General features: G+C 39.8%; 1 protein-coding gene across 2 annotated transcripts; it reads right to left on the bottom strand.

The window, feature by feature from the left end:
- Positions 1-15,240: 15,240 nt before the first annotated feature.
- col11a1a (collagen, type XI, alpha 1a) lies at positions 15,241-90,941 on the bottom strand. Of its 2 annotated transcripts, none has more exons than XM_080050176.1 (67): positions 90,665-90,941; positions 85,828-85,992; positions 85,229-85,442; positions 82,535-82,697; positions 75,371-75,496; positions 70,710-70,802; positions 69,412-69,510; positions 67,209-67,487; positions 66,356-66,421; positions 66,106-66,147; positions 65,927-65,989; positions 64,398-64,472; positions 64,166-64,249; positions 61,947-62,003; positions 60,556-60,609; positions 60,384-60,437; positions 59,264-59,317; positions 58,619-58,672; positions 57,534-57,587; positions 57,140-57,184; positions 56,806-56,859; positions 56,666-56,710; positions 55,767-55,820; positions 54,879-54,923; positions 54,228-54,281; positions 53,109-53,153; positions 52,312-52,365; positions 52,182-52,226; positions 50,534-50,587; positions 50,300-50,407; positions 50,121-50,174; positions 48,844-48,897; positions 47,986-48,030; positions 47,778-47,831; positions 47,509-47,553; positions 45,797-45,850; positions 45,099-45,152; positions 43,255-43,308; positions 42,858-42,965; positions 40,515-40,604; positions 39,350-39,403; positions 37,012-37,119; positions 36,742-36,849; positions 36,212-36,265; positions 35,914-35,967; positions 35,575-35,682; positions 32,755-32,808; positions 32,564-32,617; positions 32,363-32,416; positions 31,770-31,823; positions 29,541-29,648; positions 29,139-29,192; positions 28,960-29,013; positions 28,069-28,122; positions 25,401-25,454; positions 23,767-23,874; positions 23,334-23,387; positions 22,863-22,916; positions 22,000-22,107; positions 20,746-20,799; positions 20,612-20,647; positions 20,469-20,522; positions 20,073-20,319; positions 19,807-19,919; positions 19,301-19,369; positions 17,094-17,327; positions 15,241-16,537 (listed from the first exon to the last, which is right to left on the bottom strand). In XM_080050176.1, exons 1-67 carry the CDS (start codon positions 90,777-90,779, stop codon positions 16,391-16,393), a joined length of 5,430 nt encoding a protein of 1,809 aa, XP_079906302.1. In that variant the 5' UTR covers positions 90,780-90,941; the 3' UTR covers positions 15,241-16,390. The 2 variants fall into 2 exon arrangements, with proteins under 2 accessions (XP_079906302.1, XP_079906303.1); XM_080050177.1 differs by having other exon boundaries at positions 85,828-85,989.
- Positions 90,942-103,734: the final 12,793 nt, after the last annotated feature.

The following is a 103,734-nucleotide window of genomic DNA, read 5'->3' as shown; positions in this document are numbered from 1 at the left end:
TCAGCCACATTTGTTTGAAGAGGAAGCTTTGACACTGAAAGGAAATAGGCTTACATTCAATGCTTTGCATGTTAATAAGGCAACTGTGACCTGTAGCTTTTGGGTGAAAAGATAAAAGGAGTCAAATCCTATCCATAAAGTAAATTGAATTAAGGGGGGAACAACTATCCACGAGTGATGTAATGCCTGTTCACACTATCATGGAGTCTTAATGGAGCAGGTTCTAATAGAGCTAGTTCAGATGTTTCATTGGGAGTAATTGAAATTAAACACCATCGGGTTTATTTCTATATTCTCTCAGAAGATTGTGTTTGTGGACTGCTGGTTCTGCTGTTTGCCGTGTCTAATGCTGCTCTAACATATATCTATATATAATGCTCCTGCATTATTCACCACCCCATTAGAGGCCATTTAATGGGCATTGCTATTTGTTTAGCAAATTAAAAGTGTCCATCTCATCTCTGCTCTTTTTACAGCAGCGCAGACTCAGACTCATCCTCCCTGTTTCATTTTCATCGAGCTCTTTTCTGATGTCCTTGAAAGGCTATCTGTAGCGTGTGTTAGTCCATTAAGACTGTCTATGACATAACTTAGATATTTAAAACAGACATGCATGTACAAAGCCAGATCATTTGCACACACATGTTGGAATGTTTGACTTTGTGTGTTCGCCAGGTTATCAAAAGCCGGCTTGTAGCTTCAAAGGTTAATGCCTGACTAAGGGCTAAGCCTGTGTGTGAAATAATGTGGCATGTGCACGCTCATCTGCATTCATTTGCCCAGAGGTCATTTAATGAGCAGTCTGGGGAGTTGGAATGCGTCAAGAGGTGGTCAGTCAGAATCATGGTAAACAAGATCTGTCAGGACTAACCGCAGTGTTGTCTTTATATGGCTTGGGTCCAAACTGTGGAACTCCCAGCCATTTTAGCTGAAAATAAAGGACTTGTTATTTTTGTTATGTATCATCATTGTCAAATATAGCTGTTTGTTAACTGAAATTACAACAAAACGTCACAATGGTGAGTATTTGATGATAATATCAACTCAAACCACATGCAAACGATTTGAATGTTATACTGCAGCCTCATCGGCAGGAGTACCTATTGACACAGTACTGACCAATTAAAGTGGATATTATACTGAAATTGTCCAAAAAATTATAGTTAATTTGTTTACATGTTAAATAAGATGAAACCATTTCAATGCCCTGTTTTCAACCCGCTCTTCTCTCAACAGTGAAACATCTCGGGCGGCACACAAAACTACAAAACGTATGTGAGTGTGTCAAATGTAGAACAGACATAACAGGAAACTGAGAGAAATTGACAATATAGCAATATATAACATTCCATGTCAAATCCTCAGCAAAGCCAGAGAAGGAATGATTAATTCCAGGATACCACTAAAGCTCTCTAACAATCAATTCACCAACATTTATCCCAGCCTTATTACAAATCAACTCACCAACAGGAAAACACGGGATGAATTTCACTGAAAACTGTAGCAATACCACTACCTCAAGACACACTTTTCAGTGACAAAGCCATACTCGTTTGTAAACACCTTGACATGTTCTACTAATTGTAAAACAGATAGCTGAACAATAGATAGTCAATATTATTAATCGATGAGAACCAAAAGAGAAAATACACAACAAAATCCCCACCAATTTCTGACACCTATAGATAATACAAAATAAAGAAATATATCCGGTGGAGAGACTTGCACTTTATGCTAGCAGACATTGCATGATAATGACACTCTGATCTTAAGACAACAGCATCAAGCACTATAGCACTGGAATGCATCAAGACGAAAATGAACAATCATCCCTGCAAGAGGACTCAAAAAAGTCACCACCAACCCACACGTTACACACACACACACACACACACACACACACACACACACACACACACACACACACACACACACACACACACACACATACAGTCCCAAAAATAGAATAAAGCAAACACCAGACACTTTCAAACCATATGCATATACAGTATAAGCTGCAACCACATACAGCTGTGAACAATATAATCAATTGATGCTTTCTTTTATGGTAAAGATGTGTTTTACTATAGACAGCAGATAGACTTGAAGATACCAAATATAATTTTTTTTGTAAAAAAAAAGATTGATCATCACAATAATTCTTCTTCTTTACACATACACGCCACTTTCCGGGGCCCACCGTTGCCATTCATTGCTCTTAGAAAATGATCTGCATGATTTTCAGTTTGCAAACGACAGACCAATATCCAGTTTTGATTAAAAATGTTTCCCTTTTCCTCTTTTCTGTCACCTTAGCATTTTCTTTCAGAATTGTCTCCTTACCCTTTTGCTCAGCTCATCTATAAAACCTTGTGTGCTATTGCTGTACCATCCTTCCTCCGTCATCTCCTCTGCCGTGTTATTCCTTTTTCATTCTCTCCCTTGCTCTTTTCTGGCATTAGTTGCTCAGCGTGGAATTTGGTGGAACAGAAAAACAAAAAGGAGGGCAAGAAGTAGCACATGCAATGTTAGGGGGCTTTTGTCATTCTGCAGAGCTAGTGGGCCTGAAAAAGCATTAGGGTTTTAGAGTGGACCGCTGGTAAGGCTGTCGTTAACTGATTAAACGGTTTGGCTGTTTGAAATGTTCAAAATAACAAATTATATTTTCAATGGAGCAAACTAAGGATTCCCTGTGGAGTATGGAGTGGAGGAGCTTTATTGTATTGCGCACACATGGACCTATATCTTGACACTAGCACAGGATTGATGGACATTTCTTAGGACTGCTGACATCAGTAATGGGTATCGTCAGCCGGTGGCAGTAATCTGTTTTAAAATGTTGTAAGGCATCATCAAAAACAACGGAAAAAGAAGACGATTGCAAACTGGCGTCAAGTCATTCAAAAAGGGTTTTGCAAAATAATGTTTTATGAGGTAGGCAAGTTTGTAAGACCCACCACACAGTTGTTTTTCACATCTGGCTAATTAGACTGAAGGTGGGCGGAGATATGCTGAAATGATGGGATGTTCCCTATCTCAATATACTAATAACGTGTTGATTTCAAATCCTGAGCAGCACAATGGACTTGGTTTCAAGACACACACACACGCACGCACACCACATACTGTACATCATATGACTTGCTTTGGCTGTATCTACTGTAGCCTATATGGGAAGGTGCTGTACTGTCTCTGTCAACACTTAAAGGCTGTGAAAAGATAACCCACCAGGTCAACCACCTGCTGCTGTCAGATTATCACAGATCCAGCAACATACCTGCTACTTCGTATGCTCTTTGTTACAGCAAGTTTCCACAGCCTTTCCTTGCTAACAGGTTTGAGAGCGCTGAGAGGAAAATCCGGCAGACACATACTATAAGTCAGGCATAGTCTATACTTGCTCACACAGTTCCGAAAAGAGTTCAAATCACATAAATACCGGTAGTCAAAATTACATTTTAGATTGAACACAGTAGGTTTATTTCACGGTGTACTGTTTTACAAAAGCCCAGACGTAAAATAAATTTGCAAATAAAGGATGGTAGAATTTCATTGAGCTGCATCCGTTTCAGGGTCTTCGTATTGTGCATGCTGATAACAGTGAGCTATTCATTTCATTGTTCACATGCTTCCGCTATGGGGACATGCCAAACTGTCTACTTGTGAAAAAGCGTTTCAGTAGAATATGGTCCGTGTTTTGGTAAACAACATTAAACGTGAATTGGGTTGGTTTCCGGAAAAAAAATTATACGCCAGGAGACATTTCAAAAACCTTTTCTTCAAACTTTTGTGGGAACATGATGGCGCACTAGAAATTTCCTCCCCGATGTCTCAATGACAAAGACGGAGGATGACACTCTTGATGAAGGATTTTCACCACAACACATTCTATGTAAAAAGCTCATTCTTATTAGATTCTTGGATATAGAGTAGTCTCTTAACATGGTGTTTCTTCTTCATATGCAGCTCGAGAACATTGAACAACACATTGATCCCTATTTGCACAGCTAATTACAATGTACAGTGCAACAATGAACTCTTATATAATTGCCTCTGGAATGCTTTAAGGTTGAATGGTTTCTGCATTACGGACTCTTCCTTTGTTTGAACCAAATACAGATGTCTGTTTTACCCTCCAATGAAATATGCCTTTGCATATTAGTCACATTTGATGTGTAAGAAAGTAGCGGCCGAGTTGTGATCTGATTAGGGAGTTTAATTCATCGTGCCATTGCATCTGGCACTTAACATATTGTGCTAATTTAACCAAAGGGTTAGAGCAATTGACTGAAAACCAAACAAGCCTTTCTACTCTAAGCTACTGTAATGAATTCCTGTGAGCGTCTGGGGGTAAAGGCAGAATTCCCTCTTTGGATTTCCTTGAAATAAAAATCTGAACCGCAATGCACTCAACAAAAAAAATCCCACAAAAAGAGCCATGTATTATGTGTGAATATATACATTACATTGCACAAAGTATGCATGACAGTGCAATAATGTATTATTGAATTTACGATAACGATTAAATCATCATCAATGAGTTAATTACTCTAGTTTTGTCTTAACGATAATTATTTTGGTTAATACTTTACTTAAAGCCCCCCCCCCCTATATTTATCTTTAAGCATTATTTAAAATACATGTTTTATAACAGATACTAATGATGATTAATGTACTTGTTAACAACTAAAACTCCTCCAGTGAATGGATGCACATATAATAAATGACAATATGGCTAAGCACATATTCAATCATTTTAAATATGTTGTCAGTGGATAAATTATGAATATAATAAAAACCATTAAATGTCAATATATCTGCTCACATTTACATTATCGATTGCTATAAACAATTATGAATGTTTGTGTATTTCTTATAATTCTAATTTTATGGATAAAAAGAAGTAGAGGGACTTTAAGTAAAGTGGTATGATTATGTCTTACAATTCAAGTCCAGTGAACCTTTAACATTTCTCTGCGGGTTTGGTCACATTCAGAATATCCACACTTTCCACTGTCCGGGGGGGCTTAAATAAAGAAGTACAAAAGTTAGGGAGCTAGGCACTGTCTGTCTGTTTAGAGCAGTGAACAGCCCTGGGTTTGGTGAAGAAGGAACAAGTAAGAGACATTGCTAACAAAACACTAAAACTTGTAACACACTGTAGGAAATATTGATGTGGACTCGTGCCCGGGCCTGGGAATCTGCCTTCCAAACTTTTTTTATGCCAACCAGCCCAGAGTCATACACTCTGACTACTGATGATGACAAGGGTGAGTCACACTGCTGACTTACCCACTGATTGGCTCAACAGCACTGCTCAATGATTCATAATGGACAGAATGTTCGCAGCATTTCTAAGAGCGTTTTGTTCTTTCTTAGAGTTGTCTCTCTTTTGCTGGCATGTCCTCTTAGGTTACTCACGTATCGATTATTACCTCTGTCTGACATGATAACGTATGCTGTGTGCTGCCTGCGGATACATGTGGACAAGCAACCTTAGAACCTTCTCGCAACTCTGAAAAGACTTGAGAGAAAAGGTCTGCTGAACCATACTGCTTCTGCATTCAGAGGTCTAGCAAAAGGTTTCGAAATTCCAAACATTTCTACTACCGCAGCTACTTTTTGGCCTTCAATGACACTCACTAATGACTTTGAATAACTGACTGAGCAGTTCATGCATGGTCTAATATTGGCCCCATGTATTGTTCATAACATTTGGCATCCAGTTCTCACCTCCCGGGCCGTGCCAACCATCACCAAAAGCATTCTCAGGAACATCTGAATCCAGTAAAGGCAGTGAGGAGTATAAGCACGTCTCTCCCACAAAAAAAACTCGAATTCACTTATTTACTATCACCAGCCCTGCTCTCCTGGCCTCCCCCACCTACACGTTTAATCAAAAGCTAGATTGCAACAAGTTGGGGCCTATATTCTGTGGGGATTGTTGATGGTCCCTCTGGGAAAACAAGAGGAAAATGATAGGAGAAGTAGATAGAAAGAGGCCAAAGCAGCAAAGTGAATTACAACATTTCATCCCCAAATGTCTACTGGAATGTATTGATTACCACATGCTGATAAAATGTCAAAGCCGGGAGGTTGTTCAAGGCTTGCTCCGTTGCCTTTATCTTCATGTGGGGATAACGTTTGTCCCTGTTGGTAGATCTCCCTGTGCTGTACTCAAAGTTTGAATGGTGGTTTTCTCTCCAAAACCAAACATACAAATGATAGAAGTGTAAGGAATGGATTGAACAGCGTTTTTTGTTTGCTCTAACGCAAGCAATAGGATAGGCATAGGATAAAAATAAAGCAGTACCTCATATTAGCTCAAGGGCAGGGACATTTCAAGGCCTCCAACGGATTGCCAAGTCGTGACTAGCAAATCCACTGGGTAAAAATACTCCTCCCACTATGTGTATTTGGCAAAAAGTGCATACTTAAGACCTATGTTCTTGTTTTAGGAGGTAAGTGGAAGCGTTAAATTGAAGCCAAAGATACCACTTTTTAAACAGCGAATGGAGCCATATTACCTTCCCAAATAACTGCAGCTGACAAAAATCTCCAAGCTTCAGATGACATTTCATCTGACAAAAATGAAGGATCACTGGCAAGGAAGTTACCACTGTAACCTGCATACTTACCGTGTGTGTACGGAAAGCTTGACAGGCGAAGCAACAGTAACTAATGGGGTTAGGGATAAGAAAAGGTCTGATTGCATGTTAAATGCTGCAAAGGGAAAATTGGATTTTTTTCTTAGAAAGTTTTGTTTGTGTGGTCAGGGTCCGGTGTCCCATCTGGTCCCATTCATGATGTCCTCCCTTATACAGCTAACTATAAGAATCAGACTTCTCATCTTCCCCATGTTTTCCCCGATTTCTCTCGTCCTTAGCAGCCAATGAGTGTGAGTGTGTGTGTGTGTGTGTGTGTGTGTGTGTGTGTGTGTGTGTGTGTGTGTGTGTGTGTGCGACGTGCGTGCATGCGTGCCTGCGTTCATGCCCAGTGCCGCTACGTGCGTGTTTGTGATGAAGGTTATGGTCAGTTCATTCTATCGAAAGCCCTCTTCAAAGTATTGCTGTCAGATGCTCAACAATAGTCTATGTATCTCTATGCAGCTAAAGCTTTCAGTTCACCGCCTCCCTAGACTAAAATTGCCATTGCAATAGTTTTAAACATTTAAACTCAGAAATATTATCTGCCCTTGTCTGCAGATTTTACTTACTGAAATTAAATGTCGATATATACAGCCACAGGCAGAGGTAGGGGGGCTCTGCCTCGCTCTGCAACTGTCTTTAATCAACGTGCACTGACGAAATATTGCTGTTAAATGAAATTCACAATGTGTGAAGAAGCTTGATGTGTTCACTTTTGAACTTGGATATAAATAAATTGTGATGAAATTCTCCTTGAAGGCAGGAGCAGAAATGGCTCCATATTCCAGAACATTTATGTCCTCTAAACTCAAGGCCAAGTTTTCTTCTTTTTTTTTCTCCAACTTACACAGTAGCTCATGGTGGGCCCCAGCATGTGCCTTAAGTTCGTGCAGACTGTAAGCCATTAGTGCATAATGTACACTCTGACAGCGTGCTATACAGATCCCACTGTGCTGCTTTGGAGGACTTTTTCAACTCAAAGGGTTTCACCACTGATGTGTGACATCATCAATTTTCAGCTCAAATAAGGGTTCCATTGCCTGGTCAAATGGAAGAGCAAACCAATTGCCTCTAACTACGTCTGATGCCAGTACCCACTGTTTCGTGCAAACATATGGATTTAATATGGATTCCTAATGTGAGCCGGACAAATGGGAGCTAGTTTTGAAGCTGCAAAGTGAAGCTGCAATATAATAGTGCAGCTGTAAGTATGTTATTATTTCAGAATTTGATTCTTCAATCACCTCTTCTGCAGATCAACACAATTTTGATGAAGAAAAAAAAATAGTAATGGGAACCAGAAATGCTCATCATTTTCAATGGTGCTGAAAAATAAAGATGGTCTGGACATAATGCAGGGGACCCGAAAATGACGACAGCTCTCTGGCGGCATATAGTTGATTTGCAAATGAAAATGCCAATCTCTCAGGGGGAATAATTTCCCTTCCTGAGTGTGACAGGACTGCAAATGGCCATCATGTGAATATGGCTTCAGAGGAAATATGGGCTAAATATCAAATCCATCAGAGGTGTGACCTTGTATAGAAAATTCTGCCAACTTGTATAGAAGGGAACACATTTCTTCTCATAACCGTGAAAACACAGGAAATGTTGAATGGGATTCCTTCGATTTTCATGGCTTTCCTTTATTCTTGTCAGCCAACCGTTTAAATGGATAACAGTACAGTCTTACAGTATGCCGGAAAATGTCAATAACAAGTAGTAGGGTTTTAAATAGTGACATTGCAATGTATGAAGCAGGGTACATTACATGAGAACCTATAAAGTATGAGCATGGTAATGTCAAAATGTAACAATGATTTTGTTATTACTAAACCAACCAGAGTTGCACTGCAGTGCTCATACAGTATTTACTAATTCAATCCTGACTGTATCCGGTCCAACACTGTGAGACCAAGAAAGCAACAGAAAAAGAAATTCCTGGAATATATATACACACATACAGTGGTAATTGCCCATCCAACGAACCACAGCATTGTCAGAGAATTAATTATCCACACAATAAATTAAGCAGCCACTCACGCACGGACAAGGAACGGTCTTCTTCAAAGACCATAACAAACTTCCCTTCACATACTTCAGCTTGAATAATACACCCACTCTTGGCAGTGTTCCAGGTCAAACCAGAGAAGTATTATCAAATTACTATTAAGAGAATGACTTCAAGGCGTTGTCTTATTATGATAAGGCTAATGTCCATAGTCAGCTTGAACTCAAATTAAACATGTATAGTCCTAGAGAGCTATATCCCATCCTAATGTTGGCCCTTCATTCTCCTTCACTTCAGTTTTTTTCTGAGATCTCCTCTTATCCTTTCAAGTAAAGAAATGGCTTTTGAAAAGTCTTAACTGTCTAAATGTTTTAACAGGTGCTGCCAAGATCTGTCCTGCGTTGTCTTCCCCCATCCCATGTGATTCCTCTCTTTGTCCTTGGCTGGTAAACACAATCTTCACGCTTGTCTCTTACCTGCTATTTAAGAGCGCAACGCCGCTCACTATACCTCCCGGGAGACGCACTAGAATTTATTGGTAGGGGAGGTCAGAGAGCTTCACTGTCCTGTTCGGGATTCATTGCCACGCACTGCTACGATATACAGCTCATGCACATTCGCTCATCAGGACTTATTCAAATGAGCTGGGTCTTTGAAGCATTGCATGTGGCGAGCTTTGTTATGGGTCCCAGTGGAGCCTGCTGCTGTTGACAGTCTCTCAGGTTTTCCTAACGAGCGGAGCCTTGGCATTCGCCTTAGGGCTCATTCACAATCACTTGCTGTGCCTCTCTGATCACTCCATACGCTTCTTTATCTCCCCCACTGTTTAAAATAGGACCTTGAAGTCCACTTGAGGATTTGTTTAAAAAGCCAAACACAGGACAAGACCTTGTAGACTATAGGTGCAGGTACGGGGCTGCCATAGGAATATCATTTTGTCCACTGAATCATTGATAGCAGTCGGAGGCTTCTCCTATGAGGAGTGACTGATGCCTGGAGTCCACTCTGACTGCTACAATGGATTATAAAAACTCTCTTTCTCTCTCACGCCTGACAGTCACCATCAATCACATGAGTTCCTCTGCATGATATCAATATGACTACTTGATGATGTACTGCGGGAAGATATGATAACAGTGATTAACAACCCGTGAACCATAATTGTATGATAATAAGTATGCATGTTGCTTCTTAATAATAATAATAATAATAATAATAATAAATATGATGAAGAGTTTAATTTTTATGGCGCCTTTCAAGAGACCGAAGGTCGCTTTACTCATAGTGAGGCAGACAAAGAAATTATTCAAGAACAAAAAAATAATATAATTGCTGGGGATGACAGAATTAACTACAGGAGTTTGGCGCTCTGATCATGGACTTGCTCTTCCATGGACCTGAACTGAAGACCTTGACAACGCCTGAACAAGAAACCCTGTACATCCCCAGAGCAGATACGTGGCATTGACATACATGTAACTGTCAATTGCTATGAAAGTAAGTCGGCCATGTAAATACAGTAGAATCAGGCAAAAGAAAATAGCTTGGAGCATGGTACAGTACACCCATACAAAAATATCTCAAAAGACGGAGTTGTTGGTGTCAAGAAGTAAGATCATCCCTTTAGTCAGTGTACTGAGTAGATTTCCCAGGCTCCTTTGCTGAGAGGAGCTGAGAGCCAGGATCGTGCTTTAAAATGATTGTCACTCAATCCCTAGTTGTGCTGACCGAGCACTCTGCCTGCATGTATAATGCACTGATTTGGGATGGTGAGTCCTATAGGAGTAGTAACAATAAAGTGTACACGTGGCGATTTAGGAGAAAAATGGGAAGAGGTATCAGTCTTTGAAGAATAGACCGATGATTTGACATTTTGTACAGGTAGATACATATTGTACACTGCATTTATGAGGGGATTTTGTGATCTTTCGTTTTAATATGTTTGTGTTTTGGAAGAGGGGTGGTGGGTTGAGGTGTTTGGGGAAACATTGGGGGTTCATTTAAAAGTTGTAATGTCCTACTTTGTCGGAGAAAGAAAGTAAAAGTCATTGTTTTTCGAGGCATTTTCAGACTAGCTCTGGTCACCAGCATTACAATTTAACAATGGTCCTCCTGATTGCCACTTGAGAATGTAGTTTGCATTCAAGCTGCCAGCCCTCCACTCCTTTTAACCAGAGGAGCCACTGCTGCAGTTTGCTGATCAGGGCCCACTATTGACTCTGACAACTCCCACTCTTTTAAATGGATTCAATTTGATTTACTTAATTGCATATATTTGGTCAAAACGCCACAGAGAACATTATTCTTGTAATACTTGAAAAAACTGAATTATGATAATTGAGTAATATTACACATTTAATGAAATGTCTTATAGTCTGTAGTGGTGTGAATCAGTAAGCCGTCAACCCATCAACAAACAGCGTTCCAGACTGTGTGCACTTGCAGCTGACATTTAGGCTTTTTGTCAGCCTCTCTTTATCACTAATTTAGAAAAGGCCCAAATTACCTCTTGAAAAGGTGACATTAGGCAATTGAAGCTGTAATAACATCACAGAAAAATACAGTGTGAGTCATTCTGTTGTTCCTAGGTTGTTCTATAGGCTCTTCTCACCACTGCCAAGATAATACCCTAAAGTGTGTTACCTTAAAAAAGCAGAGAAAAATGTACTGCAGAGTTATTAACCTGTTCTATTACCAAAAGCCCCCAGACACGCGAGACAAAGAGCTCTGAAATGATTCTCTCTCTCTGTCTGTCTGACTCTACCAAACACCTAGCTGCACAAACGAGAGGTAAAAGGTCCACAACTGCAAACCTTATATCACGACTTAATATACAATGACTTACAACTAAAAATGTGTATGCTGGGATCCTAGGTATTCTACATAGAAAATAGTATATTCTTTGTTTTTTTTTCAAAAATATAATTTAACAACTAGAAGAAGGATTACCATGAAACAAAATCGGTTCCCAGTGTCTAATCCAAAGTGACTTCTGTGATCCCTTGACTTGACTGAGGTTCTGCTTGTTAGTGATAGGTCCGGACAAATATTAGTTGGACTGCATTCAATTCCTCCCAGAAGGAATTGTAAACACTTTACTAATTACTACTTACCCTTACTTTTTGCGCCATTGTCAAGTCAGAATTTAAATTGTCATTGCATTTTCATCGTGAGCTGCACCACTAGAGCTCTAAAAGCTGCTACCATTGTTTTAGACTTTAGGTCAAGTTTCTATGTATTCTATATGGAAATTACATTTGTTCCTTTTTTTCAATTGTATCATTGTATCAGGCATGTACTGCATTTTCCCCATGTACATGTGGGGAATTGTATACATCTACAGCTTAAAGGGGTAGTTCAGGATTTTAGACATAGGGCCTTATTCCCAAGTTAGCCTTGGTGTTCTTTATCATTGGAGACAGTTTTCAACACATTTAATTCAGTCCTTCTAGTTGCAGAGTGCGCTCGTGCTAAGCTAGCGCACGGCATCGGGGGAATACCTAGCCTGCTACTAAAACAGTCTTACCCACTCCACAGTACACCCGAGGCCAATCAATTATAACGCCAGACTATCGATGTAAATGTCTGTGTTGATAGAATAATTTTAGAAATAAAACCAACCTCGCATCGCATGAATTATCGCATTTTGAGGGACTACTTTCTTAGCAGCAGCGGACTTTTACTTTGCTGTGTAACCGAATCACTACAGCAGAAAGTAAACAGAGCAGCGTGGGACAGAAACTGAAACTGCACTGCCACCAGTCTACCGTCATTCTGTCCCGGTTCTCTGCTGCAGCTCCAGCGGGGGCTGTCTCTACAGACGCTCTTTCTCTTTCTGCCCTTTGAGCATCCCTCTCAATTCTTCATCAGTGTATTCCGGCTCGTACAGGTACGGGCAGCAGCAGGTAAACAAACTATTATAGAGCCTGTAACCTAGGTATTAGTCCGCCGCTGCCGCAGCCTACAAGGAATAAAGTCCCTCAAAATGCAATATGCGAGGTTGGTTTTATTTCTAAAATTATTCTATCAACACAGACATTTACATCGATAGTCTGGCGTTATAATTGATTGGCCTCGGGTGTACTGTGGAGTGGGTAAGACTGTTTTAGTTGCAGGCTAGATATCCCCCCGATGCCGTGCGCTAGCTTAGCACGAGCGCACTCTGCAACTAGAAGGACTGAATTAAATGTGTTGAAAACTGTCTCCACTGATAAAGAACACCAAGGCTAACTTGGGAATAAGGCCCTATGTCTAAAATCCTGAACTACCCCTTTAACCACAAAAGCATGTTGAAACTGGTTGGGATGTCACAATGGCAGACAAATTCCTGCAAAAATAGAAGTCCTCACACTGTGTGATTTTATGCTCTGTGAGGTGACCTTGAGTGCCTTGAAAGGCGCCTATAAATTAAATTTATTATTATTATTATTATTATTATTATTATTATTATTATTATTATTATTATTATTATTATTATTATTATTATTATTATTATTATTATTATTATTATTATTATTATTATTATTATTATTATTATTATTATTATTATTATTATTATTACTGTGTCTCATGGTGATGTATGGTTGGGTTTTTTGATTGCTCCTTGGTGAGTCCAAATGGAGGATTGCTGCACTCTTTTCTAACATGAGTATCTCAGCCACACTTAAAGCCCACTACGGTCCCCAGGGTGCTATGCAATCTCTACACATCCTCTGATCCAGAGGAATTGAGGTGTAATTTGGACGGACACAAATGGTTTTACTCTGATCTGTCAGGGCAGCCGGGAGTGATGGGGAAGACTAAATGGTCCATGCCAATGATGTTCAAATTATTTACATAATGTACACTCCACTTTTTATTATAATATTATTTAATAGTATCTCATATATTCAATCCAGATGGGAAAAACTAAAGCAAAGCCAGAGGGTTTATCTTGGGAAGTATTTATCACATGGCGTTTTCAACAGCAAGAGCCGAGGCTCTAACAAAGAGGATGTATTCTAAATCACCATTGTGTTTTCTCAATCAGTCATTGAGAATAGCCAAAGTGATACTTATTTATATGATAATGTAGGAGATTATTACTATGATCTTCCACAACAACTCAAGGAAGTTTGATTGCTTCATTGAAATGAACAGTGCTTCTTGAATATGTAAAAAGACCCATTGCGGAAAGCAAGTAATCTCCGGAGACAAACACAGTATTTGTTAGAGGACTCTATACAGCCAGCTGAAGGTAAGATGAGTTTTTGAGCTGAATCCTCGTCTGAAGCCATGGGGAGGATTACTGGATTGTTTTTCTGGCGTTTGCGGTTCCACATGAGTATTCTCTTTGCTCGCTTCTCTACAAAGACACCCCTACTCCAAAGAAAGAAAGATAAAAAGAAAAGCCAGAAAGTCCATTTCGCTTTCGCTGCTCAGCAAAGACATGTCACTTGTTATTATTCTTTTGCTCTCTCAGGGAAAAAAAAACAAAAGCGTGGGTCAGACCTTTTGAAGTGACATTGGCCATAGGCTTACATTTGTTTCAAGGAAGTTCAGAAGCAATGCTAATTACAATCAAAGAGCATACCTTTTACGGCTGTGGAGGTTGTTGCCACCAGATCATCACAATCCTACAGCTCTTTTTATTTAATTTAAATAAAATAACAATAGTCTGTTCCACTGATCTTCCTTCAATCTAATGTTAGTCATGGCCTTTGCTGTCACAAAATCTGGAAAGAAACGAGAAACCTGAACCAAAATAGTCCAGTACAAAACCTCCCGTAAAAAGACAAAACGTATTAAGTGCTAACCTAAGCTAACTGACTATAGGCTGAAACTAAATACCGCATGTGACAGTGGTAGATCATCTGTTTATAGTCACCAAGGTATGGATTGCATGCTAGAACACAAATGCAAGACAGTGCCAAGACATTCAATAAACATAATTCCAAAAGGTCTCACTCAGTCACACACTCACCCAGTTCATCATTGTTGAACCAATCAAAAGACATACAGGTATTTTGTGGAATATAAAAAATAATCACACATGGCTTTAAAGCTATATCACTGGAAATCCGATTTGGAGAAAAGTTTTTTTTTCATATAAAATAAATCCCATCTTTCATATCATGCATACGACTGCTTTACTAAAGTCTCTCCCCACTCAATTGGAGCTTTTACATCCGATCCTTTGTGCATAATGAGCCTTGATGTTTATAGCCTTGCTATATCTGAATGGGGAAAACCACTTACAGTATGTAGTGGAGTAAAGTGGCTGTATGTGTGTGATTGTATGCTTCTTGAATAGCCAAACTCTTACTACACTCAGACACAAAGTGAAATCTAGTTTAAGTCCGTTGCCAATCCTTCTCAGAAGCACAAAGCTGTAAATATAGGAACATTTAAATTCTTCCTTTGACAAACAGAATTCATGTTTCCATTCATGTACTCAGAATGAATGGAACGTATTGTAAGATGGCACTTTATTGGTTTCAAGAGAGATGGAATTGCACCAGCCCAGAGTTTAATTAAGATAACCTTGATTTAAAGATCTACTCCAAAGTCATCTTACACAAACTATTGAGACATTCACATCACCATTGTTTAAAATCCAGTTTTTAATATTTAAATGAACTATAAAAAGCACATTAAAACATTTTCTTATTTTAGTTACAAAAATGGGTCACCTAAAGGGCTTCTCATTGCATTCACAGAAGGATTTGAACAGTGGATGTCTAACAGTTAACGTATTTCTCTCTTTAAAAAATCCCCACCCAAAATATATAGACTTAATTGCTTAACCAAGGTATATACAGGGCATAACATCCTTGCATCTAACAGGTTATCAAGAAAGTTTGAGGTATACAACCAAAATAAAAGCCTGTCAGAAAAAAAAACAGAAAAAAACAACAAATAGAATTAAATAAAGGAAAAATGAATGCCATGATTGCTTCCTACTAGCACAGGATCACAACATTAGTGGGAGATGTCGCCGAATACGTGCTGGTGTGATATTTCTGGACTGTCAATATATACAAGGGGCATACAGTATAATTTAGCAATAGAGAATTGTTTGAATGCTCACTTTATTTGCTTCATGACAGGTACACAGTATGTGTTCAGCAAAGAAATACCAGAATTATAAATGTATTTAATTGAATGATGTCTTTAACTTACACTGTATATCTTTGAACCAACATTGCAATTAAAGAGCCAGAAGCAGAATCTGATACACATGCAAGTTTTGAAAGTGGATTCAGAAACAACAGTATTGTACAAAATAATAATTACAGTTTTTTTTATTATATAATTATCAAAATACACCTTCTTTCTTAGCACCTCTTTATACTTTTTGTGTTTTTTGAACAAGCACCATTGTAGTCGTTTTCATATACAGCACCTGGAGAATCCAGAGAGGAGGTCTGTGTCCCCTCTTGTCTCCTGACCCCCCCTCTTGGTTTCCTCCTATTCACCCTCCTCTGCCACGTGTTCAAATGTCCTTCACCTTTGCTCAGTAACGTGGTTAAGTCATGTGGTTCAAGCCCTACAAGGGCAACAAGTATTTTCCTGGGTTACACGTACATACATGGAAAGACATGTTTGCTACACCATCTCTTATTCAAAACTTGCATGTGGCATAGAAAAGGGTGGGGGGCTAGAAATGGGGTTTGGTGGTACCCAAAACGTCTCAACTTGACTCTCTTTGCTGGTCCCATCAAGTCCTTTTTTTTGTCTTTGTTGTTTTTATTTAGCCAAGGAAGCAGACGGGCCCAACTTCAAACCCAAACTTCTGGTTAGGGTCTCCAAAGTCAGTGAACATGACATCCATGATTGGAACCTGATCGATTTTGGGAGTATTAATCTCCATCACAGTCTTTCCATAGCCCTTCCTCGTCTGCAAAAAAAGAAATAAACACAGAGGAACCAGTTAAAGCAAATCCCAGAAAAATACACAAGTCAAGTTTCATAATGCTCAAAACCTTTTACCGTGTGTTCCATTTATTTAATTAAGACCTGAGCTACTCAAACAACATGTGCCTGAGGCTTTTCACCGCCATCAGCCGTCATCAGTTACAATCAGAGCTTTCCACTCTTCCACGTTTTATAACTAAAGTGATTTCATTTCATAAGTTACCTTCCATTCAGCTAGTGGAAAATGGATGAGAAACTGATGACAACCAATCAACGCTTGACAGTCCTTCAACGTTTTAAACACCACAGGATGTATAAGAAACAATGCTTGATATTTGCCAGATAAAGAAAATCTCTTAATGACTTTTTCCTTTATATCACTTGCTACTTTGGATTACTCATCCAATCATTTTAACTTGAAAGACTAATTTGAACGCCGCCAACACCAAAAAGTATTGTAATATGTAAGTGAATACTGACAGATGGACTCCTCCGCTCCCGGCTCATTCAGACAAACAGTATGTATGGACATTGCTTACCGCGCATTCGTCTGAGAGGGCCTTGATGTAAGGGTTATTATCAAAGGACATCTCTTCATCATTGGCGCCCAGGAAGCGCATTGCCTTGTCATAGCTGTCGCTGGTGACGTCATGCCACGCCACAGACTGGTGGCAGCTGTAGGTGAAGTTTTGCCTGGCTGAGGCTGTCAGTAGTCTGAGGAAGGTCATCTGCACCTCGTTTATTGAGTTCCCGTCCACGTCAACATAGGAAAGCTGTTGATAGGCAAACACAGAGAGAGAGAGAGGTCAAAGGTAATACGCAAACATCCACACACTTTCCCCTAACAGCTGGATTTATGTATTTGTTTAAAAAAAAAGATACAAGAATATAAGAAAGACATAATAAAATACATATGTAAATACATTATTATAAAGCAATATACACTCATAAGTTAGTTCTCCAAAAGACAGATCAATAGACAGCTTTATGTCTGCTTGAATATTTGGAAGAAGTATAGAAAAAAAATTAAAAGCAAGATAAAAATGTCTAAGGCTGCCTGCTAGAGTTTATGTGAGTAACTGAGTATTTGAAAAATCAATTCTGAAAAGTTTGGGGTGCCAGGGAGAATGTAAACAAGTAGTTAAGTCTGTGGTTTATTAATGCTGAAGGTGATCAAATGATTTAAAATTGTACTTTTATGAGACAAGGCAGCAGATCTGACACATTTACAATTTACAAAGATATGAAGGGAATGTACTGGCTCATTCAACACAGCAGAATTTAATAGAATTCATTTTAGAATGTAGCAAACTGGTTGATCTAAAAAATACCTGTTACATTTAGACAAAGGTTTTACTTTGATATACAGTAAGTAGTACAGTGCTGTCTCTTAATGATTGATTGATTGATTGATTGATTGATTGATTGATTGATTGATTGATTGATTGATTGATTGATTGATTGATTGATTGATTGATTGATTGATTGATTGATTGATTCTTTTAATCCATCTAATTCACCACCAGAGTTAGTGGTTAATGTCTGCATAGTAACACCAGTTGTTTCGTCGATATTATATTACTGAATAGACACAGTGCTAATCCAAATCAACTGCTGAAGAGTTCAGATACTGAAACTATCAGACACATCACCTAAAAGCCCTCTGTTCAGCAATATGCCTGCTCATATGAATTCAAGCTTCTGATCTTGTGACTTCTACTAAAGCATCAATTAGTCGTTCAGTACTTGTATATTATAACATGACTAACATTATCTTAGAACTGTATAACATCTGGTGTCTCATCATGAGGTCAACTTGCAGTATAGAAAACATGGTATACTGTATGTTAGGGTATTTCATACCTACATACGTTTTTTATTAAAGGCTGTGAAAGAAACAATATATTAAGAACAATGGAATCACCTTGTTGGCCAAAACAAAGCTTCTGATGTGCAGAAAACACAGAGATAAATTAATATTCCATTCATAATTGAATCTTTCTATGTGTGGTGATTACATACCACATGTACAGTACTTGTCTAGTGTATGGAAGTTTTATTAGCATATGTATGTTGGCCAACCAATTTAGCAATGTATTCACAGCCTCAGTTTAATAAATGTAAGAATTTTACCCTTTATAGCTCTTTCACAAAGCTTGAATCTAGAAAAAAAATGGTTCTGAAATGTCAACATGACAATGAGAACATTCATTTTTGATGAACATTTGCAGTGGAGGAGACCTCAGTACGTTACCAGGAGATGAACTGATGGAGAAGGACAAACTGACTCCAAGAAATAGTAGCGGATGTTTTTTTTAACGGGACAGTGTTTCAACTGTTCAAGGGCAGAGTGAGAACTACATGAATGCTGAAATTCAAAGGCGTTCTACTTGAATCCTCTGTAATGTTTTAGTGATGCCCTGTTCTTTAATTGGAACAGTTTAAGAAGTGTGATGTTCTGACTCTAGTTCAAATGGCTGTACATTTATTTAACTCAAAGTCAATTTTGTTCACAATTATCTCTAGCTCTGGCTTTGCTTAAAATATGGACACGCCAAAACCATCAGGTAGTTTGGGATCACTTTAAGGGGAGCAACTTTAAGCCGCTGCCTCACAATTTCATTGCTAGCACTGCTATTTGAATCTATTTGCGGCCGCTCGCCATTTTCATAAACACTGTACACAGCGAGATTGCAGGACAGAGGAGAGAGATGGAGAAATCCATTTAGTATAACTATAGACTTACTATTTTACCACGCTTAAATTCACTGAACCAGGACCCAGGGACTTCTTTGGGCCATGAAGATATTCTGACCTGTGGAACACAGCAGACGGAGCACATCAATAGCAGACATTTTCATGGGCATTATATGTTGTTATGAACCGTACAGTGATGTTGTCTGGGTCTAATGCACAGCCTCAAGGGAAGCCTCAAAATGTATCACCTATGTCATAACCAGCAGAAGACACACCTGTTTGGTACTTTAATATCTTTGAAATATAGTTTTCACAACCTTCATGGAGTCAAATCATTCTATAGTATTTGCCTTTTGGTGGTTTGTGTTGTTGCTGGAAAGGGAAAATTAAACCTATACAAGCTTAGCCCTGAAGCAAATCCCATTTTCTTTTGACAACTTCAGCCTAGTGCTGGGCTATTTGTGAATGTATTGAACATGTTGGCTCAATAGCTGATGGCAAATGATGATAAGAAACAGAGCATTCTGAATCTTGTCCAAATCCAAAGTGACTTACTCCATTAGACTTCTTATCTGGGTAGATGCAGGTTTCGCCTCCGACGGTGAAGTTACAGTAGACTTTGAGGGAATCCCCAGAGCAGCCTTGGTTTGGATCAATCCAGTATTCGCCTAAAGAGAACCAAGCACAGTCAACCACCCAGTTCTGTCCAAACACAACTATTTTCATTCACTCTGATGAGAGGAGTTTGTTTTGATATAAAACCTCTTTCAGCTTTTTCTTCATTATGAAGTCATACACTCCACACTTGATTGAGCGCTTACCATCGGGGAACTCTGGGTGGGAGAGCTGCAGGTCTTTGCATGTCCTGGCAGGATTGTTTTGCGTCCCCATGGGATACTTCATGCGTTCAATGTCCTGTTTGAGGTTGTTGAGCGAGCCGAAGATGTCCTCCATGCCCTCGCCGTAGTCCATGACTGTGCCAGCTGCATCCGACTGCATGTCACTGGAGCGCTTAGTCTTCTTGGGTGACCGGATGGGCAGGGGCTGGATCACTTCACCCGGTGGGCCCTGTAGGGTGTGGTGGGGGACAACAGTTTTGTAGATTTCATACAAGAAGACTGATTTTAGATTGTGTTAAATGGTAACAGGCAATGGCAATTTTAAGTATGTTTGAGTTTGTGGGAAAACAGGCAAACGTAGTGAACTTAAATACTCACAGGAGGACCAGGAGGACCAAGTAAACCAGTGTCTCCTTTAGCACCAGCAGGGCCCTGGGAGAAACATACATAGAGATATATTATCCAATATATTTCTAACACACACAGTAGTAACATGCCATAAGAACACTGGTTGTACTTACATATGAACCCTTGGATCCCTTGGGACCTTGAGGACCCTGTATAAGAAAGGACACAAGCATAGTTAGCATGGCCATTACATTTCAATTATCAGTTTAGAATGTTAATGAATGGTTGAATTGAGTGAAAGACTTACAGGCAGACCAGGGGGGCCTGGGGGACCAAGAGGACCAGAGGCTCCACCAATACCCTGTGATAAAATGGGATGAAAGCACAAGTCAGATATCAGTTTAAAGGACCACTGGTGTAATTGTACAGCTTCAATGATGAGTGAGTGAAAAGCCAGAACATAATGTCACCAGAGCAAGGACATTGAATGAATACTTAGTTTATGAGCTGAATAGATGCATATTGGTAGGAAGCTTTCACATGGAATTATGGAGATTTGTATTTACTGAGATAGAGACAAATCATTATTCTATCCAGAAAAAAAGACCAAACACTGCACTGGTGGGTTGTTGTTTCCTTGAACCCAGCAAATCACAATTGTATAGCTCAATTTTGTCAGAAAATAAAGCCAATAAACTATAAGGCGTATTTTCAGTCCCCTAAAAAGAAATAGTAAACTGAGGGAAAAACTTTTTTGAAGCCCTTGTGCTCTGACAAAAGGGGACATTACGATTGCATTAGGCCTAATCTCCAGATACTTAATCCTACCCATCACTTTCAGTTACCAAATCAGGGCAGGCTGAAGGCCACAGCAGGACAGAATAGCAGATTCACTCATTCTGCAATGTTTATTTAAAAATGGATGAAGGCTGGCACAAGTCCGTTATTGAGAGCAAGTTTCAACTTTCTTTCAGTTCTGTGGAGGGCTCAGCTGCTCGTCATTTATTTTCTAACTGTGATGCTGTGGTTCAGATGGAAACTCTTATCAGTGTTTTCCACAATGCAGAATATTATATTACCACTGTAGGCATCAGATACATAGATACTGACTACAATGGAAATGAGTGGTTCAAATTGTACAATTCAAAGTGTCCAGTGCTCATTCGAAAATGGTAAATAAAAAAAGAGGACAAACAGTTGGATATCTTCTAATATAGTGGAAAATGAGTAATTAAGGAAGTCCCGTCAACTCAGACCAAGGCTCTCTAACAACCATGATAGGCGGACCAAAAATAAAGTTCAATTAGTTTAAACGAGACATGTTAATAGCATTTTGTTAGCAATATAAATGAGTAATCCAATCTTTCAAAAGCTAGAACCAACAGAACAGGGGGCTCAGTTGCGCCTCATAGCTTTTTTCTCCAGGTGGTTTAATCAACAGCAAGTGACTGGAGCAAGACTAGTGGCCACAGAGGAAGGGCAAAGGGGATAACAGATAGCTAAAGGTGGAGGACAAACGGCCCAGAGGAGCAAAATGAGAATGGATTCATCAATTACTTACACCATCGCCCTTGCCACCAGGAGAACCTTGAGGACCGGAAAAACCTCGGTCTCCCTTCTCTCCTTGCTCTCCGGGAGGACCAATCAGACCAATCAGACCTGGGTGACCCTGCAGGGGGAGACAAATGGACAATTAAAGACAACAGCAATGTATTGTGGTGCACACAAACTTTAAAGCTACTGTGAAAGCTTTCCTCCATAAAACTGAATTACACAGGGGGGACTGTGAAGAGTCAAGTTTCATTAAAACACAAATCCATACGCATTATAATTGAAATGTCCCTCCTTAAAAAGACTAAAAGAAACAAGCCTGACACAAGCTTTGAGAACTGACAGCTTTTAAAAAAGCAACACAATGCCTCTAGTGAGTGCCTTTTAAACGGCTCTCTATGAAGCCATCATGTCAGTCTGTGGGAGGCAAATTAGATAGAGTAATGTGTGCTGTCTGAATATCTTTTGCAGTGTTATTTCACCAGCAAATTTGACCACAGCAGTGAAGAAAAGAGCAAGATGAGACAGATTAGAGTGATACATCACAGTCAGCTACACATTCAACCCTGTAAGAGTTCTTCTCTTGCAGCTGCTGTGGTAGAACCTCATTTTGTTTCTCCAGTGTTAACATAAAGCTACACTGATATTAACGCTGCTTCGTCATTCTAAAATATGTGTTGCTTTTGATCAGATGCAACGTTTAAGAAGCTTTGTTTAAGTGTTGAGCAGTCTTGACTATAGTCTGAACCAAGATCACCGTTTCTCGTTGTTTCTTTGAGCTGTATTTCAGGTTGATCTCTTATACTATTATTTGGAACCTGGGAAATGAAACCAGCGTGCAGTCAGATACATATAGAAAATGGCTCCACTCACCTTCTCACCCTTAGAGCCAGGGTCACCTTTCAGACCAGGAAGACCAGGAGGACCCTGAACAACAAAGGCACACGTTAAAAATCCATTTCACAGAGAAAAACTACAAAAAAAAGAAAAGTCAGAACAGTGTGAGGAACACTAGCAAAACTTAAATCTTAAAGCAGAACACAAGGCTATAAGGACAAAGAAACACAAAAATGGAACAACATATCATCAGTTACATAGAGAGGAAAAACAATGCAGAATGGATGAAAATTATCCAAAAGTTATATGTTTACTAGCAACTTCACCTGTCTGTGTATGTCCAGACTGTAGGTTTCAAATATATTTGACCTATCTCAACTTAGACTAGAAGCAACAGGAAACTTCTTGACTTACTCTGTCAAGTTTAAAACATATCGTCCAATGTCTTTACCTGTGGCTAGATGGATGAACAGTGAGAGAGCAAGTCATATATATTTGCATACTTACCATGGGACCAGGTGGACCATCTTGTCCTGGGGCGCCGGGCAGTCCTTGTTCACCCTGTGAAAAGCCATTCAATTTTAGTGGGCATTATAGCCGGCTGTATCTGCACTGGCACGCCATTGATTTCCTGTGTTTAACACCATGATTAATAGCCCAAACAGGGTGGGGAATCGGCTGGAATAAACAAGCGAAACTAAAGTATAGGGCAAATAGATGTATTGATTATTCCATGAAGTGTATCATCATGTATTTGCAGGACTTTTTTTATGTTTGGACAAAGTGTGTGTGTGTATGTGTGTGTGTGTGAGAGAGAGAGAGAGAGAGAGAGAGAGAGAGAGAGAGAGAGAGAGAGAGAGAGAGAGAGAGAGAGAGAGAGAGAGAGAGTGTGTGTGTGTGTGTGTGTTTAAGAAATATATTTTTTGTAGCTCAGACTTACAACAGGGCCAGGGATTCCACGCAGTCCCTCTGGACCAGCCTTTCCTGCAGGACCCTGGGGTCCCACCGGTCCTGTTTTACCTGCTGGACCCTCAGAACCGCCCTCACCCTATATGTGGACAGAAGAATATCACACAATTAAAGCTAATTGGACCTGGCTGAGAGTAGGCTTCACCTGATGTAGCATTTTTATATTTTTGGATTAAAGTTGCTGGTATTTTAATGTCAGAGAAGTATTCAAATGAGGCCAAACTGCTGCAGACTTTTTTCTTCTTCTTCCATTATGTTGATTTCATAATAAAACGATAATTAAAAAACATTCCTTCTTCCATGATGTCAGGAGAAGACATATGCACAGTGCCTTAAGGTGACTTTAACTGTAACACTCCACACTTAAATGCCAGTGTGGAATATCTGGTTATTTCTCAAAATCAAAATAATCAAAATAAATAATAAGTAATGTTTGGTAAAGAGAATAAAAACATTCCACATTCAGTTGTGCAACAGCTTCTAAAATCTGCAGCAGCAGCTTGATATGTTGATGGCAGGATTTATTTGCAGCCTCCCTGTATCTCAGATAATTTTTCCTGAGAATTCAGCTTGGGGCGGCTGTTCTAAATTATGCAGAGGGAGGCAGTATGCAGTGCGCAGATCGGGGGAATGGGGGAAACATGAGCCAAAATGTTCCTGTTCCTTCAAATGAAGTTCAGGATGGGAACAGCATTCATTTCATTTTACCTATAATAAAATAATGAGCGATGTCTCATTATCAAAGTGTGCAACAGCTGACCAACTGTTATCTGAAATACATCAATGTGCAATAAGACTAGACCAAGCTCATGGACTAAAAGTTTGAGACGGCAAGTTCTTCTTTTTTTACATATTAAAGGCTTATGCAAAGTGGTCAGAACTACTTTAGTTAAATTATTACAATTACTTATGTGGCCATTTTATTTTATTTTTTTCAGGATGCAGCTCTGTGATTTTTAAAGTGCACATTTTTTAAGTGAACCTTTCAAAGCAAAAAATGATCTGCAGTATATAGAGAGTGTATAATTCTAACTGCATAAACATAAGCGTGGTAAAGTCATTATACTGTATACTGGAAGGTTACGTTTTACACCCATACTCATGTAACCAGTGGATTTACTGAGAAGATAACTACAATTTTATAGTATTTATATTCAGCATACACCACCAGCTAATAGTAATTCATTCTGCCTATGCACAATGCATTTGAACCATATGTATACATTTAGATACCGATGAAACCAGGAGATTGTTGTTAAACAAGTGTCCTCTAATAAGGCTTCATTGCACCCTGATTCCTACGAAAAGAAAGAAAAAGAATCGCATACTAACTCTGAAAATAAGGGCTAGACATAAATAGCCTTTACTCTTTTGGTCTTAAAATGAAGTCACATCATAATGCAAGAAACAAGGGAATTTTAGGTTTAATTAAATCGACTGTGTCCATACATGTCCATGTAATCTACATTGGAAATCACTTTTAATAGTGTTTTTGTGCTTTTAATTCTAGAGGGGGATAATGTCGGTATGATGAGTGGGGAGAGGGTGTGCGAGCGACTTGCTGAGTAGGCTGAAATCTTTACAGAAGGATGAATTGATTGTTACCTTAGCGCCCTTCTCTCCTTGCCTGCCCTCTGAACCAAAAGCGCCCGGAGGTCCCTGAGGAGGATGACAGGACAGAGCTTTAACACACATTTTCTCATCAACACACAACGACTGTTCAACAAACTGAGCAAAAACAAGTCAATGTTGATTGATGATCTCTCACATTGTTTCACAGACTAACTAAGAACATTATTCAGAAAGAGGAACTCCATCTTGGATCTGTTTATATGTTGGTTAAGTTTTTGAAAAGGATGTACAATGCTGCTTCATTTATACTGGATAAATGTGTTGGTCTTTAACAAGGAATAACCATCACCACCAGAGTTTTTTTCTTCAGGTCATCTCCACACCCCTCCTGGCATTTCATTGGCTTGCCTAATAAATACTAGTGAATGCTGTCTCCCAACAGGGATGATAATCCAATGCCCTTGAATGTGCACTACTTCAGCGTTGTCAAGATCTATTTGAGAGACTTGGACATGTCTTTGTCTGCCCATGAAAGCAGCCATGTATGAATACGCAAAGAAGCACACACACATACAGCCTTCTTCAGTCATGCTAAGGTTGGGCAGTCCACCTTTTCTTGTTGGTCAGGATCTTTGAAGCCCACAACTATTTCTTTCATATCCACCTCAAGTCTTCCCTCTTCAAAAAGGCTCTCCATCCAAACTCGGCTCTCATCTGGTCGACTGAAGCCTGAGTGCTATTGACCGAGAGCCTATAATATGAGCTCGCCTCCTGTCTTAGTACTTTCATCTTCTCCTGATGTGTACCTTTTAATGGTGCAGAGGAGGCAGGCTCTTGTTTCAATTGAGTAGTGCTAGTAGTAGAATGCAGGCAATGTGCAGGTGTGTCCTTCAAGTCAAGGTTGCCAGAGCTCTTTTATGTTGGGTTTGCAGCAGCAGGTGTATGAGATACAGGTTATTACAGTTCTTAATTGAATAAAATGGCAACCCGGTATTGAGCAAGATAAAATCAAGCAAGTACAAAAAACTCAAATGTAAAATAACTAAAGCCAAATGAGGTTAATATCTTTACCGTGTTTCTTTTTTTTTGAGAAGCAAAGTTGAATACATTTCCAGCATTAAGGCGTTATCAAAATCTGATGCTAATACATTTGCTGCCATGATAAATTGACTTATTCAGAATCAGAGGCCGTGCTAGAGGGAGATTTAGGGATTACTCTAAATTGCCACGGGTGAAATGCTGAGGAAACACAAATAGGGACAAAATGTGTGAAACAACTCTTTCTGTGGAATTAAAAATTCAACGGAGCGAACTGTCCAGGAGTAGTCAGCCTCATATCAGGTCCCTTTTTCCTAAGTGATTATAGACCTGTGTGTGTGATAAAATTGCCGTTTTTCCTTTCCATAATCCCTTGGCCATTTTAGGTGCAGCATATGCTGCTGATACCTAGCTAAATACTCAGAATGTAAATTTGTGTGGGCACATTAGAAAAGCAATCAACCCTGGTTTGAAAATGCATGACATGTTTTATTTCCCTATTGGAATGAGGCCTGGATTCTTACTTTGAAATGCAGTCAGTCACTTATGATTGTGACTCATCTTCATGTGGACTTTGAGCTTCACATCATATTGGAAATATGTTAATGTTCCATCTTGGATATGTGCATTCAAAAAGCAGCTTACTGGCTCTGACATTTTCATTCATATCTCAACGTCATACTGAAAAGGATTTATTTATATTTCTCACTCTGTAGTGGATAGAGTGAGAAATATATCAAAGGAACAGCAGCTGTTAAGGTAAGATGTTTGCATTTTATAATACTTTTGATTTGTAACTGAGATGTTTTCTACCGATTCCTCTGGTAAAGGCTGACACAACTCAGTGATGGTAGTCATATCAAAAGAATAGATTACATAATTACAGCTTTTATTCAATGTTATCTATTTATTGTGGGCACTCCTAAAGCTAACCCTTCTGTTCTCATAACCTCTTAACAACTGAACCATGTCCATGTTATGCCTTTGTTCTCCTCGGGCTGTCAGTCAAGCGGGCATGGATCAATAATGTGTCAGACTTGCTATATCTCTCTCCCTTTCTTCTCACTGACACAAGGACTTAAATGGGTTTGGAACCCACAGCTCCTTTTTTTCAAGCTATTTTCTTGGAAAGCCTTTTCAATTTCTTTGCAAAGAAAATAAATTCATGATTTTCACATCATCTTTCCATTCCTTTCTCACTGGGCTTTGAGGCAGATATTTTGAGTCATACAGATTTAGGGGCCCAACGCCTTGACCCGCTAAATCTCCCACTTTGTTTTCCCCGCTCGGCTTTTAATGAAAATGAATCTCTGCTGCTTTGCTGCCAAGATTGAGTTGTTGAGACGGACTCCTTTCAGAGTGAGGTGGGATACCGTCTGTGGGCTGAGGAGCCACAGTACAAAGCCAACAGATACACACCCTTCATCTGTTTTAAAATAGGGATAAGAAGACATTTCACATGGGCGTGTTGACTCATGGTTTTAAGCTTTGGTCAGCCAGACATTTCATATCAAAACAACTCCTTCTCGCATTGATGAAATGCCAACAACAGAGAGCATCAGACTAGTCCACCTTGGATTAGTGCCGAGCTCTTGACGGTGATGTACAGTGCACACGGATAGAAAGATGATAGTCATTTTAGTTTAAATAGCCACAGACTTACTCTCTTCCCAGGTGGTCCGGGTGGGCCAGCTTCTCCCGATGGACCTGGAGGTCCCTGAAAACAAGCAGGGAAAGCGGAGGTTCAGGATACTACAACAAGATTAAGTTTTATCAAAAACAAGTGGTGCTGATATGAATTGCAATGAGCGTGGCATGCTTCACCAACTCTCTCGCTAGGTCTGCCAAAAGGACAATAACCCAGAGAGCACATTTACATTTAGGAAATATTATATTAAAAGCCAGGATATTCCAGAGGAGTTCAACCAAAACTCGGATGAGGCACTACACTGCCAGAAATGATACACACTCTGCTCCAACAGACACATACATCCAATTATCTCTGTGTTAATTGCAAGCAATCAAACCATTTTTTATCATTTGCATTGGTAAATATTTTTAGATTGGAAAACTGAAAGCATAGAGTCATACAGATGCTCTATACAATGAGAACACAGCCACAACTATTAAACAAATGTATTATGTCTTTAATATACCTTCTCATCACCACTTTCTGCTGAAGCATTTTATTTACAGGAAATCAAACACGTATCATTCTTAATAATTATTCTGCATTAATCTACAAACCAGATAATTCCAGTTCCCCTACATTCAAGAGTATGGAGTAAATATCATGATTTAAAATGCTGCGGTGTAAATAATTTACTAACCAGATATTATTTATATACATGTCATTTACTACAAAGTTGTGGTTGACTATTATAATTAAAAAAACAAGATATAGTCACAATATGTTATACACATTAGCTGATTGTTAAGATATTTTGTTTATATGATGTGCTTATCAAGTGTCCCTGAAGTGAACTGTATTAATACATGATGTATACTTAAGCATTCATTTTCTTAGACCAAAAACAACAAAATGACAACTCACCGCCTGACCAGTTTCACCATCTTCTCCCTTTTCTCCTGATTCCCCATCAGTACCCTGTGAAAGAGAGATGGGCTGGTTAGATTACGTGCGCTTACTACAATTACCATACTATTCTATTTATGATTAACAATAGACTGTTTGAGGTTTTATAAAGGGCTAATTTAGACATTCATACTTACAGCAACACCAGCCTCTCCAGGAGGGCCAGGGTCTCCAGGGAAACCAACAGGACCCTTTAATGAAGAAAAAACAAATGCATGAGTCAAGCAAAATATGCTGCTGAGATATGATTTATTAGATACATGGTTAGTAATCCAGACAGTGATTAAGTTGTGGTGTACCTGGTTACAACCATTGAAGGCAATTTGGAATTAATGATGATGTTGCAAATCCGTGAAAAAAGGTGATTCACTGAATTCCATTATCATGCAAGCATAAAATATAATCTCCATCAATAAAAAAGGCTTTTTAGCTCTTGAATATGTTAAAAAAGAAATAGCCTTCCTGGAGGCTATTGGGGGACCTTCTCTTTAAAGCAGTGCATTGTGGCCTGTTATGAGTGAGTGCTAGAGAACACTTACAGGGTTGCCCTTTGGACCGTCATCTCCAGGTGGTCCTTTGGCACCGGCGGGCCCAGCAGATCCAGGGGGACCGGACTCTCCTTTCTCTCCTCGCTCACCTTTAGGTCCCTGTAGTGGTGGGGGGGTGGAGCAAGGGCATTACATCAGTAACACAGGTGACAGCATTTTCAAGTGTACACCGGAATGAATTATGGCTAGCGTATGTACCATAGATAGTATGGTATGTACAGACATAATAGATATAAAGCTGATCTCAACGTGTGAAGCAGAAGACAACGACTGTGGATGGTCACCAGTGAATGTGAAATTTGACTGAAAAGTGTTCATGCTACTGTGCTTCTTTAGTCCTGATACAAAAGGACAATTTACTTTTATGTGTCATCTGAAAGGTGCAATGTTTAGCATTTCAAGCAAGGATACAATTAAGATTATATTTCCAAGAAGCATCATACTCCTAAATATGAATAAAAGTGTTTTCAAATGTGCCATTAATCCCCCTCCAATCTTCACTGTTTGTCATCCCAGGAAAGTTTGAAATCTCCAACTTCTGTTGCTCGATCTGTGCTGATATAAAGGTGCACTCCTGTTTTGTGTGATAAAGCATTTTTGCTTTGTGGCGTGAAGGTTTTCGGTAGATTTTCTGAATTGTTATTTTGTGGCAAAGGCGCTGATGCTTTGAGATAAGTCAGTTGGCTGTACTGCATTTGGGTAGTCAGTATGCTCTCTTCCATTCTGTGGAACTCTATCAGATGATGAAAAGAGTTAAAGTGTATTTTTATCTAGGGCATAGCTTTGAGGCCGCGGTAAACATTTGGCTAAAAGTATCCATATTTTAATAGTGTAATAGTCAGTTATTGCAAATGTATCATGTATATAGTTAGGTGCTGTATACATTTCATGTCTGTTTTTTTAATTTCATGAAAATGGTCTGCGACCACTTTCAAATACTTGAGGATGATAACTTGTTTCAAGCTATACTGTGTTGAAAAATGCACATGGTGCAATACAAAATAAGGTTAAATTATTTAATAATTTAATTGAAATTAAAATAATTCAAATGTATTTCTGTTAGTAGTAACAAACTGATACTGATATACATACATATTGAAGTAAATAAAAGTTAGCATTGTTTCAGTTACATCAGTACTAAATGTAAAATGTCTATGTAAAAAGAGAAAGAGAAACTATAAGGTGTTGGTTTGGGCGGTGCTCATGATCCACTGACTTTGGAAATGTTAATGACACAGTAGTTTGTTGAGGAACTAGCAGGGGACATTATGAATGCTGGTAATCACACTCTGCCACTCCCACTGGAGATAGGCCATCTTTCCTTTCTACTGTTGTACCTCAAACGTGATAAATGAGCCCATAAGCCAAATAGAGTCATCAGTGATTGGTGAAAAAATAAACCAAAAGAAAGAAAAGAAAAGCTAATGCAATTGTCATAATCTCTGCCTAGCAATAACACCGGCAAGCATATGGGTATGGTAAATTGACATGTAAACATAATAATAACAATAATATTAAAACATTGAATCTGACATTAAGTATCATACACATTTTATCATAATTAAAACAATCTGAATACATAGTATTGCAGAAGACCTACAACACGTGAGAAGTCTTTCACTGTTGCTCCATTATAGCTAAACTGTGCAAATCTCAATTCAATGCTGTACTCAGCATGGTGGGTGTCTAATGTTTTGATGAAGATTGCTTCTTGCTGCAATCATTCTTAAGGACAAAAGCACCAAGTGTATCCTCTGGTAAGAGTCTCAATCTGGCAGGCCATGTGGACATGGGGTGCAAAAAAAAAAGAGCCATGCTGAGATGAACTACCTGCCCAGATGTGAGGAGCAATTACTTTAATGTGATGAATTCACAGTGTCACCCTAAATAAAACCAACCTTCCCGTTAGATTATATTGTGCACTATATTCGCCTAACGCTATCCATTAGGCAACAGTTTGGGAAATAACGGATACATGTTGCTGTTTCTTGTAGCCAAAACAAATTTGACCTTAGAAGTATGTACATTAACGTAAGGTAAAGTCAAGTGAAGTTACATTTAGATTTTTTTGTTGAAGTACAACCTATATTCAGTGGTATATACAAACTAAGAATCTATTTCAATGAAGTGAAATTGAAAAGCAAGAAGTACTGAACGCACATTACATATTGGATATACAGCATGAGACAAACTAGCAAAGCAAAAGAAAGGTTGACTTACCCCAGTTCCTGTCTCTCCTGCTGGTCCTGGGTTTCCGGCCTCACCTTGTTCACCCTGTGGTTAGACAGATGTCAGTGTCTGCACAGATACACCTTCACCCTCTCACATGGAGAGCTTCAACATTCAGTCACACTTACTCTAACAAACAAACATTGTTCTTACATAATAACCATACATGGTGTTATTGATATCAACAAAAGCTAGACATTTTATTGAAGTCTATCATTTAAGTTAATACAAGGTTGTTAAGACTTGTCTGTACTGTGTACTGTGCCCTCTCTTAAAGTGTTGGTAGCCCTTTGTTTTTCATATTCCAGAGTCCTTTTAACAGCCGTGGTAAAGCATTAAGTATTTATAGTGCAGACGTCTGCCAAATGGCAGCACAATGGACGAATCTTGTTGGAAGTGTTGTAAAATAGACATTAATAGAGTCAAAGCCCTAACTCAGACAGAATGCCTGGGTATATGAAAGGAACAGACTGCAGGCGGTAACAAAGGAGGGCAGCTGGGTGATGTGGACTTGGCTCTGGCAGTATTTCAGTCCCAGTCTAGTGCCCTTATCACAGCCTGAGGGAGCATGTTCTGAATCTTACCTTCTCACCCACGGATCCCACTGGGCCAACACCACCAGGAGGGCCTTGTGGACCCTGCAGCAGCACATAAAGACAATGTAGAGTCAGTATCCATCATCTTGGGAGAGGTGACTTAAATCCACCCATAATGTAGATGGTTTTGAATATATGCTGATTATAGAATGTCGTGCATACACATTGTTATCAACTAGCCATACGTACATCAGCTCCGCTAGGACCCTGAGGACCTCTGGGACCAGGGGGGCCAGGCGGGCCCTGCAGAAAACAAACACAGTGTTGTCAAGTGGTATTAAATGAATATAATATTATTAAATTAATATAATAGTATTACATTAATATGATATTATTAAATGGATATAATATTACTGACAACAAACCGACGCGTCTCTTACCATAGGGCCAACATCACCGTTCTCTCCCTTCTCACCTGGAGGACCAGGAAGCCCCTGAGGAAGACAAAAAACAAATAGACAATTATATTATCAGGAAATAAAATATTCACGTTATAAGCACAAGGTGCTGGTGCACGAATATCTAATTGCGTTCTTAATTATTTTACTTTGTTTTCTGCTGTTAACTACATTCATAACAGCTGCTCCTGCGGCTTGGTGTTTAATTTGAGATTTGATTTGACTGCTGGAATACATAGATAGAATGTACTACAATATTAGATGTATCTATGAGCCATGTCAAACAGTTATTGGAATGAGATATGAGACATGGCAATGGAAGTGAATTAACTTGACAATAAGCTGTTGGTAGTGAAGAACTCTGTAATGTATCAGTTGGATGTGAGCACAACAAGGGTTTAAGCTTCTTTATAAATACTCAGGTGGATGGAAGGTAATGTTTGTTATTCTACAGGTAACAATACTCCTCTCCTGTTCGCTATGCCTTTTCACTCAAATAAACACCTAGCTCACTCATGACCTTATATGTGCGTTTGATCCCTGACATTTTTACCGATAATTGCTGTAATCAAATTGCAGTACCCTTCTTGGCCTTGCGTTTGTGTGATTCAGAGGCAGTTTGTCATCAGCATAAGGTGTAAGGTTGCAAGAGAGGAGATCAAATAATTTTTCCCTCTACCCTCTAGAGGGAAAAAAAGAGTGTTTGCTGAATGTTGTAATTGTGTGTGTGTGTGTGTGTGTGTGTGTGTGTGTGTGTGTGTGTGTGTGTGTGTGTGTGTGTGTGTGTGTGTGTGTGTGTGTGTGTGTGTGTGTGTGTCCACGCCCCTGTTTGTGTGGATGTTTAGTGGGTGCTAAAACAGTGTGTGTAGTTGTGCATGCTGATTCCTACCGTGCTGAGAAATCTCATCTGTGTAAAGGTCTCCTCTAGTCTGAGATCGTTAGTGGAGCTACTAATTATAGAGCAGGGTAAATGTGCTCGATGAGGAACCGACTATCAGAGCAGGTCTGTCCAAGCAATTAATGGAATCACAATGGGAAGTGAATTACTCCCAATTAAAAGTCCATTGAATTACAATCCTGCAGAGATTGGATAGCATCTCGGAACGATGAGCAGTAGTCTGTGTAATTTCATCAAGACAATGACCCCAATCTCTGCAGCAAACTCTTAACGTCTTTAGCTGAAGAAGTTGATTACTAATGAAACAGATAATCACTAACAAATGGACTACTACTGAGGGGAAGGTCCTACCTCGTTAGATTATCATCACAGTGATACGGAACATCATTAAGCCTAGATGTAGTGTAGACTAGCGGCGTACATTCAATCGGATATTTCTCAAATGACCCTAATGTTTTTATTCTGGTATAGACTATGAACTTGGCTTTTACTGCATTGCACACACACACACACACACACACACACACACACACACACACACACACACACACACACACACACACACACACACACACACACAGGCCTTGTTGGTCTTTGTGAATTATTTCTGAAGGGCTAGCGACTGTAAAGATTTTGAAAAGAAAGAGTCTTTTTTGCCTTCCTTAACCCAGATGGTCATAGAGGAAGGACGTTTGTGGTGAATGGAGGTGAGAGATGTTATCATTGCAAGTCATTGCTTGGTCACCGTACAATACACACACCAGATCCAATTAAAGCAGAGTATACTGCTATGGCAGCAGTGCTAGTGTGGGGTAAATGTCACACAATGCAGTACCCCAGTACAGTTTAGAGAGGTCAATGAATGATCCTACTTCTTAAGTATGTCATCATAGTGCTAATATGGATTTCTAGTCCTTGACAATAAAAAAAACAAGAGATGTATAAATAAATATAATGGAACATTCATAATAAACATAATACAGTAAGCAGTTACTCAGTAGGTCTAAAAAAAATAAAAAGAGTAATCCTATTTCTCTTATATTCAGCTTGTATCAGCCCTGACTTCCCTGGTTCAACAGGACATCTCTTCTTTTTTAACATTATCTTTAAGAAGCCAGGTGGCTCATGCGGACTGGCTATACTTTATATCCACCGCAATGATGGGTTTCTCCTTATCCGTTCTGACAGCTACAAGGCCTCAGAAAAAGAATTGTTAACACCTGACAACTGAAACAGTCCAGGTACAGAGGCAGTACAGTGGGACGCCCACCTGGAAACACACACACACATCACCACCAAACTGTGGCTTCATATAGAAAATAATTGAGGTGGCTGTGTTGATACAAATCTGTATTTATTGGACTACATACAGTATGTAAAGATATGTACAGTGTTAAGTTGGCCAATGTCTCCATAGATAGGAAAATGCAATATCAATCATCAAAGGCATTGCGCTATTTTGTCCTGTTTCATGTTACTGACATTCGTAATAGAAAACTCCTGAAACTGCATCAGATAAAGGTGGCATTACCAAACCTTGATGGCGCCTATGTTGTGGAGTAAGTGTAAAGAACTGAAATGGGACCTAAAGCATTATGAACACAGCTGTGTTTTGCAGAGATAATTCCAGTTGGTGTATAATGTGATTTGACAAGGTTGTGGAGGTAGGATTGGCCTTTGAACTGGTTTATATTTACACTTTTGCTAAATAAATGCATGTATAATAGATGACATCTGTAACGACTTTTACTGTTTGTCATAGCTTGTTCTGTAAAATGGAAATTTACAAAAGCAATAGAGTTATCCCAGACAACTGTTAACATGACACAAACTTGAGTACAGTAAAATTCCATTGTGTGGGATTAGTGTAAATGCCTGTACGTATTGGTGTTAATGCTACTTACTTGCAGACCGATGGGACCAGGGGGTCCTGGGAATCCTCTGGAACCTTCATCTCCCTTCTGTCCAAACATACCCTGCTGACCTCTGGGACCAGGCTCTCCATCAGCTCCCTGAGAGAAAACACACACTGTCACTGGGACCGTTCCTCTCAAGTTCAACAGTTATCTGCATTGTCTAGTATTCTGAAATACAGTACTACAGGCTTATCAAGCTTCCATATAAACTACCTATCTTGCCATGTGTCTTTCTGTTTGGTAAGTGATGCTATATACATCACACATTCACACGTGGTCCATTACAGTATAAGTTCCATCCATGCTTGTTAGGTGAGTTGTACTTACAGCAGGCCCTGGGGCACCAATGGGACCTTGAAGACCAGATGGACCAGGGGGACCCTGAACGCAAAACAAAAAGTTGACACCACAAACATCCCATAAGAGCACATATATATTACATTGTTATGTGTAAGTTAAAAACACAGATCACTCTTGTTGTGATAACGGTATTGGTGTGTGTTTCTTTAAGTGGACATATCCATACAAGAAAATATATTACATCGGGAACTACTTAATTACTGTGAAAAAATGATGCAAGTGTGTGTGCACATCAGAAAGGAATGGATGTCCCATGATGACGCACCTGTTCTCCCTTGTCGGCTTTGCTTCCTTTTTGACCGGGCTCTCCAACCTCTCCCTGGGTAATAGAAAACACACAGACAGACAGTTAACCGTTTCAGCTCAGCTAAGATTCTCTTCTGAATGTCAACAGCTTATGAAAAGTAATTGAACTTTCATCATGCAGAAATATGGGAATGTAAAGTTTTACTGCTTAACTCACTGAATAGCAAACCTCTGTCTGTAGTGACATATGTTTGGCAGCTTAACACTGACCGTAACCTTAAGGGCCATGATGATCGCAGGAAATGAAACGAGCAACAGTATTTCACTTTTACATCTCCTCTAATTGCGTATGCTGACACATTTGGTTATGAAGATGGATAACAGTGAGGAAAGGAAAGACATGCAGATGGCCTGAGTGTTAACATGAGGATGAAGATTGATAGGCAATCTGGTTCAGTTCCAAAACATATCCCATTTTGGGAATGGAGAGGGAGCTGTAACCGGGGCAACACAATAGGATGAGTGGTGGTGGTGAGTGTGTTGACTGACCTTGTCACCATCCTCTCCGGGCGGACCTTGAGGTCCAGCAGGCCCTGGCAGACCAACGGGACCCTGGACACCATCACGACCAGCAGGGCCTTGAGGGCCTTTCTCACCCTGTAGGGGAACACAGACATGTTCATAACACATCACTTATAGTATATTGAGACAACTAAAAACAGTAGAACTGAAAGTCAACCAAAGAAAATAAAGAAAAACTAGTAAGTAAATAGAAAGGTGTTGCAGGTCACTGTAGGACAAAGGGAAAACAATACTTACAGGTGCTCCCTTCTCTCCAGCTGGGCCTGGCGGACCCTGAGGTCCAGGTCTACCAGACAGGCCAATGGGACCAGCTTGACCAGCAGAACCTCTCTCCCCAGGAGAACCCTGGACATGGCAGAGAGAGAGAGAGAGAGAGAGAGAGAGAGAGAAAAAGGATGAGTGAAAAATAAAAGGTAGGAGCCATGCTTTGATTATTCTAAAGGAGCCTGCCCGTAAATGCCACCTGAATATACTGAACAGTAACCATTGACATTAAAGCCACTGCTACTTTAATGACTACTACAAAGCTAGACCCAACTAGGTTACACTGCTAATAGAATAGAACACACACACACACACCTTTTAAGAGGAAAGCTGAAAAGAAAAGAAAAACAGCAGGAGCAACACACAGAGAACGGTGGCTTTTAAGTTCTAATAAGGCAGTGCTATTCCTTAAAAGCAGCCAGCATAATATCTGCTGTCAGGTAGCTGACGTCTCTGTGGCTCTTTAAGCCCTAAACATATCATTTCTGTTGCTGAAAATGCATTTCTGAATCAAAGAGGTGCTGATACTGGAAATCACTGTTAATCCATAGAACATGATAATTAATGACACTTTTGACATATATATATATGTGTGTGTGTGTGTGTGTGTGTGTGTGTGTGTGTGTGTGTGTGTGTGTGTGTGTGTGTGTGTGTGTGTGTGTGTGTGTGTGTGTGTGTGTGTGTGTATCCCTGCTGCTCTGATTTAACTCACTCTGTACCTACATACCTACATTCATATTGCCTTCATGTTCCAAAGAATACCTGGCCTTACCAGTAACCTAAATAACCAGTGTAGTGCCAAATTACAAATTAAATATCAAAAATGTGCCGTTGATATGATGTCTTCATCATGTTGATTGTGTGCCCCCCCCCCCCCCCCATTATATGATGGATAGTGTTCTGTTTCCACATCTATATAGAAAATATCCAAACGCAATTAACGTTGTCTGAATGCACTTATGAAGGAGAGTATGGGGGCGTCAAGAAAATAGTCATAATAATCCTACAACTAGAACATTGCAATTGTCAGACCAAACGTTCAATGGTTTCTAATGATTATACATTGTTTATACTTACAGTGTATGCATGTTCATGGGCAAATAGTTAACAAATGTTTCTGTGCAGTTTACTTTAATGAGTAAAGTATTCATTTTACAGGGCTATAAGTACTGTGGAAGAGCCACTTTGTTGCTAGATTATTCTAAACATGTTTAATCAACATGTTCTTTCTCACTTACATAAGAGCTGAACACTAGATGTACACGTGAGCAGAACGTTATACATAATAGAAAAAGAAACTGCGCACAACCCACAATGTTTGCCATGAACATCACAAATTATGCAGACACCTGACTTTATCCTACCTTCGATAAAACGTTTAACTTCAACAAAGTCAAGAACACAGCAGGTGTAAAGTGCTGGCATGCAACCTCAGGGATGAAGGAGGGATGGGCAGGATGACTAGACAGTGATTCACCATATGGATGCTCTCCTGGCTGTGTGTTTTTGTTGTGTGTGCGTGTGTTTGTGCTTTTGTGTGTGTGTGTTTGTGTATGTGTGTGTGTGTGTGTGTCTCTCTGTGCCAGAAGGCAATGGAGCAAACAGTCTTGATACCCAGCTACTGTAGTGCATGATCGCTCCTGTGACAAATCGCTGTGTGCAGTGGGATGTGATGAAATTTGGTGATGCTTTCATTGGAAAATTAATAAAAATACACTGATGACGTGACCATGGTGGCTTAATGAGTGTGTTGCATACAATATGTTCTCTGGTATTAATTTAAAATGTGTCATTTTGTCTCACTCGTGACTTTGATTGCTTAACAGTTCAACCGTTTCTATTTACCCTCTACACTTTGTTGTGAGGTCCTTGATCAACTTAAAGCAGTTGCTACAGGTGATGTGCACACTGGACACCGCTAGAATGTGTGTGCAGCACTGTCCGGATGAAAAAGAGTATTCTGTTAACTTTAAAGTACCTGGGGCAATACAAGTTAGAAATACATAAATAAATGTTAACATTCTCTCAAAAGCTTGAGAGGGTTGCTTAAGTCATCCTGCATCCCTGGTGGTGATGTCAAAAGGAAAGCAAGTATTAAAAAATGGCCTAACAGTTAGCCAAGAAACATTGAAAGCATTTCTAAAGCTTTTCCTGTCCAAATGATGCAAACTACCCTCTGTTAATCGGCACATGTAGGCGTCACTAAAACATATATCCTACCGTAATAGCCTCAATGCTAATGAATAACACAAATGGAAAATAAAATGTAATTAAACTTCCTGAATGTACTTTGATCTAGCTGTATACTTACAACAGGACCAGGTGGACCTTGGGGCCCCTCTCCTCCCTTCAGACCGGCTGGGCCCTGTGGAAAAGAAGCAATAAGCATGAGGACTTCCTTTATATATCTGTTTAAGCCTTTGTGACTTTAAATCCAGACACCACTAGCAATGTGGTTTGAGTTCACTTTTCCTCAGAGCTCTGGTCCGAGAAATATCATTGATATTGATATTTTCATCCCGGCATCCATCAGTTATGATAAGACAGACAAAAATACACAAGTAACACATCTAAAAAAAGATATCATTCCCTTTATACATGGATTTTGTAGCTGGAGACTGTTGGAATTGTTTGGCACATATATGGACACAGAGGTCAGAGGTGCACCAGACAGTGTGTGTGTGTGTTTGTTAGTGTAAACCTTTTTCTTCTTTTTGGACATGCAAGCTTGTGGAATTGTTATTTTACACGTGCATGGGTATGCATAATATATGTTAGAATGGGGAATGTTTGTCAATGCCCATAATATGTGTGTATGCCGTTCCCTGGTGTGCTACAAACGAGCACATGGCAGTAGGGGTAATGAGTCTCTGCTGGCTCTGGCTGTGTGTTGGAGTAAATTACAATGGCAGAAAACAATCAGCGGTGCTGCTGGCCGGCAGAGTCTGACTGACCTTGAGGATGAAGCAGCAAAACACTTACTTTCCCTACAGAATACCCATTCGCAGTCACCACAGACTAATTGCCAACATTTCCCCCTTAATAATTTATTGAGTAAATAATACATACAGACACCAAACAAATAACCCCCCATAAAATTATGGCACTGAAATATGAAAAAAAAAAAAAGTTCTCAAATCCTTGATATGAAACAGGGAAATATCTTACAAATGGCTCCCTAACCAACAATTCCCTGCTGCTGTAACTGTGACCCATGATGCACTGCGACAGTTAAAACAGTGGCGTCAGAGCGATGCAGAGGCACGCCTGTTCATTTGTAAGACGTCGCTTAGGATTTCCTCTGCACCGGATTGATTTCTTGGAGTGAATTCCAGGGCTGGTGTCTCTAACGAGGTGAATAGCTCTAGATATATGCTGGTTCATTTGTTATCCAGCAATGTTCTGTCACTTTCTGCTAGCAATCACATGTGAAGGGAAGCTGTGAGGAATAGGTGTTGGTGGAGTGGAGCTCTTACCGTGGCGCCAGGTAGACCTCTTTCTCCAGGGAAGCCACGAAGACCAGGGGGACCATCTTTGCCGGAGGATCCCTGTGGTCCAGGATCTCCCTATACAAACACAATCCCACAAGTGTGTCTTACAATTAGTGTGGCTCATAATAGATTGCATTAATACAACGATGAAATCCTTTTTGTAAATGAAATGTTTATTTTCTGCTGGAAGATCAAAATACAAAACAAATTTCTCTCTTCAAGAAATCTTACTTAAATGAAAAGTAATAAAAAGCTGCATTTGTCTAATGTGTAAGAAGGGTGGCTGGGTGAAGGAGATATCTATCTATTCTTCTGTCTACCTGAAACAATATATCCATCCATTCAAAATCTCAAATTATTTTGTATTAAAATGTTGATATCCCAGTTGCTCTGGCACTTTGGTATTGGTACACAGTTTTAGTTTCCACATGCCAACAACAGGAAACTGGTGTGTGAGGAACTTAAGTATACAGTGTGGCTCAGCCATTGACTCCTTCATGCCTGGTGTCAGATTAATCACTTGCTACCTTTTACAGACATTTGGGAGATGTTAAAACTGATGAAATGAAAAATAATTACTTCCAACAGCCTTCTTCTTCTACTACTGTGTAAGTATTAGAGTGTCTTTGGTCTTCAGTCATTGCAGATACATTACAGTGAATTTGATACAGTACAAACAGATGGATGCAGTCTTTGAAACAACATATCGTGAGCTTGGAACTTTACTATTTTAGATGACTTTATTTGTAAAGTCATACACAACGTTGTATTGCTTGTGCAGTGAGATATTGGGGTTGACATGGTGTCCATATCAGTTTGGTGAAGCAAAACACAGGACAGCTAAATATTTGATTTGAGCACTGCTCTGCATGCAAACAGAAGCTTGTAAAGAACTTTATAAGTGGCCATCCTACTTAAAAATGTTTAACATCCCTCTCCTCTGAGCCCTCTGGTGAAATGTGTACACGCAAGTATGTTGTGGCATCTATGATTTAATATGAAGTACTACACTACATCGCTTGTATCGCAGTAAGAGAGATATCTAAATTCCTTAAAAACAAACAGTGACAACAGATTAAAAAGCTAGTATACTATATTGTAATGGCTTTGTTAATGCCACCAGGAACAGAAGCGTGCTTGTTTTGTAGCTGACATCCATCTTTAATGCACCATTAGCTGCAATTAGTTTCAAGCATGTACTGTATGTTGTCTGTGGATAATAAGCACTGTCACCGCACAGTCAATACATAAGTCTTAACTCTAATCAAAACCAATGCAGTACTGCTTTCGCATAATCAGCAAACACTTGAAACACCAAGATATCATTGTTCTAAACTCAGTGCAATTTGGAGACAGAATGGTTGTTCATTGGTTTAGCTTCTGCAGCTGTTTGCATGCACTCTTCCCTGGACCCTCTCCTCAGTGACTACATTAACTCTCAAAGTTCCTTGGTGTGGCAACAGCATTTACTTTCTGGTTGATATTGTACACCACATATCTGAAACAAGGACATTTTACTTCAGAAAAAGTTACTTCTTGCTTCAATCTCTTTTATTTGGTATTGGCAGCCCGACTGCAAACAGGGAGACACAGAAGAGTGGCCTTGAGTGGTATAAGAGGATTTGGGCACTGCTGCCAAGGCCTTCCACAAAGTGTCGCTGGCATACTGATGCGCAGGCCTGAAGTGGCAGAGGGTTTGGAGTTTGTCGACATGCTTCATTAAACTGTCTGCTTGGAGAAGACAGAAAGAGAATGAAAAGGAAGTGACATGAGGGTTTGAGGGAGAGAGTGGGGATCAGGGGATGCAGAGTGGTCCTGTGGGTCAGGGCGTTGGTTTGGAGCAGTCAATACTTTAACAGAAGGGCCACTGTCTTCTCCTAATGGCCACTATTACCCGCCAGGGAGGGAAAGTAGCCAGATGCTCCCCATATATCAGATAGTGCATATTAAGCAAGATACACTATCCAAGTATTCTACATTTGCTTGCGTGTGTTTCTGGGTAAATGTATAGTCGCTGTTTCTCACAGCTTTATTTCTGCCCCTGAGAAATATGACTGATTATTATCATTAGGCTTAATCTGCAAATTCAAAGAATGTACAGAAATTGCAATTACATACGTTCAATTTTCAGCCCACCTCTATTATTTCAATCTCTCTACCATCCAACCTGGCCTTTTGGTCCTCATAATCTATTACAGCCCATGAGAAAAGCTGAGTTCACTCTTTTGAACACATTAACCCACTATTATAGTAGTCATTTCTGGGAATGTTTTTGGTACAACTAACAACTTTCTCCCCATGCATCAGTACAGTTTACTGGACACAAACCTTTGCTCCTTCCTTGCCAGCAGCACCTGGTAGACCCTGCTCTCCAGGAGGGCCGGGGGGTCCAGGGTGGCCTCTCTCACCAACAGGACCGGTCTCTCCAGTTGGTCCCTAACATGTCATCACACAAGTGGATAATATCATTTGCAGTTCCACATTGTAACGATACCATATGGCCAATATAGCTCTACCAATAATATGATACAGTTATAACAGGCCTATTTCATTGATAATAAACACCAATACTTCATAGCACATGAATCAGAAGGTGTTCAAAATCTAAATAGATGAATGATCAATTTCCTAAATAAGAGCAGTTATGGAAATATCTATAATAGATCCATCACATTTTCTAATGTATTATCTAATTATAAGCTTATTAAGTAAAAATGTCCCTTACCTGTGGCCCGACAACCCCTCCTGGGCCCGGTGGACCAGTTTTTCCTTGGAAACCCTGAAACAAAATGCAAATCCTTAATTATTAGGGGTGGGAATCTCTTGGCACCTCACAATTCGATTCGATTCCGATTCAGAGGTCAACAATTCGAATCAAAATCGATTCTCAATGCATCTCGATGCAAAAAATGTTTTATGTACATACCCATGTGTGATTTAAAAAAAGATGTATATACACATCTGAGTTTGCTACTCAGAGTTTGCTAATCACTTCCTACTTTTGTGATGATCAAACCAAAAAAAGTTTTCAGGTCCTAGATTCTAGAAAGCCAATGTTTGCTGCTGACGTATGACTGCAGGGCCATTGATCACTATGTGTTTTGATTTTTGCTGATGTATTATTCAATGGAAACCCCTCAGGCAATGCTGTTCTATTGGCACTGACTCAGTGACAGCAACTTAAATCTGTATTTGCACTTCCTCAAATGCACCGCGTGTTGCTGGGGCCGGGTGCCTAATACTGCCTATGTGCATCTTTAATGCTGTGGTCTATTCTCATATTGGATGCTTGTGTAGCCTGTTCATCAGCGCATCAATCTACAGCCATAAACATCTTAATGAAGACTCTATCTTTGTCGCTTGAATAGCAGCAAAGGCAGGGAAGCACTGGTGTGTGGTGTATTACGTTATCTATAGGAAAGAGGCAGGCGGGAAGGGAAGCTTTAATGATAAAGGCGATGATCTGTCAAGCTTTTAGTAGAATGTATTGCCCTCTGAGCCTCGTCAAACCAAGGTGCACTGATGCATACCAAGTACAGAGGAATCAAAAGTTGAGAGCAGGGGATTGCAATGAAATGTAATCAAGTCAAACTTTGCCTAGTTTTTTTTGTCCCATAGGATATGCCATCTATGCATCGGTGCATCTTCAGGACATATTTAGTACAGCCAGTTCTCATTAAGCTCATGACTGCATTTTGTAGGGAAGAAACACTGTTCTAAAGCTTCCTTGTGTCCATGAGATGAGACTCTGAGCCATCTGTATTTACTCAGACAGAATGCAGTCGGTGCGTGTGTATTCTATTAGTCTATGGAGTTTTGCTTTAAGACACCCACTGAGATGTTGTACTGTATAGCTGATTGTAATTCCCTGCATACTAGAGCAATAGAGATAAACCCTGTGTTCCAAATCACATACTCTTTCTTTTTACTACACTACACACTAAAGTACATAAGAATTTTAGGGACACAGGAGAGAAAATAAAAATTAGATAAGGAATATTTTTTTTCATTATGTCGAGAAATGTCAAAAATAAAGACGAATACTCCAAAATGCTATTTGGAGTTAGTTGGGCATTTCTGTATTTTCAGCATACTACATTGACGTGCATGTATTGGGACATCCTAAATCTTTTTCAGGAATACTAAATAGTAGGAAAGTATGGGGTTTGGAACGCAGGAAAAGTGTGGGGAGGTTCAATTGAACTACAGCGGTCTGATTGGGAGGAATTTTGACAACAAGTGTTATGGATTACAATGACTGAGCATGCCTTTAACATGAATGGCAGGGAGCCATTAACACATCAAAACTAATTATTGCACAAGTAAAACAACATTAGACTGGGCACTGAAAGGAGATTCCATATAAAGCTTTTTTGACGAACTGAAAAAGTCATGATTGAAACTCTTCTATTTGCTCTTGAGGTGGAAATGCCAAATGTGTCCAAGTGTGCACAGTGAAGTTGTATTGAGTTTTCAGCTCTGTGTGAGTCTTCTGTTTCAACACTCAGCAGGTAGTTAGAGACTGAGCCTAAATGAAGCCACAGAGCTAACTGAAGCTTTAGGACTCACCGTCTCTCCACGCTGACCAGGGTGTCCGGGCAGCCCATCCTTTCCAGCTGGTCCCTGTAAGGAAAGAAATCAAGAGACAAACTCACTAGGTGTCCTAGTGCATTCATTAGTATCACATTCATATCAGAAGTGACAATGGCTCCATGAAATTGGTCCTATTACTGGAATAAAAGTTTATTTTTTTGAAAGCCATGCTATTTTATTATTTGACTATTAGTGCAAATGTTTTGCTGGAACAATATAAAGAATCTTCAGAGTGGCATATTCTAGTTGGACTAGAGGAAGTCAAATGATACAAAATATCAGGTTCTATTTTTGGTGAAACAACGGCATAGGCTGAAGGCTAGGAGTCACCTATGAATCTAACATAAATCGATATGTGGAAATTACCACTTGCCTTGACGGGGGAGTGAGAAAATGGTTTCGGCTTCAATAACAGTTAGACTAATGATTTTTCCCAGGAAAGGGGATATTGCTTTATATTACCTCACCTCATGAACTCGTCAAATTGAATCAATTTTGACTTCTATCGTTTGCAAACTGGGCTAATTTGTTATTGAAACAGTGGAAAGAGGAAAGGAAGTGAGTGCAGACACTAAACCTCATTAGGTAGCTGCACACCATGTAGGGTTTTACAGTAGGTATACGTTTTACAGAACATTGAGCTGTCACGTGCATAGAGAAGGTGCACAACTTACATTAGGGCCCTTTGGTCCAGGGAAGCCCACTGGGCCCTGAGGTCCTTGAGGCCCCTGCAATGGACAAACAATCAGTCAGATTGATGAAAGATAAACGGAGAAAGAATAGAGAAAAAAACAAGTTGAAAAGTGAAAGGATATCATGTGGGTATCAGACCATTGCTAAAGCAGCTTGATGAATTAACGTTAAACTATTAAATACATAACATGTTCTGAAATGATTGCTGTGAGGTAAGTCAATGTTCACCAGGTCATTACAGTTAGCAAGCTGGAGTGGCACAAATCTACTGGTCACACTCCCTCTATTATCCACAGAGCAGTGAGTGAGGCATTATTACATTTTTATAAGTGATCATTTAGTTATCCAACTAGGCTAAATGATAGAATGTTATCTAAAGTGGGTATATATGTAATAAAAGGAAGCATTTCTGGTGTGAAATATTTGAAGATATATTCTGGGTAAGTTAATAAACTGTCTGGTGAGATAAGGTAAATTCCATAAATCAAGCGCCAATCTGTGATATCCCAGGGGAGGGTCTTAATCATTTCATATGAGACAATAGGCAGGTTTTTACTGTTTGTATTCCACTGAAGCCTTGAGGTGAAGCCATTACATGAGCCAAAATAATCATATTGTATTTTAACATATTGTCCCCCCTACTGTATAAAGGGATGTATGCTGATCAGCTAACAAAACATTCTTGAGAAATCTAATTTGTTTCATTGATATTGAACAATTATACATATGTACACCCCAAAATTGAAGTGCATACATACGTATATTTCATTTATATAACTAAGGATAGGTTGAGATTATATAATAAGAAATTAAGACACATTGTGAGTTTGAAATGCGAGACAGTTCAACAGTTCAACATTTAATAATTAAAAGTAACTGTATGGTTTGATTTACTTTGAAGTTCTGGAAAATATGTTTTTTAAAAGCTACTTTACTGTATACAATTGGGATAAAATTATATGAGATTTAGGATACAGAATACATATGATTCAATAAATAATATCCAATGCAATATATGCATATCCAACGCATACTATTTGCACTCAAGATAAACATGCCTCGAGACAGCCTTAACAATTCAAGTTTATATTAGAATTGTATCCCTCCATTATATTTATGTTTACTTCACTTCACTTGCCCTGTTTTTTGGACTGATCATTTTCATCGTTTTTTTTTGGTATTTAAAGAAACTCTGACTATTTTTTTCAATTAGAATTCACTACATAACAGTTTGTCCCACTGGAATTGTATAACTTTGAACCTCTTCCACCCTCATAAAATCATATATTTCAGACGCATAAAGTTGCCCATCAACATCTGCTTCAACATGCCCCACATAACTTCCTCGCTTTGTTAAGCATAGTTCTGGGATAGTTGTGTAAAGTCACAACTCACTTTCTTTGTGAGGGAAAGTCACTGCCACATAATTAGTCCTATAGGAGTAACTCACTGCTTGAATTATTCAGCTGGAATCAATGTACATTAAAGCCCTTAAGTTAACAATACATCTATCTCTGACATCATCATCATCATCATCATCATCATCATCATCATCATCATCATCATCATCATCATCATCATCAGAGTTTGGATGGATGACATGGAATAGCCTTAGCACAATTTTGAATGCAAAAACATTAATGTCAAACTGATACAAAGAACAGCAGACTCTCAGAGTGTGTTATGGACTTACTCTCTCACCAGGCGGGCCTGGAGGTCCATCGTTGCCTGCTGTGCCCTGTTACACACATAACAAAATATCATTGGTTATTAGTTGGTAATATTTTGCATTAAGCCTATTTTGGCCATGATAGAAGCAATACAACCTAAATCTGTCATGATTTGATTAAGATGCATTCTATTTGAAATACAATGTTGTACTTCTTGATGGAGTACTACGTAGGAGAACACCTTCAATTAGTGAAGAGTTGTGTTTTGTTGTGATTACTATAGTTGGTTTACCTTGGGACCTGGTTTTCCTGTTGGACCTCTGGCTCCTCGACCCCCACGAGGACCCTACAGAGAGACAAAAACAAGAGTAAAACAGAAAGTTAAATAATACTGTGTATAAGTTTCACCAGTACATAGAATTCACGTGGATACAAGATGATTCAACTGTATTTGATTAGTATTATACATCATGGCAAATATTGTAGAAAAAATTACATACTGTAGGACCCCTCTGCCCTCTTGGACCAGATTTGCCTGCAAGACCCTGTTAAAAATGAAAAAGGTAAAAAAGTGTTAGGCATACATTTGACAGTAAAGGGGCTCACATCACAGTGCCACAGAATAATGTGTTTCCTGTTTTTTAATTAACAGCCTCAGATTGCGTCATATGAAGAGATGAAATAACCTTTACTGTGTTGTTTGAATGACAACAAAGAATAATTTCCACTGGCTGGTTGACTAAAGCAGCAGAAACAGCCTGACAGTAAATTAAGCAAATATATCTCTACCAAACCTGGAAGTGTATTTCTGGCTTTAAATCAACAATGGGCAAACATTTGTTGAATGAGAAAAGAATTGGGAATCACATTTTGCAGGTAGTACATTAATTGATACTGATGTACTCATCCAAGAAAATGGCCCCTTTCTTTTCCGCCACTTTATACATTAATCAATCATTTGAAATGGATAATGTTTCTATCATTACCTCTATGAATTAATATTTCCAAAAGGGTGAATCAGCATGTACCAACAACATGTTTCTATTTAATAGATAACTGTTCAAAGTAAACCTGTACTTTGATCTTTCTCTCTACACTTAAACCGGTGTGAGTGCAACACATGTTTTAAAGCTTAGAGATGGGTGGAGGGGCTCAATGAAATCCCAATTGTTTCCACAGCTTTTGTTTTCTTCCCAACATTGATTTTGCTGCTGTTTGTGCTCAGTCACCATACAAATGTATCTATAATCAATCCATTTTCTTTTTTGCTGGGATATGATGGCAGGTAGATCTTTATACACAAACAGGCACAGTGTGTGTGTGTGTGTGTGTGTGTGTGTGTGTGTGTGTTTTCTTACCCTGGCTCCTTTTTCGCCATTGGCTCCATTGAACCCAGGGAAACCGCTGGAGCCCTGTCAGTAGAGGAGGGAGATATGATGCAGGGGGGAATGACAGGGAACTTCCATGACCTTAACACGTCGGTCCATCCTGATTTGCTAATATTGTTTCTCATAAACATGGTTTAACTTCAGTTGGGTTGAAAACTACTATTTAATACAATGAATGTGTTTGAATGTGTCGAACATCGTCTCTATATTCCTGTGAAGTGAATGTTTTACATAACAATAAACCAAACGTTTTCTGCCTTTCCAAGAGAATATTTAACATTCATAAACTTCCCCCACCCTGGTATATCTACTCTGTTTATCAAGCTGACAGAGCACAGCAAGTTATCCAAACGTATACACACACATACACATAGATGGGAACAAAAGGCTGAGCACAAGACCCCTGTACACACAAAACAAGGTGACAGGATTTGAATTGAATCAAAGCCCTTTTAAAGTGGGGTTTAAAAGAAGCTTACCCAAAGTGCAGCACTTCACCACAAGTTGCATTGGGAAAAGTCAGCACAAAATAATCAATGACAAACCTTGAATGTAACCAAATATCACTACTGCTTAGTTATGTCAAAGACCTTATGCCTCATGATCTATTGTTTCTGTTTAATAGCAAGACCTTGCACTGTCAAACTTTATTTTACTTATTCATCTTCATCTTGTTTTGAGATTGTCATATCAGACACATGCACAGTATACTGTCTGAACAACACAAGAATGTGTTCATTCAACATCAAATATTTTTCTTTTGCTCATTGATATACTGTATATATAATATAAAAATATTAAAGGAGTGTCAACGATTCTCTTTCCATTCATCTCGAAAATGTTCAAACTCCTGCAACAATATAAGTTTATACTGTGGCTGTGGATCTGTGTTTCGACATGCCTGTTGCCCCGCTTCATCAGAAACCAAGCTGTCAGCTCCTCTACACATCAACGTATGTCCAATTAGAAAGGTGCATGCAGAAACAGGGTCAGACATATGTGTAAGCTCTACATCCATATTTAGAGTGGATGGTGGGCAGCCGATGTGATGATCCCATAAGAGGACTGTCACACCATACTGTATGTTCTGCACTACAATGGTTTATCTTCTCAGCTGTCAAGTGCATATGGATTGTATGTTTGTCTGTACTCTGAAACTGTTGATGCCCTAAACTAACCATTCTGATAACTGAGCAGACCGGTGCATATGTATTCATTTTATTGTGTTGAGAGTGACGCTAACTTACCTTTGGTCCTTGTCTTCCTGGATAACCTGGCAGTCCTGGAACGCCCAGTTTACCCTGGGAGACAATAGCATCAGTCGTCAGCCCAGCTACTCAATGCGCGTAAGGTTAAAAAAAAGAAACTGATAGTAGAAAATGCTTAGATATTAATGGTGCGTCTTCACAGCGTAAAGCCTTATAACCTTTTCTCCAGCAGGACCAAGGGGACCAGACTCTCCATTGGGGCCAGATCTTCCTTTAGGACCTTCAGGGCCATCCTCTCCACGGGACCCGAGCATTCCAAGCTCTCCCTAGAACACAAACACATACATGCAATGTCACTCTGATGCACAGCACATAATAAAGATCAATGGTTATGTAGTAGGTGATGTGTATGACAGACATGTATGACATGTAATTTCAGCAATGCTACTCACCCGGTCTCCTTTGATTCCCATGTCTCCCTTGAAACCTGGGAAACCATCTTCGCCCTAAAATAAGACAGGGAGAAGTTATTGCCCATGCCAGTACAGCTATTTCATTATCTTGTTAATTAGTTTATTTCCCACTAAGGCCCACATAAATGTACTATATTTTTCTTTCATTTCACTGGGGAAAGGTACTAGGTCTCCTGACATTTTGTATTCATTAGACAGCTGTAAAATATTCACCCTGCTTGCTCATATTCACTCAATGGATCAAAGGATAGATGCTGCTATCTGCTGGTCAGATAGTGGAACTGCATATGCAAGACATTTCAGCTGTTGATAGATCAGGCTATACTTTTAGCACCTGCACTAACTTTTTAGGGATTTTATGGATTTGATTGACATATTGATGTAATAAACTAAATGTACAAATATACAGCTAATGTAAATAAATAAGAAAAAACATTTCAAAACTATTTCATACATCAAACCCAAATAACAGCTTTGTGAATTTTGTAATTCAACCAAAATCGTTAGCCTCCGATACATCTAATCAAATGGATGCTGAACGACACTTTTCACTTCAGCCAAACTTGTCACTTTGTCCTTGTATTCTGTCGACTAACTTCCATGTTTTCAACCCTATCCATTGCATAATGCACCACTGAGCATGTCTGTGGCAAGCAACACACACACACACACACACACACACACACACACACACACACACACACACACACACACACACACACACAAGCTAAAGCACATCCTTTATTCATAAGAAACCCTTTCTTCTCAAGGTTTGGCTTATTATTCTCTTGTTATAAATAATTCAATAAAAAAAAACTGATATGAATACCTGTCATTGTAGAGAGAAAAACAGCCCTCAGTCAGACAATGGATTTTAGAGAGCTGGATAACTGTATCGATCTTAAATAAATGTCATGCATAATGGAAAGCAGCTTAGTTGAAATTCTACGGGGTGACACACAGTTGAACACTTCAAAAGTGCTAGAAATGGACGGTAGTGCTCTTTGAAACCAAGAGCCTCAGGCATGAGAGCTTTACATTCAATAACTGATTGAGGGTCACTCCAAGAAAGTCTCCGTCTGGACTGAAGATGGCTATTGACTGACCTCTATGTGGTACTTTTAGGCTGCAGCAGCCATCCACTCCAGCTCAAAAGAGTCAAAACAAAGTTGAGAGGGCCGATAGACAGACACAGCTACAGAGAGAATCTGTGACATGAATATATTTACAGGCTGTCCCCATCTCTATTTTAATTGTTTCATCTTCATCAAAAAGTGAAATTATGATACACACTATGACATACCGCAATTTGGACAGCATGTTTAAATAAACCATTTCAAGAAAGCCTGAGTTTAGTCTGTGTTTCCAACTTGGGATTTATTTATTTATAAATAGATCTTCCAACACAAGATAGAGATCTCAAGGGGATCACTATGTTATTGCAGGTTGAGAAGAACACAACATAACAGCTTTTGAAATAAATGGTTTCCAATGTCCTAAGGGTCGGAAAAAAACCCATGTTGTTGACCAAACTGCAGAAATCTTAGTCAAATCCCATTGGCTATAACCTGCGTGGTTAATGGAGATTGTATGTGTAAACACATGTAGTATTTTACAAAGTTCATACCTTCTCTCCCTTTCCCCCCTTCAGACCACGGACACCATCTGCACCCTAGTGGACAGAGAAGAGAGATTTTCAATTGGTGAGCATTAAATGTGACTGGCCAATCAAATGTCCACATGAACTGACACCGTACCTTAACACCACGAGGTCCAGGATAACCAATAGGACCCTGTGGACCTGATGGACCCTGGATAGAAGAAAGTAGTACATGGTTACTATAAAAAAGCTATAGGTTGGTAGAAGATATGGAAGGCATAGCAGGTGTTCAGAGATGGTTTCTTCTAACTCTAGTGACTAGTTGTATTTACTCTAGTTATAACTAGCAGATTCTGTATGATAAGTTGTTCTGAAATGAATGATTATATTTTCAAATGCATTAGACTGGCTGTGCTCTTTATTACGAAGGCCCTCAATTACACTGACTAGTGGTAAATCTTGTTTTCCAAATATGTTAAGACAATTCTCATAAAACTTATCATTCATCCATGACAAAAGATTAAGCACAAATGCAAAGTAATGAAAAAATAACCGAGTCAATGTTTTAAAAGGTTTTCTGTTACTATGAAAGGTTTGTTTGAATTACAATCAGCTGACACAAGAATTGAAACTGTATCTATGGTATCAACTTAGACAACTATTCACAATATTATCATGAAAGCTGTAAGCGGGTTCATTACATTATTTAACTAGCTGATTAAGTGGAAATTAAATAATCATGGTAATGCTTCTAAATAATTACAACCAATGGGATTTAATGTGTCTGATGTAAACATATGATCAAATACATTTGATAAGAGTACATTTGAAATGAGTTACTGTATTACATTTCATGTTGAAAATGCCAGTACCACTGTTGAAATTGTAGCAGCACACACACATGAATATAAATATATTGCGCATTTGACTTAATTCCTTCCTAGAAACACCTACCTGGGCTCCTTTTTCCCCGGTTGGACCCTCCTTACCGGGATGGCCCTAAGAAAATGAGTCAAAGTGGTTGAAGGTGCTTGTTACCATGTTGTTTTTAAAATAGACTATCAACAGAGTGAATGCTGTAAACAAATGTATGTTATTTAGCAAGTTGTTACAATCATTTATGATTTTGAAGCATGAACAGTGTATGCTAATTGGTTATATTTACAGGGGGAAAAGCGTTTTTTTTCCAGAATATCTCGTATAGGCAGATTAAAAGCCACTAGTGTTTTGGCCACTGGTGGTGTCAGAGTGATGGGCCAGGTAAACATGGCCATACGAATGACTCCATGCACACCCTCACACACAAGGAAACCTTTAGCTGAGAACACCTGGCCCTCCCAATTTGAGGTGTGAGGCTGAGGCAGAAGGCTGTAAATCACCAGGCTCCAGGGCAATTAAGAACTGCCTCCCTCTTGAATTTACACACCTCTCCTCACGAGGGCAGAGATGGAGGAATGACATGAGCGACTATAGGTCTAGAGTAACGAATCCCAAAGGCACAATATTATAAAATGCCTTGAGAGATTACTGAGGCACAGTTCACAGTATTTCACAGGAAGCCTCTTTGTGTGGTACACTAAATGTGTAAACCCATCACACACAGTGTATACATGGTCTGAACGCATCCTTTCCAGACTACAGTTTGCATCACTTTCATAAGGAGAACAAATTATTTACATTAATTAATATATGTCTCGTAACATTATAGGGATTTTTAGTAATATCCTTTGAGTAAATAAAAAAGTATGAATCAATACCAACTTTCTTTATATACATTGCTGTTTCGTTTTATGATGGCCGCATACCATTTTACACAGAGATCTACATCTCTAAGAAAAAGATGTCCAGTGAATTGTATGTTAAAATTGACGTGCTACCTGAACTGCATACTGTTATCATATAGTGTATTGTGTTACAGTTTGATGGGGGTATCACAGGTTAACAGATCTGGTTCCATACACAGATCATCTCTGTGTTGGGAGTCATGAGTTGAACACAGGTCCTACGTGTTTTTTTTGTTGTTGCAATGCTCATATACTGTATGTACATATAAAAGGTGAGAATAGCACCCACAGGAGGCCCATCAGCTCCAGGTAATCCAGCCAACCCCGACCTGCCCACGGGTCCCTGTGAGAGGAAAAGAAAAAACACAAAAAAAGGTCAAAGATTGGAAGCTAAGAGCGAGTTTAAAATTCTCTATGGCCTAGGTTACAGTTCATTCAGAGAGTCTGCACATCCCAAAAAGCTGAGCATACAATATCAAGGCCTTTGTAGCATGGAGTTTTAGCAAAGAAAGCAGTCGGTCCCTAATTAAACATCTCTAATTCAATTTGTTTGACTACCAACCAGTGTAAGTTAAAAGGCAAGGACACACAATGTTGAAAGACACCAATAACCAGCTGCGTTTGGTAGAATAGATTCAAAATGGTGATGTTTGGATTTTGAACGAAATTGGCTAACTAACCCTTTTCCTCACTGCAACTGTTGCAAAGAAACATGACACCAAATGATTAATTTAACAAGCATTTTTTTCATCCGATTTAAGAGGATAGTTTTTAAATATACCGTAAATGACTTAGTAGCTTCACCTCAAAAGCTTATTTCAAATGACCATGAGTGTTCTGTATTGAAACTGTTTCTGATGTTCACAGTGTATATTTTTCTTGTGCGCTTCTTCATCTTCTACATTTTCATGGTAATAGTTAAATGAAAAAAGTGACATACTTTTTCACCAGGTGGTCCGATGGGGCCTTGAGGACCAGGAAGACCCTATGAGACAAAGATACATAGGTAGAATTAAAAGTTGGTTGCCAAAACAACAACAGCAAGCATGGTCAACTACACACACATACACATGATGGGAAAGCTGAGTTTGTTGGAGCTGTTGAGCTAGTGAAGGAATTAAGCGTATGTCTTTGTGTGTGTGTTTGATTAATTAAAGGGTTCTGTAGACATATTAGCATCTACCATGTTTGCGGTACATATATACTTTTCTAGGGGGCTGCCTGACATGTGCCAGAGTGTTTGTGTATTGGTGTGTGTGTGCGGGTGTGTCCCAGGGTTATTTGAGGCACTGAAACTTCCTTCAACAGGTGTGGCCGCTTTGCAGAAATTCAACCATGAAGAATAAGATGCTTTCAAATGAACCAACCCCAAAACATTCCCCTGCCCAAGATAAACCCCGGAAAAACATGTTGGGGACAAAACATGGTGTGTGAGGGGAGTGTGTGTGTACTTTGTATGTCTCTAGGGAGAGGTGGGCAAATAGAGGAGGAGCACATGCAAACAAAATGTAATCCTTTTTACAGTTCAACATCTGATTTGATGCCTCAACATTGACTTGATACAACATTGACTTTTACACCTGAGAGGATAAACAGTGTCATACTGTTGATGTGATTCACCAAATGCATCACTGAGGCCACAAGCTGTCAACAATGAAACCAAAGTAAATGAGATTCTCTCTGTGTTTGTATTTGTGTGGTGAAAGAGACAGATCAGTGTATACTATAAGGGGTTTCTGTGGCTATGTCACTGTGTTTTAACATCATGGTGCACTTGGTCTTTCCTCTTTTGTCATGGGTGTCATGGGTGTAGAAATGATTTGTTCACCTGTGTCCCAGGGATTCCCTGCTGCCCGGGTGGGCCTGGTTCTCCTTGTGGTCCCTGGAAAAAGACGGAGTCTGTCAAAACTAGAAACTAAACACTTGTACCAAGGTTATACTCTGTCCCAAATACTATCACTTGAATAACAAACATCAATATAATTGTTAGGCCAGGTTAATAAGTATTTACTGCACCAGTAAGCACCACATTGTAAGAAACAATCTAGCATCCTGCAGACTCTTAAATCCAATAAGCAACATTAAACTGTTTGAGGAGCAACTCATTCCACAAGTTATCTGAATACGTAGTTATGGTCATATTTTTAATAGTTGTGTTTTGGTGTAACTACTCCCCCTAGCCTGCCATGTCTAATCCTATTGCCTATCCTAGTGCCTCTCTGATTAACTAACTAGGGCTGAGCAACGAATATGTTTTATTGTATAGAAAAAAGCAACTCATGTAGTTGTAACATGTCATGTTGTTGTTGTGGATGTATGGTCTACTTAGGAACAGTAGCTTTCAGTGTAGAAATGTATGGATGTGCTTCCTGAATTATGGATATGCTTGTTGGTGTTTTAAAAAAGAAGCCCTTGCTTAGCCTATCTGGTATCAAACTCCACTACAGCTGGAATGTCAGTTTTATGTCAAATCAGGAAATTACAACAGAATATACCTGTGCACCACGTACGTGAAAAAAACTGTTGTTCTTAAATGCACATAAACTGTATTATCTAACCCTGTGCTGGTTTTTAAGAGACTACGCTCCTTCTTCCGGTTCTGTGACGCAGAGGAATGACCATTGACCTTCCAGCTGTGCATCATAAAGAGGTTTTAACAGGGCAAACTTTCCCTGTCTGAACTGACACCTTTTGAGTGAGTTTACTGTGAGAAATGTATGTGCATACCATGTTTCCTTTGGAACCTGAAGGCCCGTCAACTCCAGCAACGCCCTGCGAAGGACAGGTCAAATAAGACTCATGCATACTTCATATCAACAAAATAAAGTGATATTAGATGAAAGGACAGTAAAGGTGAAAGTACGTACAGGCGCTCCAGGGGGTCCCGGAGGACCACGAGGTCCCAGCAAACCTCTTGGACCCTATAAAGAATGACAAGCACTGACCTTTAGTCTATGATCAACACACTGATGTTTTAATAGGGCACCAATAACAAGTGGATAATGTTTTAAAAGAGAGATTCGACATCAGCGATCACTTGAAAACACGTGAATGTTGGAATCCTATATGTTTGAAGTAGCCAAAAGAAACTAATCTTAAGGAGTACAGATGAGAATGAGGCTTGTTTTGCCATCTCCAGCATGACTGAATGAATCAAATAAACAAATCAAATAGATTCAACAACAGAAAAACAAGCCTCACACTTTCACCAGCTAATCCCCTTGGCCCGATCTCTCCATCCTCGCCCTAAGGGAAGAAAAAGACATGATTTAGAATACATTTCAAGTGGTCTTCACGGGAGAGGTTCACTGTTTCATGCACTCAAGTAAATACTGGCATCTTGTATTGGAACATAACATATCATCTATCACCTCCTAGTAATGGTAAAGCCCTCCATAGCCTTTATTAGCCAGGGATCAATCTTGACCGAACTAAACATTGTGCATGTGTGGCCTTGGCCTGGGGGTGGAGGTGGAGTAGGGTAGTTAGTTCTAGGAGGAGGAGAGGTTAAACCCTCCTCCGCCCAGCTGCTGCTGCTGCCTGAGGCCTCAGCCGCTAAACCACAGCTGATCTATCCAACTTAATATGAACTTACTCTCTGTCCATCCTCTCCAGTGGATCCAGAGGGTCCCATTGGCCCTATTTCACCCTGAGACAGAAGGAGAGAAAGAAAACCAATGAGATGGGAGAAGAGCAAGAGAGACAGATTTGGTTTCATTCATAAATTCATTATTTAATTTTCCTTAAAATTTTCAATCTTGGTTCCAAAAATGTTGAACCAACCACCTTTATGTTTGTTACATGTGTGCTTTTTCTTTCAGCTTGTTTTCATATGCATTTTCACACTGGACACATGTTGCATGCTTGTGCCTTTTATGGCAATGTTATTTTGAAAGCTCTTTTATTATTCAGTATCCCATGCTGAGCACATTTCAATCACACAGTTCTACTGATGTGTTGTTGGTTACTTATTTATTCCTATATATGTACCGGTCAGTTGTTGTTTGTTATATTATGAGTGTGTCTCCCTAAGCTGAAAAGGAACATCTAAACTTACACTTTTAGACTAGAAATGTAAAGGCTCATCTGACTCGAGGAGTCTGCAATGGTGCAACACTGTCTGTAAATATCCCCATATCTGTCTGACTAATGCAGCTAAATTAGTGGAATGAATTGAGTTAGAATTTCTTTTAATTTTTTCCCTTGTGACTTTGCTGTTTTTTTACTGTTTTTCACAGTTTTTTGTATCACATTAAAGATCTTAATATTCCAAACTTGACCAGTAACTGCAGCCAAGTATATGTATTTCCTGGTCAACTTTTTGGGAACTAAAATACTCCCAAAACTGTAAACCATGGTAACAAGAAAGAAAACAAATTCCCATTAACTAAGGGATTTAGTTACCATGCCAGTTCTGTGACTTATCACATGAATAAACAGTCTTTTGCTCACAAGCTTAAACACATCTACAGGAAATATTGCTCAGGCAGAACAATACTCTGCTGTTCATGAGGAATCAAATTCTGCTTTATTATAACGCTCAACGAACAATCTTGTCACCATGGTCAACTTCAATACTAAAAAAATTGAAAAGCTGTTTCTAGGAACATTAAAAAATTATTATTTTTGAAATGGGATTTTGGCAAACTGAAATTGTGTCAACAACCATTTTGCACTCACCCTGTGTCCTTTTTCACCAGGCAGTCCGGGGAGTCCGTCAAAGCCTCTGTCACCCTTTATAGAAACACAGCATAGGATGTCACCAGACAATACAACATCACCCCGAAACTAAGGCATCATCATGGGCTGTATAATACTCATAGGGACAGATCCACAAAGAATGGATTGTGCGTGCTAATAGCGCCATCATTTGAGGAGAAATAGCACCAGCAATCTTCCCCTTTATAGCACCATATCCACAAATGATTTTGCACTAATTATATGCCAAAGCTAACACGCCAACAAAGTTTGGGTGCAATTGGCCCTCCTTTTGCGTCTAAGTTAGTAACCAGATCTCTTTCCATGCAGCACCATTTAAGGTGGCACCGTGCATTTTTACGCAACGTGCCACAGATGACAGAGAGGGAACAAGAAGAAAGAGAAAAATTGCACTCTGTCTGCTTGACAGTGTGCGTTCATTTCCCTCTTTGTGAGTGCTTTGTGAATCAGATGCTATTTTTTTCTCTCATTTGCAAAGGTTTATCAGCCACAAAAGCAACACAATCCTTTTAGTGGATTTGGCCCATAGTATTGCTTTATAAAAACAATACACTCATTTTAAGTTGGTCACATGAACATGAAAGGTTGTGTAATAGCATATGGTACCTTGGAGCCGGACTCTCCGGGCATTCCACGGCCCCCGTCAGCTCCAGGACGTCCCTAAGACACAGCAGCAGAGACATTAGACATATAGATAAAGACTTACATATTAGTAGTAGCAAGTTATCATGATGCCTTTTAGGGGAAAAAACTCAACAGTTTTAGAACATTTCTAAGATACTAAGATTAAATTAATTATTATAAATTACTATTATTCTCTCATGTTGCAAATTAATCTGCAATACGGTTTATAAAAGTGCACTTTTTTGGGACATGTGTCTTTATTTAAATAGTGACATTTTGATGCAACTGCTGGGCTCTGCAGGTTTATTTGTTGAGCCAAAGTAATATGGTATTAGCTGTTACCAGAGCAACAATCACTCTACCTGGGTTCCAGGTGTTTGGTTGGATTGTGTAAAGTCTTGGCAGTGATAAGAAGAATTAAATATATATTTGAAAAAAAAAATTAGCAAACAACTGAGTGACAGTTTTATGTTAGCCTAGAGATCCAGACCCACTTCGAGAACGACTTAAATTTGCCAGCGGTAGGTCTGGATTTCCAGGCTAATTTTAAGTTGCAAAAATGTTCATATAATCCTATTTTGGGAAATATTACCTCTTGTCCATGGTTCCTTTATTAGTTTTACATTGAAGGACTGTTTGAAGGGATATAGAATGGAATGCAATATATCCAATTCAGAAGTAAATGAGTAGTTTACATACAGTATTAAAGGTCATAGAAGCTTTTCTTTTACAAAAAAATCCGCTAATGACCCCGTGAAATCAAACTTGCATTACTTATTTGCCTATAGCTGGTTTGAATTTATTAGTAACCAATTGGGTCAACACATTTGGCCCTGTACAGTGACACCATGACACTAATTGGGTCCCACATCTATAGTCAGTTTTTCCCATTTTGGCATTTTCAGACAGATTAACTGGCCTGCCATTGATCCGAGGATTGGACGCAGCGCAGGCTTTAAAACACATATCAAGCAATTGTTTGTTGAACTGAAAATAAGCCTCTCAGCGTTTGAGCAAACAACCGCACAACAAGTAATAGAGAGGCATGTGAGCACACACACTCACACACACACACACGGTTCGGGTCATTGAGTTCACTCACCCTCTTGCCAGCTTTGCCAGATTGTCCTGAAGACCCCTGGATGCCACGGGGACCCTGTATGGACACATGAGGAACACTTAGTGACCAACTAGACTAGTAATCTTGGGTATGAGCTTCAGTTACTGGTGAGGGGGATTTTGAAGCATTATTCAGATCATCACTTCTTACTCACCTGAGGACCAGGGTCTCCACCGTCACCTTTCAGCCCAGAGCTACCATGTAGACCCTGAAGAGAGAGAACACAGACCAAATATAAAAAGCTTGAATTGAAACTATAGCTCATTCGGTTTGTTACAGGACAGAGGCATAACACAATACTATAAAGTAAACAGCAGATGGCGATGTTTAGCTAAATATTGACATTCTTTTTGTGTGTTCAAGTTCAGAATAATGAATCCACACATTACATGTATTACGGACACACAAACTACCTGGTAATCAAGTCAAAGACAGTAACATCTTTCTACTTCTTATACATTCTATCATTCCACTGTGATTCTTTTTCTTAAAAGTTGGAATATGCAACTGGCATGAATAAACATTGCTATTTATTAAGATGGTAAAGGTTTGTTTTTACCATCAGCTTAAAACGTACACGACATTATCCTGACACTTCTAAATATCTGATGCCTAACATGAAATGATATGCAGGCACAGTAACACAGCTGGGTGCAGTTTGTCATATTCTTGAATGTAAAAATCTAATCTTAAATTGTTGGTCTAGTAGTCTGAGATTGAGGGGCATATACTGAAATCTGACGACATCTGCAGAATGAGGATTGAAAGCTGCTGCAATTACAAACAGATATTGTATAAACACATAACATATCTTGAATGTCTGAAAAGCTGGGTTTTTAAGACATGCTATCAATCGAGGGGAGAAACATTTTGGACAGTCACATTTGGAGGAGATAAAAAGTCCTTATCTCATCCACGGTTTTCTGTATCTACTTATTGTCATATCATTTCAGATCAGTATGCTTGGCCTTTAGCCTGAGAAAAGCAGATTTAACAGAGGGTAATTCTTTGTGTCTTTTGCTGGGCCTTTTCCTGCAGATAAATAGTGGATCATGTATCAACAAGCCCAAGAGAAAGAAGGAAAAGGGTGGGGGGGCAACAAGCATGAGATTTTCTTGGCAGCTGGTAGCACCTTTAGGACAGGCAGTGTGGCTACTGAATCACCAAGCACTGAGGCAACAACTTTTTAGTCTTCTGGTTTCAGTGTAATCTAATAAAAAAATGCCCAACAAATAATAAATAAACCAAACACGTACAGAGATACTTTTAAGTAGACAAAGCAAAACTTATAGCAGTAAAGATCAACTAATCGGAAGGGTGGGATTCCTAAAAAAGCAAAAGGATATATGGTCAAGTTTTGAGTGACTGTAACTTTAGAGTCATAATATTGACCTGAATGTATATCATGTATGCATATGACTACTTTAATTATCATATGTACGATAGGTTGAATAATGAACAAGCGTTGGAAAAGTTATTTTGCTAAAAAATATTAAAAAGAGAGGAACAACCACAAACACAAAAACAACAGAAAACGAGACTCACCACTGGCCCTGATCTTCCCGTCAAACCCATTGGCCCTGGAGGGCCCCGCATGGCCAGCTACAGGGCACACACAAGAACAAGGTCAAACTCCACTCAGTATTTTTTTTTTTTACAGCTCTATTTTGACAAATAAAATGTAAATACTATTAAACATATGTATATCATGTGTTTATATTATGTATATACTAGTGGTGGGCCGTTATCGGCGTTAACGTGCTTCGTTAACGCAAGACTCTTATCGGCGATAAAAAAAAATATCGCCGTTAATCTCTTATTCCACCTCCTGTTCGGCTCAGGGAGCCAGTCATTTGTACAGTTCAGCTTAGACTCGGCCGTAATGCTGCTGCACACGCACACACACACACACACGCACACACACACGCACACACACACACACACACACAGACACACACGCTGCATGTCAGAGACGAGGGGCGAAGATTCTCTCACACACCCGCCGCTCTCTCTCTCTCCATCACTTGCCCACACAATCGGGTATTGGAACGCAGGGTGGGTGTGTGTGGCCACCGGTCGCCACGTGACTATAAGTTTCCAAGTTTTAAACACTTCTATCTCTTCAACGTCAACGTCACCGTACCCGAATCCTAAATATCCCCATAGCAGACGCTATATTTCATCGGGGGGAAAACTTTGTTTTGCGCCACAGTTCGACTCGGCCGTAATGCTGCTGCACACACACACACAGACACAGACACAGGCACACACACACGCTGCATGGCAGAGACGAGGGGCGCTACCAAAAAGACGAGAGGAGCGGTTGGAGCAGTTGGAGAGTTTAGAGACACATGCGCGCACATTTATTTACATAAAATCGCAATCGCAGTCACTTGTGCAGTTATGTAAAATGTTTCACTAAGGAAAATGACAGAAAAAGTAACGCACAGTGACTTTGATGAGTAACTTCAATCTGATTACTGGTTTGGAGATAGTAACGCGTTAGATTAGGCTACTCGTTACTGAAAAAAGAGGTCCGATGCCGGTAACGCGTTACTAAGTAACATCTTGTTGAACATTATTTATTTTCATCACCAATTATCATAGTAGAACAGCTTCCTCAAGCAGTTTGTGATGCATGTTGGAAACAGGAGATGAGCCCCTGGTCTGATGCGCCACCTGGCTTGAGAAACACGTTCTCAAAGACTTACTTTGAGTCATTATTTAGGAGCACACACATATTATGAATGAATTCAAATGAGACATTTTAATCTAGATTAATCTAGATTAATTCCAAAATTAATCTAGATTAATCTAGATTAAAAAAATTAATCTATGCCCACCTCTAGTATATACATATGTGTGTTTGTACTAGTGTACTATTTATTATTTTCGTCCAATGTCATGCTTTAATTCTTTACACAACATCTGGTTTGTTAAATGCTATACGTTATCTATTTTTATGTAATGTTGTTTCTTCTTGCCTGTTTACATTCCATGCTGAAATTTGTTGTGTTTTGTTTTAGCTTTTATATCTTGGATTTAAATAAATTTAGGTGGTCATCTTTTTATGGTAAGTATTGTGAGTATACTGTAGCAATCCAATGTATATCTGCAATCACTTTAACTAAAGTTTGCATGGCAAGTTCGGTGCATGACTAGCTCCTTCTTGCAATGCATACTGTCTAAAATCCTTTACAGCAAAGCATAGAAGACACTAATTTATCATTTCAACCATTTCATAATAATGTATACTGTATGATTCTTTTTTCAATGCTGTACACATTCTTCATACTTCCCTCATTGCGTTCTTATTGTGGTGACTTTACATAAGAACAGAAATCTAGGAGATTTATTTCCTAATTTTTGTTAAACTGTGGTCACTGACTAATAATGCAATTAATGTGGGCTATCATGACTAATCTAACAGGACCCCCTTATCCTTCTCCCCATTGAAACAAATTCATTTTCTACACCTGTTGGTTCACATACACAGGTCAAAAGTCCCAGAGTATTTTTAACAGTCTCCGCTGACTATCCATCTGTTCAAAGTGGCCTTTTTATGTGGTTACTCTTCAGCCCGCTCGGCATGTCTCCTTTTAGCCTTGCAAGGACAACAAAATACAGTGATCCCTCTTCCCCTTCCCACCAAAATACTGTCTCCTTCCTCCTTCCCCTCTTTTCTCCCTACAGCTGTGTAGGGAGCAGGGTGGGGGTGGGGCTGTGGCTTCCCACTGGCTTATTTAATGTCCTTTAGGTCTTACTCTGGCCTGGGAGAGGATGGCCTGGGCTTGAGCTTCTTGGGCTGAAACCACTGGACCCTTCTCACCATCCCCACCGAAACGGAACTGTTAAACACACACAAAGAAACATTAAACAGGGCTGCTCATTCTGTTTGTCACCTTTATTCAGTTACCTATAAATGAGTTTGGTCATGGCAACATATGATAAAAGGTGTCTGGTATGTATTTCTGGTGTGTTATTCTGAGCACTTACTGGCAGCATCAGCATGGTACCAGGAGGCCCTGCCATACCATCAGCACCAGGCAGGCCAGCTCGACCAGGTAGACCCTGCAATACACATGAGACATGACCAGACCTTAAGATAAGTTTAACTATAGCATGTGTAGGAATACATAAACAATTTAAAAAAGGAAAGCGGGATGATAGAGATTTGGATTTCCTCTTCCTCCAGTGGCTCCTCTGTGACCCTGCTTGTATGTACGTAATGTACATATGTTATCATATCTATATAGCTTATTTAAGAAGAATGAGGTTTAAACGCCTTACTGCCTGCCTCTCTCTGTTGGCTTTGTCACATGTCCACCACGTGCACTTATTGCTGTTTTCAGGTAATTACATTTATATCCGGGTTGAATTTGAAGAATGTATGATAGAATAGATGAATATAACTGAAAATCATTATTGAAAACCGCAAGAATACACAACACAATGTATAAAAAAATATACAAACATATGTGTCCATATGCTGTGATATTGCTTTAAAAAAAGTTGTTACACTGTTACCAGTGGCAGTAATACAGAAGGAAACACAAACATAACACACACTTTTATATACACACACCACAGACAAGAAGACATACAGATGGAACAGAATATACTGGACGTGTGCTGTTCATCAGTTGATCAACATGTGCTCCTCCTCGTCCAGCGCACACAGACTAAGCCAGTCCACCTGTAAACCGCGCCGTTTTAATCAGTTAATGGAACGGGCCGGGTTCTCGCAGGCTCGGGTTGGGTCTTGCTGGATTGTTTGGGCCCGATCTAAGCTCTACTGCACAAGTTTACGTTTGTGTGTGCAGGTTTATTGTATGTATGTGGGACAGAGAGAGTTTAAATATCAAAGCATAAGTTGTGAAAACCAAGGGGAAAACACAGGGCAAATGTCAATACTCATCGTCATATTTTTAAGAGTTTAACGATAATACTTGACCTGTTGCACCTCACTCACATGTCATACATTTACAGTCACGTGCACGGAAATGCTGTCAGACAGTTTGGTGAGTTCAATAATCTATTAAATGTAGTGCTACTTTCTTCTGTCAGACCACGTTAGAATAGCAGCAGACTGTATCATGATGCGTAAATACTACACTTCCTGTCATTAGTGTGGATGGGGTTCATACCAGCAATGATCTGCTCCAGAGTTCACTTGCAAGCGGCCTGAGACCACTTCCTTCAAGCGGTGTTTTTAGTGCGCACCAGAGTCTCGGACTGCGTTCAAACCAACTCAACTTAACCTCACCAAGGGCTTAAACGCTCCAGGGTTCGTTTCAACCGTACTAAACAAAGTTGATGTGAACACGCCCTTAGTAGGCCGATACTTGTTTTACCCGGTATAATCAAATGTCCCAAAACCTGTCTATTTAGGGATCTGAGAAATAGCTGCATCATCATCTAAACAACGGATTACATTTTGTAACAAACACTAACACATATAATATTTACAGTACACACATACAGTATAAACTGTGGCTGCTTTCGGGACATATATGACAACTCACCCTGTCACCAGAATCTCCAGCGGTGCCTGGGGGGCCTAGTAGGCCTGAGGGACCTGGAAGACCCTAAACAGACAAAGCCAAGTCAGCAAACTACCAGCAGGCAATCTCATTCAATCCTGACAGCAATGGTGTAGAATTCTACCCAAGTTAGACTTATTCCATTTGAACAATATACTCACAGATGGGCCGGGGGGGCCTGGTGGTCCTTCAATCAGCATACCCTTTAAAAAACAAACATATTGTTTAATACCACAAACACTGTCCTGTGCAACAGCCGTATGACAGTAATGTTTAGGATGAGTCAACACATTTTTGGGAGTATCCTGTTGCAATTTTTGTAATTGACAGCTCACTCTGTAAACACCATTATTTAAACTAAAAGGACATGCTCATATGCCATTAGTACAGCATTGACTTGATGGGCCTTACAGGTTCAATGACAGCAGGCTCGCCCTTTTCTCCCTTCTCGCCAAAGGCTCCTGCAGCACCAGCAACCTGTAGTTACAAAGCAAGCACAGAGGTGGCATTCTTCACACAGCAGCTATAATCCACAGTCGAATGGATAGTAATGATGAGCAACGATGACTGAGGAGGCAATTCAGCCAGTGAAAATAAGAGTTAGTGCTTGAAGAAATTCTACATAATCTATTTATGTACTGTATACTCAGAAATTGAATCAGATAACACAAAGTAAGATGACACCATGGAACAAAACAGGCAAAATGTTAGTTGTGATGAGAAAGAATGGACTTCTATCTGCTTGAAATGGAGCAATGCTGTCATCGCATTGCCATTGCGCAGTGTGCCTAATGGTGACTAAATACAACATTGCTTAACACCAACTGGTTACTATTGTCATGCAAATCCCCCGAAAATAGTTGACATTTAAATATATATATATATATAAAGCCAGAGCAACAATAATAGATACATACACTGTTTAGTGAGACAAAAATTGAAGAAAGTAGAGAAGAATGCATTGTGAAAAATTTACAGTATGGCTGAGTGTGATGCACTAAATAGAAAAGTAATCAGTACACCCTTTGTAAGAAAAAACTGTTGCATGCATTGTCCCTACCACAGATGTCAATAATTAAATCACCAATCAGGCACCAGGTAGACAGCAGCAAGACTCCACACTCAACATGTCAATGACACATTTCCAAGCAACTAGAAAGGCGTGCACTGGAAGAAAGAGTGACTCCATAACAGTCGGGGGGTCCCTAACGTGTGCTGTACATGCTCACACCCCACAGTCGCCCAGTCAGGGTGTGCTACTTACGGTGCTCTCAGAAACGTCGGTTTCCGCAGCAACCCCAGGCCCCACCTCCTCATGGTGGGTTGCCTTGGGTTTGGATGGGGCCGTGCCATACTCATCATATGCCCCGTATTCATACAACCTGTTGTCAACCACGCCCAAGTCATACTCCTTTAGGTCATAATCCTTAAAGTCGTATGCTTCGTCACCAGTGCCCAAGTTGTCCACTGTTCCTGGGACATTCTCTGGAGCCGTGACAGGGGCCTCAGTGAAATATGCACCAACAACATCCTCCTCGACAGCCTTTCAGGTGTTACACCGGCAACGAGGGGAGGGGGGGGGGAGCAATGGTGAGCAACCAAGAAAATAGGAATGTTAGTTAAGCATTGAGGCAAATAGTTCACTTATAGATGTTATTAAAGCAGACTGAAAATGAATTCAGCAGTATTTGCAGAAAACATATATTAAATAAAGCAATGGTAACACCTTATTTAGTCTATGTATACAATTTTATGTTATCTTGTAGAAATTCAGAAAATAACAATAACTGGGCTGCAAGTGTTGTGTGGTTGTTATTTGAATATGTCTTAGCGGTCATTGGGGACATACAAGTTAAACTATGTTTACTACTGATTAAGTATCTTCAATAACAATCCTAGAAAACCAGTGTTAAACTATTCCAAGATGGATATGTTACACAGTAGACACAGTAGTGCACTGTCCGTTACAGTGTACCTCAGCTTAGCAGATAGAAATAGTATAATACTTAGGAATAAATAAAGTGTTACCATGATGACTAAACAAAATCAATATCTACACTGATGATCAAACGTTTGTTAACTATAAATGTCAAGACAGACTTTATCTCAGCTTTCCTTTTCGACTTTTCATATACAACCATTTAAATATACTTAACAAGACGATAAAGAAAGGCTGAAATGGATGTCTGAAATGACACAAGTAGTGATGTGCATGGAAATCCATTTAATCATCAGATTGCTGTGGCTATGCAGATATACAGAGTGCATCAAAATGCATACACCATTTTTTGGTCAACAAATCAATGTTTTGGTAGAATGAGTTTTGATTGATAACCTTCAATTTAGACGGAACAGGAAAACCAAGTTTACCCTGGTGCACTCTGTATTTGGTAGAAACTCTACAGCCACAATCACAGAGCACATTTCATTTCATTTCAAACTGTGATCACTGGGGATTTAGCTTTGGGGAGCAACAAAATGGATGCAATTACACAGTTATTATTGGCAGAACTCCATCTTGGCAAATTAAGAAAAGAACTGCCTGTATAATCACATCCACTTTGTCAAAACGCTGCAGTAGACACATTCATAGCTGGCTGTGAGGAGATTTTCGCCTTTTTGATCATAGTTCTTTTGGGGGTAATTAGCAGAACTAGTGATCAAAAGCAAGCTCATAATGGGATGGACAGGGCATGTATTGTTAGACATATAATCTTTGGAATCATTCACTGTGGTATTGGCTGGGAGAGCTTATGTCATCGTACACTTCTTTTAATCCTTGGCAAGGCTGCAAATAATGTCAACTCTCTACTCTTTGTGTGGGTAATAAAAGCAGAAAAGCCAGCGTGAAGCAAGAATTTTGATCAAACAGCTCTGTCCCTATAGTTTAGAAAACATGTGTTTGGCTGTTGGTAAAGGAGCAGATGTTATTAACTAAAAGTCTGAGTGGTTTCTTTAAGAGGGAGGACCCCATGTTTACAGAACTAATACCCTTTTCCAATCCGAATATAAAGATACAGTCAAGTATACAGTATAATTGCTAAATCATGATTTCTTATCTAGACAGCCTATAATGTCTTAAAGTTTTCAATTCAAAGCTGTTTGTATGTGCCATACATGTTTGAACAACAACTAGGTACAATGTGTTCACATGCTGTGAGGGAACAAGATCTGCAGCCTTATCCAACAATGTATGACATGACATAAAGATATACGTCCACAGAAATAACTTCCACAATGTCCACTTCTTTCTTGGCGATCAATGTGGTTTTCATTTTAAGAACTTCCCCTGTCCATCCGTTTGGCAACACACCAAAATCTAATTAGGTCAAAAGACACATCTATTCATTTGAATGACTGTGTCTTTGTCATTTCATACCAGGTACTTCCTTGGGTAAAATCATCCTGGCTCACATTTACCAAAACAATGGTTTTAAAAAGTAGATGAGAATGAAGATAAAAATTACCTCATCGGGTCCACTCGTGGCAAAGGGAGACTGAGTTTGAGTACCATCTACTGTTCCGTAGTAAATGTCTGTATTGTAATCTCCTTCTACATTGTTTGGCTGAGTCATGTTGAAAAAAGGAAAGAAATATAAAGCGAAGGGTTAACACGAACGCTCAAACCTGGGGTTATTTGCTAGGGGTCCTTTCAAGCTGACTACAGACTCTGCTACTTCTACACAGAAGAGGTTAGGGAGCTCTAAGTCTTCCATCATAGATTTTCCCTTTAAGGCAGGAAAATCTTGATGGGATTTGGTCTGTTCTTTACATGAACCTTTACCCTAAAATTGCCTCTGGGTCGCGCTGGCGCTGTGGCCTGGTAGCCAGGCATCTGTCGCTTCTTCTTAGCGGCAAACTTTTTAGCTGGTGATTTTTTGGCAGCCAAGAAGTTTAAGGGCCTGGCCTTAGTTTTACTGAGGGACTTTCTGGTCCTCTTCTTTTTCATGGAGACACTACGTTTCTTTCTCTGGAAGAGGGGGCGGCGACAAAGAACACCAAGAAAAACATGGAACATTCAAAAGTGGAAATGACTTTAAGGCACAATCCACGCCTGTTGTACAGTGTCTTCTCCAACCCAAGTGTCAGACCTAATGTGCTGGACTTTCCAGTAGCGGCCCATGTACAGTAGTTGGTGGACATGCTGTTCCAAAATGTTGACCATGGACACCAACTACGAGGGCAGTTATTAGAATGCTGACCATGTTAACGCTACTTGTAGTTTATGTGACAGTTGGGTATAAAGGGTGTTGTACAACAATCGAGGAGTGGGCCTTTCATGTGACACACAGGATCATTTTGGGGCATAATGTAAGTATCCATCAGGGACAGATACAAAAACAAAACAGGGATTTGCCACTCAGCAACTCTTGAGAGCTATTGCAGTTATCAAATAGCCACAGTGATTAAATTGTTTTGCTGCAGTTTCCAAAATACAAATAAAAATGTTGCTGATATCCCATATTGTATATAAATAATTTAAAAGACATGCTTGGAATACAAAAAAAACACTCAAAGGAGATAGTATTTTCCTGGTAGGAGTAGGCAGCTTTATAAAAACAGACACAAGGAGGACTGACACACTGAGTATGTTTACATGCACAGCAGGCATAATCAGATTATTGCTCTGTCTTTGCTGGTGTATTGGTGTGCACGTAAACATACCACTGAGAAAACAAACAACACACAAGACAAACTGAAGGACTGACAAAAAGAGACATTACGAGTTCACATATTTTTCTTTTCTTTTCCTTTTTTCAATTACCTGTGGTTCAGAATACTCATCGGTTGGAACGAAGTCTGTGGCTCCCTCAGAGTAATCATAGAACTGAGAGTAATCTAAATCATCAGTAGTGTACTAGAGAGGTTGAGAGAGAGGCAGGCAGAGAGAGAGATACATAGAGAGAGAGAATTATAGCGAGAGAGAGGGAGAGAGAGAGAGAGAGGTCTTAGTGTTAGCATTAGCATCGAGGATGCAAAGTGCTTTTACAGCAAGATGATGATACATATAGTACATATCATCCTGAGCATGCTACATGTTCAAAACGTTGAAGCCAAATAATTTCACAGAATTATTTTTGACAAAAAAATATTAGAATATATAATTGTGGTTAAAATAGGCTAAAGAAAAATATTGAAATAAGCATTGCATGTGCTGGAAAACTGTTACATTCATTAGCGCTGAAAAATGGTTAGAGGTTGAATAATATGAGTGCATTAATATTATTAATATATACATATCATCATATCAGAAGCTAAAGTCTCATGGTGCAATAACTTATTATGTATAGTTTATGACATATATATGACGATTGAGGTGTAATAATCATCATTACCTTATGTAATCCAAACAAGTTTTAATAATTATATAACAGTAGATAAAAAGTTGAAACGTGCTGAAACTAGCTGTGTGGGTGTACAAACATGTAAGCAGATGGCTCATAAAACAACAGGGGATCTTTGGAGACAAACACACCAGCCTCATTTCAGGGATAGCGTAATGGAATTTTCTCACTGGCATGTAAATTATACACTTCAGACTTTCTAAGTTCAATTAGATTAAAAGTGCATCCTCTCTCGGTTATGTATTTCTACAGCAACTACTTATCAGAAAAGGCCAATGTGAAACTGTACAATATAATAATATTCAGATGAAGTGCAGTGAGAAACCTGACTTCTAGTCATAAAAGTTGATCACTTCAGGCTGAAACTTGCTGGTGAAGTCTTAACATGATATTCTTTACTGATTAATAACTATGGGTTATGTCATTTTGCAGCATGTGTATTTCCAATGATCAAATGAATGAAACATTGATGGATATCTGGGGTTTAGCTGACTCTGACATAGGCTCAGGTTCCACAATCTAAGTTAATAGATGGCCCGTGAGCCTCATAATCAACTTGAAGATACATGAACAAACATGAAAGAAGGGTTGACTTGTTGCACTGAAGTCTGATGCATATTTCAGAGTGAGTAGTTAGCTAACACATCTATGGACTGGCATCATAGACGTCGATTACGGGGGGGATGGGGGGTACATGTACCCCCCACTTTTCGTCAAGACTCATTTTGTCCCCCCCACTTTTTAAGCCGGACATGGAGTGCGTCCAGCCGTATTAAAACACAGCGTCAAGGTCTCTCTCTCTCACACACACACACACACACACACACACACACACACACACACACACACACACACACACTAGTTTGCACACCAGAGAAAACATGCTCCGAAGTCTCCGCTAGTTTGCACACCAGAGAAGACTGATGCATTTCAATCAGCAGCAGAGAGACAATGGCGAGTGACTTTAAGTGTCCCGTTGTGAAGTGTAAACTGTAGGGATTACCATCCTCTATGCCCACTAATGACTGTTAATGTAGCGGACACTAACAGCAGCTGACGATGTTGTTTACAGTGACGTGCGGTCAGGGTAGGCGCCGTGTGCAAAAAAATAAAATAAAATATTTGTTTTATTTAATAAACTTATATTTGTATTATTACTGTTACTGTTAATTATTTCGATCTTTACATGTAATCCGCGATTACTTTAAAAAAGTGTAGACGTTTTGATTCGAAACGTGGCAGTTAGTAAGTTATGCCAAAAAAATATTGTGCCTTTGCTGTTTCCCATTCATTGTGTACGGCAAAGAATCAGTGCCTTTGCGCCTATTCATTGTGGACGGCAAGGGGGGAAAAAGTTTTCGCGCATGCGCACTTGATTCTGTATTATTTAACATGTACGCAAATAAGCATAATTCTTTGTGCCTTTTTTACGTAAATGGTATGCCACATAAGCCTTTACATTACATATCATTCATGGACCAATTAAAATCGAGATATTACTAGACATTTACGCAGCTTAGGCCAACGTCATTACGTTGGCTATGCTCATTCACGTCGCATTACCCCCGCGGATTTTTAAGTCAACATTGCAGCTGCCGTGCCCGCAGATATTTCAGACTGGAGGAATTTTAACAAATTGGAGTATAATTTAAAAAGGAACAGAATGAATAGCAAGAGAAAGGCCTGCGCCAGCCTTGGACGGTGTACAGCAGCAACAGGGACAAACAATGTTCGAGCATTTCAAACGGACAGGTAGCCTACATGAACGGAAGGATGCTAGCTAGCTGTGCTGTCAGTCAGACTGTCACTGGATTACTATCGTCTTGCTTATTTCTACAGCCAGGGAGTCAGATTGGTGAGTCAGAAACTTTTTTGGGGCTTATTTAATAATAAAGTTGGATGAATTGATACCGAGTGCAATCCATTCTGCATTTTATATTCAATTGAGCAGTTGTGTTTTCATTGTTACTGACGGACAAACCTAAGCTCTGCAATGTGATGGTAAATGGTTACATTCTGATGCTGGACAGGTCCATGGGGCATATGCTACTGGTACTTTATCTATTAAGATAACGTTTATGGAGTGGAGTTGCCATCAGTTATGCTGTAGTCCTACATAATGATGAATGCTGTCTTTTATTTTTAAGTTGAATAGAAGTAGTACCGGTAGTTTGAATCGGCGAAGGTTTGACTTGTTGCCTTACGTTTTTTCGGCCCTCGGTGTGAGGGACGGGTCCGTTAAGTCGATGGATGCGATGTTTAATCATTTAGACCAAACTACAGTAGGCTACGGGCAAACCTGAAGTCACCGTCGTGACATTTCATATACGTCCCGTCTGTGTGTGTGTGTGAGTGAGTGAGTGAGTGAGTGAGTGAGTGAGTGAGTGAGAGAGAGAAAGAAAGAAAGGGAGGAACTTATTTGAAATCGGCCGTGCGTGCCTGTTTGTTGTTTATTGTTTTTGATTTAACAATATATAGGTTTAGAGAAATCTGGCTTTCAGAACTCAGTGCCTACCCACTCACTGACCTCACCGCACATCACTGGTTGTTTATCAAGAAGTAATTGAAGCTGATCATGGCTATGCTACTAGCTAGGTTGCCATGGAGACCGAGGCGGAGTAATATTGTTGTGCGACAGTCCAGCCGTGCTTCGGCTCGATGTGCTCAGTCGGAACTACCTTCCCAAGCTCCTTTTGTTTACGTCATGTTTGGTTGGGCTACGGGGAGCAGCTAGTGGCTCATATGTCCGCTGCTTTTTGAAAATGCTTTTTTCATCAAATGTGTCAGACATCAGTGTTTTGTATACATTGTATTCATTAGTGAGCGGGTATGCCGTCTTTCAGAACCGTTCATTACCTGCACTAAAGAGAAAAAAAGATGTTTCCTCATTGTCCCCCTCACTTTTGAAAATGCACTCCAGAATGCCTGTTTGTCCCCCCCACTTGTTTAGCCAAATCGACGTCCATGACTGGCATAGAGATGCACTAATTCCATACATGTCCTTGGCAGCTGCATGGCCTTGTTTCCAACTCTTAATCAAAGGAATAAGAGTTTTATAAGTAAGCAGTTGGGGTTAAAACACGTTAATATTGTTCTGCATCTTTTGTTTGGAAAAGACAACTGAGAGATAGAGAAAAAGATCAGAGAGATAGAGAAGGTAGCCCAAGCGGCTAACACTGTAGAAACCGGGCTAGTTAAACTCCTTCGCATTTACACTATTATCAGTGAATAAACCAAGCCAATATGTCTACTCTTTAAATGGTAAAACATATACATAAAAAATCACAGGTCAGACTGCGGCACTGCATCCGTGGGGTAAGGGTTTCAAGTAAGACGCACATCAACAACATCATCAGCAGGTATTTTACCTTCAACAGCTGATGAATGACACCTGACATGACATCACTGACTGAGGTTTGGCCAGATGTGCACCATGCAACGTTGATCTATGATTTGAGTCTAGTAATCCAAGTGTTGCAATATACAGTATTTTTACCTGTATGATAGTGTTATTTTGACAGATCATATTTTAGGGAGTTATTTGGTTGCGTTGGATGTATTGATTTAATATTAAAGTGAATAAATATAAACAAGCGCAACATTTGATCAATTAAATTCATATAAATGTACTTGTCCGTGTAATTGTCTTGACAGTGACCGCGTAGGCAGCCAGGCTGATCTACTGATGTTAACATTGAAGTCTGCACTTACAATACATTATCTGTTTTTGTAATTCTCCTTATTTAAAGTACCATACACCTTTCCCAAAGTCTAAAACCTGCTTAGCAACACCCTGAAGAGGATCCGTGGAACACATTAAAGACCTAGGTAAAATCCTTGCCAAAGGCGGAACAAATGTCAATCTCCAAACTGAGACTAAATAAGGGCAATACATATTTATCATGTTTGACTAAAGGCTGAAAACTGTGGTGTCTTTGAATGTCTGTTGAAATGGATATAAGCAATAAATAGTAAACAGGTTAAAGTGAAGCTCTTAAATTCCTCCTCTGAGAAAACTGAATAGAATCAGGACCCCTATTGGTTCTTTGTCTATCTCCCCCACCCTCCCTGTTTGGCTGACCTCTTCCTCTGGCTCCTGGGCCTGCAGCGATTGGCTGTGTGGAGTGTGACAGTCGGGGCTGTAGTGTTCACAGTAGTCATATGCGGCTTTGGGATCAGCCACGATCAGAAGCTGCTGGATGTCACCCTGTAGAACACAGAAAAACAAACTGGAGTCAGTTCACCATCTTCACACAGGAAGGACATTAACACACATGTAATCTTCCTTGAAAGTTTAAACAAAAAAAACAGTTGAGATTTGAAATCAAATCACATTTTTGAACTTGATAAATGTCCAAAAGTTGATGAAACCAGATCACTAGAAATAGACAACTAAAGACGATAAAGCGACAAGAGGGTCATGTCTCATCTTGCTCACACACTCACACATCGTGGGTGAAGGGGCACAAGTGTACATCTTAAATTGCAGATGTGATAGTTTGGGTCCCATACACTTATTGAGTCTGGCAGAGTAAATCCCACTGTTGTATGATTAAACAGCTTTACACACAGCCCACATAGTACACACACACACACGGCACAGGGGGGAAACAAAGTTCAGACACTAAGAAAATTATTATTATCAGTGCCAGGGATCACCTCAGGAAATCAAATAAACACGTATCATCTGGTCACAAGTATCACTTGGCATGGCCGCCAACAACAACAGCAATAGCCAGTACAGGATATGAGGATATAATAAGTAAAATCATTTTTGTATTATTGTTATGTTTATTCATACAACTGTAAAATATTTTTTTACAAACAGATTTGGTAAATCCTTTGGTGAAACTTTGTTTTAAGCAAAAAGCCAAAAATGTAATTTAGAAAAGAAAATGTCCGCAAAATCATGCATAGGTCGGACTGCATCTCTGTCAACAGACTTAGCCAAAACTGGTGTACTGTCTACTATTTTGATCATAAAACACAAATACACAATAGTGTGGTCTGAAAACTATTAAAACTACAATGTTTTCTCTGTGGTTGGGACAGGACACCACTGTGCTTGACACCAGTCCAGCATTGTCTCGTCTTGTTATCAGTGCTATAGCCAAAGCACACAGCTCGCTGCAAGATAGCAAACACATTGGTGAAAGCATCTGGAGTCTGTAAATGCTTGAACCGAGTTCCTGGAGACTGGTGTTTGAGCCTTTATATACATTGCAAAGACAGCTGGGGGGAGGTGTGTGTGTGTGTGTGTGTGTGTGTGTGTGGGGGGGGGGGGGGTCCACGGAATGGATGAAGGGGCATGTCTTTGGTTTTGTTTGGCAGCCAAGCACACAGAGATGCCTTAGCCCAGAGGTAAAATCCTGCTGCACGACACTATACGTTGAAAAGCAGAATAGGCAATTGGCAGTGAAACACGAGAGAAGTGAAGCAGGCTGCAACTTGTCAAGAGAATGTGTGCATGTGTGTATCCTCCCTGTGGTAGATCTATGGATCCCTACCATGTACCTCAGCATAAACATTCATGTGCTAAGGCTTGTCCCTTGGGAAAACAAGCAGTGTTCTTTGAAACTTTCTCTGGGTAACCATCCATCAACACTGCACAGCTTCAGTTTGACAGTCAAAAGAATCCTCCAGTGGGTGGAATTCTTCTTAAGTTTTTTTTTTTTTCTCACTGGTTAAAACATCTCGAACAAACTGCACCCCAAACTTGTAACAGGTCAACAAGCACCACCTTCTGCCCTACAGTAAAGCTTTTTGGCCCATTCCTCAAACTATCAAGTATCCACATGTATCTCCTATTTGATCTTAGTTGACCTAATCTGTTATGACAAATGCAGCCTTCTGCTTAAGTGGGCTAGGCTCACTACTTCTGCATATACCAAGTTATAATAGAGCAGGTGTTGCGTTTGAAGGCTACAATACTTGTTAATGCAGTGTAACCAGGGAAACATCTCACTTCCGTTGTCTGAAACATCAGCTGGGACACATTTTCTGTTGAAATGCACAATATGTATGCACTTTCCAAAAGCCTACAAAATAATTGTCACGTTAAGATTAAGCAACCAGCATATAAGGGCGTTATGAGTTAGATGAAAGGAGAATCATCCCACTCTCATGTGTGTATGGTAATTCGAAGCTACAGCCAGCAGCTAATTAGCTTAGACTAGCATTAAGACTGAAAAACTGGAGAGAACAGCTAGCCTTTGGTCTGTCGAAAGGTAACAAATTACATCTCCCAGCATCTGAAAAGCTCCCAAACAACATGTTGGTTATACCTGGCGGGTTAATCCGTACAATTAATGACTCCAGCATTATAGCCAGATATGAGATAGAGATATGAGACATTCTCATCCATACCACTCTTTAAGTGGCATCCTTAAGTTTTGGGTTCACATTGAAATAACATTTCAGGTTGTAAAAATGTGAGCCAGATGATTTTAGTCCTCGATGTACTGTTGTAAAAAGTATGCACCACTAATGATGACAGATATATTATAGATCAATGCAAACTTTTATTATACTGACTTGAGAAGACAACATGCATGAGACAGCAGTACACCTAGGTGACCACTCTGGAAAGGCTTGAGGTGCGTGTGTCTGTGTGCATGTGTGTTTGGGAAGGCTCGACGGAGGAAGAGAGATCAAGCCTTGCCCTGAGTCAAGTTGACATGTATTACCTCATGTGTCACCCTAAGACCAACAGTGAATGCTTGAACCCTGCCTAGAGTCAGCTCTAATTAGTCCATGTCTGATAGCCACCCGTCTGCACACAAACAGACTGTGGAGACATGGTGTTCCACCCACAGACCAGATCAGCACAACTGGGGAAGCTTTGACTTGTTTCGTGGGAGGACATGAGCAACATGACAGACACATTTAATAATGAATGCATACTGCCATCCAATCACAGTTTAAGGTTTAAGGTACTATTTACAGTAGTGTTTATAGTAATAATAATCTCTTTTTTTTTCAATAGCCTGTCTTTTCAGTAGGATATAACAACGCAGACTTGACACCTTTCAAGCCAACTTACCAAACTAAAACAAGGCAAAGGAGAAACTGATGTCAACTCATGAAGGGAACAGCCAGAGAGACTCATAGACAGACAGAGAGGGACTTAAAGACAGCAGCTGGGATGGTCCAATATGTTTTGTGCTAGTGAAACACCTGGGGAGAGTTATGCAGAGGCTCTGGGCCTGTCTTCCATTGTGGACTGCTGAGATAAAAGCCCCTGGCAACTTGGAGCAAAGCCAGAGCTCTAAAATATGCCCCTCCTGGCTACAGCATAGCACCGTACAGAACAGAAACAGGCCTACAAGGTTGTATGCTAATGGCTGTGTGTGAGCAACAGATGACACTTTTGCTATCTGGGTGTTCACCTGAAGTGGAGCTTATGAAGTATTTTAATGCATCACTAACAAGAGCTGATATGACTGGTGTAATGCATCACGTCTTAATCTGAAATATGAGAACTGAATTATTGTATTCTGTATTTACAAAAAAACTTCTTATTGTGTTCAACACAACTAAAGTATACCAATTAATAGAGCCATCGGGTGAATTTTTAGCCATTACTTTATTTTTATCCTTTTTCTATTTATACAGTTAAATCCCATTGAGACCGGAGACTCTTCTTCAAGCGAGACCTGTTCCCATGTTACCATTCACACAAACATTCATCCACCGATAGCAGGCTAACTATCGGAAGCAATTTAGGGTTCAATGTCTTGCTGAGGGACACTTTGACATGTGGCAAGGAGATTCAACCACAACCTTGTGGTTGAGGGTCAACCGCCCTACCCACTTCGCCACAGCCGCCCCAATTCTGGGGTGACATTGGCTTAAACTGCTCTGAGACGCAGGCCAGAGAGGGACAGAGAAATGGCATAGAAAAAAAACCCATCATGGTATTTGGTTAAAGTACAGAGCTCATGGCACATTTTCTTCTAAGAGCACTATCCACCTTGCCCTAATCCTGACCACAAGACACCATTGGATATAAATACATGTGGGAGGGGTCAAAGGTTACAGCAGTGCACAGTAAAAGTGTTTGATTCCTACAGAGAAGCTGCATAAAGACAACCTGCATGTTTTGAATGGTTAGACTGCAGCAGAGTTTCGTTTTGCTCTTTTGTCTTTTCTCTACTTAAATCAAACTGCATGTTGTAATTACAGAGTGAGTGCAGGGCATCACTGACCAAATCAAAACACAAGTATTAGTCATCACCATTGGTCCTTTGAGATACCTTTGCCCAGTGCAACATGTAATTAGACAGCCACATACAACAATTAGTCCCTCCATCAAAGTCAGGTGAGTAAGAGGAAACCAAGAAACCAATAGAATACAAAAAGTGTTTCTATATCGGACAGGTTGAGGTAAACTCTACAAAACAAGACATAACAAGATGGTGACAGTTGAGAGCTGTATGAAACCTTATGTCATATAGCATCTCAAATGAGCAAAATAGAATCAGAAGGTCCTCCTCGATTCTTCTTATTTTATTATAAGCTAACAGACATGCTTACAAAACCAATATGTTTTTTTAAGACAAGAAACCATTTCTGGTTATACTGGTGGTTTGGCAGTAGCACATAAAACACCTCAGCCCTATCTAGTCCTTAACGTGAGCAACACTGAGCTCTGCAGAGTGTTTGCTACCCAGAAATGGAGAGAAAATGGAGGTATGTATGTGAGGGTGTTTGAGTAAGACAGGTAATGTCAGCCAGGCATGAATAGACAGTCTCATGGCCTTGGCACGGTAGGGGAGCCTGAAGGTGGGGAGGGTGGAGAGGGAGGAGGAGGTGGTGAGCAGACTAGAATATGCAGGGGGGGGGGGTGAGGAAATGAGGAAGGCCTGACGGGGCAATGAAAGACTTCCATTCATCTGAACCAGATCCCTTTGCGACGGTGGTCGCCTCCAACCTGGGGCAGGTACGGAATGAATAGACGTTTATGAAAAATGCGGGTCAGCTTATGAAAACAAATGTCAGAATTTAATCGAGGGAGCAAATATGTTATTATTATTGAATGTATCAGTGTTTAGTGGTTAGAAAGGGGAATAAAAACTGAAAATAAAAAGTCACTGCCAAGACGGTTGTGCTAGTCTGTATATTTCTTACATTTTTCTTAAACATAAGTTATATTGTTTTCGAAGGAAATAAAGTGACAAAATAAAGTGACAAATTAAAATGTCAGGAAGACGTCTGACAGAGAATCTGCTAAGGTGCAACATGTCTTGTGTACATCTTTCAGCTAAAGTAATTTAACCAATTAATTTATGATCTTCCTCCGCCTGTATATCCCAGCATGCATCGGGTCCTTTGGCTCTCTGAGGAGAGCAGGGGCAGAGAACAGACAGGAGATCTGTTCCAGAAAACCCACAGAAACGACCCTGTTGTGACTGACTTATGGCTTCTATTTTCAGCCCTTCCACTGGCCAACCTCTGACTGGACATACTGTTTCATACAAATGCTGACTTCAGTGAGCATTCATAAATGTAATCAAAACTGACGGAAGATATGGAAGCAAAAAAAAACTTTTTCGAGTAGTATGATCCAGTAATGTCAAATCAAATCAAGTCAAATCAAATTAGTTTTATTTACAGTTTATAGCCCACTATCACAAATAAACATTTGCCTCAGTGGGCTTCACATTTCGTACACAATATGACACCCTTGCCCTTAGACCCTTAGCTCGATCAGATTTCACAACATCTGTACTGCAAACATTAAGTGACTGCAGGCAGATGCTGAAATAATCTGTATCACCTTGATTCATATTTGTACATGTATCGGCAATACAAATTCTGACTTATGATGATTCAGTGATATGCATATTTGTATTTAACTAAGTAAACAACTGCATGTCATAATCTAAATTACCTTAGTGTAACACTAAGTCCGACATATACGTATACGACATAGCAAATAAATCAAGACAAATAGTAAAATAAAATTAGCAACACTGAGAAAAAAGTCTCATATATGCAGAGCCATCTGTCCCCTTGGCAATGACAAGGTATGCCAACAAAATACAGCTTAAAACAAAGGCAAGAAGCATCAATCATCCAAACAAGGCTTCAGAATAATGACTAGTCATTTCGCTGCCAATAAACAAAGCAGCACTCTCTCACAAGCAAACACGGCCCCCAAACAGCCTTACAGTGACCTTTACTTCCCACCAGAGAACACCGCAAGTGTCAGGACAAGTCATGTTCATTGTTGTCATTATTTACGTCAGCCTGGCCCCATGCAATCTCCCACCTCTTGATGAACTATGCCTCAAAGTATAATGTTCAAATCAATTACATCTGGTGATAACATACCCCACATCCCAAAAAGGTGCCACTATAATTGTATGTTTAAAGCTAAAAGATGCATATTTTTATCAATTTTATATTATATAATATCCATTTTGTCTCAATGACTTGATGTTGAGAAAAGGTCAAGGCAAACTTGTGCCTCATATCGTAAAGAGTTTGTCCAATCGTGTGCCATCAATTTCTATGAGTTTTCTGTAGATCAAGTTGCAATTCTTTAGAAGGCTCTTGTCTATGTCTATTCAGCGGTTATTGGTGTTCCAGGTCAACTTATTCGAAAACAATCTTGAGTCAAAATGCATCACAGACCAGACATGGTGTATGCATAGCAATTGCAAAAGCCTTCAAGTACTGGCAGAGTGAATATCAACACATCATTACAGTATTTGGTGACAAAGACCGCACAGTGCTTTGTAGAGAATAATGAAGTACAAAAGGTAGCCAAGTCCAATCCTTTTAACAGGAGATAGCTGTAAGGAGACAGTTTCCCAGTTATCACTACATTCAACAGTACCATTCAACATGCAACTGTAGAATGGTTAAAAATTAAATACTGCACAATGCCTGTTTGACCACTATATACATTCTGAGCTTATCACACTCCAAAACAGTAGGATCAATCACATGTATGATATCTATATGAACTCTGTTATACAATCAAAAGCATTGAAGACCTCCTGATCCCCCCGGGTTTCTTTCATTCACACATTCCTTTTTGGCAGCATCAAAGCAGTTCTGGGCTGCCTTGACAGGACTTAAACTTAAACCTCAACACCCAAAACACTTCAAGCAAAGGGGGCACACACATATACCACTGCTTTTTGGATACATTTCAACGGCGCCATTATCTATATCATCTTAAGCAATTCAACCACAGTGGACATGTTCCCCCAGTCCACCATACTGAAAACCTTACCTGGAAAACCTCCTCGTCCAGGATCCTCGTGCCAAAAACAGTAATACCATTGGTGTCGATGGAAGCATGCTCACTCCTGAGGAGAGGTTTGGTGATCTTCGTCTTACAGTCTACTATGATGGTGGCTGTATTCTTCTCCACGCTGATGGCCACACGGTGCCACCTGGTTAAAGATACAACAAGGAGAAATGAGCGATGTAAGATACAAGGTCAATCAGTGTAAGAGTCACTGATTGTTTTGAAATAATTCTGAAAAAAAGCATGATTTTTCGTTCCTATGCAATTTTGTGGTATTGGTTATATTCTAAGGCAACCTTTTCAGCACCTCTAAATCAAGTCAATGATAATTATAATCCATCTTTCATTCTTCAAAACGAGCTTCACGGAGAAGGAAACTCAGAATGCTCTCTTGTAACATGCCATTCATTACCAAAGCAAATGAGAACAAATTAGAGATATGAACTTATCAATGATATACATTCATTTGACAACACACTATAGATGCAAAGGGGTAACCGGGGTCACACGTGAATCTGACACCTCCCTTGCCTGGACCATTTGCCACTGCACTTAAGGGCTATTGCATACCAGGCAGCAGTGGACCACATTCTTGCCCCCACACTCTGGCCCTGTTTAACACGGGATTACACTCATTAAACTCCAAACTTAATCCTCCTTCTGGGTTACTCGGCATGACAGACATGGTGAACATTGTGGAAAGTGTGTGTCAGGATCCAGGAAGGCCTGCCTAGCCAGAGCAGGAGACATACAGTCAAAACATTGTTCTGAGGTGGAAGATGAGAGCTGGCACTGTTGTAGGTCAAGATGGCTACATAAGAAGGATTTAACAAAGGTTCAGATATAAGTCTGATATCATATTAATATACTGTTTCTGCATTGTTAATCTTGTTATCAGAAAAAAAGTCGAAAATAGCATGAGCATACAGATACATTCCAGGGCAGGCCACGGAGATTAGAGAAAAATAAACGTGCAACACTCTCTGGGCTTAGCAGTACAGCAGGAAGGATTACTTGTCACCTTATATGACTGAAAATAAATGTTTATTACAATAGGTATAAACTATTTATCAATGTTTTCATGTGCATTTTATTCAGAAGCAGAGCTGTATTAAAAAAAATCAGGCTCCCAATCAAATCAAATCAAATCATCACCAATCTTCTTAAAACATATTTAAATAGTTTAAATTGAATAAAACTCTGAGAATGCACAGAAAATGAGAATGCTCTTTTTCACATCATCCTTATCATCCTTGTGCCTCTCTTTTCAAACATGGTGTATATGCTTCTTAGTAACTATGAATACATCCACAGGGTGTTCATACTGTACGCAGCCTGAGGTGTAGTCACTGAGGTTCTAGCAAAGGTCTGGAGCCGGAATGCATCTAGACCAAGAAGAGTTAAAAATCCTCAATGGAGAACACTGCTTAAACAGACAGTGGGTCCCAAAAACTACATAAAGGACGACACAGACGTACAATAATAGCACAAAGCTGGCTTTGTTGCTACCGGCACATTAAGCAGAGTTATTGCTGACATGAAACTCTTGAAGGATTTACTAGGCGTCCTTCTATTATTATTTTTCTTTTTTTGATATGTCTGAAATAAAATTGAATCAATCAATCAATTATAACTAGTACAAAGTAGATCTCATTTTAAGTCAATTGGGTCATAGAAAATAGTGTGACCGGGTCTGCCTTCTTTTAAAAGCTCAGAAAACAAACTATCCTCACAACACTGGGAGACACTATACAATATTATCAAATGATGCATTTTCGCAGCAGCCTAACTGTTTACTTATCCCCCCTCCCCCCTGCACAGGCTCATGTCAGCAAAGCCGAAGCTCTGAGTGAGAATTTGGGGATTTCTTAACCTGGAAGCAGATAATCAGGTTTATACTAAAAGGTTAGGAGCACTGTTTCTGGTTGGGTGAGGTAATCCGAGGGGGTAAAGCAGAAGCTCAGGACTGCCCCTTGCCCCTCCTTCCTTTCTCCCCTCTCTACAATAACAGAGGCAGTGAGTTCATGGATAAGGTCAGGTTGCCCACAGTCGTCCCTGCTGTGCCCCAATACTCCAGTGTCTCCCTGTCTCTGACCTGTCTCTGTGCCCACAGACCCCTGAAGAGAAGGATAATCCGGTCTTGAGCACCTGTGGTGCAAGAATAGGGAGATCGTGGTTGTTTTCTTGCTGTTATAAAGAAGAACAAGTCAGTGGAAATGATGAAATATTTTAGCTAATGTGGTAATTAAACTAATTTATAATGCCACCTTTTATAAGAAAGCATATTCATGTATACGCATGAGAAAAAAAATATCAATCTATTACGCTTTTCCAGAGACAACCAAGGTATTGATCAATTACATTAGAAAATATATGATCAAATGAGAGGGCCAATGATAAGCCAGTCAGTAATGGTAAGCTAGTAAGTAATTGAGTTAAATGAATAAGATAGTATGGAGAATTTTTAAGGCCAGCATGATTACTCTTGATATGTTACTTTTGCACCATTTTGCATTTTTAACTCAGACCCTCAGTGACCAACAACAGCTTTACTACCCTCCGTGCATGCGTCAACACCCATTCCCTCTGAATCAGCTTGAATACCAAGTCTGAGGATGCGCATGTGTGTTTCTCTATGTTAAATTACACTACGCCGCTGTTAGAGATGTTACGTACTTTCCGTCGGCAAGGTTGAGAGTACGGAAGAGAGGGTAGTCCTCCGGGGCTGGCTTGCCAGTCTGATCCTCATACAGAAAGACAGGTGAGCGTCCCACTTCCACACCCAGCTGCTGGACTCCCTGCTCATTGTAAATGGAAAGCAAGAAAGACTGGAGGCCGGACTTGGGGCGCACTGTGGTCAGGATGGAGAAGTCTTCGGGAAAAACACCTCCTGAAAAAGCCAGAGGCAAAGGGGCGGAAAAAGACAAGTGAATGTGTTAAGAGTTGTTGTGACAGTGACTTTTACTTTTTTACATTTAAACCATGCTGGATTGGTTCATCGGTGTAAAGAGTTTTGTGTTTACAGTTGTATGCATCATATGCGTATGACTGTAGTTTAGAGCTACAGTAATCAGTTGCATGCACAGAATTCCCGTAAATGTTAAGCTCTTCAATGTACAGGTTAGATATTTATCTTAGCGTATTCAACAATAACTATCAAAATGGTCACAGGTGAGACCATTTGAAACACACAAAAAACACCATTTAACACATCATATTTAAAATAGCTTAAAGGTTAGATATTGAAAATGTAGATATTGAATAGATTATCTTACCAGGGAATAACTGCGAGGTGGGGGCACTGATCTGGACCTGCTTGGCAACTCTGTAAGCTGAGTCCGGCGTTGATGCTCTTCGGTTTCTGCAAAATCCTGATGTTTTCGTCACTCCTTCGGGGTAATTTTGAAATTCTAATACTTTTAGCACATCCACTGGCTCTGCTGAACAGGGGAGCAGATAAAACATCAGTTAGACAGAAGAACATTGTATTTTTGTAGGCAACAGTTAGTTCAAATGTGTGCTTGGTTATCCGCTAAACTACATGCTGTGTGTCAAAAGAAAATATTTTCAGTTGTTTTATGGCCTGTCTTAAAAATGTTAAATACATGTATTAGTAAACACAAGTAATGATAGAGCCACTGCATGATTCAGGTCAAATAAAACAAAGACGATTAACACAACTAAGGCTTTGGAACAATCTCTCATCATGACCATCCCATACCAAACTGACTGATTTCCCCAAATGATCAAGAGGCACTATGAGATATTTGCCAGAGAATCATTGACATTATATGGCCTATAAAAGCATTGATGATAACATTAAGTTACATGTATGCAATGACAAAGACAGGAAAATATCTCTGTCAGGGCCAACCAAAGAGCGTAGTGAGCAATGTGCCAACACAGATCTGATTCTATTACACCTGCAAAGGTTTGCTTTGATAAGGGCCACCAGAGGCTCTCTGTTTTTTTATTCACTTTAATCTGATGCACTTTACATGAAGGAGGCTTACTGATCTGATGGTGCCCCTGGAAACCCGTGTGAAAAAAACTAGAATTCATTATAACTTCAAATGATGAACATGATAGGGGAGACAAAATGTGTTATTCAATTGTTATGGACCACATTTTGTTTTAACAGTCCAATGGACATAAAGTAAGTAAGCATTAATTGCAATCTGCAGAGAATACAAATATCTGACTGAAACAGGCACTACACTGGCATACTGTTAAATATAACACTAATCTGTTTTTGGTTGGTAAAAAAAAGCATGCCAAGGTGTCTGAAAGCAGCACAAAGCCTGTTCTGGTGGCTCCAATGCCACTGTGTTGGTTGGCATGTAGGAGTCAAATTCCTTTGAAAGTTGCCTTAACCTCTTTGTACAAGGGGATCTTAAAAAATGTCTGATATCGCTCTAAACACGCTGTGGTCATTATTCCAACTGTGGCGAGGTAAAGCAAATTATGAGCCGGTTTCATTCTGTTCAGAAAAGCATGTGGTTTCAACATGAATCTGTTCCAACTAAATATGAAGGTGCCAAGATCGCCAGATAATCAGTACTGTTTGTATTTAAGCACACAAACCACCATTGCTGTGATTTTGTCATTATCAAATATGTTTATGGAAAAGAAGCAACAGAACACAAATGTAACTAATGTTTTCTGTGACACTTTTTCAGGCTGGAAGTATTTTTCATTGGCCTGGCCTACATCTGGTCTCCGTATCTCCAGGCACCTTATACAACGCATGCGATGGACCATATGCACATCACGACGACAGCAAAGAGAGCTGGTCTGCTTCAATCCATAGCGCACAACTCTGAACTGCATGTAGTCCAAAAAACAACAACACTCTGAATGAAAAAAGAAGGGAGAACTCCACCAGCAAGCCATTTCACAAACATCATCCACTTGTATCCTTGTAAAAGCAACCTGAACCTGATTAAAGAAATCACATGTCCTTCTAAGCTAGATTTGTGAGATGATTGAGCCCCATGCCAACCCACCCCATCAAGCTTGCTCCAATTCCAACAAAGGGCAAAGAGGAATCACATCCATATAAAAACATCAGAAAAATGTGACAAAATCAGCAAACTGTTACTCCAGAGGAATGCTATTATTTAGGACAACTGGCCTTTTTTGTAGCTTTTGAGCATGAACCAGCTACTTACTTTGGAGCGTGAACTGAGGAACTCATTGTGAGATCCTGCAGAGCTGTTTTTATTTCAAACTCTAGGACTCATATATTCCAGATGTGGCAATTTGGCCAGGCTCTGACCCTCACACTGAGGTGCCGAGAAAATGTCAATACTGGCCAATCCATTAAGGTGGACACATGAGTGTGCACAGGTTTTAAAAGTGTGCATCTGATGACCTGGTGTTAGTTTGCCCTCTGGGCTGAGCAAACAGGCCCTATTAACCAGTAAAACTCAGGTGGCATGGAGGAACGGACCCTCTTAGTCTGAAAAGAAGAAAATATAGCCAACCCTAAAATCAGAAGAGACAGCCTTTATTGCTGTCCTGCCTGATCTTGCCTGATTGGATCATCCAAATATTATTAGGAAAATAGCAGAAGCATGTGGGAAGGAAGGAAGGAAGGAAGGAAGGAAGGAAGGAAGGAAGGAAGGAAGGAAGAGTATGAACATTACCATACAACATAGATTGACTAATCTGATATCATCTCCATCATGTTCACAGCAGGTGTTCATCCATGTAAACAGTGTATTGTAGGAGAATTTTCGGACAGAGGCCAAGAAATTGTGTTTGAGATCCTCCTTTATCACAGAGTATGTAAGATCTATATACTGCTATCATAAACACACTCTTGTAGTGTCATTTTAAGCCTTTACATTTTTACAGAAAGGAGGAATTGGCTCGTAAACTGAGGAGGACCTTTTCACCTGCAGCTCCTTGAGACTCTAATAATATCTTCAGCCAGAATGTCTGTCTCTATATACCACCCCCCTCTCCTTCACTCCTTCATTCAACTTCCACCATGCTGCCGGCTAAAACAAGACAGCTTTATGCTGGTGTCATACCAAAGAAACTTCAGTGAGACCTACCCAGTTTTTTGAAGCATTCCCCCCCTTACTCTTCCCCCTTGCTTTATCCTCCCATTAAGTCAATTTAATGTATGCCTCCATATGCACAGCATAGCACCTATTTTGTAGGTCCAAACAGGTAATGTAATAGAAATACAAATCTTTTGAAAGCAACTTTGATCATCCCCATCTCAGAATGAGACTTTGAATGTGTAGTTATGGCACAATTTCAAGTTGGGGCTTTGTTTGGAAGAATAAAAGCTTCTCTCCAAAAGATCCAGCAGTGCCTATAAATATGCGACAGCTACACAGGACAAAAGGTCCAGCAAAGAGATGATTAGCTGATGTTCCCAGTTGGGCACATTAAGAGGAGAGGACTCTGAAATGCTAGCTTTGTCTGCTGGAATGCACATCAGAGCCTGCGCCCTGGGGGCTGAGAAAACGTGTCTGTACACTGCTAGATGGAGAAGGCACCCTGCAGAAACAACTTAGACTGACTGACTGAGACCCCTGAACACAGAGCATAACAGCAACTTAACTTAAGACTTTTCCAAAGAAGCAGGAGTGATTGAAAAAGTAAGAAATCCATCCTGTAAATGAATAAAAAGTTGCATACATTGATTTGTGCTGTATACATTAGAAATGGCAAGTTGTCTGCATTTTAATTGGTTGAAAGATTGAACCATATGACCAACGGCATGCTTGTAGACCTTTGGAAATACCTTGCCATAAATCAAAAGTACGCATCTTATCTCAAAAAGAAGGCTCGATTTCAATCATTGAAAATTGCCCTCATGTCCTTAAAATATGTATTTTGTAATCTCCACCTTGATCTATATGCAATAGGGAATCCTTAGGTGTCTATGGGCCAAGATGTGAGGCCTATGTCATCCTGAACCCTGTGGGCTAGGCCCATATGTAAGCCTGCTCTTTGAAGGCTCTGAAATCATAGGGAAGTGCAACAAGGACCATCATCAAATAACTGCTCAGTACTTAGAGGGGAAGCATTCCCACCAGTCACACAAGACAGCCTTGTCCTGCAGCCGACCAAACATCTATGTGTAAAGTTGAGGGGAAGAGCTGGACACTGTGGGGGTTGCAAAAGGCAGCTTTTGGGCTTCAGTGTGGACCAGGGCACTGTGGAGATAGGGTGAACCTGCCTGACCAATTAGCCCCCTGCAGACGCAGAGGGGCTAAGCTCTGCACTGACTGGTCTGAGATCCTCTGAGGCCTTTGTAAAAATGCACTTCACTACCACATACTGTATTTCCTATCACACCGACAGAAAATCCTTAAATCTGCAACAACAACAAAAATGTTTGCCTCATGATTTGAATGTTGTCTTCACATGGTAGGACTAAATCCACTGTCTTCTATTATGAACAATGTAAGATAGCAATGACTGATTTAGTTTAAGTTACATGTCATTAAAGTCTGACAAGTGGCCTCTGATTGAATAAACCCACCCTGCTAACCGTGTCCACATCCACCTAGAACCATAGTTTATAAAAAGAGCATTCTTTCAGTCCAAGTGAATCTTAAAACGCAGGGAAAGCTGCTGTGTTTTCCTGATCTCTATAAGCACATACCAGCGGCTTAGGATGAATTTAATTAGGCGAGGTGTTTCATCTTCGGGCGGACGCTTTCCATTCATGCGTAAAAGTAGCCGGCGGTAAATGTGTCTGAAGGAATATGGTGTTTGCCGCAAAATATGTGCACCTCAAGCATTTATCCCTTGAGAGCACGTTCTGTCTAAATTGTCTCTAGAACAGGGTTTAACAGTCTGCTTCCCTACAGTAGCGAGAGTGTGGGAGCTTCCACACAACGCTCAATCGCACAGGTATACGCAACTGTTGGTGGTAATGTCGCCTTCATGTAACTACTTTGGTTGTGGAGCGGAGAAAAAACACATGTTAAATCGACTTCGAATAAAACAAGTCGCTGCGATGTCCAGGTATATGTTAATCCCCCAATCTCCATCATCAGTTATCGAGTTCTCCCCAGCGGTCGCCTCCGTCCCGTTTCGGCCAGATAAAGTTGAGTAGATACATTTTCTCCTTGTTAATCTTACCTGCGCTGACATTGGCAGCCTGTAGAACCAGGATTAAAGTGATGAATGCTGTTACAGTGGAATCCATAAGCCACCTTTTCGTTTTCCACCTTGTGGACCACCTTTGCATCTCCATGGTCGAACTCCCACAAGCGAATACAACTTTTGGGCGACTTCAGGTGATTTATAATGACGTCCCTTCCACAATCCCAAATAGTGATGGAAACTGTCCTACAAAAAAGCCATATGTGAGGAGTTTCAGCACCTTCTCTCAGTCACACCGAGGCCCCCGATCCTCCTTCCCAGTGCCCAGCCTTCACAGTGAAGGTAGTCGGGCTTTAACCAAAACGCGCACAGTGCAATCGGTACACTTGGAGCGTCCAAGCACAGGAGGGCTGGGCAAGCTCCACAAACCGGAGAGCCACGATCACAGGGAAACGAAAAGGGAACCAGCCCCCGATTAGCAAATCACGGGGCTGGATATTCTTCTTCGGGTCCTCCCATTAGCTTTGTAATGCGCCCCATAGTCTCTCCCGAGAGCCTCCGAGGAAAGAGAAGTACAGTGACAAAGTTAAAAATGAACTATGGATGATGACATGTTGAAATTGTACATGCAGTGGGTTTCTATAATACTGATAATGTCCTTAGAGTATACATCTTACACAACCTGAGACGAGTTATTTACAGTACACTCTGTAAGCCTATTAAGTGAACAAATGTAGGAACTGTTTTTGCGTACTATCCTCTTTCACGAGTCATCCTTGGCAATAAATAATAATAAATTCAGTAAAATCCGTTCATAAAAACATTTGAACCCTTACAAATTGAAAATCATACCAGCCAATGATAAAGGCCTATACAGAGAAAATCAGTTTACATAAACAATCATGTTAGAGGAAAGGAAACCAGTGCAGCTCAATGGGTCACTTTACTGTAATCCAGCTGGTTGAGAATTCAAATAATATTGCATATAATATTTGAAAATAAAATGCTCTGAAAAAAAACACAATTTGATCTTGCACAACAAATGAAAGGAAACAGTGGAATAAATAAGTCGATTAATGTACAGAATGCAAATACTTACATTTAGAGCATGAGGCAACACTGAATGTCTCCACCCAGATGAACACTATGGAAGTCGGACCAAAATGCCAACCTCAAAAACACAGATTGTGGGAATATATTAAGAATGGTTTTCATCGCGCTAGTGGAGATTCAGATAGAAGTGAAATCTATATTATGGCACAAAGTTGTTCCAGGGACGTGTCGTTTGTATATCCTAAACTACATATTACTAATATAAATTTATTTTTTCCTTAATTTGTTTGTCACCCATACAGTATATGCACTCTATGAACTGGAGAGGTATCAATAAGATTTGTATATACAAAACAATATATATACTGTATATCATCAGCCAGTCATGAAACAGAATTGAGTATCTGAAAGCATAAACAGAAATCTAGTGCAGAGTTGCAGACACATAATTCTTTAAAAGAAGGCTACTGAGTACAAATGTCATCTAACAACAGTATGATTATTTATTTTGTCTCCAGTGGTGTCCCTTGTTTCAAGAGTTTTCTTCAAATAACTTTGTAAATATCCTCAAACAAGTCACAATTCGGCAAATTGACTGGAACAAACTTTTGGGGGATGAAAGGTTCCAGGGTTTCTCATCTAATGGCATTTTAGAAGCACGGGTCAATCCAGAAGACAGTCAGCTCCTTGTATCTCTTGGCTCACTCCAGTGAAGGCATGGATCCTGACCAGGCTCTGTCTGTCAGCCAGACTCAGCTGTTTCCAGCCAAAAAGTATCAGATGCTCTTCCTGGATGCCCAGTGGCAGAAAGCAGAGCCATTTATCTGGGACGAATTGGTGTCTGGACAGAGAAGGTTTCATGCTTCATCCTGTCCTCTTATGGTTTAGAGAGCAGAGGCCATCATTCCCAAAGCACCAATGTCTTAAATATTCTCTCTAACATCATCCAAGTGTGTATTATTGTTAGCAGCTGTGACTATGATTACAGACAGCATGTGCCCACAATCTTAACTCTCTGCTAATAAGATTGCTAAAAGACAACAAAGAACCAAGCCCAGACACGCAATAAATAATTATTTTGCTATGCAGTCTACTCACTTACTAATAGTTAATTTAAAGTTGTGCAATTGCAATGTTTTGTATTTGTATTGTGCATTAGCCAATGCTTGTGATTAAACTAAACACAAAAGAACAATCTAGAAGCATGTGATCAGTGTTTGGTGTTTTGTGCCCCCAATGGAGCATTCAAGGCAGTGCTGGTTAAGGTTAGGGTTAAGGTTAGGGGATAAGGCCTTCCAGGCAGCACTGCCTTGTAGGCTCAGTTGGGGGCACAACACACAGTTGAGCCATTAGATCTCCATTAGCCTCATCCCCAGATATTCTGGGCATAACTGACAAGTTTAGGGCATTCACAGAGCACTTGAGGACCATCTACAAGATGGAACAATGAAAAGGACTGCCTTGCTTGTTAATGCAAGGCAGTTAACTCATGTCACCCCATAACTGCCTCAAGAAATGGATTGGCACATCTAACTCTTGTTGTAAACCCCCATGATAAAGACAAGGTTCAAAATCAAACTATATGTCAGATTTAATAAATGACAAAATATGTTGTTGGTTCTTTGGAAAATAACTCAAAGGCCTACAAATGTTTTGTGATGTGACACTATGGGCCACAGGAAGATATTACCATTTCAAAAAAAAAAAAATGTTCTGATCTCACACCACTATGGTTAAAGTTAGGTTAGGATTAGGGTATGATTGGGCTTATGATATTTTATTTGGTTATGATTAAGATACATATTTGGTTAAGGTTAGAACAACATTATGGTTTGGGTTAGGATTACTACTTCATCAAGGTTTGAGGAAAAATTGTTATGGTTCGGAGCGTCTTTGCTTAGTAAGTATAAACCAAACATTCAATAGCAGACGGTGCACCCGTATTTAAGACATTGTTGACCTATCCAGCAACCCTCCCCACCATCTGACCTCCTCATTTTCTCCAGAAAGACAACTGACTTATAACTACAGCCACTAGCCTTTGTTACAAAATTAATTGTTTAAATACACCAGACACCAGCTACAGGTATAGGCTTTGAACTACCTGTATCCTTTTAAGGAATGAAAACGGAGGAAAAGCAGCTTTTACTGAGGAATGCAAAACCTCAAACAGATTAAAAGGGGTTTCATTCCTTAATGTTTTGGCAGTCACAAGTGCACTGTTACCCATTGTCTATATACTTTTGGGGTGACCCTGAATAGTCGACTAATTGCGTTACGATCAAAGGAAAGGTAAATGGACTTCTACTAGCGCTTTTCTAGTCGTACTTGACCACTCAAATATGCTGCCCATCAGATATTCTAGGGCTGACCTAAATACATTATCTGAATCTCACTAACCTATTCATATACTAATGGCTGCAGCCATCGGGAGCAACTTGTGGTTCTGTGTCTTGCCCAGGGACACTTGGACATGTAGGAGGCGGGTATCGAACCACACACCCTGCGATCAGTAGATGACCGCTTAGCCACAGTACATGTACAGTACTTATACAATTTAAAATAGTTTTTAAACATTCAATGAGTTTTACCTGAGATGGTATCTAAACACAAGCACTTTTCACAGGCACACTCAAGCCAGCCACCCGCCACTGTCTGTCACTGTTTACACACTGCGCAGAAGAAAGTATAAAGAGCTCTTTCTCCAACTCACTCTAGTCCTCTGTCTAAGACAAGCAAGAAAAAGTTCCCTCGCTTCACAAACATTATTTTTGGCTTCCACCGTATTTCATTCGAATAAATTCCCTTCTCACCTTTGCAGTCATGTATGGTTTTTAAGGTTTAGTCATCATGGAACTCGAAGGCTTTTATTAGAAGCATAACACAATTCTGGGTCATTTGAGATAATCCATTGGTTTCCATAACAAAGTTGTTGGGAGATATATTTTTGCTATTAAAATGACACAACCATGTATTTCCAATGTGGTCTACATGTAGCACACCAGAATTAACAACAGGCTAAATGCTGCCTCCATATTGAGGCAGCATATGCAGGATCCAGAAATGTAATTATTTGGATATGTTGTAATTATAGGGCTTGCTGCTTATTTTATTTGGATAAACATACAACAATATAAAATGAATATACCAGTGCATCAGCAGCAGATCTGATGCAAAGTACTGAGATGTAGTTCACTTGCAATATAAGACTCATGCATTTTATTAGTATTTTATTAAATTTCAAAATTATGTTATAAATGTTTAGCTACAATCTAACACTTTATTTAGTAGCTGACTAAATTGTTATGGTTGTATATAGTGCATAGGATTTGTCTGTTAACCCTTAGGACAGTCAACTCTGAAATGTAAATCAGTTTACCCTTTTCTCTAAATCGTGATGGCTGTGCTCTAAAATTCAGATTTAAGCATTCTGATATAATAGGGACGCAATTTGCATAAAAAACTACTCCAAGTATGTGTATGTTGTCAAACAGATTGAAATCAAACTACAGTTCTTTCTCAGCTTACAGAGAACAAATCTATTGCTGAAGTCAGACTGGGCAGGGCTACAGGTGTTTGTAATGGGAAGCAGCTTGATTCTTCGGTGCATGAGAGATAGGAAACAGCAATTTTACATCCAGACATGCAACAGGCCATTTACATGTCTCAGAGAGTCAAAAATGTCCTTCTGTCTGAGAACATTGTAGCTGAGAGGAATCTAAAGTGATGGCTTCAGCTGATTAAAGTATAATTTCAGGGCTCCTATGTGAGATGACTTGATAATTACAGTTTCTGTTATTATGTTGAATGAGGCACAGTATGATATATTTTAGAATAGTTATAATTGACATTCAGATCTGAGGCTAGTCTATAGGTACATGAAAAATATCCACAGCATTTTTGGTTGTGCCATATTTTCTTTAACTTTTTTGGCCATTCAACATTCTTAAGTGACTCTCCACTTAGTGCGTAAAAGCCATAGTAAAATAGTTCTTAAATGATAATCTTTAGTCGTACCATAACAATTGAGTTTATGAGAGTTGATGGGGCTAAAAGTTACAAAATTGCTGTGGAGCTCGGCGCAATAACTCTAGTTGAAAGCCTAATTGACATTTCAAGTGTTACACCAATTTCCCTACTTTAACGGAACAATTGATATTGCGCAGCTATGCTTGCAGCCAATCATAAAAAGCTAAACGTTCACTGTGTGTTCACACCACCTGGTAGGGGCGGATCTCCAGTGAGCCCTTAGCATGAAAATGTAGAGCTAGGAAAGTTGCATGACCTTGGTATGTGAGGCTGTGGCTGTTAAAAAACAGATATTAGACAAATTCTGCAGCTAATTTACTGTACACTCTCTGCTGCACCATCCTTATTACTGGTGACCAGGACAAAGTAGGAGGTTCATGCTGTGAATATAGTCTGTTATGACACTAATTTGATATATTTGGACCCAGACGAAAAGTTTAGTAAAGGTCATGGCAAAATGAGCTTAGGTGGCCAGATGGTGAACAGTTGACTACAACAGGACAGTGAAGAAAGCAAGGAATCACCATTACTGAATAGGAAAATAGAGGGGCTACTGTTTAGTGCATGTGGGTGGCCTCAACAAGCTCAGCAAGTGTGTGTGTGTGTGTGTGTGTGTGTGTGTGTGTGTGTGTGTGTGTGTGTGTGTGTGTGTGTGTGTGTGTGTGTATAATGTGTATAATGTGTATAATGCAAAACAATTAACCATTACCACAAACTACATTCTCCAAATGTATCATAAAGTTCAATCAACACTTCTCTAAAACAGCATAGCTATTAAATGTTGAGCATATTTAACTATGCATATATCAAATATTATTGTTACCCCTTAACTGCACATTTGTGAGACCACCCACATTAAATACAAGGCCAAGTGACGACATTAGCAAGTAACACGTTTGTAACATTTTACAATTATATAATATCAAATCCTGTTGTGAGGCCGTTATGACACTCAAAAAGTACCATGGCAGCACACATGTTACCGATATAGAGCAGAAGTTTGCTCCTCTTAGCCTGCACTGACTAAAATCTCCCATTTCCTGGTTTTCTCTGAGGGCTGTGGAAGTGGAGCCTCATTCACAGAGCTCCTTTTCATATGTTTCGTGCCTCCCTCCCACCATGTAACTGAGTTGTGAAGAACTGCCCTGTAACAGCATGCAGTGTGCACCCACAAGGGGCGGCACTGAAATACTGAGGCCTCTAAATGGAAGCCCATAAGGCAGGGTTCAGAGTGCCTGAGTGATGCATCGTAGGAGGTTTACTGTATGTCTCTATTCATATTGCAAAATGACAGGGTGTGTGTGCTGCTGTAGATATTTGATGTGGTGCTGTTTGGGTGCATGCTTAATGCAAGTATGTCTGTCTGTGACTGCCATATACCTTTTAAGTGTAAGCGAGCCTAATAAAGCTTGCATTAAGGTCCTTGTTCCTGTACCCTTACATGACCCCTCCAGTCATGTTTTCTGTTTCAGTTTATATAATGTATGCTTTATGCTAATCCATGTTACTGAGTCATCACCACACACCTGCTCCAAAGACTCCTTTTAAAAGACAGTCCAAATGAAAAAGAAACATATATACTGGTTGTACTGAGCGTCTTCCATTTGTACATGTGTATAAATCCAAAGCAGAGCAATTATGTCACTGTAAACATGCTTGCCCAGTATACAATCCTTTAAGTTTATTGTGGTGCAACTGAGGATAATTTGATTATCCAACACTATATATATATATACTGTATAAATACAGTACACAGTGACCCCACACTCTGTGTAGTATGGCTTGAAAAGGTGGAGTCAGCGATTCTGGAGAACGCTTGTCAAAATCACTGAATACCTCCTCATGATCTGTCCAAACCTGTCCAAACTGTGACAGTTGAAATAAAATCCAGTGTTAATACACAGCCTATGCTCTGTACACTGGTATGTAAACAAAGGGTATGTAAACAAAGGGGCCCCCACGTATCTAGCACCATACACGTTTACAGAGCCTAGGCTGTGTATTAACACCAGATTCTTTTCAGCACACATAGTGTGCGCGTTTCATAAAGCCGATCTCTCAGTAGCTCGCCCTGCATGTAATCGGCAAATACACTTTTCGGGGATCCCACTACTGATAACCAATCAGAAGAGAGAACGCTACAAACCGGCACCCGTCTCAATGCCGGTGCACGTGCAGAGCGACAGATGGGTGAATGTGTATGCGCCTATAATGGGGGAGCAGGTAAAAATCCTTCCCAATGTCTGCTTTGATGGTTTTTATCATGTTTTATCACACATGGATCTGAGACGATGCTAGATAACTCCATTCTTGAAGACCGCAGTGCATTAATGTGTTGACGTAGGGACGAGGGAGGGGACTGCTAACTGCAGTCACTGACAGGAAGTTAGCTAAACTGACCATTCCACTTACTGAACCTTTAAGGAATTGCAGCCAGCTAATAGGGGTGGTGGAGAACAGCCATGGGAAGTAGTGGGAATCATAATGTTATAATATCCCCACGTTAAAATGATAGGAGTGCACTCAAATTGTCCTTTGACTAACCTGGGTACACTGCGAACCACAGGTGGCTGCAGTAAAAAAGTATATGAGAGGAGAAGCTAAGGTATGCAACTATTTAAGGCTTACCAGTGAGGCTAAAAGCGTAAAGCAAAACACATCAACACTGATAGTGAACCTATATGCAAGATGTGTATTAGCAGTGTTTCTGAACAGGGCAGTGACTGGAATCACTTAGAGTTGTAAATGGTCTCCGTATGTGCAGTCTTTTGTTACCAATGCCATTATACAGCCTGCTTTGATGATGTCATCAGCATTGTGGAGTTTTTCTTTAATTTATGACAGAGATACTTATTTTCTTATACAAGACTTTACATGCAGACAGTCATTGTTCCTTAGATATACTTTTAGAGAAATGACTGGAAGCTATAAATTTGACTTTGGTTTTAGGTAGTGACAACTCTGAAGCATGTTTAGGGGAGGCTTACTGTGTTTTTTTCCAATGCACTGGAGATCAAACAAAATTATAATTAAGTGAGGTATTATATGCAAAGTTATCCTATCACCAAATAGCAAAACTGTCACATGCGTACAGTGACTCCTGTTAAACCAACTTCAAAAGGGCCTAATGGCCCCAGGAAACATAGTTTTTCCTAAAGAAAAAGTTGCCTGCTGTAGTCCAGCTGTGTGCCTCCATTCACCATATGGCCAAGCCAAGCTCAGGGAGGTGCCTGTGCTTTAGGGAGATAATGAACGGTTTGGAGAGGGCAGTCTGGCTGAACGGCCAGTGTATTTGGGCAACATGGAGCGACGACACATCAAACAACATGGTGAAGTAGAACACAGGGAATGAGGCGCTTTAGTAAAATTGTGACTAAGGGATCTTTGAGCTGAAAAAGAACAGCTGTGTCCCAGAATATATTTTGGTTTCTGTGAAGTAGAGATCTGGGTTGCTTATAGCTTATATGTTGAAAGCTGTTGCTGTTTCAATGATGGGTATGTTTGGTCCTGGTTTCCAATGAGGATACCAGCTCACTGTATATCCAAGAATGCAACAATATGTGTTGCTGCAGAACTTCCTGACTGCATAACTCTACGAATGGCACTCCTTCATCAACTTCACGAGTTTGGCGTGAATTTTCTTTGGGACCCTGACTCTCGCTAGCATCACTCATCCTGTACCTTTGACCCTGAGCCATTACTCTCCATATCCTTAAGATGGTATCTATCTTTGGTCGCTGGTCTTCAGTGTTCAGGTCTGTAAGCAACATTCCTCACATTCTGCCATAACCCCGGTTCCCTGACTTCCCTTACAGTCTCCTTCCAGAGTGTGGGACACCATGTTTGATCCCTGTACACTTCTTACCTTTCTCCACCAAGCCCTTTCCTACGTGGACAGGAAGCGAGCAGAGAAGTAAACATGTGAACAGGTTTAGGCCTGTCCAGTGAAAGTGCAAGTAGCATCAACAGAGGACCCTCATTACCATTAATCATGGAGAGCAGTTAAGGGCAGAAGTGTGTGCAGTGACCATATGTAAATCATCTCTCCATTTGGAAGTCTGTTGACATGGAATCTGTGGATGAATCTGGGGTGCAGTTTCCACCTGTAGAATCACAGAAGATTGTAGAATCACATTCTTCTCACTCAGTTTCAGACAGTGATTGAAAGCAGGATACAATACAGTATATATATTTGAGTGCTTACTTTGCGATTCAGCATGAGACAGACAATGGTAGAACTGGGACTATTTCACTATAGCAATACATTGTAGTCCAAGGCGATGTCTGCCTGGACTGCTTGCATCATATATGGAAATCAGGGTTAAGACAATTTCAAAAGCTGTTTTTATGCAAGTTCACTACGTCATTTTGTGTGCATGTAGGTTGATGATGAAGTTAAATAGCATGTAAACCGAACAGCATGGACTTCCTCTTTATCACACAATCTAATCGAAAGTGCTGATTAGACTACATCAAATTCATATCATTTAAAGACTGACCAACTCATCAGAATTAGAGGTTCAGTACCTGAGATCCACATAGTAACGTGATTATCAACCGCTGGGCTATCCACAAATTATGCAGCTTTGAGTATCCACACCCCGGCTCCCTTCTGTAAGCAAAACAGAAATTATTTCCTTATTGTATTGTTATTTAAAAAAATAAAAAATGACTGTGAAAAACCAGACGAGCAAAATATGGAGTGAAATATCTTGGCAACTTTTGGATTGATTGCTGTGATTTTAGCTACAGATATTTAAGATCCCTTAAATTCTAATGACTATGGTGATACCCTGCCTTTTCATCCAGTGCCTTCGTGAGGTCAGTATTTCCATTCATCCAATATATACCTGTAAAGCAATTGACATTCCTAACAACCTCAGTTATGCTCTGTTTTTAGTGTGGGCATAGTAGCACTACAAGGATATCAAAACTTAAAGGATGAATCTGGAAAGTATTAGTTGCTATACATCCGCATGATAATCGCACTGTGAAAATGTTAACGTTTGTCTTGGCTCACTGAGCTGCTAGAAAGGGCTGTAGACTCTTTTTGCAATCCAAAATGTACCTCTTGTTCTCCAATGGACCTCCATGTTGGTTTTAGATAAGAGGGTTAGCTTACTGAAATACCTGAGACGCAACTGTCAAGTTTCCATTGATGGGACGAGTAACTGTGTGTGTGTCTCTGTGCAGTGTCTACTTCCTGCATTGTAGTCTTGCAGTCTTAGTCTCTATATTTGTGGACGTCACTGTTAACAACAGCTTATTTTGGGCAAACAGATGATTAGCCTATTGTCATAATTAGCTTGGCTTATATTCCTCTGTAATCATGACTGCCTGGACTGTACGATCACTGGCACCTGAAAAGGGAGGGTATGGCAGATGCAGACTTGAGACCAGTGACTAAATTCTGGCATTCCACACCAATCCGAGAAACTGGCTTTGTCAAACATACACAGTGTTAAACAGACAGACAGACAGAAAGAGGAAGGGATGCAGCTGCCTCTAACACTATTGGCAATATTAAATCTGGCTCGAGTCAATGCTAAAGGGATAGTGTACATTTATTTTCTTGCTGGATGAGAGGATTGACCTGCCTCACATCCTTCCTTTCAATAGGAGCCAGCAGTCATAGCTTAGCTTAGCACACAGACTGGAAACGGGTAGACAGCTAGCCAGAGTTTGTCCAAAGGTAACAAAGTTCACCTGGCAGCACCTAGAAAGTTCACTTGTTAACATGTTGTGTCTTGTTGGTTAAACAGCACAAAATCCAAGGTGTAAAAGGGGAATGGGGGTTTCTGTGTGGGGCTATTTCTTGGCATAGTTTTGGATATATTTAAAAAATACAGGATACCCGAGATGAAAATGCTACAACTTAAAAGGTGTTAGTCTTAGTAAACCCAGTTTTCCCCTGACATAAACCACGTCTTGTCTGTGGCATATTTGTAGAGGCACAATGGAGGCATGATATACTCAGAACCTACGTTTGTCAAAGCAGTTTCCATGCAGGCTGCTGGAAATACACACTATGGCACCACAGAGGCCCCTGCTGCCCCATTCATTGCCCCAACCATGAAAGAGTCCATTTAAAGCCTCAGGGGCTGGACATGACCTGAGTTTACTGTCTAGGGTGTATTAGCCTTCCCTCTGTGCCCAGTCAGGGACTACACAGGCCACGAGGACTTGGTGAGGACTGTAGGACCCTGTTAAAGGTGCAGAGCCTCAGGAGAGTCTCTAAACCTCTGAAAGACTACATGTTCTGTTACTAAAAGCTCCAGTATTATTCAGTGTATATTATTTTGTTTCTAAATAAGTCTCTGGCTAATAATCTTCATGATGTATTTATATTGTTTTTTTTAACAAACATGTATTTGAATCGGTTCATTCTGTCTCAGGTCAAATGCTCCAGACCAATAGGAAGGACGTTTTTTTTTATTATTATTATTAGTAAATCCCCCAAACTCACAAACAGGACTGGGTGTGTTAAGCTGCCAAATATTTTCATCTGAGGCTAGAACCTAACTGGAAAGTATTTCTGTGGACAACCTCAGAGAGGAGATGAAATACTGGAGAGACATTGGTAGAATTTTGAGTGTTGACCTGCTTTCCAAGGCAGCCATTGTGAACACACAGGTGGGAAACTCTTTCTCGAAGCTCACTGTGTATGCAAAAGTAGCAGTAATTCAACGCATACCTAGGCAAGTTGTAGGTTGAGTTTTTATTATTTTCATTCCAATTAATTCCATATTGGGAGAAAAGCACAAAGCCTTTGAACATCTTTGAACTCAGTGTAATGATTTTACAGCTCCTAACTAGAAGACAGCTTTGATTCACTCTCACTCCGCTCATTGCTGTTATTTTTTGGCAGCAGCAGGGAATTGTTCCAAGCAAAAGAGTTGCAATCTAATTCAATTAAGTGTCTGTACTAACCCTTTGGAAAGATCGCACAGATGCACTCATGGCTTTCTTATTCTACTGACCAATCAGTTTACATTGCAACAATGCTGGTCACCAACAATTGTATCGTTCTATTACTGACAGAAATAGCCATTAAAGTCAGAAATGTACAAATGTAAAAAATACTATACATCTAAGGGCTTTAAAGTTAATAATACTCTGACATTTTTAGGGAATCATTTATTTGCTGTCTCACTGACAGTTACAGTAAATCATTAGCTTTTTAGATCCTGCATGCAGGCCTCTGCACTGCCAAAATCTTAGTCTGAAACTTGATCTTTTTGTCTGATTAGGTAAGAAAGTGAACAAGCAATATCCCCAACATGTCAAAGTATCTCTTTAGGATGTAGTGGCAATGGTTGCCAATAGATGTGGGGCTCCTAAACCTCTATTGCATAGTTACAAAGTGATAGGGTTTCTTTCACAATACAAAGTCATCTTAACTGAGGAGCACTATTCAGTGCCTTTGAGGAATAGTCATATTCCATGCTCCACCTTCCCTGCTCAAAAATGGGTTTCCTGGCTTTAGCCACTGCAAAATAATAATGAGTGAACATTATTAAAAGAAAATAAATACACAAGAAGTCTCCGCAATGTCCCTCTGAGAACTGAATGAGAGCATCGGCTCAATGACTAAAAGTACAAACATCAATATCCACCCTTGACTGCTCTGGACTTTATAATGTCTTGATGACGGAATCTGAGGCCTTTTCCTGATTCTATCATTCCCTCAGCCTGCCTCCAGAGGCAGCAACCGCCCTCCATCTGTCTTTTTTACCACCTGAAAACCTGCACCTTTTTTGTATTTATTTTTAAAAGTCCAACCCCTTTGCCTTGGTCTTTTCCATCAGACTGATACGTAGGCTGGAACTGGGCTTTTTATTGAGATCTCATGAAGTGAAGGTCAACGTATTCTGGGGCGGCAGAAATCATCCTTGAAATGAAGTTTGTCAAATTTGATGATTTAATATGCAGCTTTATCCCCTACAATATTGCAACCCACCCGGTCGATAGCAGCTGAGACAGTCCTCTGTTAGAATTAGCTCCTTTTCCCTCCTCACTTTTCC

The sequence above is a fragment of the Ammodytes marinus genome (assembly GCF_949987685.1).
Source record: "Ammodytes marinus genome assembly, chromosome: 21".
NCBI lineage: Eukaryota > Metazoa > Chordata > Actinopteri > Uranoscopiformes > Ammodytidae > Ammodytes > Ammodytes marinus.
The sequence above is the reverse complement of the archived record's forward strand: the minus strand, read 5'-3'. Positions and strand labels throughout refer to the sequence as shown.

Excerpts from the sequence above, each read along its gene's own strand:
- col11a1a (XM_080050176.1), bottom strand. The coding sequence starts at position 90,779 with ATGGAGATGCAAAGGTGGTCCACAAGGTGGAAAACGAAAAGGTGGCTT. Across the intron at positions 85,993-90,664 it reads GGCTGCCAATGTCAGCGCAG|CAGAGCCAGTGGATGTGCTA; the intron begins GTAAGATTAACA and ends TCCCCTGTTCAG. Across the intron at positions 64,250-64,397 it reads GTACCATGCTGATGCTGCCA|TTCCGTTTCGGTGGGGATGG; the intron begins GTAAGTGCTCAG and ends TGTGTTTAACAG.